General features: G+C 42.4%; 1 protein-coding gene across 2 annotated transcripts; it reads left to right on the forward strand.

Moving 5' to 3' along the window:
• The first annotated feature begins 55836 nt into the window (after positions 1 to 55836).
• On the forward strand, positions 55837 to 120283 carry EPS8 (epidermal growth factor receptor pathway substrate 8). Of its 2 annotated transcripts, XM_054386478.1 has the most exons (21): positions 55837 to 55898; positions 57478 to 57551; positions 68892 to 68959; positions 71581 to 71742; positions 71968 to 72117; positions 76783 to 76865; positions 79604 to 79740; positions 80769 to 80842; positions 81871 to 81997; positions 82601 to 82689; positions 87694 to 87768; positions 88891 to 89039; positions 91201 to 91384; positions 97752 to 97885; positions 101476 to 101587; positions 102429 to 102572; positions 102917 to 102952; positions 110352 to 110589; positions 114290 to 114470; positions 116121 to 116250; positions 120151 to 120283. In XM_054386478.1, exons 1-21 carry the CDS (start codon positions 55837 to 55839, stop codon positions 120262 to 120264), a joined length of 2523 nt encoding a protein of 840 aa, XP_054242453.1. In that variant the 3' UTR covers positions 120265 to 120283. The 2 variants fall into 2 exon arrangements, with proteins under 2 accessions (XP_054242453.1, XP_054242454.1); XM_054386479.1 differs by lacking the exon at positions 102917 to 102952.
• Positions 120284 to 138287: the final 18004 nt, after the last annotated feature.

Genomic DNA, 138287 nt, shown 5'->3' on the forward strand with positions numbered 1-138287 from the left:
TCCATCAACTGTTCTAATTGATGCCAAATCCAATCCAGGCCACCTATGCAATTATTTCCCTCCTCTCTTCCCCTCCCATCATTATCTGATATTTTGTTTGCACAGTCATTGTTCATTGACTGTATTCATGTCCAGGGCTGCAAACAGGAAAATCACATTAGCAAGAAGGTGCTCTGAGATTTACCAGTGAAATAGTTGTTTCTTTTTTTTTTTTTTTAAATTTTTAGTTTTACATTGGCTTTCAAATGAGAATTCTAAAAAACTGTCAGAAAATTTGGAGACAAGGAGCTTGGAAACAATGAATGTGTTAGTGTTTGGTGCTTTCTTTTCTTAGCAGATTTTTTTTTTTTTTTTTAGTTCTTCCATGCTACTGAGAAGAATTAAATTCTGTGTAGAAATCTGCTGAGATCACAAGTTGCTGTTGGAAAAGAAAAAGAGGTGTAGTCTGTGTTTTTTTTTTTTTGTGGTTTTTTTTTTGTTTTGTTTTTTTATGGAGATATATGTACATGTGTATGTGTTTTAATGTATCACAGAATGTTAGGGGCTGGAAGGGACCTCAAAAGCTCATCCAGTCCAACCCCCCCTGCCAGAGCAGGATCACCTAGAGCAGATCACACAGGAATGCATCCAAGCAGGTCTTGAATATCTGCAGAGAGGGAGACTCCACAACCCCCCTGGGCAGCCTGTTCCAGTGTTCTGTCACTCTCAGAGGGGAAAAGAGTTTCCTCCTGTTTCCATGGAACTTTTATGCCTCAACTTCCACCATTGGCCCTTGTGCTGTCATTGGGCATCACCCAGCAGAGCCTGGCTCCAGCCTCTTGGCACTCACCCTGCACATCTTTAGAAAGATGAATGCAGCCAAGCCTATTCCCCGGTCCTAGAGCTTTATAGATAACCCTGGTTTCTTCAGAGGTAACTTTTGAGCATTTCCCCTTTTCTTCCTTGGTATATCTTGAGGTGACTCTGTCTGCCCCCTTGCCCTTTTGAGAGAGACAGACTTATGCAGAAAGGTCTCACTGTGATTGTTCTTGAAGGCTTTTAGTCTGTTGCTTTTTCAGTGTTTGACCTTGGTTCCTCTGAAATCAATGGCAGCCTTCTCCCCCTGACAGGTTGTTGTCAAGCACTGGATGTACTGCTAACCATACCTGGCTCTTAGAGTGCTCCTCTTTGCTTGCAGTCATGGATTGTTCAGGCTGTCAGCCTTATCCATGTTTCACAAGGGAGAAAATGGACACAGAAGTGTAGAGGGTCTTGCCCAAGGGCTGTGAGCTGAGAAAAGACCAAGGCTCATGTCTGGGGTATGAGGCATGGATGGAAGGTAGCCCATGCTGCCATAATATATGGTGCCCATGTGTTATCTTTCAAGCTGGGGTTCCATGAATTGCCTATGTCCCTCTAAAATGGTGTGGGTTTTTTTTGTTTTGTTTGTTTTATTTTATTTTGGTTTGGTTTGTGTGGTTTTTTAATTTTTTTTTTTTAACAGAATTAGGTGTTTCACAGATAAACCATCTCTGTAGTCATGTTAGTAGAAAACTGATATCATAGAATCATAGAATGGTTTGGGTTGGAAGGTACCTCCAAAGGTCATCTAGTCCAACCCCCTCTGCAGTAAGCAGGAGTATCCTCAACTGGATCAGGTTACCCAGAGCCCTGTCCAGGCTCACCTTGAATATCTCCAGGGGTGGGGCCCCAACCACCTTCCTGGGCAACCTGTTTCAGTGTTCCACCACCCTCATGGTGCAGAACTTGTTCCTAATATCCAATCTAAACCTGCTCTTCTCTAGTTGGAAGCCATTGGCTCTGGTCCTATCACTGCACGACTTTGCAAACATCCAATCTGAATCTACCCATTTCTAGTCTTGCTCCATTCCCCCTAGTCCTATCACTCCCTCACACCCTAAAAAGTCCCTCTCCAGCCTTCTTGTAGCCCCCTTCAGCTACTGGAAGGCTGTGATTAGGTCTCCCTGGAGCCTTCTCTTTTGCAGGCTGAACAACCCCAGCTCCCTCAGCCTGTTAAGTACATGAACTTAGCTTAGTATACTACTTCCTATATTAATAGACAACTACCAGATCAATTCATATTGATTGAATTGACCTATTGTCATTTGCTCTGTTATTGGATTGACTTATCACTGCTTCTTCCTAGTTCTATTGCCATGTCAAATCAATCTGTACTTTTCAATCCTTTTTAATTGGAGTTATCATAAAAATGGAAAACATCACTGCAGGGCTGGTCCTGTAAGGGAGAGGGAATGGAACCTCCCATAGAAGTGACAGGATTGAGTTGATTTCAAGATGATGTCCCAAAGAGAATAACTCATAAGAAAATTCAACTGTAAAAGAGGGCAGGTTTGGGAAAATATGAAAGACTGCTCAGGGGCAGTATAACTGTGAAGCTGGAAGTGACTTGTATGTACAGTCTGGTTAGAAAAAAGTGTTGGATTTGACTAGAGAAATGAAATAAAAAAAGACTAAACTTGTCTGAACTCTGGAATGTCAGATTCAGAATTGAGAGTTGGCAAAAATTGGAGGAAAAAATGGGAGAATGCCATTATTGTCATTTTCCCCACTGCCCCCCACCAAAAAAAAAAAAAAAAATCCTCCAACCCTCAACCAACCAGAAATAAAACCAAGCCCAAAACTCCAAAAAAAGCCACAAAACCCAAACAAAACCACGCACAACAACAAAACACCCCTCCTAAAAAAACCCCAACCAAAATAAAAACAAAAATCCAAACCCAAACCACAAAACAAAAATCTCAACCCACCACCAAAACCCCAAAAGGTGAAGTCTCCCTCTGCTGCCTTTCATCTTGGCTTTCACCTTCTTCTACTTTTCCTACACCCTCCTTCCCTGGGTGCCCCATGGGCTCCAGCACCACTAGTTTGGGGGGAGTTTTTTGAGCTGTCCCCCGTTTCTCTCCATACAGATGTGTGTTTTGCCCATCTCTTTTCCTTTCAGGCCACTTGGCTGCTAGTGCCTTGTGAGTGCAACCTTGGGCTGCTTGCCCCTCAGCCACAGCTGAGTGCTGGGAGCGCAGGGGCTGCATGAGCAGCAGCTGAATGAATCCAGATGGGGACAGGGATGGGAGATAAGGGAGGAGCACTGCTCTCACCAGTACCTCTGTGCTTGTGGTTGAGCAAGCTTTTACAAAAGGTGTTTACAAGTGTGTTACACTCTTGTTCTCTCTGGGTTTGCAGGCTTCTCAGCTCTGCTGAGCCTGGGTAGGTACACAGCCTTGTAAACTCCTCACCCTGCTCTTTAGGAGGTATCTAGCTCCAAACTGCTTGAAAGCTGTGTTTAGGGTGGAGGTTGTCCAGGTATCCTGACTGTGAGGTTCCTGTTAGCTGTACAGAGGAGTTCTTTTTTGATATTAGTGGCTTTTGGAAAGTTCCTATGCTTGGCAGTAGTGGATGCACTCTAATGAGAAATGTCCCCCTCTATCTCATGCAGTAAGGGGAATCACATTTGAAGCAGTGCTTAGCAAGTCTAACTGATTGTATAATGGGCAGTGGAATTGCAAAGCTCAACTTGTTTCTTTTCTATTTTTTTCAGTGATTTGTCTTGTTGGGCAGCTGCCTTCTGAGTGACTCTGGAACAATGCCAGCCACTTGATCTGAATCAAGCAGTGGCAGGGACAGCATCTACTGGGGCTGAAGTTTTAATCTCAGGCACGTGGCGTTTGCACAAGTGGTCACTGGTGAGTTGTATGTAAGCTCAGCTTCTCTCTGTCTCTGTAGCAACTGGCACCTTGTTGCAAACTAGGTTTCTGGGTGCAAAGACTTGCCTGCATTGCTTGTTTTTCCTAGAGGGTGACTGGAGAGCTTAGAGAAGATGAGAGTGATCCAGGTCAAGAGCTAATCTTAAGACATCATTACTATTTCTTTTTATGTTTATGGATTACTTTTTCCCTCTCCCTCTACTGAATGAGCAACATCCTGATGAGGCCAAACATGGTGCTGTACTGTACTAGACAATATCACTGCATCTTTTTAATCAGAGGAGCTTCTGTACCCTCTGCCTTAGTGCTTCCTAGCCTGGCAACACAAGCTGTGGGGCTCAGATAACAGAAGTAGTGACTGGCTGCTGTCAGCATGAGGATGATTAAAAATGTGTGTGGGTGTGTGTTTGTGCTTGGCCCCTCCCTTTATGGCTGAATAGAATAGGAAACTCCAAAAGCCTTTTATGTAAGTGCATGGGTGGTTTCTTTTTTCCCCCTGTTGAAATCTGTGTGTAGCCAGGCACAGATTTTATCCCTGGCTTCTTTTTGAAGATGCTTTATAAGAAAGAAGAGTGTGCTTATTCTAACCTCCAAAGCATGACCCTGTCCTCAGTGCAGTACTTAAACTCTCTGCAAAAGATAATATCTAGCATTTTCTTAACTTGAGGGGAAGGTGGTTTCTAGTCAGTTTCTACCATCTGTGATTTTCCTTGATAAAACAATGGCAATCTGCTTCTTCCAGCAGCTGAAATGTTGTGATTCTTTGACAGCAAATGTGTGGAATGCTGCCTTGCACCTCGTAACACCCTGCTTTATTTAAGACACTGTCATGCTGGGCTGACTGCTGTCTTCTCAGGAGTTTAGAATCAAGGAATTAGTGATGAGATGCAGCCTGGTCTGCAAAGCACATGTCTGCTATTAAAAACAACATATGTGCTCTTAGCTGTTGCTGACAATTTCAACAGCTCTGTGAAGTTTGGGGGAAGTGGCCCCTCTGTCCATGGATGGAGTGCTATTGAAGCATCAGCATGATATAGCTCAGCATCAGAAACTGATTCTTAGAATCATAGAATTGTCAGGGTTGGAAGGGATCATCTAGGTCCAACCCCCCTGCCATGGGCAGGGACACCTCACACTAGATCAGATCTTCCTCTGAATACCAGAGTTGAAGATTGGTGATATAAGCAGAACCACTTGATGTTGTCTTGAGAAGGCAAAGGAGACCCCTGTAAGAATGGGTGCAGGAAGGGCAATACATATCCTGGGCTCTTGTCTGACTCTTTCAGGTTGTATCATGTTGGAATGCTGTTGTTGGAATATCTGGACAAAAACCTGGAGGTCAGTGCCATACTGAGCTGTACAGCAGCAGAGTTGGAAAATTACTCAGGCCTGGAAAATTATGAGGGTAATTCTGGTTTTATGTTAGAGAGTCCAGAGGCAGAACAAGGAACTCAAGTACATTATGTCAAGGTCCAATAGTCTATTAAACCAGGTTAAACCAAGTACCTGTTTATGGATGGAAAGCTTGAAAAAAAACTTGGTTGCTGTGGCTAAGTATCCCATTGTATTTTTGCAAGGTGGAACCTGTCCTGAAGATTCCTTCATTCTCATTACCACTGCTCTTCCTGCTTCAGTTCAAGCATAACAGCTGCTATCTTGGGAAGCACTGAAGTTAGGTGCAGTTCCTTTATGCTGCTGGAGAGCTCTGAACCTCAGTGCTTAAATAATAGAACAATTTTAGTGCTAACTCCAGCATCTTTGAAAGAGAAAGGTTTTAAAATTGTTGCAATTGATTTTCTCTGTGTGCAGAAATAGAGACAGCAAGGTAGTAATTGGACCAATGTGTTTTATTTCAAATCATTGCTGGTTTGGTAGGTGCATTTTTCTTTTCCTACCAGTAAGCTTTTAAAATTATTAGAAGTTAGACACTGTAGATTTCTCTAGGTTCGTAATTTTTCTTAATGTAGATAAAATGATTCTCCTGCAGTGGAAGCACATCTGTCTTGGTCATAAAGGTCCCAAATTTAAGATCAGTTGCTGTCTGTTGTACCTATGGTCCTAGTCTGACTCACAGGCTTGAATGCCAGCGTAGGGGAGTAGGCAAAAGACTTTGCTCCCCTGTATCACAGGTGGGAGATCATCTCCGTGTGGAGAGACTTCTTTAGAAACCCTAAGATCGTCATGAAGGTGCAATGAAAATTCACTGCACAAATAAAGACTGAGCCAGCCAAAGCCTGCTTATCACATCAGGTGACGTAAATCACCTTGTGCTATGAATACATCCAGTTTGATGGGTTTGCCTAAGGCTGCACTTCAGAAATGTGTGTGAGCTCAAATGCAGGGCATTTCAGAGAGTGCTGAAGTAACAGACCATGGAGCTTCAAGTGCAGCATATGTGAAGAGTGCCCTGCACTTGGGTTAGGCAGCGTTTTACCCTTGGCTTTCTGCAACAGGCAACCTGCTCTGTTGCATTGTACTACCTGCAGATGCAGTGTGCTCTTTTGAAACTGCAGTTTGAATCTTCATCCATAACCGAATTTTCTCTTGCATTTCTAGTTCTTAATTATAGGTATCTAGCCCTTATTTATAGCTATCCTTATGCCAAAGTGATTGGCTGATATTAATACAAATACAGGTATTGCTGAATCAGGCAAATAAATCTCCCACCCTAGATGTTTATGTTGCTGGGATACTGAAATACACCAGCAGAAAATGCAAGCCAGTGTGAGCCTGCAAACAACAGTCAGCTAGCAATGACTATTTTGAATCTTAAGTAAAATGTTAGCTTAAGCAGTTGGTATAAATCAAACCTCTCTGTCATTAGCATACATCTAATGTGGAAGAGACATTTAATGCTTGAATGCTGGAACAGGTTGCCCAGGTAGGTCGTGGAGGCCCCATCCTTGGAGATTTTCAAGGTCAGTCTCAACAAGGGCTCTGGGCAACCTGATCTGGCAGAAGATGTCTCTGCTTACTGCAGGAGGGTTGGACTAGATGACCTTTGGAGGGCCCTTCAAACCCAAACCATTCTATGATTCTACATTTTGCTTAGATCCATGGAGTCACTGAAGCTAGATGGCTAGTAAAGTTTAACTTATTTCTCATCAGGAGTAAATGGGACAACTTTTGAGACTTTTGTATTATCTGTTCCAATCACCTGTGATTGGAAATTCCTACCTAGTGCTGAGTTTTTTATTTGTTTTCAGTTGTGTATTTCACAACACATAGGGTAACTATCTTTGAAGCCCTGAAGATAGGGAGGGCCATGCTCACATCAAGGCATGGCTCCTCAGATGGGGGTTTGCTTTTGGAGAAATAGAGGAATCTGAGCATTTTGAGTATTGTCATTGCATGTGGTGTGGTTGCTGATGCCCACGTGCCCTGCTCTGCAAGCAAAGGATCCATGTCACAAATGAGAGCCATGCTGCTTGCCAAGTGTTGACAGCTTGTTATTACAGACTGTTTTTCCCTCCTGGCTTACAGTTGAAAAGGTTTAGAAGATCATACTCTCTTTCCTGAGGTGTCTCAGGGAAGCACTGGGGTTTGTTCTTTCCAGATTCAGGGAGAGGAGAGATGCTGTGCTGAGTTCACAATTTTTTTTTTACTGTGTAGGATGGATTTTTCTTAGCATGCCCAAAATCATTAGGCTCCTGTGGAGTGAAAGAGGATGTGAAGAAAAGGAGCAGTGAGGGGAGATGAAGGAAGAAATGGTAGTTAAACAGGTTAGAATTTTTCATGGGTTTAGGTGGAGTGTTTATTTTACAGCAGCCATTCCTGTTACACAGAGGAGGGTACAGGGAAGGTGGTCTGACAGTAGGTGTGCAAAACAGAATCTGGCATTTACTCAGCCCTGTAAGGAGGAGTTGAGTGTCAGCCAGTTTCTCTCTGTCCTTTCACCCAGGGTTATAGGAGAAATTGTTTGTTTAATGCATAAGTACAGCTGTTCTCTGCTCTGGACTGCTGGAAGTTAAATTAGTAAACCAGATCCAGTGACATCAAAACAAAACCCAGGGAGCAGGTGGAGAGCACCCTTCCGAACAGGGCTGCTTGAACTGGCTTCCACCTTTGTTTTGAGAGGTTGCTGTGGTGATGAATAACCTTTGTGGGGAGGGTGTGTGAGCAAGACTGCGTGTGTGCCTTGGTTCTTGCACAGAAAACAATATTGCTGAGGGCATGGCTTTTCACTCTTGCATCAGAGCACGTATCCTGGCGATGGTCAGCTGCTCCCCAGAATGAGTTAAAGAGCAGAACTATTGCCTTAGAGCTACTTATTCACATGGTGTTAACCTACAGATCACTTGGTTCCTCATGTTACTTTCATGCCAGGTAGCAGGAGACTGGGTGATGGCAAAGCAGTAGCTTTTTTCCGTTGCATGGAAGGGGAGTTGCAAGGTAGCTGATATGCCTTATTTGCACAAGCTTATGACACCTGAGCTTCACTTGGTTACCTGGGCTTGAGGAAGGATAGCAGGTAAAGAAATAGACCAACAAAGGTACTCTGAAGAAAGAAACAGGGAAATGCTATTATCTGAGAAGGCTTTCTTTTTTTGTTTGGGTTTTTAATTTCCCCTACTATTGCAAAGATTACATTTTTCAGTTGGACTTGGTGATCCTGAGGGTCTTTTCCAACCTGAATGTCTCTGTGATTCTATACTGAGGGAAAAACCTGGGTTGTTTTTTTTTTTCCAGGGATTAATATTGTTTCTTCTTACTTTTCATTTACTAATAAGTACTATAACAAATCCTCATTAAATTTACTGCAGCTCAAAACAGATTAGTATGATTTTCCTACTAAGATACAAAAATACGATGTAAGAACTGCATATTGATACAAAAGTGACTGTGTGAAAATGGGAATATAGGTATGGATATTCCACATGAGACTTAGATGCTTTCTTCATGTAATCACACACTAGTGCAAGTATAGTTTGATGGTACTGTTGTCTGGAGATGTTATGAATGTTGCTTCTAAGTAAAGAATTGTCTTCAAGAAAGTCCTGGAAACTTTGTTTTTCCCCTTCTAGAAAACCCTTAGAAAGGGTTGATAAGAATTAATTACCACCTGAGGCAGCTCACAGAGAATTTTCTTCCTTGCATATTACCCTTGTTTCCAACCTCTGTGAAGCTGCTCCATGTCTAACTTGTAGAAAGCACTCTGTTAGAAACTGAGTCACTCAGAGGTGATCCAGTGGCCGTGACAAACAGAGCAAAGCTGAAAATTTCTGCTTTTGCTACATAATTCCTGAACCTAAAACAAAAAGATCCCCAAAACTACACAAAAAACCCAAACAAAACCCAAACAAACTGAAAACTGAATTCCTGAGTCCTGTGTTCTGTGTCCCCATCTCTTCAGAGATCTTCTTAATTTGTGGTTACATTTGTGAGGCTGTGTACTTGGAATGTTGTCTTGTTCTTAACTGCAGCCATGCTGGAGGATCAAAGAGGAAGATGAAAACATTTCAAAAGCAGTAAAGCTTCTTGCAGTATTTAAAGGGCAGGTGATGAAGGCAGAGCACATGGGCTCCTTGAGCCATTGATGGGAGTTCTTGCTAGGTAGGAGCAGTTGGGGAAACAACCTCCTCTCCCCCCAGCAGTTTGTTTTGAGACCTGTCATCTTGATGCTTTCCCTAGCCCAATTTAAACAGGCTGTCAGCTCTCTTTAGCAGTACACTTAGTTAAAATCAACTTCAGGAAGAAGTGTTTAATTACATCATCTAATACTTTATACAGGCTCCCCTCCTGGACTTTTGAGAATCTGGGGAATGCTGCTAACAGAGTGGAGCCAGCATTCACAGGAATAAATTACTAGCAGCACCATAGCTGTGCTTTTTATAGCTGGCACATTCTCCAAGGTTAACACCACACCTCCCATACTTCTTCAAATTCATTTGTTCCATTTCTGTTCAGTCTTTTGAAATATTTTGTGATGAATGAGTCCACTTTACAAGCCAGTGATCAGCAGCAGCTGTTCATAGTCATGCTCTAAATTAAATCCATCTGTCAGTGGGCTCTTTAGAGTGTGAGTTTCACATTGTCAGGAGACCTGATTGCAACAGAGCTGTATCTGGGTGCTGCTTGCCAAAAAGAAAAGAATCAAAATGAAGTGTGCTTGGATGGGGTCTGGGATACCTTTGCAGTTTCATCTGTAGAGCTGTGATTTAGCCTGCTGAGATGAGAGTAAAATGGCCATAAGCAGTACTTTTGCACTGATGTGCAGGTAGATATTCAGATATCAGCTGAAATTAGGAGATGGACTGCAGTGAGCTTTGTAGAAACCATATGCAGCATTTGCTGCTTGTTTTTTAATCCTGACTCTGGTGAATGTCATCACCAGCTCTTCCATTTTTTGGTTGTTGCAGTGGGGCAGATTAATGTTCTGCAGAGGATGACCTGAAGAGGAAAAGACAGGCTATATTCAAATCAGCAAAGGAAGACATCACTGCTGCTTGCTTTTTTTTTTCCTCCTCACCCCACTGTGTGTGCATCCTTTCTTATTTTCATTTGGAGCTGGAGGATAGTGAAATATGTCTGCTGAGGATGTGTTGCAAGCTGCATTTAAAGCAACATTTAAGAGCAATAAGTGGTTATTTGCTGACTGCATTAAATGCTCTTATAATTTATGTGAAAGCTTTGGTCTGCAGTGTTCTCTGTAAATTACATACTGGATATGGAAACCAGCCAATTCATGGCCTGCAGTCTCTTGGTCTGAATCCACAGGTAGCTTTTCATGTTTTCCTTCTCTTTCCTTAGCTCTATGGGAAGCATTCCTTACCAGGAGAAGCTTATTCACCAGGCTGCTGCATGTTTACTCCAGTATGTAATTTTCATTAAATCATTTCAACTGAGGAACGAAAAACCTTTCTTGAAGAAGCTGACCAGTGGTACAGCCTCCTTTGCTACTGCAAAACTTTTTTTTTTTTTTTTTTTTTTTGTAGCAGGAGGGCCACACTTTATTTCTATGCTCAGTCACAGTGTCTAACCACAGAGACTACCCTTTGTCAGTGGTCAGATAAACATTGTCTTGGTAGCCTGCATTGCCTACAGCAGCAGGAGACTTCACACAGTGGCTGCAGTCTCCTTGTGTTACTCTGCTATGAACTTCTCCATCTCACCCTTGCTGTTGCAGTCTGCAAGAATCTCTGCTCAACAGTGCAGCTGCATTGCTGCTGCATTCCTAGTGCAATGCCAAGCCAGCACTTTAATTAACATTAAGTTCAGTGCTGGCAGAAGCATAGAGAAGACTGGGGGGAGAGAGGAAGATGACAAAGCAGAACACCCAAACAGACTTTGTGAGCTTGTATTCTGTTAGTTAAAGTTAGTACAGTGTCTTTGGAATGAAGTATTTGCTGTCAAAAGATAAGACCCTCTTGGCTTTTCTTTAACACATAGAAAGCAGCAGGCTGTATACCAGAGCCTGGTAGTGTTATGTAGCTGATAAATACAGATGTGGTGTTGCCTTTTTTTTTTTCCCCTTTTTAAATGGAAGCTCATTAACATGTTCCACATGGAGATGGTGAGAATTGCACAGTAAGTGAAGAGACTGATTGATGTTGGCTTGTGTTAAGAAAATATGGCTGTCAGAAGGAGTCAGTGCTTGCTCTTTTCTGCCACAGAGTGCAAAAATCTCTGTAGAAAACCCATTTGATGAGTTTGGTTGTTGTTGAACAGGTGCAGTTGGAATGTCATAGGATTCTGGCATAATACCTGTTAGTGATGTGATGTGCTCTGTTTTTGTTATCACCAGTCTTTGAAAATATATACACTGAGGTTTTTCAAAGCAGACCAGGAAACATGATGCTGCAAGCAGTATTCCTTTCCCTAGGAATTGTTGATATTCTCTGTTCTGCTTTGAAAAGTTGGGATTTTTCTTTTTTTTTTTTTTTCTTTATTCTTTCAAATTGCTGCATAAAAAAATGGCAATAAGTAGGCAAATGCACCTTTTAAAAGTTCTCATTGCTTGTGGCATCATGGCATAATAAAATTAACCTTGGTTCTAGGGGCTTTGAAAAGACTGAAAGTAATCGTCTAGATGTTTACCTTGTAAAGCCACCTGCTTGGCCCTGAAATACACAGTGTTAAAGTCTGGCTGACAGAAGGAGTCAATACGTGTTCTTTTCTGCCATAGAGTGCCTTGTTTTTCCTGTTTTCAGGGAACTGAGCAGGGGAATGCCACTGCTTAATAGCTGACAATATCTTTGTTATCTTCCTTTAAAATACTTACTAGCATTAAACCACAATTATTAAGATGTGGCACTTGTTTGAACACCTACTTGGGACTTGAGATTATAAACATAGAGTATCTCTAGATGAGGTGCAGACACAGTAAGTCTTTGGTCCTTCACCATTTAAGCTAAGAAGCAGTACGCTAGTGAGCACATGAAAGCTTTGCCTTGTTCTAGACTAACATGTCCCTCCTCTCTCCCTCCTCTCTGGGAGCACTCAGATATCCGAAAATGCTGGGCTCTGATGTCAGCTCTTCAAACTTCACAAGCTGACCCTAAACAGAGAGATTTGGCAGGAAAGAGGAAAACTCTTATTTCCCTTGCCATGTAGAGAAATGGAGGTGAACATGGAGAGCACACTGAAAGGGACAGGCTTACTACATCAGAGGGAGCCATGCAGTGCACATCTATGTGAAGAAGCTCAGGGAGTGTCTGTGTGCACAGCATCAGCCTGCTCAGCTCCTGCTGATCAGTGTAAACAGGCAGGGTATGCCAAGCCCACTGCTGGGGGTGGGTATTTCAAGAGGCAGCATCAATATCTAAGAGGATTATAAATGAAATTTTCAATACCTCGTCTAGACTGTGCTGATCATTAAGGATGAAATGATGAATTTTTAAAACCAAGCTCTTTTCCTTTGGCTTTTACAGTTGTTTTAAAAAAAAAAAAAATCCAGGATTTTGGCACCATGGTGTGCTTTAAGCAGAAAGCTGGTTGGTGTTTGGGTACTCTGTATCTCTAGTTTCTTACTTGAAACTTGATGAATAATGTGTTTTTGTGAGTAAAACTGATAGCATAAGCAGGATGATGAGTGCTGTGTAAAATTTCTTTTTTTTTTTCCTCCCCCTGAATTGTATTTTCATGAGTAGTTGCAGGTAACAGTCTAGTATCTGGTTCAGTTTTTATCAGGCGTGCACAGATACCTCGTTCCTAGAAATGCATAGCTGGGAGCAGGGTCACAGACAGACTGAAGAGTTTTGTAATCTCTGTTACTTGCTGTGATTCTTGGTGAAGGTGTGAGGTTGTTAGAGCTTTCCAATAAGGACATTATAGACAGCAAACCATTTTGAAATTGCTAGCAACCCAATTTTCATGTAACACATCTCAGTAGGTAATCCTGTGCTGGAATTATTACAGTTCCTCAGGTTATGTTGTAGCTATTACAGCAGGAGTTGAAATACTCTTTGCTATCATTTGGAGAAAAATGCCTTTAATTTTATTTGTTCATAAATTCTGCATGAAAGATGTGTTGATACAGAGAAAATGTAAAGCTATGAAAGTGTTTATTATGATATATTGTTACCAGTATCTTTAACTGCAAATTTTATTAATGCAGCTGAGGTTATAAATGAGTTAACTTTTTTTTTTTTTTGGGTGTAACTTCTTTAAGTTAGTGAGGTAGAATATAGCCTACTGTAGGCCATACAGAATTTCTTACTGTGTCTGGGAAGGTTTGTTTTGAGGGTGAAGTAAAAGGCTGCCCTGTGTTTTTTGTTGACAAACACTATTCCCTAGAAGCACCTTGCAGTAGCATGCTGTGTAACCAAATGGCACCTGTCATGTTATTAGCAAAAGGTTACATTTGTTTTGGAATGTAAGTAGCCAAAATTAAGTACATTTTGGATATGTAATTACCACATTTATTTACTTGGAGCCAATTGCCTGTAATCTCCTCCATTGTCAAACACTACTGTGATAAAATTGTAGGAGGTGAAATTTCAATGGAATTTACATTTTTTGGGGGAAGGGGGAGGGAGGGCATGACTGTTTTGGGTGTGCAGAAGAGTCATTGCAGATTGCCACTTCAATGAAACCATCAACAGCCAGGTAAATAGCAACTTGTAGATGTTTGGTGCTTGTGGTTTTGAAGGTACACAAAGCCCTGTCCCTTTGCCCCACACCTGCCCTTGTACTGGTGGGTGGTCAGTCCATCTCCAGTTACAAGGTATGGTTAGAATCATAGAATCACAGAATCAGTCAGGGTTGGAAGGGACCACAAGGCTCATCCAGTTCCAACCCCCCTGCCATGGCCAGGGACACCTCACACTACAGCAGGCTGGCCAGAGCCTCATCCAGCCTGGCCTTCAAACACCTCCAGGGATGGGGCCCCAACCACCTCCCTGGACAACCCATTCCAGGCTCTCACCACTCTCATGGGGAAGAACTTCTTCCTCACATCCAGTCTGAATCTCCCCACTTCCAGCTTTATTCCATTCCCCCTAGTCCTGTCACTACCTGGGTTAGTTGTTCCCTGTTTAAGGGGAGGAACTGTTGTTTCCTTTTAAGAGGAGGAACACATGCCTGTTGTAGTCAGTGTTGTGCCACTTGCAGTTGGTGGTCTCTTGGCAATTGCTCACTTTCCTGCTGGTGTCATTTACATTTCACTCTTCAGTTGCTCTACAGCTAGGTCAAGGAAAACCTGCAATGCTGGCTTGGTGCCACAGGACACTCTGAAGCTGAGTATGTGGCAAGGTATTGCACTTATTACCAAGCTCCTAATACCCATCTGTTTTCATTCCTGTCTGTGTCCTTTTGCAGCTTAATCAAGAGCCCTTGGTAACACACTGTAGTCATTGCACAGGTCATGCAACACGTGCCTTGTGTAACACAGGGCTGCATCTGTATGTTGTCTGTGCTGGCTAGATAGCATTTCAGGCAAAAAGACAGCTCCTGTGCTGCTTTCTTGGTAGACACACTTGCTAATAAAATAGGAATCTGACTCAATTTACAGATTACACAATGTTGATGTGTTCCTGTCAGTTTGGGCTGAGTAGGGCTATGTGCTCCCAGAGATCTTCAGGAACCCATGAACTTTGCACCTATCATAGAATCAGTCAGGGTTGGAAGGGACCACAAGGATCATTTAGTTCCAACCCCCCTGCCATGGCCAGTGACACCTCACACTGGATCAGGCTGGCCAGAGCCTCATCCAGCCTGGCCTTAAACACCTCCAGGGATGGAGCCTCAACCACCTCCCTGGACAACCCATTCCAGGCTCTCACCACTCTCATGGGGAACAACTTCTGCCTCATGTCCAGCCTGAATCTCCCCACTTCCAGCTTTGCTCCATTCCCCCCAGTCCTGTCACTCCTTGACACCCTAAAAAGTCCCTCCCCAGCTTTCTTGTAGTCCCCTTCAGATACTGGAAAGCCACAAGAAGGTATCCTCAGAGCCTTCTCTTCTCCAGACTGAACAGCCCCAACTCTTTCAGTCTCTTCTCATAGCAGAGGAGCTCCAGCCCTCTGCTCATGCTTGTGGCCCTTCTCTGGACACCTTCCAGCATGTCCATATCCCTCCTGTAACAGGGGCTCCAGAACTGGATGCAGTACTCCAGGTGGGGTCTCACCAGAGCTGGAGCAGAGAGGGAGAATCACCTCCCTTGCCCTGCTGGCCACACTTCTCTTGATGCAGCCCAGGTGGCTCTGGTTGGCTTTCTGGGCTGCAAGTGCACACTGACAGCTCCTGTTGAGCTTCTCATCCCCCAGCACCCCCAAGTCCCTCTCCTCAGGGCTGCTTTCCAGCCAGTCCCTGCCCAGCCTGGATTTGTGCTTGGAATTGCCTTGACCTGGCTGTTTAGAGGATGGTGCAGGTGGTTGTAATGGATAATTCCTGTAATAAAGATGAAGTGAAGAAAAATGTGCTTTATATAGGAAAAAGAAGGAAATTCAAATTCCTTCTGTGAAAAGGAAGTTCAGGATACTGGCAAGACACTAATACACACCTGTACAGTTTTTCAACATTGACCTGCACTTGAAGGTTTCTGTTTTTGAAGTGGTTGGGTATTGTTCTTATGTTAGTTTTCATGCTGATCCTTCCTGCTGGGTGGGGAAGGGACTTTATCTAAAATTCTTGGTGAAGGTCACAAAGAACAGTTTTGTGGTGGTCAGCCACAAGCATTGACTGCAAACAGAGGGAAATGGATCATCCACATGAGTTGTGTTTGTGTATTGCAAAGCTGAGCTTATTTTTGTCTATTTCCTGTCTTGTTTTTCTCATTTAAAAAAAGCTGTTGACTTTTTTTTTCTTGTGTAAATGATTTTTCTTACAGTTCCTACAAATGTTTTCTCTATGATTAAAAAAAAAAAAAAAAAAAAAAAAAAAGAAGAAAAGAATGTTTCCTCTAAAGTTGGTTCTGCTTCTTACTGTTTGGAGAAGAGGAGGTCCAAAGAAATTCAGACCAGAACTCACTCTGTTTACTACTGTCAAAGTAGGGGGAAAGCACTTTAACTTTGTGAACATTTAGAAAAGAAGTGTCTCATTTTAAACCTTTTTTGTAGAAAAAGAAAAAAAATTAGAAACATTTTTCCTGTGCTGTCATTGAAGATGGTTAAAACAACAGTGCTCATAAGTATGTATTATCTTCCATCACATAAACCTCTTCAGTTAAACATGCATTTTAAATTCTTTATCAATGTGGAAAATACAATTAGCCAGGGAGTTTTAAAGCACAATCCCCTTTCCCTGCTGCCTTCACGCAGTTTCTCCTTTCTATTCTTCTCAGTGCTCCATCTGCATGTGGTGCTGCTATCACTTTCTCTGCTCTCACTTCACTGGGCTGATTTCCATTCTTAGCTGGCAAAGAAACTCTCATTACTGAACCAGCAAAACCTTTCCAGTGCTGTTTATAACTTGTTTCAGGGATCAAGTTTGCTCCCATAAGTGATTTTTAAGTGTGAGGAGTTCCTGAAAGCTGTTGTTACTCTGACAGTCTTTGGTTTGAACAGCTGCTGTCTGCTCAAAATCACACAGGTGAGCTCACTTCCCAGGTGATTTTTAACAAGCCCTTTAATCTCCTGGCTTGGTACCTAAAACCTGGGCAACCTGGTGAAGCAAAGCCCTGTGTGTCTCCTATCTGACTTCCTGTTGCATCCAGGATATGTGGAACCTGTCACTTGGTGTTTGGAATTGTCCTGCTCTCGGGTGTTAGATGCTACATCTGCTGACCATGCTGTAGACTATGCTGTGTGCCATTGAGAGAAAATGTGAGGTGAGCTCTGTGGTCTGTGTAGGAAGCCCTAGGAATGGTATCAAATGATGTACTGCTCTTTTTGCTCCAAAAAAAAAAAAAAAAAGAAATCTCTGTAGAAAACCCATTTGACAAATTGTTATTGAACAGGTGCAGTTGGAATGTCATAGGATTCTGGCATGGTACTTGCTAATGATTTGATGTGCTCTGTTTTTGTTATCACCAGTCTTTGAAAATACATACACTGAGGTTTTTCAAAGCAGACCAGAAAACATGATACTGCAGGCAGTATTTGTTTCCCTAGGAATTGTTGATTTTTCCTCTGTTCGGCTTTGAAAATGAGGGATTTTTTTTTTTTTCTTCTTTCAAATTGCTGCATAAAAAAATGGCACTAAGTAGGTGGCAAATGCACCTTTTAAAAGCCTTCATTGTTTGTGGCATCATGGCATAATAAAGTTACCTTGGCTCTAGGGGCTTTGAAAAGACTGAAAGTAATTGTCTAGGTGTTTACCTTGTAAAGCCACCTTCTTTGCATTGAAAGACACAGTGATTTAGTGTTTTGTTAATGCTACATTCACGGTTCTTTCAGTTAAACTGCTGTGAGCAGCTGTACTTTGATTCTTTCCTTCCCTTTTACAGAGGTATTCACCCTTGTAAAATCATAATGCAAGGGATAGATGTTGCACAAAGCCAAGGTAACCATTTACTTAAAAGACTCCTTTGGTTAACGCCCTTGGAAAACTCAGTGAGGAACTTCATACAATACTTAGCTCGTAAAGGTGGTGACACCTCCTTGCTGGTATGTAAAGTTATTGGTCATTTAGGGAAGAGGTAGAGTAGCATCTTCAGTGTCAGTATTGCCTGACTCTCTTATTTCCCCCCCTCCCCCCCTCTCTTTTTGAGGTGGAGCTTTGAAAGAACCCATTATTAAGTAGGAAAGAATGTGTTGCTCGTTATTTGCAGATTTTAATGACTGCAGTCGTCACTTGTCAAAGTGCATGACAACATTGGTGTGTGTACAACACTGATAAATCTTACACTATTGGCCCTTTGAGACTCTCTGGCTCATCAGCAGTGCAGTGACTTGCAAAAGATTTTTTGTGAGAATGTAAAGCATTAATATCACCTGGACATTGTAAACCTTCAGAATCTGATTTGTCTGCAGACAGGCTTGGACTAGCTGACCTTTGGAGGTCCCTTCCAACCTAAACCACTCTGTGATGATCACAACAATCTTAGACTTCATTTGAACTTAGTTTTCTAACACCACATTACAAAGTTTACACACTTTTGTTGATAAAATATTGTCCAACTCAAGTTGACCTTAGCTGTGTGAGTAAGGCAACCTTAATCCTAAAGATTTCCTTTCTGAGTGTTAGGATTTTCTCCCAAAGGTTATGAAGAATTTTGCTTCTAACACCTTTCAGCATGTAGTAAAAGGCTTAGGGGCAATGTGGAGACTTGCAAGCAGATGCTCTGGAAGAGCACTTAAAGTTTGGAAATTTGTATGGAAAGAAGGATCTTGGCTGAAATCTGGTTTGGATTTTTAAAATTTTATTTATTTTTTGAAAATTGTTGTCTTCATTTTGAGCCACAAGCTGCCCAGGTCAAATGGACAGAAAGGTATTTCACCTGCCAAAGGGAGTGAGGTAAAAACACTCGCAGAGGACTGGAGGTTAAATATGAATGCTATTTACAGATATATATAGAAATACAACAGGTATTCAGGGAAAAGGAACATATACACAAATTAGGCCCAGGCCAAAATCTTCCAGTACCTGCCCCCTACTCAGCCTTGGCAGGTCCAGGAGCAGGCTGAACCCTGACACCCTAAAAAGTCCCTCTTCAGCTTTCTTGTAGCCCCTTTAAGGTACTGGAAGGCCACGATTAGGTCTTCTCGGAGTCTTCTCTTCTCCAGACTGGATAGCCCCAACTCTCTATCTTCATAGCAGAGGAGCTTCAGCCCTCTGATCATCCTTGTGCCCCTTCTCTGGACACCTTCCAGCACATCCAGATCTTTCTTGTAACAGGGGCTCCATAACTGGATGCAGTACTCCAGGTGGGATCTCACCAGAGCAGAGTAGAGGGGGAGAATCATCTCCCTTGAGGTATATCTTTCTGGAGACATTATTTTCTTGACACAAAATAATCTGGTTTAGGGATGGTATGTGCAAATGGGATTGGGACAACTCCAAGTGGCAACAAGTAGTGTTGTTGTCTCTGGTTTAGAAGTAGTCCTGAAGTGATGCCAGCACTTCTGTTGAGCTATGCCCATGGCAGGTGTGGTGCTTGCAGGTATTGCAGGAGCAGCTTCTGTTTCGATGCAAATCAAGTATCAGTGGTACCCAGAAGGAAGCAGGAACCAGCTGTGCCTTTGCTCTGAGGGCTTCTCTGTTAGCCTAACAGATTATTTAAATATTTTCCCATTGACTTAAGGCAGTCACTGGTTTCGGCTGTAACCTTTAGGTAGGACTTAAGTCGGTTAATAGATACTGAGGATAGCCCTGAATTTGGGAGGAGGGGAGAAGAGCTCTTTTTAAGAGGTGATATGGAGCTGTGGGCCATGAACCTACTGGGACTGGCAAAGGAGGGAGGTAAGACGTGCCTTTTGGAAAGGAGCATAATGTTGGCATTATGTCATGCAGTGCTGGTGGGTCCATGAAGTGGCTTTGTGTGCAGCTGTCTTTTCCCTCTCATTAATGTCTGTGTGTTATTGCAATCATGGCGGAATGCAAATCCTACATAAGGAGTTGGGAGGTAAACTGGGATAGAACTTGTTCCTGAAGAAAAGGGAAGAGGGAAAATACACCCCAAATACTGCCCCTCTCCCCAGAACAAGGAGTGCAGAAGGGGTGCATGGGGACATAGAATTCATGTGCCTGATATGGGGTCAGATCTCTCAACCCCAGACTCCAAGTCGTTTTCACTCTTCCCTTCTGTTTCAGTGGATATTGACAAATACTTGTGGCCAGTGTGGATGTCTGGGGAGCTACCTGCTGGGTTTTATTTTGCTGTGCCTGTGACAGTGACAAAGATCACTTTGAGACAAGAATTTCTTCAGAGCTTAATTAAAGGTGCTGCTGGCTTTTACCTCCACTACCTTTCACCTGTCCCAACAACAGTTCTCAGAAAACACCCTTTGACAAGCCCCTATCTGTGTGTTTTAAGTTGAGCTGAGGGAAATCCCCCCTCGTTTCTCTCACGTTGTTGCTGTAAGCCATATAACACCGGTGGCAGAGAGTTTTGCACCTACTTAGGCTTCCTAGATCTACCACAGGTGATCAGGTGGGCAGCCAGTGGGGGTAGCCTGCTCCTCCTGCCGGAGACCGTGCCATGAGGGCCAGGGGCAATGCTTCGGGGCAGCCTGCCACCACCCAGGGCTTAGCTGATTGTTCCTGCCTGGCACCTTGCCTCTGTCAGTTGCTTAACAACGTCATTTGGGAAGAACAAGAAGAACTTAAAAGTAGGAAGAGAGAAGCTGCCCATCCCATAGAGACAAGGAAGAGGTTTCTGGTCCCAGAGCAGGAAATATATTTCAGTGGATACCGGTATGTTTGCTCTTAATTTACCTTTATTACATTGTGAGCTGTGCTTTTGTGGTTTTCTTTCCTTAACTGGAAATGTCTGAATTAAACTACTTCTCAACACATTCTTGAGCAACATGAAAGTCCTAAGTCCAAGGTAACTGATGACACTTTGTTCAGCCTTGCTGTATTCTGGCAATAGAAACTCTTTTCAGGATGAATGAAACACTTTGTACTCTGATCTTGTGAACGGCAGGGATGGGATTATGGCTGGTCCCCACCTATTGGTAATCATGCTGCCTTTGTCTCAGTCCTTTCCATAATGAGAAACTGCAGCGTTGTGGTCATTTTAGTTTTAGTTTTGAAAGTTTCCTTGTTGATCTGACTTCAGCAAGACTTCAAGCAAACATGGGTGGCAGTTTGATAAAGCTACCGAGCATTGCTTTCTTCTTGCACAACTGAACTGCCAAAGAGGAGAGCAAAAGGAGTTCTGAATAATAGTCCACTAGGTTTGATTCAGTAGCTGTGTGATGGGACAGTCCAGTGATGGGGGTTTTGAGAGTCCTTTTGTGCCCTGTGGTTATTGTCACGGGGTAGTGAGTCACAGATGTAAATGTTGAGCCACACCTATATAGTCACCAGCTTTGGTCCTGCTGGGGATGGAAAGAGGAGCAAGTGGAGCTGGGGTGCCAGGCTGCTTGCTTGGAAAGGAGGGCTGTAGGGGAGATAGGAGAGAGGGATGCTCTCATGTGCCCCACCCCCTTTTTCCTAGAAGGGAAAGTGGCAACCAGGGCAGGAAGCACTCACTGTCTGGAATTGGCCTGTGAGAAATTAGTGGAGCCGAGCTGAACTGAACTGCAGTATCACTCCACTGTTCTGGCATGAGACCTTTTACTTGTACTAGGCTGTTGGGTCTTGTGGTGGTGTTTTTGTTTGGGGGGTGTGTATGTGTTTGTGGTGGGGTTCTTTCTGTTGTTTTGGGGGTTTGGTTTGGGGGTGGGTTTTTTTTTTGTTTGTTTGTTTGTTTTTTTGTTTTTCTTTTTGTGTGTGTATTTTTTTCCCCAAGCACAAGATCAGATCTTTTGACTTTACAGTTCATTTGCTAGAAGCAGTTGTTTCATCCTTCAGATGTCAATGTGCTGTTGGATATTAGTGTTTGACCCTCAGGAATTAATCATCCAATTAAGGAGTGGGTTGACCACATAGTCTGTGTTTGACCAAATTATTAAGAAATAACTTTGTGAATACTAATGATACTAAATACAGACTGCTTGAAGTCCTCATGCTTACAAGAAGCAGCTGCAATTTTTTTCTCCTCCTGTGTTCAGTCAGCCCCAGGAATGAACCCTGTGTGACTCAATTTGAGTGACTTTTTTGCACAAACTCCTTAAACTCTATACCTAGTTCAGGCTACACAGGAGAGACTTGAAAAGAAAACCCCACATCTGTTTCATAGTTTGCTTTTCATTGCATGTATTGTTTAAATGGTTGATGTGACACTTCAAAAAATATTGGTATCTTCAAGTTATCCTTACTGGAATTTGGAGAACATTATTGAAGTTTCAATTCTGAATTAAAAACCCAGAGGTACTGGAGACTGAGGCTTTAATAGAGGTGAAGTTGATATTAATGAATGAGATGGGAGATATGGTTACTGATGATGCAGAGATGGCAGAGTTGCTGAATGCCTTCTTTGCCTCAGAGTTCACTCCTAAGACCAGCCCTCAGGACCCTCAGTCTCTAGAAGCAAGGGAGCAGAACTGGAGAGATGTGGACATTCTGCTGGTCAGTCAGGACTGGGTTAGAGATCTCTTATACCATCTCAAGACACACAAATCCATGGGCCCTGATGGGATGCATCCCTGAGTGCTGAGAGAGCTGGCTGATACTGTTGCTGAAACTTTCTCCATCATCTTTGAAAAGTCCTGGAGAACAGCAGAGGTGCCTGACAACTGGAAGAAAGCAAACGTCACTCCAGTCTTCAAAAAAGGCAAGAAGGAGGAGCCAGGCAACTACAGACCAGTCAGCCTCACCTCCATCCCTGAAAGATGATGGAGCAGCTCCTCCTGCTCTAACCACATGGAAGACAAGAAGGTTATCAGGAGTAGCCAACATGGATTTACCAAGAGGAGATCCTGTCTAACTAACCTGATAGCCTTCTGTGAAGTTATGACCAGGTGAGTAGATGAGGGCAGAGCAGTGGCTGTCATATATCTTGACTTCAGTAAAGCTTTTGATACTGTCTCCCATAACATCCTCATAGAGAAGCTCAGGGGACATGACATAGATGGCTGTCAGTGAGGTGGATTGCAAACTGGCTCCATAAGAGAGTTCAGAGGGTTGTCATCAATGGCACAGAGTCAGCTTGGAGGCCTGTGGCCAGTGGTGTCCCCCAGGGATCAGTACTGGGTCCAGTTTTGTTCAATATCTTTATCAATGACCTGGATGAGGGCATTGAGAGTACCCTCAGCAAGTTCTGATGACACCAAACTGGGGGTGGCTGACACCTGTCAGGCTGTGTTGGCATCCAGTGTGACCTGGACAGGCTGAGAGCTGGCTGCAGGCAAACCTCATGGAGTTTAATAAGGACAAGTGCAGGGTCCTGCAGCTGGGGAGGAATAACAACAGGCACCAGGACAGGTTAGAGGCTGCCCTGCAGGAGAGCAGCTCCACAGAGAAAGACCTTGGAGTGCTGGTGGACAGCAAGTTCTGCATGGGACAGCAATGTGCCCTTGTGGCCAAGAGAGCCAATGGGATCCTGGGGTGCAGCAAGAAAGGTGTCCAGCAGGGCTAGGGAAGTTCTTCTACCTCTCTACTCTGTCCTGGTGAGACCACACCTGGAATACTGTGTCCAGTTTTGGGCTCTCCAGTTCAAGAGAGACAGAGACCTGCTGGAGAGAATCCAATGGAGAGCCACGAGGATGCTTAGGGGACTTGAGCATCTCCCCTGGGAAGAGAGACTGAGAGCCCTGGGGCTGTTTAGTCTGGAGAAGAGAAGACTGAGAGGGGATCTGATCAATGTTTATCAATATCTGAGGGGTGGGTGTCAACCACCTCTTTTTGGTGGTTCATAGTGATAAGACAAGGAGCAATGGGTTCAAACTAGAACGTAGAATATTTCAGCTCAACATGAGGAGAAACTTCTTTACAGTGAGGGTGACAGAGCACTGGAACAGGCTGCCCAGGGGAATTGTGGAGTCTCCTTCTCTGGAGACTTTCCAACCCCATCTGAATGTGTTCCTGTGCAGACTACCCTAAGTGATGCTGCTCTGGCAGGGGGGTTGGACCTGATGATCTCTTGAGGTCGCTTCCAACCTCTGAGATACTGTGAGACTGTAACAGAAAAATGTTGTAAAGATACAAATTGTGCTTTCCACTTCAGGTTAATTTTTTTCCCCAATATTTGTAAATTAGCCTGAATGCCCTTCAGATGTTTTTGGGAGGTAAAAAAAAAAAAATGTTCTTAGTCACCTTACTCTGCTATTGGTACTTTTGGTTTATTCTATGATTAGTATGTTCAGTATCGATGATTTAATATTTTATCTTACAATATTTCTGTTAAATAGTTTAAAAGGCTGTTACTATTTCAGCACATCAGGAAATGCATTAAACTGTTCATGTTTTTGAGAGGATTTAAAAAAAAAACTATAAATCTTTAAAAATCTTTGCATCCATAAGAGCTGTTGTGTGCAGTTTGAGTAATGTTAAAGGCTTCCCAGTTACAGCTCCCCTGCATCAGAGGGTCTTCCAACATGAATTTAGAGTACTGGTTGTGTGTAGGCTGCAGCAGCTTGGTGAGTGGTGATCATGGAATCACAGAATATATCTGGTTGGAAGAGACCTCAAAGATCACCCAGTCCAAGCTTCAGCCCAGCACTGAAGGGTCAGCAGTAAACCATGTCCCTAAGTACCAGGTCCACACATTGCTTAGACACCTCCAAGGATGGTGACTCCACCACTGCCCTGGGCAGACCATTCCAGTGCTTGAAAACCCTTTCAGTGAAGAAATACTTCCTTATATGCAGCCTCAACCTCCCCTGACATAGCTTGTAACCATTTTCTCTGGTCCTGTCACTTCTCATCATCCTCCTCACTCCAACCTCCCTTCAGGTAGTTGCAGAGAGCAAAGAGGTCTCTCAGCCTCCTCTTCTGCAGCCTCAACACCCCAAGCTCCCTCAGATGTTCCTTGTAGACCATGTGTTCCAGGCCCTCCACCAGCCTCAATGCCCTTCTCTGAACACACTCCAGCAGCTCAATGTCCTTCCTGTAGTGAGAAACCCAGAGCTGAACACAGTACTCGAGGTGTGGCCTCACCAGTTCTGAGCAGAGGGTGATGATCACCTCCCTGTTCCTGCTGGACACTGTGTTTCTAGCACAATCCAGGATGCCATTGGCTTTCTTGGTTACCTGGGCACTGCTGACTCATATTTAGTCAACTGTCAACCAATACCCTCAGGTCCTTTTCCAAGTCACATCTCTCCAAACATACATCCCCAGGTCCGTAGCTTACCGTGGGGTTGTTGTGACCCAGGTGGAGGAGCTGGCAGCTGCCCTTGTTGAGCATCATGCAGTTAGCCTTCGTTACTTCACATGCAACACTGCTGAGTGCCCTGCTGCAGGGTTTATTCCATCCCTCAGTTTCATTCTCAGCAGTGAGAGAATGCTCTCCTTCCTCCCTTCCTGAAGCAGTCAGTCATCTCCTCTATAGTTTTAAAATACAGAATTCATCAGACTTAACTAAAACAAAGTTGTATTTTATAGCAGTATTTTTACCTATTTTGCTTTAGAAAGAGGACTTTATTTTGCTGCATGTATTTATTTATTGCATGCTGTTAAAGCTCTTGCTGAGCTTTCAAAGACAAGTTGTGAACATGAGCTAAGGGGATGTTTTCAACTAGCTAAGCAGTAGTTGGGGACCTGAACACATGGTAAACCTTCACTCCTTTTTATTTTTTTCTTCTCTCTGAAAGCTGGTGTGGTTTTAATTTTATTTTCTTCCCTTCTTCCCTTTGCGTTGTGGGATTTACATTGATGTATGGCAGCGAAGACTGCTTCAAACTCATGAAGTCTGAATTCTTTCCAATAAGTAATTAAAGAGAGTGACTCAGAGAGAGATCAGTTTAACAATTCGATCTCTTGACATTTCCTTTTTCTTTTTCAACTGCAAAACACTGAGAAGGGAAGGCTTTGGGTAATAGCAGCTATGAGTCTGAGAGAGGTTCATAAGAAAAGAGATTATTACATTAATATACACTTTTACTTTAAATTTAAATGTAAAATTAAATTAAGAATTGAAATATATTAGTATAATAATTTTAATATTATATTTACAAAAGAGAGATTTTGTAAATATGCATACAGTAGGGATGCTAGTCCTTATTTTGATTCCTCATTGCAAGCAGATTTGTTTCGCTCCTGTTTTGTTTATAAGGACTACAAAAGCACTCCTAGAATGGATATGCACAAGACACTAGGATTCACCACAATAAGGTCAGTGTTTAGATATCCACCAAGAACTTTTATTCCAAAGTATCTCACCACAATATTTTTTTTTTAAAGTGTCATATATAAATAAAAATTTATAATGCACAGTAAATTATTTTTGCAATATACTTGAATGGATTTTTGTAGAGATTCATTGTTTTACGAGCCATTTAAAAGTGAGTGATTATATCACACTTAAGCTGGTGCTGTTGTTCATGTGCTCCTGCTGAGTCCATAAAACTTTGGCTCTGTCAAAGGTATCAGTGGTTTCAACTCTTTTGTCAGTGACTTGTGCTTACCTGAGCTTTTCAGGTGGGTTGCAGGTATCTAAATCCTTGTAGTTAGTAAATCACACCACAGAAGATAACAAGAGCATATAGCATTGGCTGGAATCTTAAACTGTGAGTTGATATAAAAAGAGAAAACCAATAGTAAGGGAGTCATTTGGTGATTACACTGGCTAATTAACCGAGTTTAGACACAGATCCAGCATGATGGCCTCTGGTTGTGTTCTGACTTAGCAGAGTTGGTTTATCCTGAACTAGAGGAGGGGTGAATAAGAGGTATACAGAGTTATAAAATAGGGCTCTGCCTGTTCCCCATGAGCCAGCATTCCCAGCTGGCTCTTCAGTGCTCATAAACCTCACCTTTGCTTCCCTTCAATTTTAAGGAGACTGAGGCTAGTGGAAACCATAGGAACGACAGGGCAGGACTACAGGCAAAATTCAGAGCACTGTGGAAGTCTGGCTTGTAGCAGCAGCAGCCTCTCTAGGAGCAGATTGAGTAGAATGTCTCATGAATCATAAGTTTTCAGCTCTCATTTTTGTTTGTTTAAAGTGCCTGTTAATAGCTATCAGTGTGCTAGTTTCCCAGTCAGTCATTCTCTCCCCAGGAGAAACAGGGTATGCAAATGAGAGAGGCATGAGGAAACAAAACTAAAAGCACCTTTGTTTTCCCCTCTTTTTTTTTCCTCTCTTTCTCTTTTTTTTTTTTTTTTCCCATCCTTTCAGCTCTGTATCAAAGTGCAGGGGGCTGTTTTGAGTTGAAAGAAAAAAATCAGTCCATTTATTCACTTCTTTGATCACTCAAGAAGATAACTGTGAACTGGGAGTGGGTATTTCGTTTCTATTTATATCCAAATCAAGGAGGGAGGGAAAAGTATTATCAAGTGGTGACAGCTTTAGTGCACAAATGTGAATACTTTAGTAACCATCATGTCATATAAATCCCAGACACCTGTCCAAACATCAGGGTTAGCTTTGCAAAACTATTATTTATTTTGCTACCTGAGTTGTTAGTGTCTACTAAAACCTCGTTTGCAGCTGAGCTTAAATGGTTTTAATTCAGTTTGTACTAACAGATGCTTGAAAAATCCAGGACTGTCATACTGCTGGTGTGAATTAGGACACATAGGTTTTTAAAAACTTTTTGAACAGGAATACAAAATGAGAACGTGGTAGCATATCAGTGGGCTGTGTTAAATGGAGAAACTGCCTGTCTAGAGCCAAAGCTCTTTGAGAATGTGTTCATACTGATGTGGGAGGAGAGGGCTTGTGGACATCCATAGAATCACAGAATGGTTTGGGTTGCAAGGGACTGTAAAGATCAGCTAATTCAAACCCCGCTGCCATGGGCAGGGACACTTTCCACTGGAGCAGGTCGCTCAAGGCCTCATCCAACCTGGCCTTGAACACTTCCAGGGAGGGAGCATCCATGACCTCCCTGGGCGACCTGTTGCAGTGTCTCACCACCCTTAGTGTAAAGAATTTCTTCCTAATACCTAGTCTAAATCTGCCTTCCTTGAGCTTAAATCCATCCCCTCTTGTCCTATTACAACAAGTCCTTGTAAAACATCCCTTCCCAGCTTTTTAGTAGGTCCCCTTCAGGGTACTCAAAGGCTGCTCTAAGATCTTGCTGCAGCTTCCTTTTCTCCACCCTCAACATCCCCAACTGTCCTCATAGGGAGGTTCTCCAGCCCTCTGATTATCTTCATCACCTCCTCTGGACCTGGTCCAGCAGTTCCATGTCCACCTTATGCTGGGGTCACCAGAACTGGATGCAGTACTCCAGGTGGGGTCTCACAAGAGCAGAGTAGAGGGGGAGAATCCTCTCCCATGTCCTGCTGGTCACACTTCTTTTGCTGCAGCCCAGAATGCAGCAATCACTTCTCCAAAACCCATTGCTTTTGCCAAAAGGAAGGCAACAGAATCCAGTTTCAAAGCTTTTTTCTGATTTTTTTTGTTTTCCCCTGTTTCAAGATTGAAATACTTTCATCAAACCTTTAAACAACCCAGGGCATGTTTTTTTCCCCAGGGGAACAGAGGAAGCTTTTTTTTTCTGGTGCCCATTAACAGTAGCTCTTGTGCAGTTTGCACGTGAGCTGTGTAGTCTCTGTCTATCCTCTCCCAGTTCCTTGCAGGGGTGCAGTGCTTTTGGAGGAGGAGGAGTTGGTGAAACTGCTCCCTACTGTGATTCCTAGGTGAGGATGAGTTAGTGGAACTTCAGGAAAAAAGATGGTTTTCAGTATTTTTTTTGTTTTCTTCCTCCCCTTTACTTCCCCAAAAAGGATAGGAAAGTCCCCAGATAATTTCTGAATTGAGTAGCAAAGGACAAGGGTTCTGAAGTGTTTGTAACAAACACAGAGCCCCATAAAGATTTATGCACAGTCATTTCAGAAAGCAAAAATCAACTCAGGGTTAGAAATACAGGTGGCAGAACAACTTCAGATCCAGAGAGGTGGAATAGAAGGGATAATTACTGTGTAGGTAACACCTTGCTTCCTCACCTGAATCTCCATGCGAGTGAACAGCTCAAGAAAGGGAGAAAAGGGTCACAACAGAGGGAGCTCTGTAGGGAGGTTGTACAGAAGGTGGTGGCCAGGAAGTAGAATGTGATGTGCTGATGTTCTTAACGTTTGTTAACTTGCCAGCTCATCTGTGGGTTTTGTTCTTCTGTAGCAGAGGTTTGACAGAGTGATGTTACTTCCACTCTTGTAAGCACTTACCTAGTAAAACCCCAGCTACTCTTGAAGTGTATGGTATTTGACTGCAGAGCTGAATCTAGATTCCTTCCAAAGAGGATTCTCTGTGGCAAATTCTCTATGGCAAATTTGCTAAACAGAGGATTCTCTATTTAGCAAAACAGTATGTGCAGCTACAGGCTAAGATAGACAGCCAGCACAATCAGCCCCAACATAGCAATGTTGGTGTAGTGATGCCCAGGTAATGCCTGCTGCTTTTAGGAGTCAGCAAAGAATCTCAGAGTGCTGCTGTGTGGATGGATGGAGTTAGATTTAATATACTTCATTGTGCTGTATGCCTGTGATCCCAGCTGAGGCCATGCACAAACACAAAAGCTGTAGGTTGCTTTAGGGAACTGCTGGCGCTTACCACATTGTGCTTGTCAAGCACAAACAAGGAAACTAGTAAAGAATTTATGGGAACATCTGCTGATTATATTCAGAAAGTTCTCCTGTCTTCCACTTGAGTCATAAGAACTAGCAAGAGAATACACTTTTTGATAGTCTCTCATAAACCAAGAGAGAGCCATGTGCTCCCACTAGTACTAGACTGTCAGGGATGTAAGCACTTTTCCCCAGTATCAGTCCAACACTTGCCTGCTGACAGAGAAGATGTGCTTGTGAAGTCTTGTGTGAGAGCAAGTGAAGTGTGGAGAGAAATCTTCTACATCTTGTAGTGGAAGATGTGCTCTACTTCATGACTTGGGAGGTATTAAAGGATCCAGATGCAAAATATTTCAGGAAGGTGGAATGTTCTGAAGCCTCTAATACAAGAAAAATCAGGAATGTGTCTAGAGAAGGGCCATGTTGGAGCTCTTCTCCTATGGAGGCAGACTGAGAGAGTTGGGATTGTTCAGTTTGGAGGAGAGAAGGCTCTGAGGAGACCTCATTGAGGCTTTGCAGTATCTGAAGGGGGCTACAAGAAAGCTAGGGAGGGAATTTTTAGGGTGTCAGGTAGTGATAGGACTGGGGGGAATGGATCCAAGTCAGAGGAGGGGAGATTTAGATTAGACATTAGGAAGAAGTTCTTCACCATAAGCATAGTGAGACACTGGAACAGGTTGCCCAGGGAGGTGGTGGAAGCCTCATCCCTGGATGTTTTTAGGCCAGGATGGATGTGGCTCTGAGCAACCTGACGTAGTTTGAGGTGTCCCTGCCCATGGCAGGGGGGTTGGAATTGGATGATCCTCAAGGTCCCTTCCAACCCTGACAATTCTATGATTTTGTGAATGTGGCAACCCAAACTAATGTACTTGCAGTTGGTGTGAGGCCTCAGAGATCAGGGATAATCACAAGTCTCCCCTGGGGAGGGTCAGGTAGAAGTGGTTTTCTTTCACTGAAATAGTAGAATAGTGATGCATTTTGCTTCCATGACAGTTTCTCACTGCAGTATGCATTTGTAACTGATGTCATCATGTGAATATAATGAAAATAAGTTGTTGTAACTGTGTCTGGTGTGCAAATTTTTTGAGGATAAACATCTATGGGCATATGTTGCTCAAGTGATAGCCCTATGTTTAACATGTTTAAAAGCAGAGTTTCTCCTGTACTGAAATGGTAAAAGCAGAGTTTCTCCTGTACTGAAATGGTGTGTGCTAAGCTTGTGATTGCATCAAGATGTCTTGCAATCCTGCAGTCACACCATTTCCCACTTGAGCACCTTTCCTGAGATACATCCTCACATTCCACATCTCTGAGCAGCTCAAACAGCTGCTTTTATTATCATAGTGAAGAAGGATGTAGCAACAGTAATAAATAAGCACAGGAAGGTGAACCAGTGGGAACCTCCTTTCCCCACAGCTACCTTGGCTTGTGAGTGAGCACTAGCAGGATTTGGTCCTGGACTACAGGCAGCTCTTATGAATCCCAAGGTGCAATGGCTGTGGAGCTATTGAACTCAGCTCTGCTGATGGTCATCTGATAAGGACGCAGCCTTTTTATGCCAGGTTAACTTGAATAGCATTTAAATCTTGCAGAAGCTTGGCATAACTGAAAGGCTTGGCAGCTTGAGTGATGGAAAAGCCACAAATTTGAGAGGGGTAGGTTTAGTTTATTGTGTGCCAAAAATTCTGTTTAGAGTGCCTGACCTAAAGATGCAACAAAAAAACCTAAACCAAACCAAACCAAACAAAACCCCAAAACCATCACCACGAACAACACACATGAAAAAAATCAAGTTCCTCAAATCTCCTTTGGCACCATTTAAAAGACTGTTTCAATGTAGGGAAAATATTTTTTCCTCTGAAATATGGAAGGAATGGAAAGTTCTGACTATCAGTAACAACATGAAAGTTTTGGTGGATCTGTTTCTCTTCTCTACCCTATGTTTTGACTTGGTGGCAAGAAATGGAATAGATCTGACCTATCACATCCACATACAATGTAACTGGCATGAATTCAGTGGTTTTAGCAACTCATTTTTTTAGACAAGATATCACCTGCTAATGGAATCTCAGTGGCCATTAAGACAAGCAGTTTGAGGTCTTTACAACTTCAGTGAGGCTTTTTAAAGGAAAATAATATGGGGGAGGGGGGAAGGAAAGAAAAGAAATGTAACAGAACTGCTTAGCTAAAAGAGTGCTGCTTGGCTTCTTTGTAAGTTTCAGGCTTGATCAAATTATTTTTCAGTGGGCTTTGAGGAGAAAACCACAAATGGCAGTGTGACACACAACAGCAACACTGGCTTTTCACTGAGATCTTAAGAAAGATGCAGATACTTCCAGATGGAAATACAATATATGCTATATTTGATTTAAGAGAAAACTTTCAGGAGCTTCAACAGTAATAAAGTAACAGTGATCTATCTTGTCTGTGAGCTTTGGAAGGCACTGGGAGCAGGTCAATGTGTTTCTTCTTTCAGAGGCTTCCTTAGCTCTCTGAATTCAAGGTTCCAAAGAGCAAGCACGTTACTAGTTATTTACTCTAAGTATTATCAAAACATAATCCAAAATATTTTAAACCCTCACTTTCCAGCGTATGTTTCCTCTCCAAACTTTTGCTATTAGTTTCTAAAGAGTAGTAGCAGCTTTCCAGTTGGAATGCTGAGAGCTTGCATGGCCTGTTTCTTTTCAATTACTTACTAACCAGTCCTCTAAAATACAGCTTAGCTGTGTTCTGGTAGTATCATAATCTAAAGTGGTTATCCTGCTCTGTGTTCTCCACTGAAATGATGAGCTGGTATTTATGTATAATGTGTGTATGTTGTGTTTTGCCTGCAGCCTACACATGTGGCATTAAACTTAGGCAGTGAAACCTGCTTTTGTTAAAACTCTTGCATCAACGCATTTGCTCCCTGATTTGTTGCTCCAATTCCCCTCACCCTCCTTTAGGATTGCTTTTACAAAGTAAAGCTGCAGCCCTCAAATCTCAAAAGTGCTTGTTTAACAGTAGCTCTGTAAGGATGGATTTTTTTCATTTGGCTCTGGATTAAACACTTCCCAGTCTCCCAGACCAATCTCCCTTCCTGAGGGTTTTCACATCATAAAGCTTGTGCTGAGCGAAGCGTCCTCTGCCGTTGTGTCTGTATCCCGTTACCTGTTACTGAGTGGTGCAGCAAGAACTGTCCAGATATGTAATTGAAAATTAATGAAGGACTTAGCTTTTTATAGAAGACAATAGTATTCAGTTTGCTGCACAACAATTGCATCGATATCCTGTTTCAAACAAGCATGAAAGTAGTAGAACTTTATCTCACTAGTCAGCAGCAATCACTCCTGACTGCACACCAGAGGCAGATCTGCTGAGTACAAAGGTGCAGTTTTTATGTTGCAGTTCATCAGAGCAGAACTTCTGCCTTTACTCTCACAGCATTTGTTTTATTTAATTTGGAAATTAGTACTCTTGCAGAAGAAAAGCACAAACCTATTTGTGGAGAACTGGCATTCATAAAAAGTGTTTCGAACCTGCTTTTAGGATTTAGTTACTTCTTTTATCTTCTCTAGTATGTCAGTACTTGTCAAATGTATTCAAAGAAAAATTATGTTTAAGTCATCTGTATTGCTACCCTGGAGCTGTTGTTGAAATACCTTCAGTAAAACACTCGTCAGCCTGCACAGAATGAAGCAAGCTAGCATAGCACATGACCAGCAAAGACTTTTCAGGTACTTCATTTGTTCCTAGCTTTGCTATTTATCTTTTTGTACGTACACATTTTCTTTTTGTTGTCATTTTTGTCTGTGGCCAGAGCTACAAGAATGCTGGTACTGTTGGCAAGGGCATGAGAAGATGCAACTTATCTGTAAATTAATTATAAGGGAAAGAGCAAAAATCACAGAATGTTAGGGGTTGGAAGGGACCTTGAAAGATCATCTAGTCCAAACCCCTGCCAGAGGAACCCCAGTGCCAGGAGTGCATCCGGGTGGTTTTTGAATGTCTCCAGAGAAGGAGACTCACAACCTCTCTGGGCAGCCTGTTCACCCTCACAGTGAAGTTTTTCCTTATGTTTATGTGGAACCTCCTGTGCTTCAGCTTGCACATGCTGCCCCTTGACCTGTCATTGGGCATCACTGAGAGGAGCCTGGCTCCATCCTCTCGACACTCACCCTTCACATGTTTATAAATATGAATGAGGTCAGGCCTCAGCTTCCTCCTCTCCGAGCTAAAGAGCCCTCAGCTCCCTCAGTCTCTCCTTGTAAGGAAGATGTTCCACTCCATCATCTTTGTGGCTCTGCACTGGACTGTTTCAAGCAGTTCCCTGAGGTCCTTCTTGAACTGAGGGACCCAGAACTGGGCACAATATTCCAGATGCAGCCTCAACAGGGCAGAGTACCTGGGCATGAGAACCTCTCTTGACCTACTAACCGCAGCCCTTCTAATCCACTCCAGAATGGCATTGGCCTTCTTGCCCACAAGAGCACATTGCTAGCTCATGGTTACCCTATTGTCCACCAGCACTTGAGTTTGATTTCAGTTGTTGAAAAGAATAATTACAGCCAATTTCTAAATATATGATGCTTTAACATAAGAATATACGTGGGGACAGAAAGAGGGTGAAATAGATTCAAGAGTTATAAGGTGAGATGAGCTGAGTGTGGTGTGGTGCAGAAGTTCCTCAGAGACTGCTGCAGCCATGTTGAGCACTGGATGTGGAGTTCCTTTATATTATTTAATGTGTAATCTCTGGCTCCTCACCTAGCTTCTTATCTTGGCTTTGAGACATATCCTGAGTCTACACGTAACCTGACTTTTTTTGCTTTAAATTAAATTGAGATTATTTCTTTTAAGGGTAAAGCAATCAATATAAGGGTAAAATTTCTATCTGTAAGAAAAAAAGTGCTGAGACCTGACTATCCAGAAGCTTTGAAGTTACTACCCTAGGGTATTGAGAAGCTGTCTGGACTCACTTCTGAACTATTGACAGCTTTTGCTTATTCATGGAGGTTGGGGGTTTGTAAGAGGCTGGAAAAGGGCAAGAATACAAATAATCCTTACAAGTGACCTACAAAAGACTGATTTATATCAGTTTGGAACGTGCAGGGGTATGTGAGGGTAAGTGAAGTCAGAAGCAAGCATTTCCATCCCTTTCCTTTTGTCTGTTGGGTTGTCTGGGGTTTGTTTTGTTTATTTGGTTTTTTTTTTTGGCCTGGGGTTTATTATTTTGGTTTTTTTGTTTGTTTGGGGCTACTTTTGTTCTTGTTGTTTCTTTCTTTCTTTGTGTTTTCTTTTAATAGTTTGTTGGTTTTGAGGCTGTTCATGCTATTACTTCCTTGACTTGCAGGAAGGGATTGTTGGGGAGAAGGCTCAAACACTTGCTTTGGAACCTCTGCTTTGTCTTTTAAGTTGCAGGACTATTGGCTTCATTTCCAAAATTTCAATTTACTAGTTAAAATCAAATAGTGAATCAGTGTTTTAAAGACTGTTTTCTCATCTATGCTGACCTTCTCCCACCACCAAGGTCATTCAGCTGTACTGCAGAGAGGAAGTGTGAAAGGAAGAATGTTTCTAGTTTGCCAGAAACCACTATAACCATTAGGGATTTTAAGCAGTGGCTCATTCTCTGGATTGTCATTTGTTAAAGTAGCAGGAATTTGCTCAGAATGTTCTTCTCCTTGCTGTTGCTGGTGACAAAGCAGTTGTTCAATTTTCCAGTATGGCCAAAAAAGTGGACATCAAACTTGATTCCTGTCTTCTGGACACGCAGAATCACAGAATCAATAATGTTGGAAAAGACCTCAAGGATCATCAAGTCCAACCTGTCACTCAAGACCTCATGACTACTAAACCATGGCACCAAGTGCCACGTCCAATCCCCTCTTGAACACCTCCAGGGATGGTGACTCTACCACCTCCCTGGGCAGCACATTCCAATGTCTAACAACTCTTTCCATGAAGAACTTTCTCCTCACCTCCAGCCTAAACTTCCCCTGGTGCAGCTTGAGACTGTGTCCTCTTGTTCTGGTGCTGCTTGCCTGGGAGAAGAGACCAAACCCCTCCTGGCTACAACCTCCCTTCAGGTAGTTGTAGACAGCAATGAGGTCTCCCCTGAGCCTTCTCTTCTCCAGGCTAAACACCCCCAGCTCCTTCAGCCTCTCCTCGTAGAGTTTGTGTTCAAGGTCTCTCCTCAGCCTTGTTGCCCTTCTCTGGACACATTCAAGTATCTCAATGTCCACCTTATAGTGCAAACACCTTCTAGTGCAAACTGCTTTCGATGCTTTCCTGGGGCACCATTTTCAAGCTTGTTAGCTGAAGAGGCTTTGTTTCTGCGTGTGAGAATCCTGACAGACTGTAGTGTAGCATGGTCAATCCCTTAAATAATGTCCAGCCTGTTGCACTTGGCATAGCTCCTTATAGTAGCCTCCATGTGTATGTTCAGTTCCACGAGGCAAAGGCAGACATAGTGCAGCATGTTGAGGTGCTAGAATTCTTACTTGAAATACACATGTGCAAATTCTCTCTCTCTCTCTCTCTCTCTCTCACTCTCTGTATGAGTTATGCTAATCCCAAACAGTTGTATCTATGTACAGCCTGACAGATTGCCTGTGCTAGCCAGACAGTGAATGTTCTTCCCCTGCTCTGTGCTGGGGAAGGGAAGGGAGCTACTTGTAACTGAATCGCCTTCCTCCCCGCGGCCCCATAGTGAGGCCTCGGTTAAGGGGAGTGTATCAACAGCTGCAGCAAGGCTGTTGTGAATACAGATGTCTTCATGAACTGGGATCTCTGGGTCACCAGGGACTCTGCAAGCCATTCTGAATAGGTTTGCAGGAACCTCCCTCCATGCGTTAGCCAGCTGAGCTGTGTTGCTGTCTTACAGAGAAATGCTGTGTTGATTTTTTGCCTGCAGTCCTCCCTCCCATGATGTGCTGTCCACCTTGCTCCTCTGGGTTTCAGCAGCTATCTGTCCTTACTGTGCCATGTTTTCTGCAGCCTGTTTGTCACAACAGCAGGCCTTCCTAAAACGCCATCGAACTGCATTTGACTCAAGTTGGCAGCTGTGCCAAGATTTCTCTTCCTGATCCCACTCAGTTGTAACAGGATGTAAGCATGGGACTAAAAGGGGGAGGATTTCTTTCACTGGTGGTCAGGAGTGATTTGTTAATCACTCCCTGAATATCTGGTGGCTCGAGGAGTCGTCGTGATTACTGTGTGCAATTCCTATCTCAGTCTGACTTCAACATTAGCCTTGTTGTAATCAGCAACTCCCAACCTAAATTATTTTGCAATTTATAGCATGATTTAAACATAGTACAGTTAAAGGGTAGATGCTCCAGCCAAAAGAACTGGTGAGTGTAGCACGGAGTTGAGACACAATAGATGATTCAGGTAGAGGGAAGTCAAGCAGATATCTCTTTTGCAACTCAGTATATTTGCATAGGTTGGTATTCAGAGTCTTGCAAAGCCACTAAGGGATAGCTTACAGAAATAAAGGTCTGTGTATACATTTGTCACTGATTTTGTTTACAATTCTTAACTCTCCTTAAAAGGCATCTAGCTATAAATTGTTTGCCACTAAGGCTATACAACCATATGTGTGAGAGGGAAATGAAGGTATAAAAGAGGATTGCTTTGTAGCTTGTTGTCACCTCTGATAGGTCATTAACACACTTGTATTCCTTTGTGCCCCTTCAAAAACACCTGGGTAACAACAGGATGATGCCACTTACCTGAATAAAACTTTTTGCAGTAATAGATTGTCTTAGCGATACCTCTGTGTATATTCATTTTGCAGCTGATTCGTTACCTTACTCCATCATTGAACTTTCATTCCTTGTATAACCAAGCTTTTTATTTTATTTTTTTTCCTGCTGCTGTCATCACAAAGCATAAACAACATTGCTTGGGTATAATGACATGTGCCCTTCTAATATGTTTGTTCTATAAGTGGTGATTTGTACATTAGCTACTAGTGCATAACATGGCATTTTTTTTTCTCCTTGAAGAGGAATCATACTTTTGGAACTTGAGCAATAAATGCAGATCTGAAATGGTATGAGTAGCTGCTTTGAAGCAGATCAGCACAGGACTAAGTGCATGTTTTATATCTTGTAGCATTTGATCATATTTACCTGTGACTACCTTCATTTTCAGAAGGCAGGTATTGGAAATTATGCTCTTTAGGCTTGTGTGATTAATACCTGTGTTATAAAGTTACAAACACCTAAACCACCTGGATTTTTCTGGGTCCTCTTTGCAAGTTATCTAAGCTACTGTCACTCTGGGGAATTTGTGCTAGTGCTGACCCCAGTGATGTTGGCTGTTGCTACAAGCCATGCTGCGGATAGTCCAGATATTTCCCTGAACTCTGCCTTCATTTGTACTGTGTTCATCATTTTTCTCATGAGAATCCTCTTTTTCTTTCGGTCTTGCTGAGCACAATGATGTGGAGAGAAATAATCTATTCCTGTATGGAGTGGGAGATACCTCTAGGGCCATGATGCTTGCTGCAATAAAGATAAAAATGCAGAGGTATCTGGAAGGATGTCTAGTCCAAGAGGTAGAGTTTAACCACCAGTTTCAGATTCCCTTGTCACTGGGGTATTGTGGCAGGTAGATCCTTCTGCACTAGTGGGTAAACATTCTGGCTGCAGCCAAGATCCCTGCTGGTTCTGGGGATTATTTTGCTGTTTCAAAAGGAGACTCCAGCCTATATTGCTGTGCCTGCTCCCAGTGTACTGTTCTTGAAACCTCTGTATTTGCCTGGCACATGGGGTGTGTGCTCTTCCTGTTCCTCACCAGGATGTTCCTGTGCCAGAGGAGGGAGCCTGTGCCTGCTGCTCCTGCTTCTGTAGCTTACTGGTGTCTTCCTGGCACTTGTGCCAGCAAAAGGCATCTGTGCTGGCACTTAAGGAAAGGCTCATGGAATGGTGGGGGTTGGAAGGGATCCTGCAGTGGAGGCTGGCTGCATAGGTGTGGTTGGCTACGTGGGTTCACAGCTAGAGCTGTCTCAGTGATGATGCAATCTGTGCAGTGTTGGCAGGCTTTGTATTGCCAGTGTGTGGTGTGTTCTGTGAGCATGGGTTAGCAGAGTGGCTCTGACTTCCCCAGTGTGGACTGCAATGTCAGCTCCTGCTGCTCCAGAGAGCTTGCATTTTCAAGGTTTGTTTGCTTGGAGAGTAGCTGTTACGTTCTGGATAGCTTGAAGAGTCAGTAAAGAACCTGACAGCTTGTGTCAGTTCTTGTTTTGGAACATATCTTCCCTTTTTAAGGAGATATATTTATTCTCTGTCATTTTCTCACTCATAAAGTCCATCCCATGGTGTTAATTTGAGGGTGGGTATCTCCTGTTCAACTTCCATCTCTTATTGAGTGCTGGTGATTGCACTACAGAGATAGCAACCAGTGATTTGCATTTATTCATGCTAATAAGCGACCTTGGGACCTAGTCTCTCAGGAACTAAAGTGTAAATAATTAAGCTTTACCTCTGTGGAACCCTCACTCCACCTAAGCTGTTTCTAGCTGTAATTCCATAGCAATTAACTTCTAACTAATTCCTTTCCCTAAGACTGTGGTTGTGTGAGGTGATCGAAACAAATAGAAACAAATGAAATGCTTTGCACGTCATTTTTCATATAGTCGATACTGGAAGCCCTGCTCATATAGCAGCATGACAGCCATGAGTTAGTTTCAATTGGCCTAGCAATTTCAAACAGGAGAAGGCTCCTAAGCTCTTTCCTTAAACACCTCCGGGGACAGCAACTCCACCACCTCCCTGGGCAGTCCATCCCAGTGTCTGATTCCCCTTTCCATGAGGAAGTGCTTCCTAACATCCAACCTAAACCTCCCCTGGCACAGCTTCAGGTCATGTGCGCTCATCTTGTCACAAGTTGCCTAGGACAAGAGCCTGACCCCCACCTGACTACAACTTCCCTTCAGGTAGTTGTAGAGTGTGGTAAGGTCCCCCCTGAGTCTCCTCTCCTCCAGGCTAACCACCCTCAGCTCCCTCAGCCTCTCCTCATCAGCCTTTTCCTCCAGTCCCTTCCCCAGTCTGATCGCTCTCCTCTGGATCCACTCCAGCACCTCAAGATCTTTCTTCTGATTTGAATTCTGAGATGTGCATGGTGGAGAAAATATGTTTTCTATAGATTACATATATACAGGTCCCTCTAGATAATTCAAAAATCCACCAAAACCAAAAAACACCACCACCTCATTATGCTGCTTACAGTTTCCTTTGTAACTCTTGTGGCTTGAAATGTATCCCAGATTCCTCAAGTTTTGTGCAATCTTTACTCTTCCACAAATCTGGAGCTGTGGGCTGCTTCCCCTGCTGCAGCACTCAGTTCCAGGGGAGAGGGGGCATCCAAATGCCATTTCTGAGTAATGAAGTGAGTGATGGACTATCAGGCCAGCAGCCTGAGTCAGTAGTGAGAGATTTCTTCCGTTCCTTGCCTCCGCTAGAACAGTTTAGAAATCAGCTCTGGAAAAGCATTCATGGTCAGTTTGGCTATGATTTTTATATTGTGTGTGGCTAACTTTCTGCATCATTTGTATTATCCTCTTGGATAAAATCCCCCTGGAATGCACTAAAACATGAGGAGGAGAGGAACATTAGGTAAGAACAGGCTACTACTGGCAAAGGGCAAAGTGCAAATTACACAAGATCACATTTTACATATTTACATGTTGAGAGTAAATCCAGGAGAGTGTCATCCCCTCCATCATTAGAGCCTTACTATCTTATGTACTAAGGAGAATTTCCAGTGCTTGAAGGCTTGTTTGTCAACCATTCCAAAGATAATGTCATTTGCCATATTTCAGTGTATTAGACTTCAGTACCAGGAATGAGTAATTGCTGTTGCAATGTATGCCTAAAAGTTTTCAGGAGAGCTATTCCTGCCACTGGTTTTCTGTTACTGAAGCACTTCATTGTTAGCATCTCATGCCAGATCTTTCTGATCATGTGCTGTGTCAGGGCTGTGATGCTGCTGCTACTCATGATGAAAAGGAGAGTGGATGTTTAGCATTGCTTGAACTTTTGGATTGCACCTGAGCAAGAAAGTGGGGCCACACGGTTGGGTTTTTTTGTGCATGTGTGAAGGGAACTGATTGAGAAACCTGGCAAAATAGTGCCTGTGCTTCTAGTTGGTGTGGGACTGGTCTGTGCTGGGGAGGAGAAAGCCCTGTGTATGTTGAAAAGTAGCCATCTGCTAAGCAATGCTAAAACTTGGCAGGAGTGAGCTACACAGAAGCCCCTGGTGCTCTCCAATTGCTCTGGGCAGCAGGAAAGTATTTTAGGACATCTGTTGGGATTTCCCTGTTTGTAGAATACTGGATCCCCTTCCTCCCCAGAATATATTGTTTTCTAATATGTTCCCTGCAGAAGCATGCAAATATGCATTTTCTTAACTGAGCTATATATCCTCTGTATTGTGGAAAAGGACAACAAGGAAGATGGGGACAAGAGGGATCATTTTGTTTGTGGGTGGTTTGTTGTTGTTGCTATTTGGTTTGGTTTTGTTTTTTTTTTTTTTTGTTGGTTTGGTGGTTTGTTTTTGTTCTTGGTGGTGGTGATATGGTGGTGGTGTTTTAATCCAGAAGCAATAAAGGTTATTGAGGCTACTGGCTGCAAATGCCATTATTTGAGCCTAGATCAGTGTGATATCCATGGATAGTAAGGTCTTGTTATTTTCTGTAAATGAGTGTGGTGGTTGCCACATCTCAAAGCTGTCAGCTGAGAGCTGATTTACCTTTCCTTTAGCCAGGTGTGAGAATGCAAACTGAGGGCCTCTCTTAAGGTACAAGTGAAGCTCCTAGGTGACAGGAGCAAGCACGCAGTGCAAGTGTGACAGGAGGGGAAGGGCAGCACAACTGTGCTCTCAGCATTATGTTTCTGCTGGCAGAAGGAGGTTTTTCTGTCTCATTTGCATTTTTTTCCCCTTTTGGGTAAGATTTTTCAAGAGAAAAGCTCGTGCCTAAGAGAGTGATATGGTGGCAGAAAAAGGGCTGAATCCAATGACCTTCTCCATTTTTCTAATTGCTGTAATCCTTGACCTCCTCAATCTGATTAGAGCAGCAATCTTATTTCTGTTTCTCTAACTTAGTTTAGAGAAAATGAGTGTGAGTGTCTCCTGCTAACATCACCTGAGAGGCTGGCTGAGATTTATATATGCTTGGAACAAAGCTGAGTAATGGCAAAGGAAGCATTAAAAAAAAAAAAATGCCTAAATGTCACCTTCAGTGCTCTGTTTTCCATTTGGCAAAGGGCACAAAGGTAGTTGGCTTGGCTAGTAATTAATTGTGCCAATGCCTTTTGCTGGCAGTGTTGCCCTTGTTATGCATGGGCAGTGAATAGTTTGGTGACCTCTCCATTTCTGCCATGCAATGCAGCATCCCAATGGACAGCTTTGCTTCTGCTGGCACTCTTGCTGATGGGGAAGACAGCTGTGGTGTCCCTGAGATGGGGGAAGGGGGAGGCCTGCAGAGTCACTTCTGGAGAAGGTGGCTCAGTGGAATGCAGAGCCCATGGGTGCTGGGGTGGCTGCCTGAGTCTTGCAGCCATAGCAAGGGAGCTGGGGGGAAATGAAGCTGAGTGGTGGGGCAGCTCTGCTTTGGAAGAGGTTTTCATAGAATCATGGAATCAGTCAGGGTTGGAAAGGACCACAAGGATCATCCAGTTCCAACCCCCCTGCCATGGGCAGGGACACCTCACACTACATCAGGTTGCCCAGAGCCTCATCCAGCCTGGCCTTAAACACCTCCAGGGATGGGGCCTCAACCACCTCCCTGGACAACCCATTCCAGGCTCTCACCACTCTCATGGGGAAGAACTTCGTCCTCATGTCCAGCCTGAATCTCCCCACTTCCAGCTTCCTTCCATTCCCCCCAGTCTTGTCACTACCTGATAGCCTAAAAAGTCCCTCTCCAGCTTTCTTGTAGCCCCCTTCGGATACTAGAAGGCCACAATGAGGTCACCTTGGAGCCTTCTCTTCTCCAGACTGAACAGCCCCAACTCTCTCAGTCTCTCCTCATAGGAGAGGTGCTCCAGCCCTCTGCTCATCCTCATGGCCCTTCTCTGGACACCTTCCAGCATGTCCATATCCCTCTTGTACTAGGGGCTCCAGAACTGGATGCAGTACTCCAGGTGGGGTCTCACCAGAGCTGAGTAGAGAGGGAGAATCACCTCCCTTGCCCTGCTGGCCACACTTCTCCTGCTGCAGCCCAGGCTGTGGTTGGCTTTCTGTGCACATGGCTGCAAGTGCACATTGACAGCTCCTGTTGAGCTTCTCATCCACCAGCATCCCCAAGTCCCTCTCCTCAGGGCTGCTCTCCAGCCAGTCCCTGCCCAGCCTGGATTTGTGCTTGGAATTGCCTCCACCCAGCTGCAGGACCCTGCACTTGGTCTTGTTGAACCTCCTGAGGTTGGCTTGTGCCCACCTCTCCAGCCTGTCAAGGTACTAGATCATGATTTGTAACTTGGGTGTTTACAGCTTTACAGGGCTGAATGGTGTGCTGACCACTGTATGGGGCTGCTGCTGAAATACCAGCTTGAGGTGCCACTGAAGGTCTGCCCTCAACTAAATACTCACTGCATTTGAGCAGCTGAAGCCATGGAGCCATTTTTCTGTGGGCATATGGATCAGGGAGGCTTGTATTGCCTGAGCAGTAGACTGCATCTCTCTGATTTCCTGGACATTAGGAAAAATTTTTTCCCAGCAAGAGTGGTCAGGCATTGGAATGTGCTGCCCAGGGAAGTGGTTGAGTCACCAACCCTCGATGTGCTTAAAGGTCATTTGGATGTGGTGCTTGGGGATATGGTTTGGGGATATGAACCTTGCAGAGTAGGGTTCTGGGTTGGACTCGGTGTTCCTGCGGAGCTTTTCCAACCTGAATGTTTCTGTGATTCTGTGATTTGGTTGTGGAAACAGGGAATGAGCAGACCTTTGCTTCACACCAGGCCGGGGAGATTCAGTGACACCAGGCACTGTTGCTGTGCTGTTGTCTGGCTGAAAGTGTCCAGCTGCAGACTGATCCTTGCTGGTCTGCAGTGCTGACTGCACTTTGTAGAGGTTTCCCATTGTGTTCTGGCCTCTTTTTGCAGTGAGTAGCATAGGGATAGCTGTTGTTGGGGTAAAGACAAGGCTGGAGAGAACAGATTTAAAAAGCTGTTTAGGTCTGTGTAGAGTATATAAAGTGGCTGAGCAACATGAGACCAGGTCCCTCTTCTCAAGCTTTTTTTTTTTTTTTTTTTTGCAGAGTTCCAGCTTGGGGTAGGGAGTGTCTTAAGAGTGTTCTTTTGTGGCAAAAATGTTTAGCCTGGGGACTATCCAAGCTGTGAATGGACAAAGATGGGGCCTCTGACAACCTGCCTGCTGTCCCAGTAAACTGCCTTATCCCTGTGCTAAATCTTACCTGGGCCATAACCTCAACCCCTGCAAGCTGCAGCTCGTTCTTCCACACTGGATTTGAAACTCTGGCTCCTAGAGAGAAGCTGAGGCTTTTTTTTAATGGCTGAGCTTTTTTTTGCCATCCTTGTAGAGGCAAAGAGACAGCACAGGCAATCAGAGCAATAATTGCTTCTGCCATTTCACCTAGATCTGTCTGTGAATGATTGGGAGTTTTCAGAAAGCTTAATGCAACAGCTAGGAAACATAAATTACTACATGTGTTCATAAAACAACCCACCTCCAATGCTTTTGTTACCTCCCTTGGGAAGGATGATGCAACTGCCAGTATTTATTGTCTTGGTGGTCTTCCAATCTGTCAGGAGTTAAAGGACAATCACAATGCGGATGTCAAGATGAGTCTCTGTCCTAGAGGCTTTGGACACCATCAGGAACCATTTTTGAGGCTGCAGCTGGATTATTTTTTTCCTAAATGACTCAGTTTCAGAAAGTCTGATGTAGATGTGCGTGACAAAAGGAAAAGGAGGAGAAAAGCATGGGGCTGAAGTAAATAATAGGAGGAAAAAGAAGAGGTTATACAAAGTTGAAGAAGCAAGGGGATAGTGTTTAGAAAAACACTGAGATAATGAAAGATAATATATAGATGAAGTAACTGTAATACTGTTTCCCTTGAAGCTTGCCTTTTGGGCTCCTATGGGAAAACAGAGGTTGGTGTCTGCTTACTTTGGATTGCTTAGCTGGAAAAACATACAAGAGGATACACATGAGACAACATCCTTGTAGGCCTATTGCAGTGCTGATAGGAGGGATAAGTTACATAAGAGAGAGGAGGTAGCAGTAAGCCAACTATCTATCAGACCAGGCTGAGAAACAGAATATTTCTGTGTGTCCATTTTAACAATGATTGGATGCATGGGGGTATTACCTTTTTTTTTTTTTTTTCTTTCTTTTTTTCTCCTTTCCCCTGAAATTAAGAACCTAATGTATTTCTTGGATATGCTGTAGATAGAAAGAGCATCAATTAAAGTCAAATTGCAACAAGGATTTTGATTATTCATTGAGAAGACCTTTTTAAGAGTAAGGATAATGAACTCCTAGGTTTCCCCAGGCTTGGTTTTTGACCTGCCTCAGTAATGGCCCAAGAAGGAGGTTGGGAATTACCTTGGCACAGTTTCTCCATCCTTAAGGATGGGAGATGACTTCTTCCCTTTTCAGCCTATTGTCTGTGGTTGTTTGAGAAACTGTTTAGAAAAAAACCTTGGGGTTTGGGGAAGGACATATGCGTGCTAAATTCTATTATGACCTGACTAACTACCCAAGAATCTTCTCCAGGTTCTGTTGTACCCCCTGGTTCTGCCACAGACCTACCCTGAGTTAAGCATCTTGATTAGAGTCCTGCATGGAAGCATGGGGACCTAAGTATTTATGTCAGTGTGTTTCTTGATACCTCTAAAACATGAGCATGTTTCAGTCTCTTATAATTTTTAATCAGAGTGGAGTTTAAAAGGGTACATGATTGACATGTTGAACGTTGTCTAAAGAGATCTGAAAGCTGGGTTTATTCTAGAAAAGCTTCTTTAAAAGGTTTGCTTTTATTCTTTAGTCTTACATTCCTCTTTCAGTTGCTTCTTACAGTACTATAAAGACACATGTAATGAAAACAAGTAATAACTACTGGGAATAGTGACTAGGAAAAGGATAAGTAGAGAATTTCAGAAGTCTTTAGGAGCTTGCTAGAAGTGCTGGCTTTGATCCAACGTGCTTTTATTGGCATACATGAACAAATTACTCAGGGCACAGCTATTTTTCTTACTGTAGTAAAAACAGGGACTCTGAATGGAGGCTTTGTGGAGGACAAATATTTTTTTTCTTTTGACACTGGGTATGAGTTTAAAGTTTATCTAGTGTGTCTTCTGGAAAAGGGAAAAAAACATCCTTCTCACTCTCAACTAGAAAATGTATGCCAGTATGGGCACCTCAGAGCTTTAGACACAAAGTTTAAGCATTGGTGCAGAGCTGGTGATGTCTTATCATAAACAGGATTCCTTAGTTCTCTTCAAATTTTTTTTTCTTCTGCCTTTTTTCTCTTCTGTGTTATTTTCAGAGTCCCTATGGTTCTTTGCTATTATCTTTCTGTGTGGGCATGATGTCTCCTCAGGTAGTGATCGATCAAGCTGCCGGATGGTAGCAGATACCAAATTCCAGGAGTGTTGTTTTCCCCAACAGATTAAAGACAAATTGATTTTCTTAGGCCCTTGGTTTTGAAAGAAATAGGATTTTCTGTATCAGGGGGTAAGCTTTAAAGATAACATACATTTTGCTGCAATTAGTGCCTATAAACCAGCTTCAGAGTCCAGCCTCTGTGCCAAGGTAAGGCATGGAGGTTTGATGCAAGGGTATTGCCAAGGTTGCTACCCCACACTGCAGCTTGATAACTACACAGTTTTGAGGGCAAATTCTACTTCTTATGAGTTTTATATGTGCATCACAAGTGAAAACCTGGGTGCTTTTAGGAAACAGGCTGATTAGATTTTGAATTTATTTGAATAGAATCATAGAATCAGTCAGGGTTGGAAGGGACCACAAGGATCATCCAGTTCCATCCTTCCAACCCCCCTGCCATGGGGGCAGGAACACCTCACACTAGATCAGGTTGCTCAGAGCCACATTCAGCCTGGCCTTAAAAACCTCCAGGGATGAGGCTTCCACCACCTCCCTGGACAACCTGTTCCAGTGTCTCACTACCCTCATGGGGAAGAACTTCTTCCTGATGTCTAATCTAAATCTCCCCTTCTCTAGCTTGAATCCATTCCCCTCCAGTCCTATCACTCCCTGACACCCTAAAAAGTCCCTCCCCAGCTTTCTTGTAGGCTCCCTTAAGATACTGGAAGGCCACAATGAGGTCTCCTCAGAGCCTTCTCTTCTCCAAACTGAACAACCCCAACTCTCTCAGCCTGTCCTTATAGCAGAGGAGCTCCAGCCCTCTGCTCATCCTGGTGGCCCTTCTCTGCACATATTCCAGCATGATGTTTCAAATACCTTTGAAAAACTAGTAGTGGAATATTTGAAGTTGATGATCTTTCCTGTCCTTTTTAACTCCTCCATGGCAATTTCAATGGTCATCATTTCAGTTCTGTTCTTGTTATGGACTCTACCACACCAGTTCTAATAATGTCAGCTCTTAAGCAGATGTGGAGAGGTGGTTAAAGGAGTTTGATTTGGTCAACTTGCAGCAGCCAGCAGTATTTTAACTGCATTGGGAGTTCACATTTTAATGTTTTGGGTTTTTTTTTTGGCCAGACTGAGAGGAAAACTTTATCAAAACCAACAGAAGACATCTAAAGGAAGTGTCTTGTTCATTTTTATATATTCTTACAATACCACTACAGTAAGTTTTATCATTTCTTAACATTTTCACAAGCACTTCAGGGCAAGAGACTTCACAAATATTTTATCAGCCACATTCACAGCCTGGTTTCAACATGAAAAGATAAATATATGTTGAAATTTCATCATCTTTTGGACGTGTGGTATCTTCAGGATGGTGGGAAGAGTGTTCATATGGCCTCTGGACAGAAGTGTCCTTTGCACACTATTTCCCACTGAGTTTTCTGCTGGCCCTTCTAAATATGCACACTAGTGTTATAATGTTTCATATAAGCTTTCATTTTCAAAGTCAGATTGATGGCTTCTTGAGTGTACACTGCAAGCTGACTTTCAAATCTGTGTCTGGATTTGATCTCTTTGGAATTATGATGCAAGAAGGAATAAGGAAGTCAGGAAAAAAATTGGGAGTGTGAAGAAGAGAAAACTGTGGTGTCTGTGCTAGGCTGGCTGTATTCACCAGTCAGTGGTTCCAAGTCAGTTTGTTTTGTTTTCTTTATTTTTTTTCCTTTGTTTTTTTTGTTTTGTTTGTTTGTTTTGGGGGGTTTTGGTGGTTGTTAAAAACCAACCAAAATCACCCAAACAACTAACCAGAACAAATAATTGTACACCTCTCTTCAGGTAGAGGTATTTAATGCACTGTTGTAGCCATGTTGGGATTAGAATTTGGGAGTAAAAACAGCTCACTCTGCTGTACCTGGGGAGGGGGGGAAAGTGAAGTAGACACTTGCCAGACACCTGGGCCATTCCTCAGGTCTGAAATAAAAGCAGTAGTCTTCAAAGCCAGGTAAGAATTGAGAACCACTGGTCTGATTTTTTTTTTTTTTTTAATAAGTATCAAACTCAAATACAAGTTTAGCTTTTTCTTTTGCAACTGTCTGTAGCTGCTCCTGAAGAACTGGAAGGGAGAAATTAATGATGGTACTGGGGCTTGTTTTGTGGGAAATCTTTTCCTAGTGTCCTTTGTGCTACTTCATGTGGGTGCACAGGGATTCCTGGGTGCTGTAGGTGAGGTGCCAAAGCTCTGGTGCTGTATGCCAGTGGCTCTCTAAATCCATGGCCTCTTCCATTGGAACAGTTTCTCCTTTGATCATCATAAAATACTTCAGTTAGACTTGCCACAGACACTGGTTTTGCTTTTTTTTTTCATGATACCTTTTTTCTATCTTCTTCCATACATTCCTTCATGTGACACAGACACCTTCTTCTTTAGATCATTCTTATGTGTGTGTAGAGGGGTTAGTTTTGTTGGGGTTTTTGGGGGAGCAAGGGGATGGGGTGTTGGGGGGGAGGTTGTGTTCTTTTGTTGCTTTTTTTTTTTTTTTGGTGAGTTTTTTGTTTGGTTTGTTTGTTTGTTCTTTAATAGAAGCTCCTGGTCTTGCAGCTATGCTGATACTTTCTGCAATGTCTGCATAACTACCCTGATCTTGGTAGTTAATACTCATCTTGTTTTAGCTGAGGTGGTTGCTTCTCTAATTACAAATAGTGGCTTTAGTGCTTGGCATGTTTATTAGTGTTCCTTTCTTGCAGTAGGGATTTTAAGTCTTTGAAGCTTTTGTATCTGCAAAGCTGTTTTATTTTCTTTCAATAGGGATAATTATAAATCATGGCCTAGAACTGAGTGAAATGGATGGAAATAGGTTGCCATGCCAGGATAAGAACCTGTTTTTCAAGCAGGGTCCTTATTAGTGTGGCAATAAGAGCTCAACCTATGGACAGGAAGTGTATTCATTCTTTTTTTCCTCTTGGTCTTCATATGTCTCCCCTTTCTCACAATTAAGAGATACCTGTCTTAAATATATTGTTAGAATATTCCCCTAAAAATGAATTTCTGGAAAACATCATAGGAGGAAAATGAAGTTTGAAAGGCCATTTTTCACCTTGTTGGTTTTCCCAGTAGAAAACTTTTCTTTTAAGTAGCAGTTCCTGCTCTGAAGACTGGTCTTACATTATCAAAGTAGGAGACTCAACGCGCTAATTATGTCAGCAAATTTTCTTAATAAGTTTATCCCTCCTGTTGAAAAGAATATTGCTTGGAATTTAATGTGCTCCTCTTACTGAAGGACTGAGGGAAAATTCTAGGTTTCAGAATGTGTCAGTGAAAGTCAAAACAGTTTCAAAAGCAGCAAATGAAGTGATAACAGAGCTGGTCTGCTGCCCTGCTCTGTGAGAGGTGTCTGCTTCTGGGCAGTGTTGTGTTGCCTGTTGTGTGGTGGTGTCCCCTGCCTGGCCAGAGCTGTGTTCATTTGTCTGTCACAGTCATTAGTTCCTTGAAATGCTCTTCCCTTTCTGTCTCCTTAGACAGGTAAATAATATTCTAGGTTGAGATTCAGCTTTCTGTAAGGAGTCAAATTTAAAGGGAAGAGGGTGGCACATCCAGTCCTTTCCTTCCCACACCCAGGGTTCTTTAGCAGGAGCTGCAGTCAGCTAACGCTGCAGCCAGCAGAGGGACTTGCGCTAAAATCTAAATGCAGGATGCAACTCAGTGCAGATTTATATAAACTAAGATGCTGTTAATTAGGACTAATGGCCAGGCTGGACAACTGCTCTGAATCCAGAGAAGACCTGGAAGGAACAGCATTTTCAGAACGATTTTATAGTGGCTATTGTATCAACATGTTTGCTTGAAGTCCTGATTCTTGGACATAAAGAGTGTGTACTGGAGTATCCCTTTCTCAGAAAGCTTCAGCCTTCCCATTTACTAATAAAGAGTGCCTTGAAAGAGGCAAAGGAGACAACAACCAGAGTGGTGGTGAATGAAGTTCAAATGTTTTGTCTTGAAAATGCATAATTTTTAGGGTTTAGCTTTCAATTTTCTGATTTTGTTGTTGTTGTTGGGTTTTTTTCTGTCTTTTTGATAAGCCTTTGGATGCTCCAATCCCCTTAATAGAAAATGGAAAACACTACTGTGCAAAGCTGCTGCCAGCCCAGTGAGTAACAGTTTGTCTCAGAAACTCCAATACCAGTGTACTGAGGATGGAAAATCCCCAGTGATCATTTCCAAAGTAATACTTATGCATGCGTGTGCATCTTGGTGCTTACCTCGAGGTGAGATGTTGAAGAGCCAGCAGAACTCATGTTTGCTCTTGCTTGTTGTCTGAAGAAAGTCCTGGAGCAGAGGGCAGCAGCAACATTTCCTCTTACTCTGTGGGATGTACTTCTGTGAGGAATTAACCATTTGCAAAGACTGAGGCTGGAGTGAAGATGCAAACAGGAGAGTGTTTGGTCAGAACAAGGTAGACACACAAGGAGAAGACACCAAAATGCAAGAAACAGAAGGAACATCTAAAGAAATTCCCTCAGAAATTACTTCACTGTGGAAAAATAAGGGGGGTAAAAGGAGTAACTATACAAAATTTTTGCATGCAAAAGGGTAGTGTGTGAGGGTGAACAGTGTGAGACCTGAGAACAAACAAATCAAAAATAGTTATTTTTCTTTTCCTGTGGAACAGCAGTACTGAATGCTGTGGGCCAGCAATCAGAGTCATTTCTGTTGTGTGCAGAGTGAGCTGCAGTGTGGCATGGATACAGCTGATTTTTGTTTGTTGGCTTTGTTTTTGTTGTTCTGTAATGTTTTGAAAAGGGAAAGGGTGGAGGAAGCTTGTCCTTCTCTGACATTGCTACAGTGTCAAATCTGCTGCAGATAAGTGTTACCTTGGGGTAGTCCCCTTGTTTTTGTTTAGCCTGGAGTTCCAGCCTGTGCCTGCTATCTAGCTGGGGAAGAGCCCTTGGGGTTTTTTGGGGCTTGTGATAACAATTACTTGTTACTAATAACATTTTCTCAATGGGTAGATAATTATTGTTCCAGCCATTCTTGGCTTTCCTTTTCCTTCCCTTGCATCCTCCTCTCCTTAACCCTTCCCCTTCCCTGCTCCCAGCATAATTTCTGAAAAACCCACAGCATTGAGCTGCTGTTTTTTCCCATCTGATACTGTGGTTTGTCACTGGGTGGGGCTGACTGATCCAGGATCAGCGGAGAGAAGAGCATCAAGCTTTGGAAGATCTCATTTTCTTCCATGAAACAACTCTGCTCTTATAGAAAAGGGATTAAAAAAAAAAAAAAGATGGATTTTGTTATCTTCCAACTCCTACTAGGAAATTAAATGGCAGGGCATGTGTGTTGTTGCACAGATTATATTGCTTGCATTAGGTTGCTGTGCTGCAAGGTGGGGAAGGCAAAGAGTATTTTAACATCTGGGCATTTTGAAAACTGAATGTGATTGTGTTGGATACTGATAGAGTACTCCCCATGTTTGAGATTACACCACCTGTAACTTGACTAGAAAAGAACCAAAATATATCTGTGTCAGAAATGGTTTTATCTCTTCAAAAGACTGCACCCTTGTCATTCATATTGCTGCTTACTGGCAATATGTTGGAGTCCCTACAAAAATGAAGCTGATGGCAGCAGCAAAGTCCTAGGTTGATTTCTTTTTGTTCAGTCTCTGATACTGTGGGAAGAGAATTTATTGGTTTAGTAACTTCCTGTTCATAAGGATTTTTGTACTGTTTTACATAATATTTAATATATTTAATGATATTAATATTTATCTTATTATTTGTTATTTTAGCAATTTTCTTCTGTTTTCTTTTTTCTTTTCTTCTTTTTCTTCTTCTTTTTCTTCTTCTTTTTCTTCTTCTTTTTCTTCTTCTTTTTCTTCTTCTTTTTCTTCTTCTTCTTCTTTTTCTTCTTCTTTTTCTTCTTCTTTTTCTTCTTTTTCTTCTTCTTTTTCTTCTTCTTTTTCTTCTTCTTTTTCTTCTTCTTTTTCTTCTTCTTTTTCTTCTTCTTTTTCTTCTTCTTTTTCTTCTTCTTTTTCTTCTTCTTTTTCTTCTTCTTTTTCTTCTTCTTTTTCTTCTTCTTTTTCTTCTTCTTTTTCCTCTTTTTCTTCTTCAATTCTGATTTAATTTCCCTGGGGTTATGTATTTCTTGTTCAGAGTAGGCACGATGTCTCTTCAAGACCCTGAGAAAGACATGTGACCAGTCTTGTGTATATTCACAAGTAAACTCTTGGTACTTCAGGACCTGTTATAGAGGGATCATACAGTTAATTTTGAAGGGTGTTTATCTTCAAGTCTAGAACACCACTGTATGTTGCTGTGAACTGCTGGGCTGAGGTGAAAGGGAAGATTAAAGAGGAAGTGAAGTTTATTAATAGGCTCCTGGATGACAATGGCTTTGCAGTGTGCAGGGGTTGACTTTTGCTACAGGACTGTAAGAGATGAAAGAGCATTTAAGATGAGAAATACAGCAGAGAAAGCTGCTCAAAGTGAATAATAAATAAAGCACTGCACATTCTCTTCCCCTTTAATGTTTTCTCCCTTCTCTCCATCAGGCACTTGATAACAATTTTTAAGTGTTTTCCCTATTTTTTTAAAAATAAAATCCCCCAATATTTAGGTTGAAAGATATTAAATTTCCTGACGATGAGGAGTAATTTTTTTTGGATGCTTCTGCAAATAATGACCGTAAAAGATTGGTTTGTATTCATATTGAGGAGTTTTCTTAAGCCAAAGGATGGGAGCCTTTCATAGCCCTTTGAAATCATCATGTCCAAGAAGTTGTCTTGGCATTTTAAAAACTATTTTTTTTTTTAGAACAGTGGAAAATTGTGTGAGGAACAGGAAATATTGTTGGCTGTGCTCAACTATCAAACAGCAAGTGGTGTTATGTTTGCATATCAGCTAAAACTTTTGTGCTTACTTAGCAGAACAAGCTGGGTTAGTGTCATTTTTTTTAAGTGAAGAACAGACAAAATTTCTGACTTTTTTCCACCATTTTTTTCACTTAATTCAAAAGATGTTGTTAAAGCTTTATATGTTTACTAAAAGTGGTCTTATACATTACACTAGGAAGATATTTAATCTTCCTCTAATTCCTCTAAGATGTGTTTTCTTCCCTAAGTGTGAAAAATCTAATGTTTACCTTCCTTGCTGCTTTAAAACTCAGTGTGTTATGCTAACTTCAAAGTCTGAGGCTTTAAGGTCTAATATGCTGCATTCCTTCTACTTAAAATATTTGCTTCACCATATTCATAAACTTGGAGTACAAATAACAAATCAAAGTTGTCAGATTAAGATGTTAGTAAAGTCAAATCATTTTAAGGTAGTTTAAACTTAGGGGTTTTTTCCAGATCTCCTTTTAAAACAGTTCTAGAATTTGTTCTAAGAAGGGCTAGGAAAAAAATGACACATGATTGACAAGTGTATGGCAATTAAAGTAGTATAAAAAATATGTTCTTTATATAAAGTGTGTGTGGGAATTAGAGGACGTTTGGGATACTGAAAAGCAGTGGACATAATTTGTGTGAGTTTTGGATCTGGCCACTCTTAGGAAATTAATCACAGGTTAGACTGTTAAATAGGGTAGCAAAATTGAGCAGTGCCTGCAGACAATAAGGATTAATAGGTGATAGGAAGTGCTGAAGAGCTTCGTGGCAGCATGAGCTGTGCACACTGAGTAGCTCTGGTCAACACAGTTGCTCAAATGGAACAAGGAGTGCACAGTGACCTGGCAAATTCTGCTGAGAAAAATGAATGTTTTTATTCTTTCAAGTCACAGGACAGTTTCGGGATGCTTCCCAAGGGTTATAATTGCTCATGATTTGAGCAGCAGTTGGCAAGATAGTAGCTTACTGAAGGCAGCTGCTAAGTACAGCACTCTGTAGAACTGGCTTTAGGACAGATGAAGGCAACCAAGTTGGATACTTGATATATTTGTGGGTACATGCAGATGAAATGGAAGTAAAATGTGTGTGTGTTTTGCAAGGAGCAATCAAAGGTGTAAAAGAAAAATCTTAAAAACAACCCAGAACAAAACAACAAAACCTAACCAAACAAGAAAAGGCAAACAACAACAAAAAAAAAACCTCCATAAGCAAGATGATCAAGTATGTTCTAGCTAAAGGCAGTGCCATGCCTCCACATGATTGCATTTGACACATAATCAATGCAGCTAGTTCTAGTCAGCTTTGCTAATTGCATCTCAGGTAGAAGCTGTCAGGTGTTCCTCAGAAAGGTATAAAAATGACTTTGTTCTCAGTACAGAAGACCAAAGGCAGCTGGTACATCTCTTGAACTGACAGAAGGCTTTAGAGTTGAGAGTTTAGAGTTGAAAACAGAATTGTATTTTGATTGTGCCCTGGTGACACCACACCTGGAATACTGTGCCAAGTTTTGGGCTCCCCATTTTGACCTGCTGGAGAGAGTCCAATGGAGAGCCACGAGAATGCTTAGGGGACTTGAACATCTCCCCTATGAAGAGAGACTGAGAGCCCTGGGGCTGTTTAGTCTGGAGAAGACTGAGAGGGAATCTGATCAATGTCTATCAATATCTAAGGGGTGGGTGTCAGGTGGAAGGGCCAAGCTCTTTTCAGTGGTGCAAGTAGTCAGACAGTGGGTATGAACTGGAACACAGAAGGTTTCACCTCAACATGAGGAGAGACTTCTTTACAGTGAGGGTGATGGAACACTGGAGCAGGCTGCCCAGAGAGGTTGTGGAGCCTCCTCCTCTGGAGACTTTCAGAACCCACCTGGATGCATTCCTGTGCAGACTACCCTGGGTGATCCTGGTTTTGGCAGGGGGGTTGTACTTGATGATCTCTTGAGGTCCCTTCCAACCTCTAACATTCTGTGATTCTGTGTTTACACATGAAAGAAGAAAGCAGCAGAACATATATGGATGCAAAATATATTGTGTGCTGTAGGTCAGTCAGCTGCTGCTACTTTGTAAATCAGAAAGAGTTAAAGTGAGGCAGTAAGTTGATTGATTTGCTTCAGAAGATAAGCTGATTTTAATGGGGCTGTAGCACAACAAAGCAGGTTGTGCTTACTTTGGAAATGAAGCTTTTAAGTACAAATGTTATCTGATGTACTTTTGACTATTTTGCAGAGTTAAAGGAAATCTTTCTTTAATGACTGAGAGGTAGAGAAATACTCCAATGCAGGCCCTTTCATTTATACATATATTAATAATATTTGCCTCTTGGCAAATTTGAGTAGAGGTTTGTCTGTTGTTTACAGGCTCGTGAAAGCCACTTACTAGAGTCAATTTGAACTTCAAGGGCCACATTATTAAAGGGAGAAGGCATTCTTTGAATTGTTTTGTAATCTTGCTATTACATGACAGGCCTCACTTGGCTTGCCATGCTAGCAGCATGTTAAACACCGCTTAAAAAATAGGAGGGCGTTTTGAAGTCCCAAAATACTTCAGCAAGTTTCCTTTTGTACTGGCAACTGTTTTGTTTTGATAATGCATCTTACTAACAATTCAGCTGATAAGTTTCATTGAATATGTACCAAAAGGTCATTTCTGAAGCTTCACTTGAAAGCAATGAACAGGCAGGTGACATCAAGCATGGCTGACTGCTGAAGCTGCCATTTGGAACATCTTGTTCTCTTCTGCAGGAGCTGTTGTTCTTTGTTTAGTCAGCCTTTTCTTTCTAAAGCTGTTCCTAAAGATGATTGTCTCAACAATAATAGCTTTATTCACTCCATTAGAAATTATTTGAAGCAGTAACTATCAAACTGCAATTGGAAGAAGTCCTATATTGTATCTTTAAGGCATCACCACAATGCAAATAATAATTGGGCTTGTTGATGTGATTCCTTTTCCATTTCAACCATAATTTTCTCATTAGGTTTGTGTTAGATCTGTATTAAGCCTTGATCTTTTAAGAGACTTCAATTCACATGCTGTTTTTTCTTTTCCCAGGTTGTTTCCCTCAGTAAGTCACAACAAGAATGAATGGACATATATCAAACACCCCTCCTGGTGGATATGGAAGTTATTTTCCTCAAATGAAGTAAGGTTATGCCTTTGATTTTCCTTTTATAGACAAACATAATGTTGTATCTTCTTGTCACACTTTCAATTTCAGATGCAATGATGATTAGTAGATCCCATTAGAATAACACAAAGGCAATTTCTGTAGAAGACTGTGCAGTTTCCAAACCATGTAACCAAACTGACAGCTGTCATCAGGCTGTTTGGTTTTTTTTTTTTTGGTATTAGTGTAAGGATAGTGCTGCATTACTGAACGGAGTCATCTGGAGCAGAAAAATAAATTGCTGTAGCCATAACATACTTATTGTATTATGTAAAGAGGCCTCTGTGTGCCTGAGATGTTTCAGGTTAGGTCTGAGTGAATGCATTTTTATGCATAAAAGATGAGGCTGTCCTTTCCACCTGTGAGAAAATACTGCCTCCCAGTAAACAGAACTGCACATCTGTTACCTGAAAGTCTTACCTTGCCTAAGGTAAGAGGATGCTCCCTGTATCAGAAGCATGGCACTCAGCTCATTCACAGCTCTAATGAGTATTGACCTAAGCTACTGCCAGCAAACTGTATTCTTGTATGGTGCAGGCATCTGTGCTGTCATCTGCTTCTCATATTGTTGTCCTCATAAAGTGACTTTGTAGATGACTCATTCTTACCTTAGAAGGGAGCTGGGTTGCCTTTTCATTTGTTGTAGGCAATAATAGTCCTTTTAAGTCTCTTATGAGACTTAAAATTACATATATATTGCAATTACATATATATTACAATTGTGTATGCGGGAAAAAAAATGAAACAAACAAAAACCCAACCAACTAAAAATCCTACCAAGCCTTTGCTATACTTGTTATTATTATTAGTGCATCCAGTTCTGGAGCCCCTAGTACAGGAAAGATCTGGCTGGAACATGTCCAAAGAAGGGCCACGAGGATGATCAGAGGGCTGGAGCACCTCTCCTATGGAGACACTGAGAGAGTTGGGGTTATTCAGTCTGGAGAGGAGCAAGCTCCAATGAGACATTATTGTGACCTTCCAGTATCTTAAAGGGGCTCCAAGAAAGCTGGTGAGGGACTTTTAAGGATGTCAGGTAGTGATAGAACTAGGAGGAATGGAGCAAAACTATGATTCAGATTGGATGTTAGGAAGAAATTCTTCACCATGAGGGTGGTGAGACACTGGAACAGGCAGGTGGTAGAAGACCCATCCCTGGAGGTTTTTAAAGCCAGGGTGGATGTGGCTGTGAGCAACCTGATGTAGCGTGAGGTGTCCCTGGCCATGGCAGGAAGGTTGGAACTGGATGATCCTTGAGGTCCCTTCCAACCCTGGCAATTCTCTGATTCTATGACTGTCATTATTTGCATTATAATAGTATTTATATGCATGCCACACACCTCTTGTGTGTGATGTTGTGTTCATGTAACAAAAGAGAGCTCAGAAGGGCTCCCTGCCTAAGTGAAGCGTGCTTGGTCGTACTCATGGTGCAGAACAAATCCCCACTGTCATAGGTACTTGTAGCCCTCCATAAGGGAAGGGATTTGTTTTCACTGCCTGTTTCTGTGTGGCAAATACATCTATACAGAAGTTAACCAGAAATGTTTTCTTTCAGTGGCTATGGCTCCCCAACATTTTCTCAGGCGGAGAGGGAGCAGAATTCAAGAACAAGTGCAAAAGCTCTTTATGGTAAGGCAGCATCAAGTCTCTAAATGTTTGCCTTGAAATTGTTGTTCAAATATTGACTGTGATGTGGTGGAAATATTTTATGCATGTAAAACTGAAAGAGTGTGTGCATACATGTGGGTGCATATGTCAACAAAATGAAAGAACAAAGTTATTTTATTCCTAGCAAAACTAACTAAGCTAGCTAGAAAATGTTTCTGTGGTTTACTAAGCAGAGAACTCACACCTGCTAGTTCTAAGGCAGGAATGTATAAAGCATTTATCACAAAATTCAAAGTGATCCCCCTCAGCTCAAGAACAGGGAACTGCTTGAAAGAGTCCAGCACAGAGCCACAAAAATGATGGAGTGGAACATCTTCCTTAAGAGGAGAGACTGAGGAAGCTGAGGGCTATTTAGCTTGGAGAGGAGGAGACTAAGGGCTGACCTCATTCATGCTTGTAAAGATGTGCAGGGTGAGTGCCAAGAGGATGGAGCCATTGGGCATCCTGTCAGTGATGCCCAATGACAGCACAAGGGGCAATGGTGGAAGTTGAGGCATAGGAAGTTCCATGGAAACATGAGGAAAAAAATTTTTCCCTGTGAGGGTGACAGAACACTGGAACAGGCTGCCCAAGGGGGTTGTGGAGTCTCCTTCTCTGGAGATATTCAAGACCTGCCTGGATGTGTTCCTGTGTGATCTGGTATAGGTGATTCTGCTCTGGCAGGGAGCATAGACTGGAGGGTCCCTTCCATCCTCTAACATTCTGTGATTCTGTAGCTAAGTTATGTACCAGAGAGAAGACATTTGGGGGTCTAGCTGTGCTCTCAGCTTTATTCATGACCTGTGCTCTAGGCTTTATTCACGACCTGCGCCTCCCCCAGCTTTATCCCCTGCTAGCAGGAAAGGAATTTACAATATCATCCTTGTTTGACACAAGGATTAAATGGAAATTAGCCTTGGTATAACTGGTTTGGAGTCCTCTTTTTGCCTCCTACTTTTAACAGGCTTTGTGAATGTCAAATATGTTGTTACTTACAAATGCCTAAAGCATTCACCAAGTGCAAATGCAAGCATTTGTCTTGGCTATATATGCTGCTCTCTAGGCCATGGCCAAATCATTGTGGGGGCAGAGTACAGTCATGGTCCTTGCCTGCCAAATTGCAATATTCCTGGTCATACACCTCTGCTGTGAATATGTCCTGCTCACAGCTGTGCTGCTAATGGGAATACAACCAGCAAATAGGCTGAGAGTTGTTCTGATGTGTAAATGTGGGCGAGTTGTTAAATACCCTTTTGAAAGTACCACTGATGAGCCTGGAAGGAGGAGGTTTGCAGTTAGAACCCAGGCCTGTGTGAGACCTCTTACACCTCAGAGCCTGCTCTCCCTTGTTGCATTTGCCACTTCTTCTGTAGGTTAACAAACTGGAAAGCTCACAGAGCAGTGGCTAACAACTGAAACAATCCTTAGTAGTAACTAAACTTTTCTCCCTCCTGTTTTGGGTGGAGTGATGGCTGGAAGTGACCTTAAAGGTTAAGGAGGTGATGGAAGGATGCATTGTAGCATTAGCCCAGTGTTAACTTTGCCCTTGGAAGGATACCCTACAGACCTCGAGTTTGTTTTTTCACTCAGGAGCACAAGAAGTGCTTTATTCTGCTGGTTACCTCATCAGCTCTCAACCTGCTGCTTCAAAATCAACGAGGCTAAAACTCTAACAAAGGAGACTGGGAGTTTCCTAGCTTTTCTGAAAACAAAACAAAACAAAACAAAACAAAAACCACAACAACAACAAAAAACAACATGTGAATCATTCTAAGTTGAAATTTACCCTTTTCAGTGGTATGCTCCCAAAGTCAACCACCTGACCTAGCATTAAAGGCAGGAACTGCAGCTGACAAAAATTCTGAAGTGATCGTTTTAAACAGTGATATCTGCATCCTGCATGGGTTCACTCAACAGAACGATTGCATGTGTTGACAGAAGTAGTAGGTGGCAACAAAACCCAAGAAAAGACATTGAGAAGAACTCTTAGTAGAGTCTTTTAGAGACATTATGAGAGAATTTGGCTTTTTTTTTGTTTGTTTAGTATCATCATCCTCATTGTTCAAGCACATTTTGAACAGCATGCCAGTATCAGTAAGTGTTTTAACTATGTCCTGTAAGGGCTTTAAGTATAATACCTCTCTCAGATTTTTTTTATATGAAGAATGATTGGATAGTTGTACATCAGTAGAAGATGAGGACAAGTGAGTAAATTTGAGGTGTGTACAATGGTAAACAGCTTTTTACTGTTCAAATATGTAATTGAAGTACTAATTGAAAAATGCATGCCATAGAACTGCTGCCTGGTGGCTCCTGTAGATGAATTGTTGATCTTGATTCACTTCCACTGCTGGTAGATGTATCACAAAGCTGTACTTGCAGTTGCCAGGAACTGAACAAAGTAGAAGACTCAATTATCCTGGAGGTCCAAGTGAAGATATATTGGCTCAGCTTTTAGAGAGGCGTTTGAACATTTTACTGCTGCTGCTCTGTTTTGTATGCATGAAGAATTAGGCTGTCAGTATCATCAGATGTATGAACTGAGAAAATAAGGAGAACACCTAAGACTTTTATTAAATCCAAGGCAAAAAAAAAGCCCCTTTAATTTTAGCAACCATGTCACTGTTCTGCTGCATCCCACATATGTCTTTTCTTCCCTCATGATGATGGGGATTTTTGTGGAAGCTGTCCCTAAGAGGGTAGGAAACTCTTCAGTGATACTGGAATTAAGATGCATTAAAATGCTTATTATAAAATATTTAATTTATAATTGATTTATAATTAATAACCAATGTGAGCATTTTGAGTTCCATGGGACTGAAAGTCTACAAAGCAGACTGGAGATGCCTTAGGGTTTTTTGCTTTACATTTTATTTTCTGTATATGAAATGTATAGGTTTTATTTATGTAAATAGATAAAGCTGATGTATTTAATAGATTCACTTATTTGAAAAAAAAATATATATATTCAAATAATGTTGCTGTAAATAAAATATTCTTTTTTTTGTTTCTCTGTTTTGATAAAATGTGGCAATGTAATGCTTAGAGCATGACAAAAATCTTTTCCTGGAAGACTTTTGAATGTCATTTGGACTAAATCACCTAGCAGTGGGTATCAACAAGTGAAGATTGTACCTGTGCTCCTATGTGACTACTTGATCTTGAACTCAATTTCCTCCACAGTAAAGGCTAAGTAGTGCTAGTTATTATTAACATTAATGATTAGGTGTCTATGTGTATGTGTGCACACACATCTGTCTTAAGGCATGAAATTAATCTCGAGTCCCAGTGCCAAGGTGATTTATGATTGTTCAGTCCTTCGACCATCAGGCAGAAGGTTGGCCCCTGTGCCACTGAGAAAGGAGGCTGGAGGTTTATTGATGTTACAGATAGTTCAGTTATAACCTTGGCTGGAGTTGTCACTATCTCTGAAGTGGTTATCTGATAGAAAACCTTCCTTACAGCTACCTTTTTTGCTGTGGCACATAATTCCTTTGTTTTCACTGATTTCCATCCTGCAATGAATTCTGTCTGTGTGATAAATCTCTCACTGAACTGGGAGGGAAGATGCCCTCTGCACATTCTTAAGGGATTTACTTTATTGTTGACTTCCTGATCTTTCCATCTGAAATGGGTTTTGGGTTGTACTGTTATCTGTTGTTCTAGCATTGGCTTCTCCATCTGTCTTCTGCAGCTCTGCTTGCGAGGAGATGTGTGCAGTGTCAAGCTGGCACCAAAAGACAGGGCTGTGCTGGTGGATTGCCAGCAAAGTGACATGGTGTGGAGCAGCCCCATCCCTCAAGGGTAGTGAGCTAGTGGTTCAGTCCACATTTTTAGGCTAAAAGGTGTTACTAAAACTGTCTTCACAGTGCATCAGAAAAGACTAGGTGTTTTATACATTGTGTTTGTACTCTCATGGCTGTGGCTAGGTGCTAGCAGTGAAGCTGCCTGGGTATTTTTGCATTGCTCAAATACCTCACTCAGAACAAGGTCTTTAGTGCAATAAATTCAAGGAAATCACAAGCAGATCACAGTCTAGGCAAGCAAGTCTTTTAGAAGCAGCCCTCCATGTAACATGCTTATATGAATTAAAGTGACAGTTGACTCCTAAACAATACATTTGCTTTTGTAGCTAGTCCTATGTAGCCCTCAGGGAGAAACTTGTGGCATAAACCTCCAAAAGTCATAGTGTTTGCTCCCCTGAAAGTGAGAATTGTTTTGAACTCAAGTTTTGGCCTTTCTCCTGGATGTATGTCCCTTCTCCTGCACTTTGCTCTCAGTTTCAGCTACAGTTTTTCCATTTCCTGCAGTGCATTCTTCAAAGAGTGTCAGCAATCAGCCCATTGCAAAGCACAAATCTATGGCAGTAAACTGAGTATTGGGTTTTTCTGTGCTTGTGTGGTGATAGTCTGTACTGTCATTCCAGGATTCCTGGGACAGCTTAGGAAAGAGGCTCTGAATCTGTATCCACATGGATTGCCATCAGATTCCAGAGGTTCATCTCTTTGTACACTGCACAGACATTTTCCAGTTTGGCTGTGGAAGGGGCAGAGGGGATCTACCATTGCCCTTCTTAGTGTTATCCTAACTATAGCACAGATAACATTTAGAATATCTGGCCCATGCAATTATTCGTAAGACATTGGTGGAAATTCAGGCATTGTTTCCTTGTTTCTGTTAGGCTTTCAGGAACTGAAAAATTGTTGTGTCTAAAGGTGTCATGGCCCTAATCGGCACCACAGGTGCATCAGGTCAACTCTTTATCCCCAAGCCTGAGGTCTTTTGCTTATGGTAAAATTTTTCCCTACTTAGATGAAGAATTAGATTTCTTTGCTGCGGTCTTCTGGACAGTGTCATGGAGCTGGCCTGTGGTAGAGTTTATGAGGCAGCTTTTGAATTTGCCATATTGCTGCACCCTCTTCCAGTTAGAAAATGGGTGGGCAGATTCTAGTAGCTGTGTCAGGTTCTGCTCATAGTTCTGCCTCAGTGAGCCTTTGGCTACACTGTTGGTTTTGTCTTCAACTATGGAATTGTTACTTTTCCAAAGTGTTAATGGCCCTTCACAGAAATAACTGGGAGGGAAGCACAGAGTTCTTAATGAGGCCAAGGAAGAGAATGAATGAACAAACGAACGAATGATGGCAAACTCGAATCCTATTTGTCTGTGTAATCTAGTGTTTCTGACTTGTCTGGAAGTCTTTGGTTTAGAGGTTGGTGTTTTGGATGCTTCCAAAAATGTTCTGGAATCAGTAGCTTTTAACATCATTTTGCAACTGGAAACATGGTCCATTTCTGATGGTTGGTGAATACAGTATGTTTCCAGAGACTTGACTAGCAGTAGCATAAGCCCACGCCAGGCAGTGGGAAAAGTATTAGTTTCTGTGGGTCAGTGTTTCTGTTCCTTTGAAAGGTTTAATAGGTAGTAGATCTTATAGTCAGGACCTGTGAGTGGATGCTCTGCTGCTTTTGAGTTTATTGCCTTTGTGTTGTGAGAGATTTTTATTTTGCTCAAATTTCTCTAGGTTGTGTTTGCTATAGATCGTGACTAAGAATTGAATTTAAATGTCTTCTGTTATCATCCTTCCCCCCCTTCCCCCTTTATCAGAGGAAAAATGCTTCAGATAAATTGTGTGCAACATATCAGCAGGATTTGAGCTAACTGTGATATTAAGGCTGCACTATATTTGGATGTAAAAGCTGCAGTAAGTAGAGTAAATAGAAAAAAATCAATAGTATGAGAGTTTTATTCATCCTTTGGTAGTTGTATAGATCCTATCTGGAAGTCTTTGTTACAGAATTTCACTTTACCTTCAGTAGTTCCCTTCATGCATGAAAGGACCTTCCAGAGGAAGAAATTGATGGTGAGCATTTGGAAGGTGAAATGGAGCATACAAAACATTTTTTTCAGTGTTGGGTTTTGACCCCAGCCAGCAGCTAAAGATCCTATCCAGTTGCTTGCTCATTCCCTCTATCTCCTCCCTGCAGCACGATGGGGGAGAGAAGAGCAAAACCAAGAAAAAACTGATGGTTCAAGGGAAAGACAACTCAATAAATGGACAAAAGGGCAGGGAGGAAAAAGACTTGAGTAACAGAAAGGCAATCACTCACCACCTCCCACAGCAGACCAATGCCCAGCCAGTCTCTGAGTAAGGGCTATTTAGGAAAGACTACCCACCAGTTTTGTTGCTGAGCATGATGTTAAACAGTATGGAATATCCCTTTGGACAGTTGAGGCCAGCTGTCTCAGCTGGGTCCTGGTCCTCCTAACCTCTTGTGCACTCCACTTGCAGCCTACTCACTGGGATAGCAGAATGAGAAATAGAAAAGACCTTGACACATCAGCAACAGCCAGGCAGCTAAAAAAAACCCACCATCTCTGAGGGAGCCTAGGTGATTAGCAGCTGGGTTGACCCTGTGTGGGATAGGAGATCCACTTTCCACTATTGACTTGTAAAAAGGCTGAAAAACAACAGGTTGAAGAAAAATCTTCCAGAAATAGTGAAAGGTTTTTGCCTGATGCTAGGGTGCTTGTTAGAAGATTTAGTTTGACAGGTAAATAACTTCAGGATGGAGCAGTTACTCATAGGATCTGCTCCCACCTCATCTATAACATTGTTGACAACATCCACAGCTGCTGTAGGCTACTTCTTAGCTCATCCAAAACCACATGAAAGTTGCATCTCTGAGGAGTAACTAAGAGCCTGCTTCCTTTTTTTGGTTTGGTCTGTAACTGAAATAAGACTTGGAAGTCTCTTCAGTTTTAGTTTGCATTCTTCACCGCAGGGTTTAGATTGCATCATGTTCTTGGATTCCCAGAAGAGGCAGACTCCCAAGTCTGCATAAGTGCCATGTGTAGGTTTTTTGGTAGAAGAGCCTATAGGGTAACAAGAAACAGTGTTTGGTGCCCTGTGCCTGTCAATGTTTAAAACTCATTTGGACTGTGCCCTTAATACCATGCTTTAGCTTTTGGTCAGCACTGGAATGGTCAGGCACTTGGACTTGATGATCCCTTCCAACTGAAATATTCTATTGTAAATGATAACTTGGATCTCTAGCAGGTTCCAACTGAAATATTCTATTGTAAATGATAACTTGGATCTCTAGCAGGTTCCAACTGAAATATTCTATTGTAAATGATAACTTGGATCTCTAGCAGGTTCCAACTGAAATATTCTATGGTAAATGATAACTTGGATCTCTAGCAGGTTCCAACTGAAATATTCTATGGTAAATGATAACTTGGATCTCTAGCAGGTTCCAACTGAAATATTCTATGGTAAATGATAACTTGGATCTCTAGCAGGTTCCAACTGAATATTCTATGGTAAATGATAACTTGGATCTCTAGCAGGTTCCAACTGAAATTCTATGGTAAATGTACTTGGATCTCTAGCAGGTTCCAACTGAAATATTCTATGGTAAATGATAACTTGGATCTCTAGCAGGTTCCAACTGAAATATTCTATGGTAAATGATAACTTGGATCTCTAGCAGGTTCCAACTGAAATATTCTATGGTAAATGATAACTTGGATCTCTAGCAGGTTCACTGAATTCTTGGTAATGATACTTGATCTAGCAGGTTCCAACTGAAATATTCTATGGTAAATGATAACTTGGATCTCTAGCAGGTTCCAACTGAAATATTCTATGGTAAATGATAACTTGGATCTGATTGTAAATGATGCCTTGGATCTCCAGCAGGTTCCAACTGAAGTATTGTATTGTAAATGATGCCTTGGATCTCTAGCAGGTTCCAACTGAAGTATTGTATTGTAAATGATGCCTTGGATCTCTAGCAGGTTCCAACTGAAGTATTGTATTGTAAATGATGCCTTGGATCTCTAGCAGGTTCCAACTGAAGTATTGTATTGTAAATGATGCCTTGGATCTCTAGCAGGTTCCAACTGTTGTATTGTATTGTAAATGATGACTTGGATCTCTAGCAGGTTCCAACTGAAATATTCTATTGTAAAGGATAACTTGGATCTGAGTGTAAATGATAACTTGGATCTGATTGTAAATGATGCCTTGGATCTCTAGCAGGTTCCAACTGTTGTATTGTAAATGATGACTTGGATCTCTAGCAGGTTCCAACTGTTGTATTGTAAATGATGACTTGGATCTCTAGCAGGTTCCAACTGTTGTATTGTAAATGATGACTTGGATCTCTAGCAGGTTCCAACTGTTGTATTGTAAATGATGACTTGGATCTCTAGCAGGTTCCAACTGTTGTATTGTAAATGATGACTTGGATCTCTAGCAGGTTCCAACTGAAATATTCTATCGTAAATGATAATTCGGATCTCTAGCAGGTTCTGATAGTTCTTTCACCTGCACTAAATAACTAAATGGGCAAACAGGAGTTGATGCTGAACTCAGTGTGGCCTGTCAGGTGTTGTGGTCACCATGCTTTTTATTTGTTAACACAAACACAGATCGACTTCTGCTAACTGGAGATGTTATTGGAGTTCTTGTTACTGTTCCGTTCTAATTAAAAATGCAGAACTTAGGAGCTGAGGAGAGGCCCTCAAGCATAGGCAAACACAGGCTTTATTAGCATTCAGAAAGCTCTCTCTCTCTCTCTTATATAAACACTATTGTTCTCACCATGACATAGTGTGCTGAAAACCTTGCCATCATGTCTATTGTGAGTGTTGCTCTGCTCTGTGGAAGAGGATGTGTTAATCGGTGTTATGAATGGCTTTGGATTTCCTGTCTTAACACAGGACAGAATTTCTGTGAAGCAAAGCAAGGAATCTCTTGCAAAAACTTATTCTCTGCTTTTTAATTCTTTTGAAGCCTCTACCTATATCAGAAGGTCTTGGTTTAAAACAGCTCCAGCTGTTATTGTTTGCAGGGTTTATAAATCTTAAGGTGGCTGTGAATCTTCTTATCTTTTTTAAATTTGATGTATTAAAAATGGTATTTCTATTCACCTAAAGGAACAATGAAATTCAAAAAAGAATATTTGATGAAGTGTTAATTGAAACAAGTGACTTTTTTTTTTGAAAAGCAAATATTCTTTCTTACTGGAAAGCATTTAACTCTCATTTACAGTCCATGACAGAAGACTGTTAACTGATCCCGTTGGAGATGCAAATAATTCTATGAGGTTAAACTAGGTACTGCTTTTTAATTCCCTTGTTTTGTTAGGAACAGATGGACTTTACTTCTTCAGATCATCATCCAAACAAAAAAAGAAAGGTAGCAAATCAGACAGTACTGCTTTACTGACTGTTTTGTTGGGGTGTGCATGTGTGCTTGTGCCTGTTGTGGTTAAAAGGTTTATGAACCAAAAAACTACTTTGAGTAACATGCTGCAAAAGCAGAAATAAGACTTACAGTTGGAATCGATGCACATCCTCTGCCCTGGGATTTCAGAACAACTTACAATGAAAGTAAGACACCAGGTTTGAAATATCCAGGCACCTAGTTAAATATTCTAATAATCCATGGTGTTCTTGAATTAAGCTGATTGCACTGCACACCTCTCTTGCTAAAGCAAGCTGAGGACCTGCTTCACTGCAGCAGGAAGGCTCTGTTGCCTGAGTGGTGTTTGCCATGACAAGGGAGGCTTCAAGCCAGTGAGGACTTTCAGAAGCTTAAGTCACTGAGAGTGATGAATATTTCAACAAGTGACATCTGAAAATGAGGGCACTGCTGTCTTGCCAGCACCTGAAATTCTTGTGTGAAGAAAGCCTGTTCACAGAATGGACTTTTGCAGTGTGGCTTTTGTGATGTTCTCAGTGCACAGATCATGTGCTTGGCACTAGCTAGCATTTATTTTCCAATAAAGTAACTTAACTTTTCCTGTCAGTAGAATCATGCACTTTTACCTCCAGCTGTCACAGGATGGCTTAGGTTGAAAGAGGCCTCAGGGATCATCTACTCCAACTTCCCTGCCATGGGCAGGGATGCCTCTCAACTAGACTTGGCTGCTCAAGGCCTCATCCAGCCTGGTCTTGAACACCCCCAGGAAGGAGGCACCCACAGCCTCCCTGGGCAACGTGTTCCAGAGTCTCACCAGCCTCATACTGAAGAACTAACCAGTCTAAACCTCTTCTCCCTCAGCTTCAAACAATTCCCCTTTGTCCTATTGCTTGACACCCTTAGGAAAAGTCCCTCTCCAGCCTTCCTGCAGAATCCCTTCAGGAACTGGAAGGCAGCTCTAAGGTCCCCCTGGAGTCTTCCCTAGGCTGAACAATGCCAGCTCCCTCAGTCTGTCCTCCTAGCAGAGATGTTCCAGCCCTCGGATCATCTCTGTAGCCCAAGCACTCCAAGTATGAGGAAGCTGGTGCATATTGGATACACATCAGGTATTTTCCTACCAAACTAAATTGAACTGCCTAGCAAAGATCAGAAATCAGGTTATTTAATGAAAAGGAAAGAATTGCCTACTTGCTGAGTTTCCTTGGACATTTCTTGGCTGTGTCCATCTAGCGACTTTATTTCTTAGACAAATCTCCTAATGTTCCAGATCAGGCACTTAAGTGGTTATAGTAAAATAAAAGACTAAAAACCTTCCAAATGTTGAATTGTGTTTTTTTTTCCCCCATGAAAGTTGAAAATATTTCCTCAATATTCATCTAAATTCATTATTTTGTGGTATTGATTATATGTTGCATTTTCATCTTCCTTGTTCCCTTCTCTCCTGCTTTAGTATTAACCTATTGTACAGAGTAAAAGGCAAAGAATATTTCTGATTTTGCAGCATTGTGTTTTGTTAGCTGAAAAAATTATTTCTGCTTAGATTTGGTGTGGATTTCTCTCCTGGGTTTGGTGTGGTTTGGTTTTTATCTCCTTTCCATGCATATTTCTTTGCAAGTAACTCATCAAATAGAATACTTTAGGAAGAAGTAAATGATGATTTGGGTCTGTTCTCTGTGTGGCTTTGCTGTTGTGCAGATTTGACATAAGAATTATATCTACAACAGGAAGTACATGTGCTTTCATGCAAACACAGTAAGTCTGATGCTAGTGGCAAGACAGTTGAATTTAATAATCAGGCTTCCCAATGAAGCATTTTCAGTCAGAACTCTGCTCCCCTCCAGTGTCCTGACTCACTGTGATGAGGCAACTGGCACTCACCAGCTCTCTATTATCATCACTGATGTCAATGTAATCTTTGTGCCAGACCCTTTGTAGAAGGCTGAAGGTTGGTTGTTTGGGGTTTTTTTTCTGTCAAAATAGAGAAACGAACAACAGCTCATCTTCTGTTTTCACATGTACAACTAGTCTTAACTATCTCATGAGAAGTATTTAAAACAGTCAGACAAGAAGCTGAATAAGTAATTATCCTTTCTTTTCCTCCCATCTCTAGAACAAAGGAAGAATTATGCACGAGACAGTGCCAGCAGCATATCCGAAACTTCCCAGTATCACGTAGAGGTAAGTCAAGGACTGATGTACCACTTATAGCTTCCAGTTACACACAGCTATTTTTGCCTATGTGATTTTTGAGGATGCATATGCTTGGAGGCACATATATCTTCCAAAATACCCTGCCAACCCGAGGTCACTTCAAAATAGATTACGCTGAAGCGTCTCAAATCCTACAGCTTTGCCGTAATGAGATGAAATTTTGATGTGGAAGAATGTAAGCCAAGTTGTGTGTGGTGTGGCAAGCAGACAGCACTTCTCAATGGGATAGCACTTCACAGAGTCACAGAATACATCTGGGTTGGGAGAGACCTCAAAGATCATCCAGTCCAACCCTTGACCCAGCACGGAAGGGTCAACACTAAACCATGTTCCTAAGCACCAGGTCCACACACTGCTTAAACACCCTGGGGACAATGACTCCACCACTGCCCTGGGCAGATCATTCCAATGTTTGAGAACCATCTCAGTGAAGAAATATTTCCTAGCACTCACTTCACCATGTTATGCTGCCCTGGCTCTGAACCTGGCTTGTTGCAGGGATGAGGCAGAGCTAAAAACCTCTGTGCTGTTGATGAGGCACACTGGAAGATACTTAAAATTAATACTTCAATCAGTTATAATCAGTAGAGGTGACAATACTCAGAAAGAGCTGAGCATTAACCCTTGAAAGCTCCAGTGAATCTACTATGTAGCAGTTCAATGAACATGTTCTGCCTGCAGAATCTTCCCCAGTGTGAAGTGCTGTGTTATTTGCTGTCTTGAGCTGCTTTGCAGAATGCCTGTATGCTGCTGTCATATTTTACCCACTAGTAGATCTATTTAAAACATGATTCTGTGGGTCAGCAAAGTAAGCTTGGGTACCCATGTTAAGCACTTTGGCACAAGCTTTCTCCCATTGCCATCAGATCTCAGCCATGGCTTAAAACAAGTCTTGCAACTCTCAGCTCCTTTTTGCTGGGGTGGTTTAATTTAGCTGTTAATTGTGAGATCATATGCAGAGGAGTCTTAATTTCAAGTGCTTCATTGGATGATCAGCTTGCAAATGAATACTTACATTGTTTCTAATTGTCTGTCTATTTTGCTTTGGTTTCTTCATAATGGCTTTGGTACCCTACTGGCATAAAAATTAGTACTTGTATTTGGAGTCAAAGCATTCCTGTGTGAGTAGCCAGTAAAGAATTGCTCACTATATTTCTTTTAAGCACTTTGTTTATGTCCTGCTGATATCTACTTACTTGTTTGTCATTACTCTGCAACAGAAGAAAGTACACCCATTTCTTCTTTTGTTTATTTTCAAAGTTACTAAAAAAAGTAAATGTGCAGAGATATATTAAAATTGCTTCAGCTTGAGTGAACATAACCATGTCTTCAATAAGAATGTGCAGCTGTATTTGTTCCTGGATATAATCAAATAATTTTATGGGTTTTCTTGCATGGTTGGCATGTCGAAGGAAAAATTGTCTAAACTGTAATGACAGGGAAGCTAGTTCAAGTGATTCTGCCACTTTACTCTGCAGTCACCTGGAGTACTGCATGCAGCTCTGGAGCCTTCAATACAGGAAGGACATGGACCTGATGGAGCAGGTCCATAGGAGGGCCACAAACATGATCGGGGGCTGGAACTCCTCTGCTATGAAGACAGGCTGAGGGAGCTGGGGTTGTTCAGCCTGGAGAAGAGAAGGCTCTGGGGGGACCTAACGGCAACCTTTCAGTACCTGAAGGGGGCCTGCAAAGCGGATGGGAGAGAGATTGTTTACAAAGTGACAGGACGAGGGGCAATGGCTTCAAACTAGAGAAGAGCAGATTTAGATTGGATGTTAGGAACAGGTTCTGCACCATGAAGGTACTGGACCTCTGGAATGGGTTTGCCCAGAGAGGTAACTGGGGCCACATCCCTGGAGATACTCAAGGTGAGGCTGGACAGAGCTCTGGGCAGCCTGATCTAGTTGGGGATGCCCCTGCTGACTGCAGGAAGGTTGGACTGGATGACCTTTGGAGGTCGCTTCCAACCCAGACCATTCGATGATGTCTGTGAGGTGCTACTTAATTTCTACACCATTAATTGAATCAGGAGAATTCCAGGTTGATAGTGAGCACAAGTAGTTTGTATACTACATTTCTACTCTGATCTACATAAAAGAAGCAACTAGCCTGTCCATAAGGTATCCCAGTCAGATGCAAGCCCATTCTGGTCACCATCAGCATGGTATCTGGCAGCTCTGGAAGAGCTGAAGACACTCCAGGTCAAGGTGGTGGTGGAGGTATGTTGGCAAAGTGTTTCTGGGAAGTTTCTGCTGCCATTTCCTTGCTTCAACTTGCCAAGAGAGACAGGTTTTCACTCTTCAGGAAGGATGATTAAATAGAGTTTAATTCTAGGTTTGATACCCAGGAGCTGTCAGAATATGTCTTCAAGTAGTGAGGAAGTGACAGAGGATGACAGAGTTACAAATATCAGTTGACTTAAAAGGACATTGTGGACTAAACAACCTCTCTTACAGCTTACTGGTGGGATCTGTCATATAGGAAGGTATTAGTATTGCTGTTGCCTTGCAATTTGACTACTAAGACTGCTGAGCAAGAGAGGAAATTACAGTTACTCATTTTTGAATGTACCTCCCATGCTCTAGCACTTGACCACCTTTGTTCTGGACCGAAAAGAGGCAATGATTACAGTAGATGATGGAATAAGAAAGCTGAAATTGCTGGATGCCAAAGGCAAAGTGTGGACTCAAGATATGATTCTTCAAGTGGATGACAAAGCTGTCAGTTTGGTGGACTTGGAATCAAAGGTAAGATCTCTTGAGTGGCAGTCTCATTTTCAGAGAGAGAGAGAGAAAAAGGGAATGGGCAGAAAAAATGATGTATGTGGGATTCAGGATTTTAATTAGCTTATTATCACTTCCCTTTTTTCACCTTGTGCAGCTTTTCTGAGATCAGGACTCTGTATAGTAAGGTGATGTGTTCTGTTTGTGTTTTATTTTTGGTTTTGGTCTTTTTTTTCTCCTTTCTGACAGAATGAACTGGAGAATTTTCCCTTAAGCACAATTCAGCATTGCCAAGCTGTGATGAATGCATGCAATTACAATTCAATTCTTGCACTGGTGTGTAAAGAACCAACCCAAAACAAGCCTGATTTGCATCTTTTCCAGTGTGATAAGATTAAGGTAAGATGGAGATTTGCTATGATTTGTTTGAATTGGGGAACCTTTATGAATTGGCACATACAATGGATAAAGTCAAATGAGGTGATTGATAGAAAAGAATTCTTTCATGCTTATAAATAGGCTTTAAGTTTAATGCACTTATGATACCAGCACTACTTTTAACATGCTAGTAAATGCAATGAGGTATGTTTTGCAAGAGAGTAGTCCAGTATGTAAGATGAATCCTTAGTGCATGTGTTGCTTCTGTGAATATTCATTCCTGGCCTCTGTAGCTGTTCAAATGAGTTAAAGCTCTGGAAGACAGATACATGGTTTGCATTCACACTTCTGAAGAAAGTGGTGTAAAATAGTTTGATTTATCTGAAATTTATATTATAATCTGCAAAGGACTCATCTGAGCCCTGAGCCTTATCTCATCTTTCCCCTTTTTCTGTTCCTTGTCACTGAACAATTAAATTTTCTCTACATTCTCACCTCTCTGCGTCTCTGCTCTGCTGGAAAGGTAATGAAAAGGAAAATATTGCTGCAGGAGGGGCAAAACAAGATAGTGTTAGTCTCTCATTTCCTTCAAGCATAAATAAGTTTTTTAAAATGCATTCTGGAACACTTTATTTCCAGGAATATCAATTTTAATCTCTGCTAGTTATGCTATATAACTGGTGTCTTTAAAAATTCCAATTCATCATTTCAGAGGGATTTTAACAATTCCTTTGTAGTAGTTCATATCTTTGTCTGAAAACAACAGATTGCCAGTCACACTGTGCAGCTGTTTTGAAGTTGGTACCGTGAGAGTGGTATGAAGATGACTGCTTAATTGTGTGATTTGTTGCACAGAATTTGCTGTTGCAATGGAAATTGTGATCCTGTGAGAAGTTCAGGTGTTAAATAATGCAGAGATCCTTTCTGAGGTCTAATCTGATCCAGATTCCCAAAGTGTAGAGATGGGGGGGTTTCCTTTTTTTTTTTCTTTTTTTTTCTTCCTTCCCCCCCCCCCTTTTTTTCCTCCCTTTTTTCCCTTTCTCCCCCTTTTTTCCTCCTTCACTCCTTTCTTCCCTTTTTCCCTTTTCTCCCTTTTTTCCTCCCTTTTTTCCTCCCTTTTTTCCTCCCTTTTTTCCTCCCTTTTTTCCTCCCTTTTTTCCTCCCTTTTTTCCTCCCTTTTTTCCTCCCTTTTTTCCTCCCTTTTTTCCTCCCTTTTTTCCTCCCTTTTTTCCTCCCTTTTTTCCTCCCTTTTTTCCTCCCTTTTTTCCTCCCTTTTTTCCTCCCTTTTTTCCTCCCTTTTTTCCTCCCTTTTTTCCTCCCTTTTTTCCTCCCTTTTTTCCTCCCTTTTTTCCTCCCTTTTTTCCTCCCTTTTTTCCTCCCTTTTTTCCTCCCTTTTTTCCTCCCTTTTTTCCTCCCTTTTTTCCTCCCTTTTTTCCTCCCTTTTTTCCTCCCTTTTTTCCTCCCTTTTTTCCTCCCTTTTTTCCTCCCTTTTTTCCTCCCTTTTTTCCTCCCTTTTTTCCTCCCTTTTTTCCTCCCTTTTTTCCTCCCTTTTTTCCTCCCTTTTTTCCTCCCTTTTTTCCTCCCTTTTTTCCTCCCTTTTTTCCTCCCTTTTTTCCTCCCTTTTTTCCTCCCTTTTTTCCTCCCTTCCTTTTTTCCTCCCTTCCTTTTTTCCTTCCTTTTTTCCTCCCTTCCTTTTTTTCCTCCTTTTTTTCCTCCTTTTTTTCCTCCCTTTTTTCCTCCCTTTTTTCCTCCCTTTTTTCCTCCCTTTTTTTCCTCCCTTTTTTCCTCCCTTTTTTCCTCCCTTTTTTCCTCCCTTTTTTCCTCCCTTTTTTCCTCCCTTTTTTCCTCCCTTTTTTCCTCCCTTTTTTCCTCCCTTTTTTCCTCCCTTTTTTCCTCCCTTTTTTCCTCCCTTTTTTCCTCCCTTTTTCATCCCTTTTTCCTCCCTTTTTTTCTCCCTTTTTTCCTCCCTTTTTTCCTCCCTTTTTTCCTCCCTTTTTCCTCCCTTTTTTCCTCCCTTTTTTCCTCCCTTTTTTCCTCCCCTTTTTTCCTCCCCTTTTTCCTCCCCTTTTTCCTCCCCTTTTTCCTCCCCTTTTTCCTCCCCTTTTTCCCCCCCTTTTCCCCCCCTTTCCCCCCTTTTCCCCCCCTTTCCCCCCCTTTTCCCCCCCTTTTCCCCCCTTTTCCCCCCTTTTCCCCCCTTTTCCCCCCTTTCCCCCCTTTTCCCCCCTTTTCCCCCCTTTTCCCCCCTTTTCCCCCCTTTTTCCCCCCTTTTCCCCCCTTTTCCCCCCTTTTTCCCCCCTTTTCCCCCCTTTTTCCCCCCCTTTTCCCCCCCTTTTCCCCCCCTTTTCTCCCCTTTTTCCCCCCTTTTCTCCCCCTTTTCTCCCCCTTTTCCTCCCTTTTCCCCCCTTTTCCCCCCTTTTCCCCCTTTTTGTCCTTTCTTTCCCCCTCCTTTCTTTCCCCTTACCCCCCTTTTCCACTTTTTTCCTCCCCTTTTCTCCCTCCCCTTCTTTTTTTTTTTTTTTTTCTCCCCCAGACTTTCATCTTTAGAAGTTGTTCCTCTGTGTACAAATAAAAATGCAGAGAACATCACCATGGCTTGGAAATACTGTTTGAGTCTGTGACCATACTCTCAGGTTTGTTTCTTGCTTCTGAGGCTTTGCTCTTTGAATAAGGTTAGGTCTTTTCCTCTTGTCTTTTACCTGCATTTGATTAGAAGCTACCAGGAACCTCAGGACCCCCTGAAAACAAACAAACCAGCCCCAACAACAACAAAATTAGTCAAAATCAACAATATTTGGGGCATTCTAAAGAAACAAAACAAAAAATTGATAAAGAGAACAGTTAGTGCAATTCTCCCAGGTTTATATTTCTCAACTCTCTCTTTTTAGTTAGTTCTTTAACCTTGATGTATCTCTCATGCCATGTTCTGTAGTGCAATTCACTACAGCCTGAGAAGTCTCTTAATCCTCTGGGGTCAGTGTTCTGTTCCCAGCAGATGTTACACACTCCTCTCCAAAAGTCACATACTTAGTACACTCCATTATGAGTGTCCTAAGAAAGACATGAGCTTGTAAAGGGAGTCAGACACTGACAGGTTTGGGCTTTGACAACTTGTGTAATAAATTAATTAGTCTCTTGAAGACTTGTAACGGAGCATTCTAAATCCTACAAGAAGCTGTGACCTATTTAACATAAGATCTCTTATAATTATGCCTTAGATGGGCATCAAAATTTCACTTGAGGGGGACTGTTGGACACACATTGAAGTTATGGGGATCTACAGATGAGGATGAGACCGAGTTGGGTGGCTGTGACAATCTGCTGGAGGGCAGGAAGGCTCTGCAGAGATATCTGGACAGGGTGGAACAGGTGGGCTGAGGTCAACATTGTGAGATTCACCAAGGTCCAGTGCTGCACAGGGGCCACAACAACCCTATGCAATGTTACAGGAGAGCTGCCTGGTGGAGAAGACCCTGGGGGTGTTGATTGATGGCTGACTGAATGTGTTCAGGTGGCCAAGAAGGCCAGTGGCATCCTGGCTTATATCAAGAACAGCGTGGACAGCAGGTCTAGGGATGTGATTGTCCTTCTCTGCTTGCCACTGGTGAGGCTGCACCCTGAGTACTGTGTTCAGTTTTGGGTTCCTCGTTACAAGAAGGACACTGAGGTGCTAGAGGTTGTCCAAAGAAGAGTGCCTAAGTTGGTGAAGGGCCTTGAATGCAAGTCTCATGAGGAATGACTGAAGGAACTGGAGTTTAGTTTAGAGGAGGCTGAGGGGAGACCTCATCACCCTCTACAACTACCTCGAAGGAGGTTGGAGCAAGGTGGGGGTTGGTCTCTTCTCACATTCAACAAATGACAAGACAAGAGGAACCAGTCTCAACCTGTTCCAGGGGAGGTTCAGGATGATATTAGGAAAGATTTCTTCACATAAGGGGTTATCAACCATTGGAACAGATTGCCCAGGGAAGTGGTGGGATCACCATCCCTGGAGGTATGGATGTGGTGCTTAGGGATGTGGTTTAGGGATGGTGGCTTAGCAGTAGTGGTGGGATTTGCAGGTTCTAAGGAAGTGACTGGACTTGATGATCTCATAGGTTCCTTCCAGTCTCAGCAGTTGTGTAATTCTATGACATATTCTGAAAAATTGATCTTCTGTTACATGAAAGAGAAATTGGAGGTTATGCTTATTTCTTTAAGGAAAATGTATCACTACAAGGTACTTTCCTAACTGTTTATGTTGCTACTTTCTCCACTAGTTTTGCTGCTGTTATCTGTAGTAGATATATAGATATATATAAAAAATAGTATACACACACCCCATGCCTTTCCCCTAATATACTTGATAAAACCAAAAATGACATATACAGAGGGGAAAAAATAGCTTATGCAGTAATGGCTGAGTTGAGATAATTGCAGCTGTTCAGACAAATTTGGTATCTAGATGACATCCTCATCTGGTGATAATGCTTGAAACTGGAACACTGACAAAAATGCCAACTCCCAGATAATAGCATTGTGCTGCTTCTGTTTGTGTAAAAAGACTTTGTCCCAGAACTTTTGAATAAATGGGCTTTGTTAAGGTATTTTGAAATCTAAAGATACCCTGAAAAGCTTGCCTGAGGAGGAATTTATTTCCTGTATTTGGCTAGTGCAGCTGATAAGTGATGTTTGCTTCTGTTCCTTTAGGCCAGCTTCATTCATGAAGATATTGAAAGTGCAATCAGCGACAGCAAAAGTGGGAAACAGAAGAAGAGGCTTGAAACACTGAGGTAAAACCCTAACTGCTTGGTGGCATATAGGGTCAGCAAATAGCGTTAGAGCTTTCAGAAGCTTTCCAAGGCTGCCTGATCAACCCAGGTGAACCTCAGGAAGTTCAACAAGAGCAAGTGCAGGGTTCTGCACCTGGGCCGGAACAATCCTCACTATCAATACAGACTGGGGGATGAGGTGATAGAAAGCAGCCCTGTGGAAAAGGACTTGGGGGTGCTGATGGATGAGAAGCTGGACATGAGCAGGCAGTGTGAGCTTGCAGCACAGAAGGTAAATCACATCCTGGGCTCCATCAAAAGATTCATTGCCAGCAGATCCAGAAAGGTGCTTCTGCCACTTTGCTCTGGTGAGACCTCAGCTGGAGTACTGTGTCCAGGTCTGGAGCCCTCAATAGAGGAAGGACATAGACCTGATGGAGCAGGTCCAGAGGAGACCACAAAAATGATCAGGGGATTGGAGTACCTCTGCTACAAGGACAGGCTGAGGGAGCTGGGGGTGTTCAGCCTGGAAAAGAGAAGGCTCCAGGGAGACCTAATAACAGACTTCCAGTACCTGAAGGGGGCTACAAGAAGGATGGAGAGAAACTGTTTGCAAAGTCCTGCAGTGACAGGATGAGGGGCAATGGCTTCAAACTATAGAAGAGCAGAATTAGATTGGATGTTAGAAACAGATTCTGCACCATCATCAGGGTGGTGGAACACTGGAACAGGTTGCCCAGGGAGGTGGTTGGGGCACCTTCCCTGGAGATATTCAAGGTGAAGCTTGATGAGGTCCTGGACAACCTGATCTAGTTGGGGATGTCCCTTCTGACTGTTGGGAGGTTGGACTGGATGACCTTTGGAGGTCCCTTCTGGCCCAAACTGCAGCTTAAATAATCTTCCTGCCTATGTGATAACGATAGGGAAAACTCCTTGATCCCCTGGTAGCAAAAGCTTCTTTGCTAGTCGGAAAGTGTGAGGACAATTCTATGAAGTTCAGAGAAGATTAATACAAAAATTAGAGGTAACCAACCAAAGGCATGGAAATGAGAGCACAAATACAGTAGGTACTGAATGGTGATAGTGGTAGTTTGTCGAAAACTTGGCATGTAACTGCATCCTGTTAGCTCCTCTTAATAATGCTGAATTTGTGGGTTAGCTGGAGAAGTCTCTGCTCTTTAGGTAATATTGTCAACCATTACAGGAATGGGTTTCTAGTCTGTCATGGACTGAGTTGAATCTGCTGCTGCTTTTAGCCACCCATTGAATGCTGATGCACATCTCAGGAAGTCTTCATGGAGTAATGGTTGCTCCTGTGAAAACAAAACAAAGCTTGAAGTCTAAGTTTATCTGTGGGTTTAAAATGAAATAAGTAGACTTTGTGGGGCTGTAACAGGTATAAGCACAAGGAAGCAAATCCAAGGGGGTTCAGACACACTGGATGTACTGGCAAGCTAATGAGGTCTAATTGGCAGAAGAATGTAGGTCAGTACATCTGGTGGGAAAAATAATTCAAGGTATGAGTCTCCAAGGGCTAGGAGGCCATGAGTGCATGACAGCTTCGTGCTGGTTACTTGCTGTCATATCACATACATGCTAGCATTGGGTCGTGTCATGTGAAGAGACCCTTCTGCCTGACATTGCATTATCAAGTTACTGAAAGGTTATTCACAAGCAGAACTGTGGGGCATGTGGAGAAGAGTGCTCAGGAGGCTGGAGGAAGGAAAGGTGAAGGAAATATTTTTTGTTCGTTGTTCGAAGACCAAATAGCACTTGACACTTTTTGTTGTTGTTGAATGCCATGGATCAGATGGGATTATAAAGAAATTAATTGAAGGTGAAGACCTGACTTTTAAATAGGTGTGGAGAAGGGATGGGATGTGTGTGTAGCAGGAGCTGCTGGGGCTTTTTCTGTTGGTACCAAGTCACAGAATGGCTTCAAAAACCTCTTTCCTTATGACATTTAAAACTAGATTAAGAAAGAATTAGGAAAGTGGAAAACTGACAACAGCAATATTGATACATGTGTGTCAAAACAGGATGAACACGCCACTGATATAAAAAAGAGAAATCATCCTGTAAATGTGGGGTATTTTCATAGGATTTTAAGAAACAAATGGTTACCAACCTGGAGAAAACACAAAATGGAAGTCCAGCCATTGAACTGCAAATGGTGTTAAAAATACCACCTACTTAGCCCAAGCCAATGAGTTTATCTGTGTAAACTTACAGTTTTCTAGACCTCACAGAATCATAGAATGGTTTGGGCTGGAAGAGCCCTTAAAGATCATCTAGTTCCAAGCCCCTTGCCCTTGGCAGGAACACCTTCCACTACACCAGGTAGCTCCAGGCACTGTTCAAGCAATCCACAGCTTCTCTGGGCAGGCTGTTGCAGTGTCTCACCACCTTCACTGTACAGAATTTCTCCCTAATATTCAGTCTAAATCTACCCTTCTACAGCTTAAAGCCATTACTCCTCATCCTATCACTACAAGCCCTTGTAAAATGTTCTATGGCACTTCTTGGGGGATTTCCCACATGACCAGATGACAAAGCTTTGCTAACCTCATGATGGGGTAGGTTTCCTACTGTGTTTAATATATTTACATGGTCTTAAGTACTGCTTACTTGGCAAGTCCATAGTATGCTCAGCAGTAAAGAGGTCCTTGTGAAGCCTCCTTGCCTTCTCTGATTAAGCACTAGAAAATAGAATGTTTTCCCTTCAAGTGTCACTTGTGGGCTTGTTTCTCTTCCTGTAGAATGATCTCCAAAGCTGAAAACGCCATCCCCCCGCCCCCACGGGCACCTGCCCCTGTGCCACCTGGGACCATCACCCAAGTGGACGTGAGAAGCCGCGTGGCAGCGTGGTCGGCGTGGGCTGCTGAGCAGGGTGACTGTGAGTGTCCCTGGGAGCCTGCTGCTGCACAGCACAGGGGCAAACAGTGGTTGTGGGCAGCTGGTTTTGATGATGCTCAGCTGATAACAAAAGTAATCTGGAAGACCACTTCCATAAAGATTACAGGAACTGAATCCAGACAGAGAAAGAGCTGCCCCAGGTCACCCCTCTGTCCTTACTGGCAGCACGCAGGATTATTCTCCCAGTCTAGTTGGAAGTGCCCCAAGCCACAGCTGCTTGATCTGGGGAATGAGATCTGACTGTCAGAATCTGACTTGGCATCTACCAGCACTTACCCATTTTCTGATTTGCTGTTCAGAGCTTCTTTTACTTGTCTTCAGCAGGTTGGGGGTGGGCTGTGGATTTTAAGCTGGGCTTTTCTGCAGAGTAATCAGTGCTGTCATAACTCAAATAATTTCATGATGCTCTCTTTGGTAATGGAAGAACTCAGGTCTGATGTTTCAGACAAGTAAGAGGGCTGATGTTTCAGACAATTAATTATGACTACAGATTAAAAGTTGGTTAGAGATCAGCATTCTTTTTTAAATTTTTATTTATACATATATATATATGCACACACATATATATGCATATATATACACATATATATATTCATATTTATACGTATATATAAAACTATAAAAATAAGTATTAAAAATTTATGTATATTTACCTTTATAAAAATTATATATATTTACCTTTATAAATTTATATATATTTACCTTTACCTATATAAATTTATAGGTACCTATATAAATTATAGGCCAAAATGATAATATATAATTTCTATATATTTACCTTTATATATATTTAAATATATTTGATATATTTTTTTATATATATATATACATACACACACAAATTTATTTATTTATTTATTTATTTATTTATTTATTTATTTATCTATTTATTTATTTATTTATTTACCTACCTTATATAATGGCCTGGATGGTTAAACTAGTGAACTAGTATCCTTTTTGTTTTTTTTTTTTTTTTATTGTCTCATTCTCCCCTTGCCTTTTCTGCAGTTGAAAAACCTCGACAATACCACGATCATGAAGAAACAGCAGAGATGATAGCAGCCAGGATTGACAGAGATGTTGTAAGCGAGAAATTACGAGTGATACTGCTTAATGTCTGTGAAATTTTGCAGCTCTGTGTTGTGGGAAGGCTTTTTTCCCCTGTGGGCAGTTCAGTTGTGAGGGAAAGCTTCCAAAGCAGCCTATGTGCAGTAGACCTTTAAAATACATAGGTTGTCTGTCTTTTTTTTTTTTTTTTTTTTACTTAAAAATAAATAGTGGCTGTTGATCAATTTTCTACTGTGAAGAGCAAGAAATACTAATCATATGTGGTAGATCGAATTCAGAAAACCATGTAAGGATAAGCTTAAATTCCATTAATGTATTGTGACCTGGATATGTGCAATATCTGGAAAATGAACATAATGTGCTCATTTCTTTCTGTTGCCTATAAGCAACAACATGGGGCAGGCCTTATGCTATATGCAATATCATCAAATGTTGCTGTATTTGTCAGTTCTAACTTCCTACTTTTCTACTGTGATGTTGTCTTCAGCGACATCTGAGAGTCTTGGGGTAAACATTTTGGGGCCTGCTGAATTGGTGTTAACTTGTCTTCCCTTGGGGGTCTGTCATTGTCCTCCACTTGCTCTTTGAAAACAACCCTTCTGAGAGTACTCCTATAAAAATACATTCTGCCACTCCACATGCAATTTAATACTGTGTAATGCTAAAGGAGATTATGGGGTTACACTGTTAATGAAAATGTTGTCTTACACAAATAATTGGATAATCTTTTTGATTTGTTGTCAGAGAGAATGATCTGTGAATGAGTTGTGTAGTATCCATCTGAATTTGATTAGCTTGCTGTTTATATTTAAGAAACCTCCACCTTCCACTGGCATTAAGTTTTGAAAAAAATATAAGATTTTAAATAATTTACAAGTGTGTAAAGTTACAAACATAATGAGTCTGAATAAGCAATGTTCTAGCAAGGATTTTTTTTTTTCCAAGGAAGTTCTTGGTATCTGAGAGTGTAGTTATTTGGGTTGCTGGAGTATTTCTGCTGCAGGTTCTGTAGAGAAACTGTTACCTTTCTTTTCTGCCATAGCAAATTCTGAACCATATTTTGGACGACATCGAGTATTTTGTTACTAAGCTTCAAAAAGCTGCTGAAGCATTTGCTGAACTTTCCAAGAGGAAGAAGACTAAGAAAAGTAAAAAGAAAGGACCTGGAGGTAGGGGTTTTTCTTCCTGTAATTATAGTCTTATTTACAATTCTGTTTCCCTAAGGACCATTGAAGTAGCTAGCAAATCACAGAATCACAGAAAACATCTGGGTTGGAAGAGACCTCAAAGCTCATCCAGTCCAACCTTTGACTTGGCACTGAAGGGTTACCACTAAACCATGTCCCTAAATTCCAGGGCCAGCATTGCTTAAACACCTCCAGGAATGGTGACTCCACCACTGCCCTAGGCAGACCATTCCAATGTTTTTAGAACCCTCTCTGTGAAAGAAGTATTTCTTAGCATCCAGCCTGAAATGTGGAGGCTTGTGTTATTTTTTTTCATGAATGTAGTAATTTTCTTTCAATTTGAGCATAAAAAAAAAATCCTATGCAGTATATACTTAGAGGGAAACCTCTGAAAAATGTTTGCTTCAAGTCAGTGGGGAGTGACTAGGGAGATGACTGCAGGATATGTGCACTGTTGTGGCTGTGTATTTAGAAAATTCTGTAAGTTGGTACATTTATTATGTATTTATGGTTGCCATACCTGTTGTATTTATAGAACTTATAGACCATATAACTGGATAAATAAAGTCTCATTTTGTTTACCAGAGGGAGTTCTTACTCTCCGTGCAAAACCACCGCCTCCAGACGAGTTTGTTGACTGCTTCCAAAAATTTAAGCATGGCTTTAATCTTCTGGTAAGTGACTGCTAGGGGATATAGTGGTGTGAGGCATGGAGTAACAGGTTTGTTTTCTTAGGATGTAATTGGTGTTAAGTACATGATTTTTGTTTTCCCTTCTACTACAAATTAATTTGGATGTCAGTTTTGCTGCACTGATTTGGCTATGTCTTATTTCACTACTGTGAAGTGATGAGCTAAAGCTCTGGGGAAATATGGAGAAAGAAGGATCAGTAACACAACAGATGGACTTCTTAGTTATTGTTGAGTTTTCTTGGAGATTCCTGCTGTTTCAGTGGATATGGATGCTTCAATATTGACTCCCTTGCAGAAGGTTATCTTGTCTTTGGGAATGTATTGATTGAGTCTTGGTCTTCTGTCTGTAGCTATGCTGGTGCCTTCTCCATGCAGAGAAACCTTGTGGGTCTTAAATGCCTGTGCTAGCTGTGCAGAGGTGGTCATGCCAGGGAACTGTAAGCCTGGCTTTGCATTGCCTTGGTCTCCACTGTTCTTTCAGAAGGAGAAAACCACAAGTATATTCTTCAGGAATGATGATATACCTGCAAATATCATCTTGCTTGGTCCTTGGCAGGCACACAAGAAGATAACTCACCTGATGCTTGACTGGCCTTGAATGTTTTCCTTTTTCCCCCTCCTTTTTTTTTTTTTCCTCCCAAAGCTGGACTGAGGCCAGAGCTGAGGTTGGCCTTTAAGCCAGTTTTGGGATGCTCTACACAGTGACTAAATGAGCATATTTCTTCCTCAGCATTGTAGTGTTTCTTCTTTTCATGATTCTTTAAAGCTTTTTACTTGGGAAATTTGAGCTTAGATCATCAAAGAGTTTCTAGGAATGTCTGTTTGGGTCACGGTTCTGTTGTGTGCTTTCCAGCATCGCCATCTGTGTTCTTAATTTAGTTTTATTCAGCTCTGCCCATCAGACTCCCTGTGCTGGTTGCCATCATTACACAGGACCTTTATAGCCTCAGAACACTTGATCTGACAAATTACTGTCACTTTATAGCTTCTCAGCAAGCGGAGATGCTAATTCAAGAGCCTTGTCCTGGCATCTCCTCTTCTGCAGGCGCTATTAAAGGAACGTGGCAAGCAGGACACCTTCAAAGCATTTAATTTCACATACTGACTGTCCCAATTGCTGGGGAAGCTGTGCCAACAGGGATAATTGTTCCTGCATTCACTGAGTCAAATGAGCTTTTTTTTCTTCCTCTTGGGGAATAAATTCTAATTGCAAGAGCTGTAGGAGATATTTAGAAATGTTAAGAAAATATTTTTTTTTTCTTTTTGAACCCTATACTGAATGCTGTGATTCTGACCATGGATGTTTCAGAACATGCTGATGCTTCTCAGTAACAGTGCTTGTCAGGCTCATTTTCTTTTTTTCCCCCAGTGCTTTCTTCTTGCCATGTTCTGCATTTAGATTAGTTTCTCAGCCAAGTACAATGTGCATCTGTATCTTCCACACAGGAGAAGAAACAGTTCTTGGTTTGGTGCTCAGCAGCATCTAGGACCTGTTTTCTAATACTGCTTTGCAAAAGCTGGGCTTTTGCCCAGTAACAGTGCTTTTCTTCACCATCAGTGCATGTCCCCCAAAAGCCTGCAATTTCACATCCTGGTGTATTATGTGAGGCATGGAGATTCTAGTTTTAAAATAGAAGGGGAGTAGCTAAAAGAAAAAAAAAAATCCTTGACAGTTGAATGGAAACTGTTTTAAAATACCATCTTGGAAACTCCTAGAAAATGCCTACCATCTGTCCAAACCAAAACCAAAACAAAAAAACACTTTAGAAAGACCAAATGAAAGCTGTTATGACTGAGGAACAATGTATAGGAAGTTATTAGAAGTAAATCCACATCCTTCTCCTTTCTTCATTTGGAGTCACCCTCTGAAAGGCTAGATGTAAAAATGGAATGGAGTTAGCCAAAAGCAGTTTGAGAAACAGATGGCAAGATGCAGTATAAACTGCTATAACTTTAAAAAACACATTCTGGCATCCTTCATTCTCCTGCAGGGCCAATGTGTGATCAGTAAATAAAATAAATCCTCCTGGGAATCTGTGTCAGAGAAAGTATTTATTTTTTTTTAATGCCTATATTTATTTAGAAAAGCTTGATTTTGGACAAGATGTTCATGAAAACCATTTTTTGTAGGGGGTCACAAGACATTACTTGTTTCAAATTGAAGAACTGGTCATGTGCTAAAGAACAGCAAACAAAAATAGGGTTACAGGCATATGAATAGAAGCTTTCTTTGAAGGGGCTTCTCTTCATCCATCTATTCCAAAAGCTAAGTCAGGAGACCACACTGTATGGTGTATAACCTCTCTCAAGCTGCCTTCCTTCCAGGGGAAGAGAAGTGCTTAGGGTAATGCCAATAATTTTTCAAGTAATTTCACAGAATCAATAAGGTTGGAAAAGACCTCAAGGATCATCAAAGTCCAACCTGTCACCCAAGACCTCATGACCACTAAACCATGGCACCAAGTGCCACATCCAATCCCCTCTTGAACACCTTTAGGGATGGTGACTCCACCACCTCCCTGGGCAGCACATTCCAATGGCTCACAACTCCCTCCATGAAGAACTTTCTCCTCACCTCCAGCCTAAATCTCCCCTGGCACAGCTTGAGACTGTGTCCTCTTGTTCTGGTGCTGGTTGCCTGGGAGAAGAGACCAACCCCTACCTGGCTACAACCTCCCTTCAGGTAGTTGTAGACAGCAATGAGGTCACTCCTGAGCCTCCTCTTCTCCAGGTTTCAGGGACCTGAATCATAGAATCACAGAATATTAGAGGTTGGAAGGGACCTCCAGAGATCATTGAGTCCAACCCCCCTGCCAGAGCAGGATCACTTAGGGTAATCTGCACAGGAATGCATCCAGGCAGGTTTTAAGTCTCCAGAGAAGACGACTCCACAACCTCTCTGGGCAGCCTGTTCCAGGGCTCTGTCACCTTCACTGTGAAGAAGTTTCTCCTTGTGTTGAGGTGAAATCTTCTATGTTCAAGTTTGTATCCATTGTTCCTTGTCTTATTACTGTTCAGCACCAAAAAGAATTTGGCCCACTCTACTTGACACCCACCCCTGAGTCTCAAGACTAAACAGCCCCAGGTCTCTCAGTCTCTCTTCATAAGGGAGATGCTCAAGCCCCCTGGGGGGCACAATGATAAGCAGTTAACCCTGAGGTACCCCAATATGGGATGTGGTTTGTAGACAGTTATATTGCATTGAGGAAGAAGCAAGCATGCACCTGGCATACAAAATAATGACTATAAATCCATCAAATGTTTTGATTTTAGGATTTCTAAAACACACCCAGCAAGGTTGCTCACTCAAAATTTCTTAAAGAAACTGAGCTACTGTGAGGTCAAATGTAGCTTAGAATCATTGAACATTAGAGGTTGGAAGGGACCTCCAGAGATCATTGAGTCCAACCCCCTGCCAAAGCAGCATCATGCAGGGTAGTCTGCACAGGTGGGTTTGGAAAGTCTCCAGAGAAGGAGACTCCCAGATTCATAGATTCTTCTATGGTCAAAGGTAAATCAAATTATGAGACTAAAATATTTGTTCTCAAAGTGCATTAAATACAGCAGCAAAGCCCCACATGTGTACCTCTGCAGAGGCCTTTGCTGTCCAGCATATTTTCAGGTGTTCTGGGAAATGAGGAGTGTTGAGTCTACAAATTCCCTCAAGACAAGATAAAGGGATAGATGAAATTCAGTATTGATAGATATGGTAGTCAGAGATGGGGTGGGGAAAATCTCATCTGTAAACCACATCATGGACAGGTGGAGGAAATTGTCCTCTATAAACCACATTAGAACAAAGTGCTGATGTAACACAGATTGCTGTGAGAAGGTCTTCTGTGTTCAGTGGTGATTAACCAAGCAAATGTTAAGACCCATTAGAAAACAAAAATTAAAAATAAAGAGCATCAATTCCTGGCCTTATTTTCTTTCTAGTGTAGCAAAATTGAAGAAGGTACAGAGAGGACAGGAATGTTCAAAGGAATTACTTGGAAAAGACCAAACAGAGAAAGAATGTAATAAATCTGTAAACAGTTAGGAGGATCACTGGGAAAAGCAAGCAGGGACAGATTGCTCAATTTTTATTTGAAAAAGAACTACAGAACACAAATGAAGCTGAGAGATGGCAAATTTCCAAGGAGATGTTTCTTTATAAAGAAACAATTCCATTGTATGACATTTTTTTGCATAACAGATGCTAAAGATATACAAGGATGCAGTACCAATTGGATGATTGAGCACTTGCACTTAGTAGATCATAGAATCATAGAATTGTCAGGGTTGGAAGGGACCTCAAAGATCAGCCAGTTCCAGTCCCCATGCCATGTTCAGGGACACCTTCCACTAGATCAGGTTGATCAGAGCCCCATCCACCCTGGCCGTAAAACATTCAGGGATGGGGCTTCTACCCTGGGCAACCTGTTCCAGTGTCTCACCACCCTCATGGGGAAGAACTTCTTAACATCCAATCTGAATCTACCCATTTCTAGTTTTGCTCCATTCCCCCCAGTCCTATCCCTACCTGACACCCTAAAAAGTCCCTCCCCAGCTTTCTTGTAGCCCTCTTCTGATACTTGGAAGGCCACAAGAAGGTCTCCTCAGAGCCTTCTCTTCTCCAACTGAACAGCCCCAACTCTCTCAGTCTGTCTCCATAGCAGAGCAGCTCCAGCCCTCTGCTCATCCTGGTGGCCCTTCTCTGGACATCTTCCAGCACATCCAGATCTTTCTTGTAATAGGGGCTCCAGAACTGGATGCAGTACTCCAGGTGGGGTCTCACCAGAGGGGGAGAATCACCTGCCTCCACCTGCTGGCCACACTTCTCTTGATACAGTCCAGGATACGATTTGCTTTCTGGGCCAGATGTTGCAGATAAAACACTGGGCTTGGGTGGACATGTGGCCTGACCAGGGATGGCCTTTCTCAGGACAGGCTTTATTGTAAAAGTTAACTGTTTCTTAAAATGTATCATTTTCCCCTTTCTTCCAGGCCAAATTAAAGTTCCATATCCAGAATCCTAGTGCAGCTGAGCTGGTTCATTTTCTCTTTACCCCACTACATATGGTAAGGATTTTTCCTCAAGGTTTTCCTTCAGAACTCTCTTGCATTTATGTGTTCTGTAACCTTTTTGAGGAAAACAAGATTGAAATGTTGTGTCCCTGGACAGCAACTGAGGAGAAATGTGTGTATCTCAGGATGAAGTTCTCTTTAAAAAGTAATGTCTAGATTTTTCTGCATATGTTCCCCTCTATTAAATGTATTTATTTAAACCATCTTTAGCTTTGTGTGTTATGGTTTGCCACTATAATTTTTAGTTAATAAAATATTGAGAGATACTTTACATAATGCAAGAGGAGAGTTGGAAGCATAACCATACGTCTGTTTAAAGGAACTATATGTGGTTTTGATCAGTGGAACAAAAATAGCACTGCCAAAAATGGATCTAAATATAAAATATTTGATGACCAGAACCTCAGTTCTGCTGCAATAAATGCTTTAGAGTCATAGAGTCATCCTGGTTGGAAAAGACCCTCAGGATCATCGAGTCCAACCATTATCCTACTCCAGCAAGTCTGGTACTAAACCATGTGTTAATGTTAAACCTAACTACTTAGAGCGTCAGGTCATTTTGCTGCTGATGTTCACCAGCTGAGCCACAAACACATTTCAGGGCTAAGGGGAAAAACTGGTGGTAGAAGCAAGGTAATAGAAGTAGAGACTTGGCTTTGTAGAATCATGGAATTGGTTTGGTTAGAAAAGACTTCTAAGATCATCAACCATTGACCAAACACCACCGTGGCCATTAAAACACATCCAAAGTGCAGGTCCTCATGTTTCTTGAACACCTCCAGGGTTGGTGACTCCTCTACCTCCCTGGGCAGCCTGTTCCAGTCCCTTACCACCCTTGCAGGAAAGAAATTTTTCCTAATATCCAACCTAAACCTCCCCTGGCACAATTTCGGGCCATTTCCTCTCCTTCTAACACCTGATATTAGAAAGAGACCCACTCCTGCCTCACTCCAACCTCCTTTCAGGGAGCTGTTAATCTGGAGGACATTAAGAGATGTTGATAACTTCTCCCAGGTCTTTGGGGAGGTGGTGAGGTTGTTGAATAATAAATCATAACTCCTATTGACAGCATGACACTGTGTATATTCTTTGTATTATTTTCATACTTGGGTTTAGGTGGTACAGACAACAGGTGGTCCAGAGCTTGCTGGTACAGTCCTCAGCCCCCTCTTAACAAAAGATACTATAGACTTCCTGCGATACACTGTCACCAGCGAGGAAGGACAGCTATGGATGTCATTGGGTGACACATGGACCAAAGCCAGGTGAGAAAAAGCCTCTGCATATTTTAGACCTGATCTCTACACTGAAGTTTATTGACATGATCTGATTATCCACCCTTCAATAAACTCAATATTAATTTGTTAGGTTTTCAACTCTTCAGAACTGGTCTTTGAAGCTCTGAGAAGGGAAAACTTTAGCCTCAGAGGAATTTGGTTTGTTTCAGGGGTCTCATGGAGAGAGAAATTTTTGTTTTGTTTGTAGGATCAGGAATCCCTTGATAGAACCTCTCATAGCATTTTTTTCTGAATTGTCCCTTGCATGTTTCCAGGGTTTTTTTTCCCCATTATCTTTCCAACCCAGCTCTCTGGACTTCATTAAAAATCAATTGGAAGAGGCTGCAATAAAAAAGTGACCATATATTGAAAAACATGATACAGATTTCTGTTTTCAATTTTCTGATAATTATGAAAAGCAAAGAATGTACAACGTCTCTACTACCTCAAAAGCATCATAATGCTATAGAGAAAATGCTTAGATCATTTAAACACTGTTTATTGGCCTGAACCATGTTATGAGCATACCCTTTATGTTGCACTTAATGGATTCATTATTGTGGTTAGGTTTAGCTAAAAATTAACTCTTTTATGCTTTTTTTTTTTTTTGGTTTTGAGGTAAATACATGGTTTGAAATTACTTAGGTAAATGAAACATGGGAACTAAAGAGCTTAAATTAGCAAAGTGCCTTTAACTCCATCTTCTGTGGAAGAATTAAGTACATTTGATGGTGATTAAGTATGCAATCACTTGAGTTGGAAACATATTGTGTATTTTGTGTTTATTTATCCTTTTTCTTAGATTTCAAATTGGAACATAGACTTCTACCAAGTGGTTTGAAAAGTAGTTGAGTGTTTTGCTGGTAAGGATGCAGGGGAAGTCCTTAGAGCATGGAGTTACAAACAGCCTCAGAGTAGGGTCCTTCCCTTCCTTGATCTCATTCTGCTGCAGGACCAGGAATGCTTGAATTAATCCTTTGGGCCTGTTGTTTGGTCTGCCACTACAAAATGAGCTGGAAAGAGGAATTACAATTCCTCATCTGCCAGAGCTTACCCAGCAAAGCACCATCTGCTTGTCTTTACCTGCTTCAGCCTTTGCTAGCTTCCTAGCAGCTTGTTGTGGGACTGGCAGTGGAAATTGCCTTGCAGCATTGGAGCCCCATGCAGGCAAAGAATGGATCCTTGGGTAAAATCACAGGCTTCTTGTCCTGGGAACTACCATCATCATTTGTTTAGTCCACCCTGAAAAGGATTTAATGGAAAGAGAAGTAGCTGATGTTGGGCAGTAAAGAATGAAGCACTTAGAGAACATGGTTGCTTGACCTGTGCAGGTTACAAATAATGGTCTGATTGATCTCAGTAGCCAGAGGTACACTGTGAGATCATGTAGCAGGAGAGGTGAATGCTAAAACTCAAGGGTCAATGACCTGGCTCAGGCCTGCTAATGGGCTGGTAATTAACTCACTGCTCCTGCAACTTGTGTGACTGGCAGCATTAACATCAAGACTGTTGAAAGAACTGTAATGTACATTCCCATTTCTGCTTCCAGAACATTTATGTTACAAATAGGGAATGCTAGTGGAGCTCTGAAAAGAAATGCAGTATTTTAAAAAGGTCAATCTGGACTACAAAACAGCAAGTATGATGATAATTCTTGTGTCTTGGAGCGTGTAGAGTTGGGGATTTTGTCAGGAAAAGCTATTGTTCACCTTTTTCTTCTAGGTGTAGCTAGACCCCCTAAGCTTTGTGTGCTTCTTAACTGCCGTCAGACTTTTTAGAAAGCAGATATTTCTTTGAAGTCTTTGGTGCTTTAACACAAATAGAGCATTGCAAGAGTTTCCCCATCTAACAGTTAAAACAAATTCTAGATTTGTTTATGGTGACTCTTCTATTGCTTATCCTTTGCTACCATACAGAAATTTATAGTCTTTTACCACTGACAAGTCCTTAACAGCAGGGACAGTTCCCTTCTGCAAGGCACAACAGGGGGGATAGTTGTCAGCAAATGTTTTCTGCCAGTTTTCTAGCACAGTTCTGCATGTGCTGTAATCCCAGCTTCTTCTCCATACTAATAAAGACTTTCAGGGAGCCTGTTAAGCCAGTATTTGTATGGCCTTTGACACAGACCTCTAATTTACTTTTCCTGCAGAGCGGATTGGCCCAAAGACCATTTTATTCCACCTTACGTCCCCCGTTTCCGAAACGGTTGGGAGCCTCCTTTGCTGAACTTCATGGGGGCTCCCAAGGAGCAGGAACTCAATCACTTGGCTGAGTCCGTGGCAAACGTTGCAGAGCAACAACGGAAGCAAGAAATGAAAAGACTTTCAACTGAGGTAAGGCACTCTTGTGGGTTGGATTTGCCCTCCAAAAAATCGGAGACTTACCCCCGGAATAGATTTGCCACGCAAGCTTAGAATTTTGGAAGCAAAATGAAGTTGTGTTTACAAAGAGTGACTGAAGCATAAAAGTGTAAAAAGACAACAAACATGTACTGGGTATATTTACATATATGCACAATTCAACAACATCAGAAATACTCCCTTATATAAATTCAGCTCTTCCCCCCCACAACCCTCCCCAGGCAGCCCAGAGGGCTATATTAACAGCCAGCCTGCTGTTGCTCCCTCCACCCTGTACCTTACACAGTCTAAACAGAAGACAGTTCAGCTTGCAAAGTCAGAGATAAGGCAGCCAGAAGCAAAAGGATGCAAGAAGCAGCAGAGAGAAAGAAATATCTGTAGCACAAAATATAAGATATTCAACAAACCAATGGGATGGATATAAACCTATCTATTATTATCATTCTGTGTCCAATCCCTCACATTATTTATCTTCTAGTCAGAGTCTCTGGAAAATTGCTATTTACAGTTAGTATTTAGCTAGGCATTTGCTCTAATCTGTAACAGGTACCTGCAATGATATTTGGTTAATTAGCCAATGGCAACACTTGCTGCTTCCTTTATAAAGAAAACATCCTGTGACATTGCTGGAGTAGCCATGCTCTGACATCTGCTGTGTCAGTGCAAGCTCAGTATACTTTTAGATGAAACCAAATACCTTGTTCAGCCACCACAAATATCAAATAGAAGCATTTTGCTTACTGCTGCCCTTCAATTTGGTGTACTTTTGGTCAGGCGCTCTGCACTACCAGAGTTAGGGTCAGGCTCTCTACGCTACCAGAGTTAAGGTCAGGCTCTCTACACTACCAGAGTTAGGGTCAGGCTCTCTACGCTACCAGAGTTAGGGTCAGGTGCACTACACTACGAGAGTTAGGGTCAGGCGCTCTACACTACGAGAGTTAGGGTCAGGCGCTCTACACTACGAGAGTTAGGGTCAGGCGCTCTACACTACGAGAGTTAGGGTCAGGCGCTCTACACTACGAGAGTTAGGGTCAGGCGCTCTACACTACGAGAGTTAGGGTCAGGCGCTCTACACTACGAGAGTTAGGGTCAGGCGCTCTACACTACCAGAGTTAGGGTCAGGTGCTCTACACTATGAGAGATAGGGTCAGGCGCTCTACACTATGAGAGATAGGGTCAGGCGCTCTACACTACGAGAGATAGGGTCAGGTGCTCTACACTATGAGAGTTAGGGTCAGGTGCTCTACACTACGAGAGATAGGGTCAGGTGCTCTACACTACGAGAGATAGGGTCAGGTGCTCTACACTACGAGAGATAGGGTCAGGTGCTCTACACTACGAGAGATAGGGTCAGGTGCTCTACACTACGAGAGTTAGGGTCAGGTGCTCTACACTATGAGAGTTAGGATCAGGCGCTCTGCACTGGTAGTGTTAGGGTCAGGCGCTCTACACTACGAGAGTTAGGGTCAGGCACTCTACACTGGTAGTGTTAGGGTCAGGCGCTCTACGCTACGAGAGTTAGGGTCAGGCGCTCTACGCTACGAGAGTTAGGGTCAGGTGCTCTACACTACGAGAGTTAGGGTCAGGTGCTCTACACTACGAGAGATAGGGTCAGGTGCTCTACACTACGAGAGTTAGGGTCAGGTGCTCTACACTGGTAGTGTTAGGGTCAGGCGCTCTACACTACGAGAGTTAGGGTCAGGCACTCTACACTGGTAGTGTTAGGGTCAGGTGCTCTACAGTTCGAGAGTTAGGATCAGGCGCTCTACTACGGTTAGGGTTAGGCGCTCTACACTACGAGAGTTAGGGTCAGGCAATCTACAGTTTGAGAGTTAGGATCAGGCGCTCTACTACAGTTAGGGTTAGGCGCTCTACACTGGGAGAGTTAGGGTCAGGTGCTCTACACTACGAGAGTTAGGATCAGGCGCTCTACACTGGTAGTGTTAGGGTCAGGCGCTCTACACTACGAGAGTTAGGGTCAGGCGCTCTACACTACGAGAGTTAGGGTCAGGCGCTCTACACTACGAGAGTTAGGGTCAGGCGCTCTACTACAGTTAGGGTTAGGCGCTCTACACTGGGAGAGTTAGGGTCAGGTGCTCTACACTACGAGAGTTAGGATCAGGCGCTCTACACTGGTAGTGTTAGGGTCAGGCGCTCTACACTACTAGAGTTAGGGTCAGGCGCTCTACACTGGTAGTGTTAGGGTCAGGCGCTCTACAGTTCGAGAGTTAGGATCAGGCGCTCTACACTGGTAGTGTTAGGGTCAGGCGCTCTACAGTTCGAGAGTTAGGATCAGGCGCTCTACACTGGTAGTGTTAGGGTCAGGCGCTCTACAGTTCGAGAGTTAGGATCAGGCGCTCTACACTGGTAGTGTTAGGGTCAGGCGCTCTACAGTTCGAGAGTTAGGATCAGGCGCTCTACTACAGTTAGGGTTAGGCGCTCTACACTGGGAGAGTTAGGGTCAGACGCTCTACACTACGAGAGTTAGGGTCAGGTGCTCTACAGTTCGAGAGTTAGGATCAGGCACTCTACTACAGTTAGGGTTAGGCGCTCTACACTGGGAGAGTTAGGGTCAGGCGCTCTACACTACTGGAGGTAGGGTCAGGTGCTCTACTCTACTGCAGTTAGGGTCAGGCGCTCTACACTGGGAGAGTTAGGGTCAGGCTCTCTACGCTACCATAGGTAGGGTCAGGTGCTCTACACTTTGAGAATTAGGATCAGGCGCCCTATGAGAGTTAGGGTCAGGCGCTCTACACTACGAGAGTTAGGGTCAGGTGCTCTACGCTACCAGAGGTAGGGTCAGGCGCTCTCCACTACGAGAGTTAGGGTCAGGCTCTCTACTCTACTGCAGTTAGCGTCAGGTGCTCTACACTGCGAGAGTTAGGGTCAGGTGCTCCACACTACGAGAGTTAGGGTCAAGCGCTCTACACCACAAGAGTTAGGGTCAGGCGCTCTACACTACCAGAGGTAGGGTCAGGCGCTCTACTCTACTACAGTTAGGGTTAGGTGCTCTACACTGCGAGAGTTAGGGTCAGGCTTTCTACGCTACCAGAGTTAGGGTCAGGCGCTCTACAGTTCGAGAATTAGGGTCAGGCGCTTTACGCTACGAGAGTTAGGATCAGGAGCTCTACACTACGAGAGTTAGGATCAGGAGCTCTACACTACCAGAGTTAGGATCAGGTGCTCTACCAGAGGTAGGGTCAGGCGCTCTACAGTTCGAGAGTTAGGATCAGGCGCTCTACACTACGAGAGTTAGGGTCAGGCACTCTACACTGCCAGAATTAGACTACGTCTTCACACAGTGATCCTATATTTTTGTCTTAATTTTGCAATATAAATGTACTTTTTTTTTAATCTGATAGTGGGGAAAAAAATGCACATCACAGGATCAGAGGATGTTAGGGGTTGGAAGGGACCTCTGGTGATCATTGAGTCCAACCCCTCTGCCAGAGCAGGACCATAGAATCTAGCTCAGGTCCCACAGGGACATATACAGACAGGGCTTGAAAGTCTCTGGAGAAGAAGAATAAGATTCAAGGGAAGGATTTTTGGCTGTTAAGGGACTAATTAAGTGCTGTTTTGGACCAATTCTCTTTTTGGAGACAGTAAAGGTTCCCCTGCAAAAGTTTATCCAAACAGTCCTTGGAAAGCTTGTTACAATGAAATTATGTTTTCATTAAAATCTCTTGTTAGTCCAAAAAAATAGAGAGAGACAAACAAATTGAGTAAGAAGTCTGCCAAGCAAAGGAAGATAACATAGTACATATTCGATTATTTAAAACACTGCTTGGCTTTATGCCTCACAAGATATGCAAGAATAAAGGTGTCAAAACCTAAGTTATTGCCAATGATTAATTTTTGAACAAAAAAAGGATTTGGTGAAATTAATAGGCACAAAGATCTGAAATGCAGCTGTCACACCCTTCCCTAGAACTGCTAATCAAACCTTGTCTCAGTCCTTCACTGCTGCTTTACATTTCTATGCAGGTTTTTTAGTTTATGCTCTGCTCCTTCTAAATAGTATTAAAGTAAGAGAAAGGGAACACAGTATTGAAAAAAAGCAGGAGCATTCATGTTTCCTCTTCTGATAGTTGTAAGAATCTAATTTGTTATTTATATAGTAAGTGAAAAAGAAATTGGAGAGGGAGAATGCATTGAGGTATTTCAGCTGCTTGTGTTTCAAGGAGTTGAGTTGATTTTTCATGGTAGTAATGTTGGTTGGATTGGTAGTTTGGTGCCAACTTAGCCAAAAGACCCAAAATAATGAAGTCTATATCCCAGTTCACTCAAGGTGTTTGTGTGCCTGGCACCTGGGATGTCTGCTGCTAATTCCCTCATGGTCTTGGGCAAGTTGTTTAACCTCAGTGCCTTGGCTCCCTGCACCACTGCCCCCTCAGCACATCCCTAGGGGGAAAAGTGCTGAGCTGCTTAATAGCTGTGAAATGCTGTAGGTGCTCAGCTGGAAAAAGCTGCAGGAGTGCAAAATGCTTTTTGTCTGCAGCAAATGGACCACCCTGGAGTAGGTGATAGCAGAATAATTAGCCTTTCATAAGGCTGCTGTAATAACTCATTTAACGAAGAGCACTGGAAAAATCAGATGAGGATTTGAGGGTTCATCTCTTGCTGCTAATTGGCCTGGTGTCTCAGTGTGACACTGCTCTCCTGAGGACCCAGGCTGCATCTCAAGAGCTGTGCTGCTCTGAGAATGGGGTGGGAGTGCATGTGGCTGCCCTCCCTGCAGGGCAGGGACTGCTCTGCTGTCTGGCAAAGGGTACTGGAAGTTCCTGCTCATGAGAACATTTTGTAGTTTCCATTCCTGCATCTTAAGTTCACAGAATCACAGAAACATGCAGGTTGGAAAAGCTCCTCAGGATCACCAAGTCCAACCCAGAACCTTATTCTACAAGGTTCACCCTTAAACCATATCCCCAAGCACCACATCCAAACAACCTTTAAACACATCCAGGGCTGGTGACTCCACCACCTCCCTGGGCAGCTCATGTCAATGCCTGACCACTCTTGCCAGGAAAAATGTTTTCCTAATGTCCATTCTAAACCTACCTGAAAAATAAGATATAGCCACACACAGAGCTCCCACTGGAGGGATTTCAGTTAGAGTCATTTCAGTGATGAGGACTTCAGATGACAGTGGAAAAAGGGTCAGCTGGGGATAGAGTTCAGTGAGCATAAGGCCATGCAAATAATTTGTATGGGAAGCAAAATGAGTGGTTGCTTTGAGCTAGGTGACACTGAGAATTTTTTTACAAAGATGTCTTAATATAGTTTCAAAGCCTATTCTATGTATCAGGGGGGGTTGTGTGGTTTTAATTTCTTTTCATAATCCTTCAGCCCTGTAGACAAGTGTCTCTGGGTGCTGGGTCAGACACTTAGAGGCAGAAATGAGGTGCATGGATTTTCTGAAAAACAACAGCAACAACAAAAAAAGAATGAAAACAAACAAAACCTGAAAATCAAGGTTAGAGATTTGACAATTTCTGATGAATTTCAGCTGTTCTAAGTTGTTCAGCTGGATGGTGGTTTAAGGAAAAGACTTCAAATGTGCAACCTCAATACCATAGTCTTCTGAAGCAAACTGCTTGGCTTGTTTTTCTTTTGGGAAATGGGGGTTAAATAATTTTTTTATTAGAAGCAGAGTTTCATTGCTGGATTTAATATGGCTTTTCTAAAGCATAATTTTGTAAGTATAATTTTCTAAAGCCTTGAATATAGACACAGAGCTGTGCTTGTGATGAATGGTGGTGGTTTTCCTTCATTAAAATCCTTAATTACATTATCACATTCCCTTTTGTATTTCTTTGACTTCGGTCATAGGCAGTGAAAGGGTGACATAAATGAGCTACTAGATATTGTAATCCTGCAGTAGATAGATAATTTCACTTGGGACATTTTATTTCTTCTACAGACTTACTGAGCATTTTCTGGCTTTCCATGTACATCTATAACAAAAGCTCCAAGTGGCTTCTGAGGGCAGCTCTTTTGAAAGCCACTCAGTCATTTGTTTGTAAGTCGTGTTGCTGTAGCGATATCTGAGAGATGACATGGACCTTGCCCCAGAGCACTGTTTTGCTAAAGAGTATCCAGTGCAATATTAATGCAGGGAGATGACTTAGGATAGAAATTCTTTTATTCTGATCCTTTTGATCTCCCTCTTTATGCATTTGAAACGCAGAAGTTATTAACTTTTCATAGCAGAACCGCGAGCACCTGAGGACGCCTGAATGCCGACGAGGACCCTGGGGGTCCCGGATTCAGCGACCTCAGCGGTGCTGCTGCTGACACTAATCCACTTTGTGGCTTTTGTTTCTTTTTTGTCTTCCAGCCTCCCAGTGTTCCCGACTACCCTCCATCCGATGGGTATGCATTCAGTAACACAGTGTACAAAAGAGGGCCTCTGCTGGACCAGGGGGCGGCGGTGGCTGCCTTTAAGCAAACTGTTAGCCGCCATGTAGATAGGTAACAGTGAATCGACGGTGTACGTGGTGCTGTGGATAACTGTCCCCACTGCTTGCTCCTGGGGTGGCAGTGTCTGTCATTACCTCTGGCTGTGTCTGGAGCAGATCATTATTTCTGTGAGCAAGTGATTCTGGTTTGGCAGTGGGTATTCTGCTTGTTTTTGCTTCTCTGAGGCACATCATTAAAACTCCTGAGGTATCGTTTCTCGGGAACCGTTCTGTTTATGTTTGCTGCTCAATCAATGCTTTTGTCAAAAATCATAGAGTGGAATTCCACCCCACTTGAGAACACAGAATCCCCCTACTTGGGTTCAGATTTTGTTTCTGCTTTGTTTCAGATTCTCAAATACATTCTGCTCTTTTTAGAACTACAAAGAATGACAAGTCTGCTCTCAGGTTCACCTGTCCTGCTTTTGAATGATTGATTGATTTACTCAGTGGCTAACTTAGTGCTCTGTAGTCTCTTCCTTTTTGTTTTCTGGGCTGGTACATAAATACCCACTTTAAGAATAGTAACTCCTCATTTCCTCCATTTTCTCTTAAATATTGCAGAAACTGCTCTGAAAAGTTTGGATAGCAACCAGTGTCTTTTTGCACATCCTCTTTTATCCTCTTCATTTTAGGCTAAATTTGAGTAGCTTGACAGGATCCAATCCAGTGATCATTGGAATCTCAGCCTTGGCTGTGGGGGATATTCATACCAGCAGAAGCTGTGGAAATAAATTCCTAAAGCAATACTGGAGCTGCTTCCCCATGCCAGATCATGTTCTGCATACACCATATGAACAGTGTTTTGGCTTAACATGCCAGGGAAGATGGCTGAGTTTTTTGAATCTGATGGCTGGTTAAAGCAGCATTGTTGAAAACCTTTGCATAAAGCCCTAGTTTTGAGCTAGGTGCTAAATGATGCTGTTGTTAACCTGCACACACACACAAAAATCCCCATGTGGTGTGCAGGTTGAAGACTCAGACCTTTTCCTGAACTTTGGCTTTATTCCTCACAACAACAGCAGAAGTAGTCATCTCTTCATCATTATCTCAAATTTGGTTACTTCCTGAGTTCTTGTCTCAGGCCCAGCCTAGATGATATGTACTCTAAATTCCTTTCTTTCTTATCTGCAGTGTGATAAGACCTGTTTTGTCTTTTCAGAGTAAAAGTATTCTGTGCCAATGTAGCTGCCTCCATTTCAGGTTTAGAGAATGAGTCTTACTGCCAGAAACCACTGATGGTATCAGTGTACCTGGCTGCACCTGAAAGAGTCACCCAAGCCTCCTTTGTGGAGGGCAAAGAGAAATGTGTGTTTCTAAGAAGTAGTTCATGTGAGGTGAAATGAGTCTCTTAAAAGATACAGAATGAGACATGCTGCAGTGCTGCCCGTTTCTGCCCACTGACTGCAGGAGGGAGTCTAGATGGCTGGTACCGATGCACACATCCACAGTGTGCCCCTATCTTCCCTTCTCTTCAACGTGACACAAACTCCCATTTATTGACTCTTGAGACATACCAAGTGCCTGCTAGGAATTCATTACTGAGGGAAAACTTAGTATGTGTTACCTTGAGTAACTTCCCTTTAAAGATGCATTTTAAAGCATCTGTGAAGAAGCAGGTGTTGAGGAGGGAGTGAGAAATTCAAGCTAGCCCTTTCAAAGGGTCCTTGTTGAAAGGTGGCATTCCTAATGAGCAGTCCAAAGGCAGTGGCTAAGCCACCCACTACTTTCTGAAGGACAGGTCCTTTCACCTTTGTCCAGTGAAATTTTAATCACAGAGACCTTCAGTAAGCCTCATTCCAACATGCCAGGACCTCCAGTGAGGTGTGTTTTCCCTGGCTGATGTAAACCACGTGTCAAGATCTTAAACTTTCAGTGTGATATTAAGGTTATCTGGGACTGAAAGAGTACTGAACTGTTTTTCAGCAAGCCACTAGGCTCTTGAGCAGTGTGTGCTGGAGAGCAGAGGGCTGCAGCTGCAGTAAATCAGATAGGCAGCAGCAGGTGGATGGAGGGAAGCATTGAGACTGTTTATGCCCTGAGTAAATCATTAAGCTGTGCTTGAAGAATTATGGTTTCCTCAGAAGCATAAAGCCATTGCCTGGACCACATTCTGGGGGTGTTGTTGCTGATTGCATCAGAGTGGAGTAAAAGTGAAATGTATGCATTTTTAAAATTTCTTCATGAGCCAGGGTGGGTGGTTTTTAAGGGATCAGGATAGTTAGGTGTGGACAAGGTAGGAAGGCACAGGTAGTGAAATGAGTTTGGAAAGGCAACCTAAGAGTAAAAGTAGCTTCAGAGGTTTATTAGTCATATTCCTGAGATAGTAAGAAGGGAGTTTAAAATTAATTAAATTCTGAGTGGGTGGAGGCAAAAGCTGGGATTACATCTTTCACCCTTACAACAGCTGTTCTGCAGGCTGGGCTTCACCCCACGTTTTTCACTCTTTGAACACTTCCAGTGATTTCTCTCTCTTTGAAAATCATCTTTCAATCTAAATACAACTCCTCCTTTGTTCTGCTCTTCAAGTCAAGTGAGACAGTTCTCCACAGCCATGCAATAGCTAGGTAACTGCTGGATTGCTCAGGCACACCTGGGACCCAGGCTTACACAGCACTGCCATCAGCAACCATCTTCAGTTGCATCCCTGTGCTGCGATGTTGTATGCAACATTTCAAGCCACTGACTGCTTCATGTTTTCATTACCTATTTGGATGTATTTGTTTTGAAACTATACTGCCTGGTATGGATTTTGGGGCTTGGGTGTAGTTTGCAGTAAGTGAATAAAGTTGCTGCTCCTTTTGGACCTGTTTTGAGGGTGCTGGTGGGGCTTCTCAACTTCAAGAGGTACTTCCAAGAAACTAGTAACTTCCTGCACAAAGGCATTCTGGATAGGTCTTTCTCATGGAAAAAGAAAGACACAAAGTTAAACTGTGGCATGAACCCTGTTTGTAATTGCCAAGAAGGTTGCTTTTTGGTTTCTTTTTTTTTTTTTTTTCATTTTTTTAGTTGATACAGTAGCTTGAGGTTGTCAGAGTTGTTGGTATTTGGTGGTCAATTAAGAAAACTGATCTAGGTGAGCATTTCTGAGAGATTAATTCCAGTGGTGATAATGGGAGGGGAAAAAAAAATCTAAAACAAAAAAATAATGAAATCTCTAAAATCAATTATGTTTTTGAAACACACAGTTTCATACAAAGCAGAAGATCTCAGTTCAGTACTAAGTATAGTAGTTTGCTTCTATAGCAAACAATTGCTTAACCTACTGTAGGAAAACAGACTAAATATAGCGTGCATGTTTGCTTTAGAACAATGGCACCTGCTAATCTCAGTTGTTATCACACAGCTTACAAGCAGTGAGCCAATACAGATTGCTAGTTCTTGAGGTCAACGACCCCTTTTTGTTTCTTTTATTATTATTATTGATTTATTCTTTTTTTTGGCACTTAAATCTGTGTGTTAGGATCCACAGCAGCCATCAGGTTATGGTGGGGTGGATTTTTTTGGTTGTTGTTTAAATGTTTTGCAGGCTGCTGGAAGAAGGCATTTTGGCTGTCTTTTGAATTGTCATGCTGAACAACAGGGCTGATCTTTGCTTTGCAGAAACTATGAAGCACACAGTAAAGCCCAGACCAAGAAATATGCCAAATGCAAGTATGAATTTATGGCAAGAAACAACAGTGAACTTTCTGTCATGAAAGAAGAGATCGTAGAGGTAACTTTCTCAGAGAGAAACTACAAATTTCTGCTACTGCTCCAAGCTGAGGATACCTTCCCTGTGGACAGTGTGGCTGTCTTTAATGATTATTTCAATGTGTTTGATTTGTCTCCCTTAATATAGGCAGTTCAATGAATTTGTTTTGCATCGTAGACCAGATAATCAATTTCTGTGCTGAAACAGAAATATTTATGTGTGTTTCTCCTGTCCTGTCTGGTGTTGCTTGTAAAAGCCTTGTTTAGTAGCATTTAATTAAGTGGTTCTGGCAAACACTATGTGTGTGCACACAGGGCATAGTGAAAGACTCTGCTTTCCTGGTAGAAATGGTGTCCTGAAAGCTGGACACACTTGGAAGGGAAGGAGCAGCAGAGAGAGATGAAATTGCACAGGAGGTAGTCTGATTCAGGCCTCTCCTGACCAGCCTGCTCCAATTCCCTGTTTGCTCTGCAAATTTGTGCTCTCCTGGAATGGTGGTTGGTTACTCCTTTTGTCAACAGCATATATGTTGTAGAGCTGCCAACCTCTCTGCACAAGTATTTGATTTTCATTCCTCTGTATTCTCCAGCACACCTGAGTTTATAGAGGTTGATTACACACTTCTTTTCCATATCCTTCCCTGAGAGCCACAATTTGAGAAGTACAGTATGACCATGTAAAATTAGTGATGGTGATCACCAAGGAAACTCACAGGGCTTCCTTAGGAACGTTTGTGTAAGCCCCTTTGGCAATCTCAGCACCTGGGAAAGTGATGGTTTTGTTTTGAAGTGATGCACAGGTGAAGTACTGGCAGGAGAAAAGTCGGTTAAAAATACATAACTAATTTACTATATTGTTTCAGATTCTGGATGACAGAAAGCAGTGGTGGAAGGTTCAGAATAAAAGTGGCAGCACAGGCTTTGTGCCAAACAACATTTTGGATCCTCTGAGGAACCAAGAAGGTGGTCTAGGATGGCCAGAGCCTGCATACACCCGCACCATCCAGGTAACATCTACTCCTTTGGAGCAAAACATTCTTCTGAAGTGCACACAGTGTGTGTGAGAGAGAAAGAGATTCACAGCAAGGCTAAAACACCTTCCTGTTCCACCAATATATCACAGGAGCCTTGTGCCTCCTTGTTCCACCAATGTGTCACAAGGCTCATTTCTGTATTGCATGGAGTCCAACATGAGAATGAAGTTGCTAGAGACAGAGCAAAAACCCTTTAAGGATTCTTGTTGTGGGGTTTTTTTTCTTTTTCCTGCTTATTTGCTTAGAGTTGGTAATGTTGACCCTAATGGATGTGTATGTGTTTATTTCAATTGCAAATATCCTTTGTGGATTGATAGCTGTTGATGCCAAAGAAGGAGTTTGAATTATTTAAGGTAGGGTCATTTTTGTTTCTCCTAGGAGAGTGAATGCTAGCTTTTCTTTTTTTCTATATTTTTCCCCTGTCTTTGTGTGTCTCTGTCTTGAATCTATGCAATTATTATCATTTTGGATTCATTAAGAAAAAGGTGTCTTTGCTTTTGAATTCACAAAGCAGGCAGTATTCAGTGCCTGTGCATCAGTAGCACTGTATTTTTCTGACCTAACTATGGTTTTCTTTCTTTCCTCTTGTGGTGTGGAATTAAGTTTGGTTTTGTTGTTGTTTCTTCTGTACGTTGAACAGGATTAGAGGGTAAAACAAAAAATCTTAACATCAGAGCAATTGTCCACCTGAGTAAGGATACACAGGATAAAGCTGCAATGTGTATTTTCAGACAACATTTAAGTGGGCCAGAAATTCATAAATAAGAGATTGTGTTTTCTAAGACCTGTTTCTGCCTTACAATTTTGAAAGGTTAGACAAACAAGTTTGGTTTAAGCAGGAATTCCAGGCCTGACTCTGAATTTTTCAGTCCAAATGAAAACCAAACTTCTTTTGAAACTTGAAGTTAAATTTAACTTTTATTCCTTGTGCCTACATACTGTAGCCAATGACTGAGAAATGAGAAATGCCATAATGTTGCTGTTGACTGTCTCTGCTGCAGACTCATCTCAAAGTCACCAAATCAGAACGTTAGGGGCTGGAAGGGACATTGAAAGCTCAGACAGTTCAACCCCCGACAGAGCAGGATCACCTATACCAGGTCACACAGGAACACATCCAGATGGGTTTTGAATATCTCCAGAGAGGGAGACTCCACAACCCCCCTGGGCAGCCTGTTCCAGTGTTCTGTCACCCTCACAGCGAAAAAAAAATTTCCTCATATTTCCATGGAATTTCCTATGCCTCAGCTTCCACCCGTTGCCCCTTGTCCTGCCATTGGGCATCACTGATCAGAGACTGGCTCCATCCTCTTGCACTCACCCTTTACATCTTTATAAACATGAATGAGGTCACCTTTCAGTCTCCTCCTTTCCAAACTGAAGAGCCCTCAGCTCCCTCAGTCTCTCCTCATAAGGAAGATGTTCCACTCCCTTCATCATTTTTGTGGCTCTGTTCCCTGAGATCCTTCTTGAACTGAGAGGCCCAGAACTGGACACAATATTCCAGATGCAGCCTCACCAGGGCAGAGTAGAGGGGGAGGAGAACCTCTCTCAACCTACTAACCACAGCCCTTCTAACACACTCCAGGATACCATTGGTCTTCTTGGCCACAACAGCACATTGCTGACACATGGTCAGCTTTCCATCCACTAAAACCCCCTGGTCCTTTTCTCCTTCACTGCTCTGCAGATGGTCAGTGCCCAACCTATACTGATCCATGGGGTTGTTCTTTCCCATCAAAAGTGTTGCTATGCTGGGCAATGTGTGCACAGATACCATGAAAACTGCAGCTTTTGCTGTATTTCCAGTTTTGCCATGGATATGGAAAATCTCTTGAGAAACAGATCCTGTGCTCTTTCTGGCAGAAGAACATAGTAGGCTAGCTTGACCTTGGTGGGCCTGAATCAGACTCTTCCTGAGTTTTTTTTTCCTCTCCCTAATTGTTTGCCTGTATTGTATGAACTCTTTCTAAACTAAGCTTAGATTTTGCCTGTCTGAAACGAAGCATGCATCTGGAGTGCTTTTCAAATCCTGGTTTAAAGAGCTGACTTGTTCAACTTTTCATTGCATGTCATTTTGTGTGCTTGGAATTTGCCAAGAAATCCTGGGCAGTCTGAGTACACTTCACAGAACTGTCACAGAAGGTTGGGGGTTGGAGGAGATCTCGAAAGCTCATCTAGTCCAACCCCACTTCTGAGCAGAGCTTCTTCCACTCATCTTTCATGCACTGCAGGTTTTGAAGTTCTCTGATTGAGATAATGACATCAAATGGGACATAACAACATAATCATTTTCTCAAAGCACTCTCCATGGATCTATGAAAATTAGGGCCAGAGAGCAGCATTTAAGATAATTTTGTTTCTTTGCCCTCTGGCAGGTTGTTCTCTACTGTCTCTACTGTTCTTGTTTGTAGCTTTATCATAATCAAACAAGAGCTTGAAATTGCTTGGGAACACAATGAATTAATTACCCAGGATAAATGGAGTCTTTACCAGGACATGTCAGCAGTCTTGTTCTTAACTTTATTGTGATGATTATAGTTCTAGCACTCCTGAGCATGCTCCCTTGGCTCTTTCCCTGTGATAGACAGATGCTTCATTGGGAGTCTGTTTGCATAACCCTATTTATTTTCATAACAGCGCTGTGGGACATTGCTGCTATTTCAGAGAGAAATGAGGCATTGAAGGGATGACTGCCTTGCCCAAGGTCAAACAGGAGAACTTGTGGGCAGAGCAGGAAATGGAAGTGGTTCCTATCAGTGCCTTTGCCAGCCCTGGCAAACAAGCAGGCTCAGTGCCTGGTGCTGTGCAGCTTTTACCTGTCTCCTAAGCTGTCGTGGGTTTTTGAAGGACTGCTTTCAAAGCAGGCTTTCTGCTGTGGTGAGCCACAGATAAGTGTTGTGTACAAGGTTAGGCTGTTTCTGTACAGACTAACAGCCAGCTGACCAAAGGATGTTTCGAGATTGTTAGGAAGTATTAAAGATTCCATTAGAAGAGATCATTTTTTCATTCAATTACTCCACAGCCAGCCAGCCTTTCTGTGAGACACTTTGTTATCATAACTATTCTCACTCCTGCAAAGTTTATTTTACTCTTGCTCTGTTCCTTCTCCTCATCACCCCACTAGGTTAGATACTGATTGTTCTCTCAGTCCCTTTCAGGATCCAGGTCCCAGCTAGTTACTTGGCAGCACTGAATTGTCTAAGATGATACTTGGAGAGACACTGCAAGCACTATGGCAGTTATTTCACCATTTTTGAGACTCAGAGACTGTAACATTTAGTAAGCTAGCTACAGGTTTTCCTGTATTATTCCTTGTTTGGTGCTTTTGTTTTACAGAGCATTTTGCTGATTGCTTATATTTTCCACTAACAATTATTATTCATCAGGGTTTCTGTGGCATGGGGCCTTTAATCTGCCTCTATATTGTCATCTGACAGTAGTACTTCCCCATCCCCTTATGCATGAACAGCTCTCCAAGCACTCTGATTTCTTCTCCTGTACAAGTGTTGCTGGTGGACCTAGAAAATAATTAATCTTAGTATGTCCTATTTATTGTGTGTTTTATTAACTGCTGTTAATGGTATTTGAAAAGAAACTTAAGGAACATAATTGTGACAAAGGTGTGTGTCTTGGTGGGCATGTTAATTAATCTCATGATGCCCTTTGTGAGCTGAGACAGTTATCAGTGATGTATGTGAAATCTTGAGGCACAGAGAGTAAATGTTAAGCCAAATGCAGTCCTAGAGTCTTCTTTTTAACCAAAAAAAAGAAAAAAAAAAAAAAGTCTGTCCACAGAAGTGTGGCAGCACATGCAAGAGACATGTTTGTGGTATGTAAACAAGACAAAAGCCTTCACCTCACTTGGGGGAAATATCCTTTGCATTTCTTGGATGATCTACCATCAAAAGCTTTTTTTTCAAGTCTTTGTTTGGCAGTTCACTTAAAATAGCCCTGTGGGAAGTTTTTTTTTCCCCTTGAGCACAGCATTTGTGCTCCAAGTTAGTGTCGTAGTGTCACGCTCATCTTTTGCCAGCTGGTATCTTTCCTGCAGATCATGAAGTGGTTGATAAAGAAGATGCAGTTGCCAGGGTTTAATTTTTCAGTGGCCAATGAGATGTCATAATATTGGACCAAGAGCCAGTATCTCTTTTACCCCATTTCATATCAAATGCTTTCAAGTTGCCATCAGACCAAGATTTTTTTGATAGCTTTAAAAAAAACAAACAACAAAACAGTGATTTTTCTGTCCAGTTTGACACTGATCCAGTCCCAAACTATGAGATGTCACTTAATATATAAAAAAATGACTCAACAGTTGTGGAAAGGATTTGATTAATGATATGCATTAAGGGCCTTCATTTGCCCCTTTTCTAAAGAAATTGGCTAATCCTGATGGGAGCAAGTAAATTCTGTCTACATTTCTCCTTATTCCACCTTATTGTGCTTCTTGCTTTCTGGTTCCTTTGTTTTAAATTGCTAATGTGTATGAAACTTTAAGAGTGATGCATAAGGCAGCTACTTTTAACCTTTCTAACCACACTGTTTGATGTGATTTACTCCATTTTTCTCACAGCAATTGCTAGGAGAACTTTCAGAGGTAACAAAATTACTCTTCTGCTATTGAGCCTCAAAAAGTACTTTGCTGGAGTATGTAGTCACCCAATTCTGTAGTGCATGCTTTTGGTTGGTTGTGGCAATGCATAGAAGTGATGGGATGAATGTGTGGATGTCCTCAAAAGATCTGGAATGAAAAAGAGAAGCCTTAAAAAAAGAGAAGTTAAATGTGCTTCTAATGTATGATGGCTTTTGGCCACTGTTCAACAAAATGTGAAGTGTGCTTCAATATAGTTCCATCAGGAAATCTGGAATTCTAGCTATGCTTCCAGTTTTTATTTTCACTCCAGCAAGTTGTTTCAATGAGGCTTGTGATTGCAGTGCTATGTGGTTTTGGAACACCACCATTGGCATCTATTGAGACCTACATGTAGTGTTTAGCTCTCACTTCTTCTGGATTATGCTTGCTGTGATGTGCAGTTAAGCCTTGGTTTGTAATGAATATTCTCTGGCAAAGGATTAACAAAGCTCTGCTTTTGCCTTGCATGGTGTTTAGGAAGGAGCATGCATGAGGGTCCATTGTGGGGATAAGAATCTAGCAACTGGAACCTGTGAACAAGGGTTAAAAAAATCTGAATATCATTAGAACCTTTTAGTGGCTGGGGAATTTTCAAAATCATTAACAAGATATTGGGTGTCCCAAAGTACATCCTTATATATCATAAATTATTGTAGATTTACTATCTGCCTCATAGGGCACCAAAGGACAGGTTTCTTAGATATACATTATTCTGCTTGTCCTCTGTTTTTATATTGTGCATTGCACTTTTCTTGGCATTTGGCATTTTAAAAAACATTTATTGTGTTAACATTGAAGTAGTAGAGCACAGAGAAGTCAACCATATGATATTTTAATCAGTTGTGATTTCCCCACCATGCACTGCACAAGGTAGACACAAAACAACTGAGCTGAATCCTGCCTTTGGGGTGAAAAAGAACAACCAACCCCCAGATGAAGAAGGCTTAATGGGGAATGTATTGCAAGAGTGCTTCACAGGATCACAGGATGTTAGGGGGTGGAAGGGACCGCTGGAGACCTTCAACTCCAATGCCCTGCCAGAGCGGGACCATAGAATCTAGTGCAGGTCACACAGGAACACATCCAGACAGGGCTGGAAAGGCTCCAGAGAAGGAGACTCCACAACCTCTCTGGGCAGCCTGTTCCAGTGCTCTGGGACCCTTATAATGAAGAAGTTCTTTCTCATGCTGAGGTGGAACTTCCTGTGCTGTAGTTTCCATCCATTGCCCCTTGTCCTATCACAGGGCACAAGTGAATAGAGGCTGCCCCTTCCTTCCTGACCCCCAGCCCTCAGATATTTATAGACATTGCTTAGATCCCCTCTCAGTCTTCTCCTCTCCAGACTAAGCAGCCCCAGGTCTCTCAGCCTCTCCTTCTATGACAGTGCTCCAGTCCCTTCATCATCCTCATAGCCCTCCACTGCACTCTCTTCATCAGATCGCTGTCCCTCTTGAACTGGGGAGCCCAGAACTGGATGCAATACTCCACATGAGGTCTCACTAGGGCAGAGTAGAAGGGAGGAGAACCTCCCTGGATCTGCTGGACACACCCTTCTTAATGCACCTCAGGATCCCATTGGCTGTCTTGGCCACAAGGGCACATTGCTGACCCATGCAGAACTTGTTCAGTAGTTAACTAGTAGTTAAGTGAAAAATTAAGGGAAACAAAACCCTTTTTTCCTGGACTTAACTGAGTGGCGATGGAAGCTGATGGGATAAGTATTCTGCAGGTGTAACTCAGTATAGTGTAGCTGTAATGGCCCCAGTTTGCATTCACTACAAAATGTCTTCTCCAGCACTTAGGCTGAGTGAGTTGGGATACTCACAGAAGGGCAGTTGCTGACATTTAATGAAAGTTTGATTGTTGTCAGGCCACTGATCTGCTGCTCAGATTCTAGCATATGGTTCCTATGATTACTTCCCTACTTGATCTACAATAAACCCTCTGCCTCGAAGGAAATAGGGAAAGGTATTTCAGGAAGGAACAATGCAGCTGGGGAATGTGCTCATCTATTTTCATACCAAAGTAAGCAGACTTCTCATAACTGAGAAATGAGGCATCTATTGAGCAAACAAACTTTCATATGAGACTTCCAAACTGTGTTAGTCCAAAACTGCGGAGAGGGAGCCCTGTCAAAATGGTGAGATGTGGACTTGGAATTGATTCAACAAAAAGGGCTGCAGAGGTTGCTGGTGAGCTTCTGGGCTTGGCTGTCTTTGGGATGGATTTGGGAAAACACATTAAGCATTCCTCTAGCTGGTGGCATTCTAAATGCAAAGGAGGAGAAAAGAAATTCTTCCCCAAAATTGCTCTTGAGAGACCTGCTAGTTACTTACTAGCAGCAAGATAATTTGCATGTTGTTAGAACACTGAACTGCCCTATTCCAAGAATGGTTGAGTTTGGGGCTGGGGTGGATTATAGTGACCACACAAATAGCTGAGAGGGCACAACTGAATGGGTGGGAGGAAGAGGAACCTCTTAAGTGGTGCCTGCAGTTCTAGGAACAATGTGTTCAGGGCACAACTGAATTGGGTAGGAGGAAGAGGAACCTTTTAAGCAGTTCTAGGAACAATGTGTTCAGGGCACAACTGAATTGGGTAGGAGGAAGAGGAACCTTTTAAACAGTTCTAGGAACAATGTGTTATCTCAACCCCAGTGACATCTGTAAGTTAAACCATTGGTCAGGCTTAGGTGTGGCTGGTTATGTTCAATGTTCACTATAGTTTTTTAAACATATATAAAATACACATTTTTTTTTTAATGCTGGAAAAATCCAACACATCAAAAATGTTGGAAGCTGTTACAAAGCACCAGGGAATGGCAGTTTGGGATTACAAATGATTACATTTCTTGGGTTCATAGTTTGAAAGAGTGACGCGTTTGAGATGTGCCATTGCCATGAGTTTTGTGTCCAAGAAGAGAATTGATGCCAAGCTTTGATGCCAAACAGAGTTTTGGCAAATTTTGGAGCTGTATCTGGCAAGTAAGATGTCTTTGTGCAATAGATGAAATCAGCTGGTGCAAAGCATCTCACCATCCTCTGCAGAAGCCTGAGTTTGTCTGATGTACTGCCCAAGCTTTGCTGTCAAACTGAAGTCTCTCTGCACCCTTTCAGAAACAAAGGACAGACTATGTTGCAAAGCAGCCCGAACCAGTTCCTGCTACGCCTTCTCCACCTCCAACACCAGCTCCTGTCCCTGTGGCTGTCCCTCTCCCTCCCAGTGCACCAGCACCTATCCCGGTTACTGTGCCCAAAGCGCCAGCTGCCATCAGCCGCCAAAGCAGCACCTCCAGCGACAGCGGTGGCAGTGTTGCACGAGACACACAGAGGCAGAAGCAAATTCCTGTGGATCGTAAGTTTGTCTCAGAAGCAAGAAAAGTATTCCTCCCATTCCTGTCTGTTTTGCTTAATCCTTACACTCCTTAAAAACCTTGTGTCTTAGATAAATGTTTATGTTTGTTTAGACCTAATAGCAACCTTTCAGTACCTGATAGGGGTCTAAAAGAGGGATAGAGAGAGAGACTGTCTACAAAGGCCTGCAGTGATAGGACCAGAGGCAATGGCTTCAAACCAGAGAAGAGCAGATTTAGATTGGATGTTAGGAACAACCTCTTTACTATGAGGGTGGTGGAACACTGGAACAGGTTGCACAGGGAGGTGGTTGAAGCTCCATTCCTGAAGATATTCAAGGTGAGGCTCAACAGGGCTTTGGGCAACTTGATCTAGTTGAGGATGCTTACTGGAGGGGGCTTGGGCTAGATGACCTTTGGAAGTCCTTTCCAACCCAGACCATTCTATGAATCTATGAAATACTTAACTTTAACTCTAAGTGTACAATACACGTTTGCTATGTATGTGTGTTCTGATCCTTACTAAATACGATGGTAAGTAGGGACAAAACACTTCTGCACTTGTCCCACTCCTAAATCCTTTCCTTTTATGACTGTCTGGAATATTCAGTCAGTGGTTTTCAGCACTGTGAATGCCTGGGCTGTATTCTGGCTAATGTACATTTTGCACCTGAACCCGCTGCTGTGTTACAATCTAAAGTGCTTTTAAAATCAGTGAAGCTATTTTTACACTTCTCTTCATGGTCATCTATATTTCTAGGGCATTTGCACCATTCTGAAACATGTATCCAAGGCCTACAAGAAGTCTTAACAGGTCTGAATGACACATAGAAAACGTGTTCTAAGTGTTGTAGGAGACTCAACTTACAGACAGGTTCCCTTAGCTCAAGTAGAGCAGCAGGGAATGGCAGGCCAATGAGCAAACTTTTGTGTCCTTGTTTTAGGAGGGCAAGGAAACATATTCCATAGCCCTTCATCTGGCAAACATGGCCACCTATGTCCAGCAGTGTGTGGAGAGCAGCCACGTGGAGAACAGTCTGCCAGAAGGAACAGGCTTCACTGCTGTTTCCCATAGAAATAACTTCTGCCTTTGTCCCTGTTTTGGGCAGTTTGTTATCCCTGTTTTGGGCAGTTTGTTACTTAACTAAACCCAGAAACCTGAGCAGTTATAAAGGATGGGGAAAGTGAGGATGAACTCCACACACACAAAAATGATCCTTCTGTTCTCTTTAAGATGATCTTTGCATGTGGTAGCAGGTGTGTTTTCTTGTATCCATGAGATGGCCCCTCTCCATTACAGTTGGTACAGGTTATGAGGTATGAAGGTTGCTGTGGATGAAGTGTCTATAAGACCTCTCTTGCCCTCTCAGCCTCTGCCGAGGCCCTGGGCCATGCATGAGAGGTCATTCACCCTCCTGGGAGCTTTGGGTCAAGCCTAATTAATGGACTTGAGGCACCTCAGAGTCCTGGGAGAAGAGCTGCCTCTGCAAAGGCAAAGGGCCACCTTGCCCGTGCAGCTGCTGCCCAAGCTCCCCCCTGAGCTCTGCACAGAACATGTGATGCAGTACCTGGGTTGTTAGTTATGCATCTAACAGCTAAATATTTATCTTTTGATATATATAGGCTTGGCCTAGATAGAACAAGCCTTTCCAAATCTGTGTAAACAGAATGAAGGTAGCAATTTTTTCCCTCTCTTCCTGTTTGGGAAAAGAATTGCTGCAAGCTTACGTACCACTGCCTAAAGCCTTCACTTCACATATCTCAGATCTTCACATATCACTGAGCACATGCCTTGGGTACATCATGTTGGCTTCTTCTCTAGGGAGAAAAGACCCATCAGAAAAGAGCCTGAATGCCTCAAATATTTTACTGAATGATATTTTGTCTGCTTTCAGCCTGGGGCTATTTTGTAAAAGAAAAAAAGGAAATGGTTAACCCAAGCATTTATTTTTGTGTGTTGTGGTGATTAAAAAGTAATAAATCCTAAAAACCTATGTAAAGCTTGGGTTTACTTTTCCACCTGGCTGGAAATCTTGATTCTTGGAGAGGTTTTGGAAGATAAAGGGAAGTAGAGAAAGAAACACTTTTGCTATCTTTAGAGGTTTTTCATACAGAAGTTGGTGTTCCTCTGTTGCTATCAGTGTAGTGGGAGGAAAGGAATAGTTTTAGCCATCTGAATGCATCAGAGAAGGTGCTGTAGTTACCATTTGTGTATCAAAAGTCAGAAGGTCAAATAAAAATGACTTAAAAATATCTTGGCAAGGAAATCCTGAGTGGTTTTACATGATTTAAAGTTGTGTGTCAAAAGTATTTTTATAGTAATTCCAAAGTTACTGCATGGAGCCTTTAACTCAGCATCTTCTCTGTGCCCAAAAAGATACCTGCACCCTTTTGGAGTCTACCTATTTTTGTTAAATTATCCATGGAACTTTTTGTCTGCATTTCAAACAGTTTTCAGTGCCATTGTTAAGAGATTTTGTTGAAATCCATGAAAAGCATTTCAGTTTGTTTGCCTGATAATGAGAAGCAACTGAACTAAACCCTTGAATGGATTCTGTGGGATAGCAAATTTGTACAGTTTTGAAAAAAAAAAAAGTCATGCTCAAATTCTGGTGTCTCTGCTGAGAGCAACTTTATTTTTTCAAATAATTTTTTCCCAATTTTTTCCATTTTTTTAAAATGTTAAAACTTTTTCCAATTCTTCCATTTTTTTACCATTTATTACATTTTTTCTATTTTTCCAATTTTTTATTTTTAAAAATTTTCCCATTTTTCTCCAATTAATTTTTTTTTTTAATGCAAATTGTGACATTTTTTCACCCAAGCAGTCACTTCAGGCATGGAGTGTATTCAGATTCTATAGAACTCCATCAAAAGTGTGATTACCATTAATAGCTCATTGGATGTAAGGGGATATGGAACAAGTGATGAAACACTGGAACAGGTTACCCAGGGAGGTGGTTTGGGCTCCATCCCTGGAGATACTCAGGGTGAGGCTCAACAGGGCTCTGGACAGCATGATCTAGTTGAGGATGACCTTGCTGACTGCAGAGGGGGTTGGACTGGATGACCTTTGGAGGTCCTTTCCAACCCAGACCATTCTATGTGTCAGCAGCAGTGATGTTTTTTTGCCTACTAAAAAGCTGCACTTTCAATTAAAAAATGTTGGTGGAAAGTGCTGCCTTTCCAGATTGTAAGCAATCTTCTCTTCCTCCTCATCTTTTTTTTTGTTTCCATTTTAAAAACATTTGTCATTTTATTTGAAGAAACACAGACTATGACAATTAAATTTCCTTTTGTCTCCCCATTTTCTTCTACAGGGTAGGTGCTGTCAGGCTGATGTACCCCTCTGTGCAACAGCAAGCTCGTTTCCTCTTTTTAGGGTCTCAGTTAAATTTTGGGGTTTGCTTTGGGGTTTTTGGGGGGTGTTTTTATTTTGGTGCTTTTTTGGTTGGTTGGTTGGTTTGTTTTGGGGTGGGTTTTTTTTTTGTTGTTGTTGTTTTTTTCTTGCCTTTGTTTTGTTTTGCAAGGGGAGGAGCGAAATCTTCCCTGGGGCAAAAGGAGGATATGAATTCAGTCAGATTTAGCGAATGAATCTTTGAAGAAAAAAAGAAGTTTAAGGTCTTAAAGTGGAGCATAAGAAATCTCCTGGCTTTGATAAAGCAACCTTGAGACTAACTCATGGGGCACCTGTCTCTCTAGGCAGGAAATCGCAGATGGAGGAGGTGCAGGATGAACTCGTTCACCGGCTCACCATCGGCCGGAGCGCAGCCCAGAGGAAGTTCCACGTGCCACGACCAAACATCCCGGTAGTTAACATCACCTACGACTCTTCACCTGAGGATGTGAAAGCCTGGTTGCAGTCCAAAGGATTCAACCCTGTGTAAGTTCGAGGGCAAAATGTTAAGAAAACGTCTTAAAATTATTTTCACAGAATCATTCAGGTTGGAAAAGACCTCAGGATCACTGAGTTCAAGCCAGAACACTGCTCTACAAGGTTCACCCCTAAACCATATCCCCAAGCACCACATCCAAACAACCCTTAAATACATCCAGGGTTGGGGACTCAACCACCTCCCTGGGCAGCACATTCCAATGCCTGGCCACTCTCATTGGGAAAAAATTCTTCCTAATGTCCATTCTATACCTGCCTTGCTGCAGCTTGAGGCTGTTCCCTCTTGTTCTATTTCCAATTACCTGTGAGAAGAGACCAGCACCAACCTCTCCACAGTGTCCTTTCAGGCAGTTGTAGAGAGTGATAAGGTCTCCCCTTAGCCTCCTCTTTTTCAAACTAAACAGCCCCAGCTCCTTCAGTCACTCTTGATAAGACTTATTCTCCAGGCCCTTCCCCAGCTTCCTTGACCTCCTCTGTACTCACTGCAGCACCTCCATGTTGCTCTTGTATTGAGGTGCCCAAAACTGGACACAATAATACTCGAGGTATGGCCTCACCTCACAAGAGGACAATCACCTCCCTACTCCTACTGGACACAGCATTTCTAATCCAAGGATTAGATTGGCCAGGATGCCATTGCCTTTCTTGGCCACCTAGGGCAACTGCTGGCTCATATTTAGCTGCTTGTCAATTAGAACCCCCCCAGGTCCCTTTCTGCTTGACAGCTTTCCTGCCACACTGCCCCAAGCCTGTCAGTAATTAGGATGTGGTCTGCCCACTTGATAAAATCAAGCAGTCTTCTGAAAATCAAGACACATCAGATGCATCCTTGGAAAAAAATATTTTGTTTCTACACATCTATACATAAATATTAATGTACATATATGTATTACAGTGTATAGCTCCACAATGTATTTTGAGGAGCAAGGTCCAAAGTAAGGCATTGAGGATGGTCAGAGGGCTGGAGCACCTCTCCTGTGGAGACAGACTGAGAGAGTTGGTGCTGTTCAGTCTGGAGAGGAGAAGGCTCCAAGGAGTACTTTTTGTGGCCTTCCAGTATCTGAAGGGGGCTACAAGAAAGCTGGGGAGGGACATTTTAGGGTGTCAGGGAGTGATGGGACTAGGGGGAATGGAGCAAAACTAGAAATGGGTAGATTCAGATTGGATGTTAGGAAGAAGTTCTGCACCATGAGGGTGGTGAGACACTGGAACAGGTTGCCCAGGGAGGTGGTGGAAGCCTCATCCCTGGAGGTGTTTAAGGCCAGGCTGGATGTGGCTGTGAGCAACCTGCTGTAGTGTGAGGTGTCCCTGCCCATGGCAGGGGGGTTGGAACTGGATGATCCTTGTGGTCCCTTCCAACCCTGACAATTCTGTGATTCTATGAATTCTATGATAAATCAATGTGGTCATGGATCTCTAAAGTTATACCTGGGAAAAATAAATTATATTTATTAGCCTCCACCAAAAGGTACTTGTTATAACAGCTAATGAACTGACTTCAAGAATCCTGACCTGCTGCATTAAGGTTTGTCTTCATGTAGTAACCCTGTCTGAGGCAATGTGGAATTAAGCCAACCTACTTCTCTCCCTTGACCTGTGCATTTTTGCTTATTTCCTGTTCACTTGGTGTGACCCTAGGACTGTCAACAGCCTTGGTGTGCTGACAGGTGCTCAGCTTTTCTCCCTCAACAAAGAGGAACTGAGGACTGTTTGCCCAGAAGGGTCTCGAGTCTACAGCCAAATCACGGTACAGAAATCTGCCTTGGAGGTATGTATGACCCTTCCTACTAACCTAATGCTGGGTTGCTACTTTTGAACCTAGGGAAGTAAACAGCACTTTTCTGTGAGGCAGTTGGGTTTTCCTCAGTTCCCATCACCTTGATAAGCACTATTTGGACCTGAATGATTTGGTATTAGTGCATTGAAAGAGCACCCATCAAAACTCTAGGTGGGATCTCTCCCCACTTCTAAAGGAGTCCACTTTCTAAAACATTAGGAAAAGTGCATGCATGGTAGTACTCAAGTTTAAGACATTGTGTGCTGTAACCAGACTGCAAGAAGACAAGACAAGCCAAAAAGGGCTTTGGGGAAAACAGTAAGAAGGAGTAATATGCCCTTTCTCTTCCTTCTTGCTCTACCAGATAGTTGGAGAAACTCCTGGTACTTTTGGTGGTGAGGAGTTAGTTTTGCTTTATCTTGGTAGACATTTGATTCCTCACACATGACAAAGCAAGCTCACTGTTGACTCTTGAGGCCTTTCAGGTCAACTGCTGGGACATCTCTATTGAGGGTTTCCTAAGTGGAGGGAAAACACATCTGACACTGTGCTAGCGGAATTATTGAGCTAAGGGTAAAAGTATTCATTGCTCCCTTGCAGCTTGCTGCCATTACAATAGTGTTGTTCCCTGAGCACTTTAGAAGATGTATACAGAATAGTGCTTGGGAGAATGCTTACCAATTTTAAGCCAGGAGAATTGCAGGTGCATCTACTTCTTCCATTAAAAGCTTTTTTGTGGCATTTGAAGAAATGGACTCAATGCTGTCTAGAGGTGAGATAAATCCAAATGAGAAGTTACAGTCTTCACATCCTATTTAAAAGAAAATCTTGACGTTTAAAATGTGTTTCTACCCCTCATGAAGCTGGGACTGTCTTGCTTAAATGATGTAAAGCTCTAACTGCCACACATATTTTTAAAGACAAAATATGCAAAAGCATGTTTTACCATTTACCTCATCAGCTTGGATCACAGGGCTTTGCTAACACTGTTAAAGTTGCTTTATTCCATTCTTTTTAAGCCCTCTTTTTGTGTGACAGGAAGGGAGAAATATTTCACATTTATTTTTAGGGATATGTCACTACAGTCCAGAGCACTGTTGTTTCCTAGTGAAGGCACACGTGTATTCTTCCACTTTTCTGGAATGCCAACAACCTTATTTCAGTTTTCTAAGGCTTCTGTGTACTGAGGTGGAACTGCCTTTGAGGTGGAGATGAACTGAAATGCAGAGATGCATTGGATTTGTAGAAGTCAGTCCTTTTTCCCCATGCTATTAATCTGCTTGCATCAGTTTGGTCTTGCTCTGTAGGAAACTGAAAAGTCAAAACTTGTCTAATAAACATTCTCCAAGTGCTAATAAAGAGGCATTGAGAGTTTAACAGGGTCATTGGGTTCTGTAAGTGGAAAGGTAATTGTAAATATTTATTTCTGCATCAGTTATATGAGGTTTAGCTGCTGTATTTAAATGATGTATCTGGACTGGAAGTCCAGCTAGAGAGCAGTGCCAAGTGATGTCCCTCAGGAGTCCATACTGGGACCTGTGCTGTTTAATTGGGACATTGGGATCAAGTGCACCATCAGCAAGTTTGCAGATGACACCAAGCTGAGTGGTGCTGTTGGTACACCAGAGGGACAGGCTGGAGAGGTGAGCCAAGGTGAACCTCATGAGGTTCAACAAGAGCAAGTGCAGGGTTCTGCACCTGGGCCAGAGCAAGTTGCATCCTCCTTTCAGTCCCTATAATATTTCAAGTCACAGGGTTTAGGTTTTGTCCTTGTTTAGGAGATAGATTTACCTTTTCATCATTATGAGTTTCTACATGTCCACTTCCTTAACTTCTGAGCATTTCAAGTCCTGATGTTAAAAAGTGCTACAGAAAATAAGTGCAGAGATACAATATCCTGAACAGCATCTTTGTCACTTCCAGAAGGGAACATTTCAGGTCCACAACCTCATTGTTTTCCTACTCCATCTATGGGAAGTGTAGGCACACATCACTTTAAAACTGAAAATGGTTTCTAATACATGTATCAAGTTGCTTGGAGAAGTCCCTCTTGCAGGTTAGAGACCAGCAAGTGTGTTTATATACTCATGCTGTCCTCAGTCCAGAGCTGTTTTCAGCTCAAACCATGACAGTCCCTTATTTTCTTCGACACCTCAGTGAAAGGAACAGCCCCAGGCACAGAAGTGGGACTGAACAATGGCATTTACTGATACCTCATGATCTGGTTAGAGTCAAATCTGGGTAAATCACAAAGGCCAAGGTCTAGCAGCCTGCTCCAAAAGCTGTATGCCTGAGAACAGCCCTAGGCTACTTAGCTGTGCTGTCCCCTGCCTCTGAGTGGGATGTTCCTGTTGTGCTATGCCACGTGATGCACTACAGTTGCTTTAGTTGAGCAGTGTTTCAAGATCATCAGTCATGTTCTTCCTGATGTTATCAGGAAGGTAAATTGTTTCGGCCTCAGCTGCTCAGTCATTTGCAGGAAAATCTTCCTACATGACCTCTGATAAAGCACGTTGTGGGCTGTCTGCTGATAAATTTTATGCATGACTTCAGTAATGAGTGACTGCTGTACTTGCTTTATATCTGAAACCAAGTGGGCAAGGGCAAAATGAATTTAAAACAAAACTGCCCTCTCACCTTCAGAGAGTCAGTTCTAAGCACCTTCCTTTGCCTTTCCACTCTGGGAGAAAAAAAAACATTATTATTTACCTAGGAGAAGCATCCTAGCCTCCCTTCCTGTGGACACTTAACCTGTCTTACAGGTAATGGCATCAGATAATGCATTGCAATGTACATAATGGAATAAATCTAAATTAAATTTTAGGCAATGGGATAAATTTTCTGAGTTCAGAAGCAGTTGAAAGATCTTCCCCTTAACAGTCCTGAAATTTGTTTTGCACATGTCACAGTTTCTGCTTCCTCATTCAGAGGCTATTTTGGCAGCTGGTTTTGAGGCTTGGAAGGTCACATGGTAGCCAAATAACACAGTAGCAGATCTGGCTCTTTCTTTATAATCCTCTAGTTTAATTCCAAGTCATGCACACTTGGGAAAGTTCTGCTCTAGTGGATATGTGTCCTGGCCTTGCTACCATTTTATTTACCTTGTCAAAGCAATCTGTTTGCAGCTAGCTCAGCAGACTTGTTTTTCACCCCAAGAAGTGAAGTAAAGCCTTGTCCTCACCAAACCTCACTGTTGCTGATACAGCAATGATTCAGTTCTTACTGCTGTGCTCTGAGTTTGACACCTGTGTCTCTGAACAGCAAATGTATGTACTGAGTGATGTGAGACATTAAGATTGACTCTTTACTTAGGCCATGGCTGTGCAAACCCATGGGCATGCATAAATATTGTGCTTGAATAAATTTAAAGTCACCAAGGATTTTATGAGCTTTAATTTCTAAATACAATTTGCCCTGATTTTTAAGCACTCAAGGGTGGAATCCTAACAAACTTGCTGAGCTTTAACCCTGCTTTTACTGAAGCCATAGTTTACTCTGTAAATATTTAACGCTCTCAGCGGCTTGCAAGATGTGGTGGGTTGAAAATTCCATCCCCCCCAACATTAAAGGCATAAATTTTATAATAAATAAATTTTAAGGGCATAGCCTAAAACTACCACCCATGAGAATTAAAAATGCTCAGCAATGCTGACACTTTTAACAGGCTGCAGGTTATTTTCTGGTCCATACATAAGGACAGTGTAAATACTTTCCTATTCAAATGTTATTTAACCAGATTTCTTTTTAGTTCTGGAGCTGCAAAGTGAAATAAATTTTTTCAAATGTCTCTCTTAATAAAATGCTGACAGAGGAACTTTTTCATATGTCAAAACCACAAGTAAACTCTCTTTTTTGTTTATAGGCCAAGTAAACTCTCTTTTTTATTTATAGGCTAACAGTGGTAGCTCAGAACTGCAAGAAATTATGAGAAGACGACAAGAAAAAATCAGTGCAGCTGCCACAGATTCAGGTGTGGAATCCTTTGATGAAGGAAGCAGCCACTAAATGTCTCCTCTTTTCTTCAATTCCATTCTCCATAGCATTATACCATCCAGCTTTGTTTTAGGAAGCAGTGAAGGTCAATGCCTTACTCTATTGTAACCGTTAACTAGCCACCATAAAGAAAATTTACAGTAGTCTCCACAGAATTAGCTGCTGCTGGCTCCTGTTTATTAAAATGAATAGATGAGAAATCCAATGGAGGTTCCTGACAGGTGGAAATATAAGCTCACGATTCATTACCAGCCAAAGATGAGTCTTCTGGAATTAACATGACTGATAAACTGGAGCATGTCTGTCTTTGTGATTCATCTGAGGGAGGCTGAGCCAGCAACAAAAAAAAAAAAGCCTCTGACGCTTTCAGTAATACTAAGATTCTGAATCCCATCTCTTGCTGTAGTGTGCAATTATGTCTTTTTGACTCAGTCTTTCTTGTCATGCGTTTGGCTGCAGGATTTACTTAAGCTGTTGATGCCAGCAAGCAGAGAGGAAATGTTTAGAGAATGAAGAGCAGCCCAACATAGGCTGAATCTTTCTGGCATCATTCCCAAGATGTTTTATTACTAATGATGCTGTCGATAGCAAAATAATACATTGTACATTGATTTTATCAATACTTCACTCCTGATGAACTAGAATATTGCACAAGAAGGAATAACTAGAAAATAATAACACAGCTTGGCTCAAAGAGCTGATCAGATCTGCTGTAGGTAGCCATAAAACAATTCACAGTACTTTTGTTTAATATACTTGCCTTTTTTTTTTTTGGTCTGTAACTTAACCCATCATAAGAACAGTGTATAATCTGCACTCCTCTCTCTGTGTTGATCCCAGATGTCAGTTTTCCCTGATGTAAAAAGCTGCTGTTCTTTCTTTATAAATGTAGTCCTTTGGAAAAGAGGATTCCTGGAGGCAAAAAGGGGGAGAAAAGGAAACATCCATTCCAGGAAATATTATTTTTGAAGACGAGCAATGATTTTTTGGTCACAAAATGTTCTGTTATTTCAGATGGTTGTGTGATTTTATATATATAATATACGTATTATATAATATATATAATATCACTTAGACAAATTTCATCACCTAGTTTAAGTTTCATAGTGCCTTTTTCACATGGATCAGCTTAAAGTCTGCAATAAACAGTATTTCTTGTCTGTTCAATAGCTGTTTGTAGCTACAAAGATGGTATTGAAATAAGAAAGTGTTCTTGATTTTTTTTTTTTTGCCATTAGTTTGCTCTTCTTCTGCTTATAAGGGAAAAAAAAAAGAATCCTATTCATTTTTCATAAAAAAAAAAATTAAAAATCTTAATAAAGGTGTTTAGTGCCATTTATGGTAAATATCCTTACAAATACTTTTGTGTGTTTGTTATGTGTCTGTATTTATTTGTACATTGAATGTGGATTCTCTATGCATGTGAAAAAGACACATTTAAGCATAGTCTCATTCAGAAATGAGTCGAAGTGAAAAATCCTAAACTGGATTCCCAAGTGCCATAGCAATCATTGAGAATGGATTCTTGTCTTACCCAGTGAAAGAAATTATAATTCCTGGTTGCTTTCTCCCTGCAGGAAACACTTGAACCAGCACACCTGCATAATACTTCATTCATTCAACCTATATACATAGCTCCAGGGGAGAAAATTGTATCTCACAGCCTCTCCTGTCATTATAGGTCAAGCCCAGACCTCCAAGGGCTTGATGTGTTCTCTAATTATCATTTCAAACTTCCTTTTCCCCACCTTCCATGCCTAGCCTGAACAGTGTTCACTGCACAGCAAAGTCCCCTACCATGGGTGGTGGACGACTAAGAAAAATAAAGGAAGATCTGAAGCTACTCTTACATAGGTGCTTCATTGCTTGTAAGTACAGGAGTAGGGAACTTTTTAAAAGGTCGTTGAAACTTACATTTAAAAATTAGAGCCACTATTTCCTCATGGCAATTATGTCTGAGTCCATAAAAGGCGTGGTGGTGGTTACCTGCCCCTCTGTGCCACTGTTGATTCTGTGGAGCTGCAAAGTTGCATGGAAGGAGTTGCATGCAGACAAGTGTGGTCAGTGTGCTCAGAGGCATCTTTGCTGACACTTGGGAAGGAAACAGAAACCCTCCTCCATATCCTTAAAGGCTAAGGCAAATCTGGAGTCTTGGCAGGCAGTTGCTTGCTTTGTTTCTGTGTTTGATTTTTCTAAGGTTTTGGATTAACTGCTAATGGTTTATCAGTCCAGTATGACTCAGGTTGGCTCTTACCCTTTGACTCTGCTGAACTAGACTTTATGATTCCTGTGCTGTAGTCTGTGAAATCTGAACAGCATTAGGGCAGATAGATATTTCCCTTTCTGCTGGAATTTCCCTGGCAGTTTAAGGCCCTGCAGGGAGCTTCACCCCTCTGCTGTACAGTTTGAGTTTTCAGCTTCTTGGCAATTACAAGAAATCAGAAGGAGATCTCTTGTTTCCTTCACAATGTCTTAAATAAAAACAGTAGTAAAATGCATTATTTTGTTCAAAATGTTTTCTTTAGCATTTGAGCAGTGAGAGGTTTGTTTGTTTTTTTTTTTTTTAATCTTTATAGTCTAGAAAGATGTGATATGTGAAAAGTGTCTCTGAAGGAAACAAAACAGGTTTTTTTTGAATGTCAAAAAAGTGCCTTAGTAGATTGTGGAAAAAGGAATCACGTTTGATGACACAGGAACTACTTTATTGTTTTGCTGCCACTGAGTCTGCCTTTTTAACTGGGTGGAAGGAAAGAGTTTTAGCAGCTTTATGTTCACACTGCAGTATTCTGCTTTCTAAGCACATACATTTTAACATCCACAAACCTGCTCTTCCCATTTCTTTAGTCTGCCTCTTCCCTTGGGATATGCCACAGGGAGAGAAAACCACCTTGCTAATTCTCTACAGGGATGTGAACATATTTTCTGAATAAATGCATAATGGAAGCCTTTCTCAACTCCCAAAATCTCACATCAACTCTGGAGGGGCAGTACAGTTGCAATTGAAATAAATTCTCAGGGTTTGCTTCTCTGGTGTTTACTTGAGAATCTGCCTTTGGATTAAGATACTGAATTGTGATGAAAAATGGACAGAAATGATCCAGAATGTACTGACAATAATGACCTTGTTTAGATGCCAATTGTTGTCACTGCAGGCTTTTCTCCTCCAAACCCTTCTCCCAGCTAAGCCTTCTTTGCTTTGGTCTGGGTTCAACAATCCTTGAACCCTGCCAGCCCTAGGCTGCAAACAGTGACGGTGGCACTTCCAACTGTATGGAGGGTTGCCAATTTATGTTGTGTCTTTAGCCAGTGAGGAGTACAACAGGTGTGAAATCTTTCTGTCACTGGTAGAGAACCTTGGAAAGTCTCAGATGCATAAAAGCTTCTGCTTTGGAATAAGAGTTTGTGGGGCTTTTTTTCCCTATTATATATTCTGACAACATATACCAGACTATTCTCATGATGTTTGCCTTTAAAAAAAGACAGACAACTGCCTGGTAGGTACTTGGGCAGTGAAAGGGGCAAGGAGGGTGTCTATCAGACTCCCAGCCCTTTAGTCTGTTTTGCCTGTTATTTGTATTACCACTCTGCACCTGAGCTCCTGCACTTGCCCAGGTGATACCCTCTGGAACAAGCTTGACAGGCTGCCAACACTGACATCATTGCCCAAGCCATCAATCCCCTCAGCAAGCCCAAGTCTTTTCAACAGGGTTTGAAAATTTCTTGTGTTCATCTATTCCAATGCATTTCTTGCATATTAAGTTCACAGGAGGTGAGAGAATAACTCATCCTCTCTGGAAGACAACAGTGAGACTGTGGCTGTATTACCAGATTAATAACGTGACAATAAACTTCACAGTGTCAAATCATAGCTATTTTGTCAGGTGTTCAGGAGCAAGGGCAATCATTGGACATGAACACACTGCAGAGAGGTATGAAATGGATCCAATGATATACTGGTAACGTTGAAGGGAACTTACCTCTGTCTGCACCATGGACATTCTGTAGGACCTCATGTCAGACACCAGGCCCAACACATCCACGAACTTGTGGTCATGGATGTGCTGTAAGAGCTGGTCCAGGTCTAGGAAGGTTCCTGTTTGTTCCAGTCCAGCACTGAAACAGAGACATGAAGTTCATTTCACAGCTTGTCTGATGTGGACACAGGAAAGCAGTGGTGCTGCAAAAAGCAGGTAATCAGGTGCAGCTAATCTGAGGCCAGGCAGGCTGAGTAATCTGTAGGATTTAGAGCCATGCAAGCCTTCCTCCATTGTGCAGGCAGAATGTATGGAGCAAATGGGCTTTGCTGTCTGCCCTGCCTGCTTTCACTGCTCTCCTCAAGGATTTCATGAGGCATCTCTAACAGCAGGGGCTGGTACTGTACCTGCAGACATCTGCTCAGCAGTGATTGCTGCACAGATGCAGCTGAGGTTGAACCTACACAATTTGCTTCCACAGCTCTCCACACTGCAAAGCTCTCAGCCTTGCAAAGGCACTGCACTACTGCAGGTCACCCTCAAAGGATAAACCACCCAGAAGAGTCCATGCTCCAGGACTTCTGCCTTGGGAGCATGAGACAGAAATAGTCAGCAAGTACTCAGCTGACACAAAGCAAAGCCTAGTGACTAGGAAAAAACAAACAAACAAAAACAACAACAACAAAAAAATGCTGCATGCTCTTTTGGTTCAGAGATTCTTCTGTGCATATATTTATTTGCCCCATCCCTGAAGACATTCAACATCAGCCTTGTGGCCCTGAGCAGCCTGATCTAGTTGGAGGTGTCTCTGCTCCCTGCAAGGGGGTTAGACAAGATGATCTTTGAGGGTCCCTTCCAACCCAATGCAATCTGTGAATCTGTATTGGCTGAGAGTTGCTGAGCAAAAGATAACATCCAACACACAGCATAATCCATGTAAATTGGGCAATTTCTCTGCCACCACAGTATGTGGACTGTAAAAATATTTGTGCCACTTGCCATAAAGGGATTCCTCTAGACTTCTCTAGAAATTTGCTCCACCTGAGTTCTTGCCCTTCACAGAAGTTGCTGTTTGTTTGCCTGCATGAGCTATGTCTGACCTAAGTGCCAAACATCTATCACCACTGCTTATCTGTGTTTGGAAGCAGGTGCTCAATGGAGAAACAATCACCTGGAAAAGCCAGCCATGAAGACGACAGAGCTGGCCCAGGTGCTATGGGCTGCTTTATGCTGTAAGCACAACTACAGAGATGTAAGCTATAAAAAGCAAACAGCAATCTGAAAGGGACAGATGCATAAAATCCTCCCACAGAATCACACAGAAACACAAAATGTTAGGAGCTGGAAGGGAACTTGAGAGATCATCCAGTCCAACCCTCTCCTCTGCCAAAGCAGGATCACCTAGAATAGGTCACACAGGAACACGTCCAGGTGGGTTTTGAATGCCTCCATAGAAGGAGACTCCACCACCTCTCTGGGCAGCCTGTTCCGTGTTCTGCCCCTCTCACAGTGAAAAAGCTTTTCCTTATGTTTCCATGGAACCTTCTATGCTCCAGCATGGACCCCTTGCCTCTTGTCCTATCATTGGACATCACTGAGCAGAGCCTGGCTCCATCCTCCTGACCCTCACCTTTCACATCTTTATAAACATGAAGGAGGTCACCTCTCAGTCTCCTCTTCTCTAAGCTAAAGAGCCTCACCTCCCTCAGTCTCTTCTCATTATCTATAGTCCCATGTCACAGAAGTTTCCTGAGTGGTGAATGACACTTCTCAATGCTGGAACGTTTTCCCTTCTTGATTCACTGTGAGCTCAGGCACTGGCAGCTTGAGCTCTGGACCCATACAAACTCAGTGCTGGCCATGTGCCCACAGTGACAAAGAAGAGGCTTCAGTGACTCATCTGAGGGCTCCTCCCTGTTCCAGAATGGTGACTCAGCTCTCTCCAGCACAGCCAGGGCCAGCTCTGTCTTCTGTTCATGGCAAGGATGCAGAAATGTTCATCTGCCACTGGCCCCCAAGCACAAGTTCTTTTTCTAAACCAACTCTCTAGCATCTTGCCTCCTCTCCACACAGTGACCCAGTGGACATTGTTCTCCCTAACACAGCTTACACTGAGCCACAGCAAGGGAGGTAACAGAGGGGAAAACCCCTGCAGCAGTGGAAGGAAAATGCTTGTCTGATGGCCTAGGCTCAGATGAGAGTGCCAAGAGCCTTGGTTTTTAGCTCAACCCCAGTGTCAAACTCTTTGGCTACATCTTTGGATGTAAATTACCCCACACCCATGGCTCCTACTCCCTGGTAAATGAGTGGTCTACAGCAGGAGCACAGGGCAAGGCAGAAAGCAGACTCTCCCTCCATGCACTACCTGGGCTGGTTTCATCAGTTGTGGAGTATCTGGCTTAACCCTTTTGATTAAAAGTTTGTGGGTTTTTAGATGTCTTACTGTGCCACTGAACATCTCCTTTCTGCCAGTAGCTGATGAAAAGCAGTTTCCTGTAGGAAAAATATTGGAAGCTGAAGGAGATGCTGAAAACATGGCATGTCCATGATTTGCTGGTGACATGCTCTAACTGCTGTGTGGGACACTGCTCTTTACATGGACCAAGTCTCTACTCACAGGAATACAGCTGGTGTGAATGTAGTCAGATCCCTCTTCTTCGTTCACTGGGACTAACCAATTTCTAGTAAAATCATCTGGAAAAGAAAAAAAATTGTCTACAACACAGCACTCATATCCAACTAGACTAAATTAAAATGAATCCTATAAGAAAAATCACTATTCTAGAAAGAGAAAATGTTCATATTTACCATCAAAGAGCAATATTAGCTTCAGTAAACACTACATGGCTGCACCACTTTTACTGTTCCACAACATACACCTTCAAATTGACATCCCTTTGGGGTCCCTTAGGTTTCATTAACATACTAAGAGAAATCCAGTGGCACTACTCAGTAGTAGAAACCACCTTGTATTTCTCACCTCCACCCCCAGAAAGCTACAGCTCTTGAAAGCTAACAGAAACCATCTGTTGCTGGTTCTAAGGGCAGGCTTTAGAGCAGGCTTTATCAGTCAGAAATGCTGTCCTGATTCTCCAATTGTCTTATGAAATCTCTTGAGAGACTTTAGCAGGAGCCTGCATGTGTTGTACTTACATGGCAGGATGTTTGTGCAGTAATTTTTACAGTGATTCACAGGATGATCAGGGGGTTGTCAGCCCACACACCTGCTCCAAACAGCTCTACCACTGATGCTGCCAACATCCTGATGCCATCCACGGCTGTGACTGTGGACTGCCCCTCTCCACCTGCACTTAATTAACCAAAATAATGTCAGACTAGTGGGGGCTGGTAAGTTCTTTCTGCAGTGGTCACCCACCCCACATAAATGATTTTCTTCAAGTCCTTAAGTGGCTTTCTATTGTAATATAGAAAAATGCTTGGAAGATCTTTCCAGTCATTACCGTCAGCAACTACATCTACGAGGCAACAGAAGGCTTTCCATCACCAGGAAGGCAACATGTTCAGCCAGTCAGAGTGGTGCTAACATCCTGACAATCCTCCCCACTCCCTCCCCTTTAAATCTGGGGAAGCTGGGGATAGGATAAGGATAGGATAAGGATAGGATAAGGATAGGATAAGGATAGGATAAGGATAGGATAAGGATAGGATAAGGATAGGATAAGGATAGGATAAGGATAGGATAAGGATAGGATAAGGATAGGATAAGGATAGGATAAGGATAGGATAAGGATAGGATAAGGATAGGATAAGGATAGGATAAGGATAGGATAAGGATTCTAGTTTCATGCAACTAAATTAATTTTAAATTCTGAGTAATAAAGACAATGTTCCTGAACTGGTCTGAGAGAGACCTCCTTGCTCTTAAAGAGATTTTTGATGTTATCTACTCATTCCAATATTTCCCCTCAAATTAAGGGTATTAAGTAAATAAAATAAAGATATAAAAATCCTAAATCCAGTTGCTGAAAATTACATGGAGTGTGTTGCTCTGACAAGTATCTTGAATCACATCTGATAAGCCACTCAAAACAGTTTACTAAATGTAGCCTTTAGTGACACCAAGGTCCACTTTTAAATTCTGCAGAACTGGAAGTGAAGCTGACACACTTCTAGCAACAGCATGCATTAAGCAATACAGAGCACAGAAACACATAATGAAAATCTAACATCTGGAAAAGGCTGATCCAGGCATGCTCAAAGAGAACAGAATCCCCATAGATTTACCTCAAATTGCAGAGAAAATTTATAATCTGAGTCTTTGGCCATATCCTTGATGTATCCATCAAAATCATCCAACTGCACAGGGCTGAAAAACACACAGGTATTACGGGGAAAAAAAAAAAAATCAAACTGCTTTGAGTACATTTTATTTCTATATTGCCCCAGAATACTCTCAAGTCATGAGTATGTACCTTAGTGCTAGAAAGCAACAATAAAGAGGAAAAAAAAAAAAAGGCCTTGTGGTTCAGTGCCACCAAATGGTGCCCATATTGCTCATAACCTGCACCAGCAGGAGACTGAGAGGAGGGCACTGATCCCAGAGGGTGAGCTCAGTATTGCACCTGCTGGAGCTGCTGATGGTGAGCACCCTGGCTTGGGGGTTGGAGTTTTTCTAGCTGAGGGAAACCACCAGTCTGAGGTAAGGGCAATGGCTCATGCACCCTTCCCTTGATCCTGTGATCCCTGAACTGCTTTTGCAGGTGGCCATGTCCCCAGGGAACAGGTGGCACCTTGAAAAGCAGTGAGGCAGCACTGCATGGCAGACCCGATCCCAGAACCATCCCACCAGCTTCCTTCTGGCAGCAAGGCAGCTGCTGCTTCAGTTGAGTTGCCTCTTGTGCAATGCAAAATGTTGCTTTTAGACATTTTCACTTCTGGCTCAGACACTTTTGAAACTCATCTGAGCTTTGCTCATGCAGAAACATGGATTTAATAGTTAGGTTTGGTTTTCTTAGAACATCTACCCAAATAAATAAACAAACAATCCCCTAAACCACCATTTTGGATGCTGCTGCTGTGACTGCTTTCTCTGCTGGCTTTGAGAACTATAAGCATTTGTCATTAGAGGTCAAATTCTCCTCCCAGAGAGATGGTAGCTAAAAAACATGGCACAAAACTATAGAAAACCATGCAGAGCTTCAACAAGTGTAAATTAGCCTTGATTTAGCATCTCCCATGCCACACAGTTTATTGACAGGTGAGGGTCTACCTGATGACAGAGGCACAGTCTCTGACTATAATGGATAAATAATTAGGCTAAGGCACTGCATAACAAAACGCAGGTAAACACCTTCCCTCCCCTAATTATCATGCTCTAATTTACAAGCTACTGAAGCATGCACACAGTAATCTTCCCTTTTACTCCAAGGCAATATCCCCAAAAGTAGCTGTCTTATCACCACTTAATTACTCCTATTTACCCATTAGCATTAATGATCTACTGTGCTAGCAGCAGCCGTAGTAAGAGCTTCATGTCAAGAGGGAAATATCACTGGAAACAAATGCATCCCGATTTTCCACCATTTGTCATTTTTAACTAAGGATAAGCTCTGTTGGGATCACTAGGCTGGATAATTCCTCTGTTCCCCAGTGACTAATTTGCTATGAGTTAAGAAGAACTTTTGTCCAATTACTGTTTTCTGCCTTCAGTTCTCTCTCTCAGGATGTGTTGATCAAGACATTTGCTGTATTTGTAACCGCAGTATCACTTTACCATCTACTCTATAATGCATCTTGAAGCCTGCGGGGGTGCTTTCCATTCTGTCTCTTGAGAACAACCTGCTTGTGAAAGGGAAATCCTGTGCCCAGCACAAGCAATGGGTCCCTTACAAATCCTGACCCACACACAGCACCACTGGTTTCAGGTGAGCCAGGGCTGAGTTCCTGATGCCTGCTGCAGGGGACAGGCCACTACAGGACAGCCCTGAGCTGCTCCTCTCCAGCTCTAGCAGGCTGGGAAGCTGGATGTCCACACTAGGCAGCAATCAGGAATGAAAGGCACCTGTTGGGTAAAGGCAGAAGACCACCACTTGTAAGTTCAAAGAAGGTGAAGCAAAATAGATCGAGCCTGAACACTGTAATTTTGTTATCTCCCTGAGGTACATTTCCACTTAGAGGTGGAGCTTTGCCTGCAGAATGAAAAAGAGCTAAAGCAAAGCTTTAATTTGCAAATATTAGAGCCCTCTTCAGCCTACCAGGTTATCTATACAGAGACCACCTGTACAGTAGATGTACACTGATGTGCACTGCACACGCAGCCTAGCAGTATTTATTCTGTAACTTCAAAGATTTTTCCCAATAAAATCTTAATTTCCCTAAATTATTCAAAATAATTCTTTTCTATCCTCTGTGACTGTGGCAAACCTTTTAATGTCAGGCACATTGAATTAATTTCAAAAGAAACACTGTTTGTGATGAACACTTCCCTGAGGAACATTTGAAGAGACAACACAACAAATGATGGACAGCCAGTTCTCAGTGGCCACCTAGACTAAACCAGGAAGCCAAGGTGAAGAGGAAACCTCTGAGGCACTGTGTCTGGAAAGGTGATTCATGCACATTGTTGCATATTAAAACAAAAAGAGACAAAGTGGCAAAAAAAGATGATGACTCTTTTAGCAAAAGTGCTATTTGGCACTGGCCACCTTGGGCTTCTAAGGAGAGTTAAGAGAGAGACCTCCACTGTAATGACCTCCTTGCCTGATACTCCATCACAGTGCAGCAACTACAGTTGATTGAGCTCACGTCAGACAAGTTGCAGTCAATATAAGATTAGCCTTGGAGAGATGTGGAAGACTTCTGTCTGCTCTTCAGCTGGGTGTGGGTGGAGAACATGCTTTTATTTTCAAGGCAGAAGAGATGGACCTTTCTTTAGTTACATGAACCCACTCATTTCTGGCTCCACTTGAATCTCTTTCTCTACAGACCCTATGTGACCCATTTAGACATTAGGTAGTTGATTACTATGGCAGTGGTGAGACACTAGAATGGGCTGCCCAGAGAAGTTGTGGACACCTCACCCCTGGAAGTGTTTAAGACCAGGCTAAACGAGGCTTTGAGCAACCTGGTCTAGTGGAAGATGTCCCTGCCTACAGCAAGGGTTTTGGAACTAGATAATCTTTAGGGTCCCTTCCAACTCAAGACATTCTATGGTTCTATGACCCAAGGCAAAACAGTCTCAGAAATCCTTATGCTGAAGATGTCAATGACTGCCTGCCAGGGCTTTGGTGCCATAAATTAACACCAGGGACAATGTCTGATCAAAAGTAAATCTTAACTTTGGTATCACGTGTTGTTGTAAACTTTTACACCTTAGAGTCAAGACCACCTGGAACTTAGTTACTTTTATAGAAATGGAGCATTTTTAGATCACAGTCAAATTAAGGTTTATTGATAAACTGCCAGATTTTCACAGAGTAAAATGTGTTTGAAAACTTCATCCACAGGTTTATGGCCACTACATCGGTGGTGCTAAGTCTATTTCCTGATATTCTGAGATACCTCAGGGCAAGAGATTGTACATTTTTACCACGTACAACCCTGATAACCTCCCATATCTGCTCCTGCAAGTGATCCTGTAGATATCAGAACACCTGTATCAGAGATGAATTCTGATTGTTCCAATATCTCCTAATCCCTCTATTGAGTCAAATTGCTGAAAACATTTAACTGAAATTATTTTGCCGAGTCCCATTTTTCAGCACTCTAAACTCTCTCCTAGGTTTTCAGCAAAACATTTACTTGAACCTCTAACTGTGGTTTCTATGAATAACTACCCACAGCAGGTTTCATTGTGACTTGAGAAAATTTGAGGACAAAATCATTCTAAACTTCTGTATTAGCAACCTTTTTACTAGATTCTGGTGAGCACAAACCCAGGAAATCCACTCAGGCATGTTCCACATGTTGCTGGAGTGGGCTACAGGTACTTTGCAAATATGGAAAACTCATGAAACTTAAAACAATTGCCCCAGGAACTGGATGATGCATCCTGTGTGCTTCCCCCCATCAGAAAACTTGCTGTCTTAAGAGCAATACCATCCTTCCACTACTGTTCTAAAGAGGAACCACAACATAAGTGTCCCTTTTCAGTACTCTGGGCTCTTATCATGTCAATAGATACTGTATCCCCCCTGATAAGCAAGTGGTGTCAAAAGTAATCATCTCTAATTTTAATCTTCCAATCAGTGATGGAAAAACTTCTGCCCACACAGTGAAAACTCCAAGTTATGTTTTAATGAGTTTTGCTGCTGAACAAATGGACAGTTTTTTTTCTGCAGGGCACCTTCCTCAGGCACTGGTAGAGGCTGTGTGGGTCAGCCAGAAGTGAGAGCCCTTTCTAATTAATCATATGCCATAGTGGTTGCAGCATCAGGGCCTTAGGGGCTTATCCATTGTCAGGGTCTCTATGGGAGTGGATTAAGGATGAAATTTGGTTTTCTATAAGCAGATCTCTGCTACCACAGAGAAGCTTTCATTAGGCTGACAAGAAAGTGATGGTGTTGCTGGAATGTTCCTCTTCCCTTTGGGAAACTCCAAGTGAGTTTTTTACTTCCTCCTGCCAATATCTAGATGCAGAAGAAATTATTCAAGTCTGATTCATCATCAGGAGAAATTTCCACACTCCACCATATCACAGACTTGTTCAGAACTCAAATTTATCTAAAAAATTGATTTTGTTCAAGATATGAAAAATATGTAATTGCCTAATAGATGCAATACTGTTTCCCTGGAATTCCATATCCTTTCATCCTCTACTCAGGAGTACTGAACAATTTCATTTAATTAAGAGATGCAGAGATCACTCATGTCTTGAAAACAGCTGAGCTGAGCTTCCCTTCGGAATCAGTGGACATACCCATAGCTCCCCTACTAGATCCCAGGAATGACTCCAAGAAAAAATATTTTCTTAATCCCTCTACCTCTCTTTAGGACCGTATTTCCCATTTGGCTACCTGATCTTCACATTAAACAACAGTGGCACACAAAAATTACTAACTCCCAGAGAAGCTAGGACCGTAAGGTGAGAACAACTGCATTCAGTTACCAATACTTGATGGAAATACTAAGCAGGAATATTTTCCTCAACTACATTTTTAGGAGAGAATTGACATATGTACACATATATGCATATAATACATACACACAAATACATACACACATATACATTTACTAAATCAAGCAAAAGAACCTTCACTTTCACATACAAACCTAATAATTACTTCCCCTTCCCATAAAAAAAGTCACATTGTGGTTCTAATAGCATCTGTTGCTAGTTTAATCATTTGATTCAAGGTTGGATAGCCAATTAACAGGAGTGCTTCATCTGCCTTCTTTGCCATTAATACAGTCCAACAAGAGAAGCTGAGAGATTAGTTTGCACTGCACACAGCTGGCTGCTGTTAAAGCCAAACCAAGCAAGTGAAGCTTGTTTAGTCTCCAGTTCATTAGCAGCAGTGAGGTACTGACAAGATTTGCTGGGCTTGTTAGTTCAGTTTGCATGCCTCCTAGCAAAAGCCTCTTTGTGGTGCAGTGTCAATCCACTTAATCCTGTCCTTGCTGGCAGGCTGTGTCCTATGAGATCATGGAAGCAGTTCCCTGAGCATCAACTCCTCTTTCCACCTTTTTGGCTATCAACAAAGCTGACCATGGATGTAAAAGCAAGGGGCATGTTCCCTTCTTCCTATATACTGGAATGGGGCTGACAGCATGCTCTTAAATATCTGTGTTGGGACCTGGCTTGGAAGACAGATTGTCAAAACTAAAACAGTAAATTTTGTGTCTATGTCATCTGCAGACTTACTCAGAGTGCAAACAAGCTATTAAAGAGAACTGGCCCCAATATGGAATCCTGGGGAACACCACTTGCAATCATCCACCAGCTGGATTTAACTCCATTCACCACCGTTCTTTGGGCCTGGCCACCCAGGTTTTTTTACCCAGCAAAGTGTCTACCTATTCACAATCAAGAACTCCATCATTCCATGATTTGTGCACCCAAGACAGCCTCCAGCTGATATATCACCCATAAGCCCTTCTTTGTTCACAAACAGCAGGTTCAGCAAGGCCCCTTCCCTAGCTGGCTTCCTCATCAGCTGTTTAGGGGTTATCCTACACCCATTTTAGGAACTCCAGGACTCCCTCTCTGCTGTGTTGTATTTCCAGCAGACATTAGGGACTATGAATGCATACATCCAGACCTCAGGGGTCTTCACATCATTGATTTTCACTGCTTTGTGCCAGATAAACACACAATGGGCAAACATACACAAGATTCGGTGAGGAGAAGATAATTCCTCATGATAGGACAGATATGAAAGGTCTTCTGAGAATGATGGCATCAGAAGCACTGTGAAACATGTATGGGGATCTGCACCCAGTGCCCCTGACCCCACATGATATGGCCTCAGCTGTCATCTCTAGAGCTAACTCCCTATCTGCAGACTCCAAGGCTAGTCAGGCAGTGGCCTACGCAGACCACCCCTAACTGTAAACCTGCCTGAACCAACCTCAAGTATGGAAAACACAGGAGAACAGGAGGGGAATTCTTGGGAGGCAGAGGAAGGAACAAAAAACCCAGGCAGGTTGTTAAGATGAGAGACGCTTTTTTTTCCCCCCCAGATTGTTTAATGACCAGGTCCTGGTCCCAGTTTTCATACTGATGAATTCACATAATGGGTACTGGCAACCCCTAGACTCCAGTGCCTCAAGGATCCTGGGCTGGACATTCCCAAGCTGTTCTCCAGAGTTTTCAGATTTCCAAATCTCTGGATGTTTAATGAAAGTTGTTATTGTCAAACAATGACATGAGTCCAGAATCCAATGTGCCATGTACAACAACAGTTTGCTCTTATTTTTATACCATTCACAAAGAATTTGTGAGTCTCATTCTGTGAGATGCTGTCACAGGAGCCTGGACATGATGTCCACCACCAAAACTTGGCACAAAGGACTTGCACCAGGGGTTATAGACATTGTGGAGCTGGATCTGATATTCAGACCATCAGATCAGCGTTCTAGGGCTGGAGGCTACCAAGATTATACTGGCACTAGGGAGTGAGCTGGGTAGGGACTGTGGCTTCAGAAGTCTCACAGGGATTGCTGTGTGCATGTTGGCCTAGAACTACACAGGAAAGTGTCCCTCTCCCTCAATTACACACAGGTATCTGCTCTTGGATTCAGAAACACAAACACATTCCATCCCTTACTCCAGGGTAAAAAAAAAAAAAATGGTCTCAATTAAAAGATGGGGTTTGCATCTGGGCATCACCCCAAGCAAATCTTCTGTCTGCCTCCAGCAAATGGCTTGATTTTTCTGCAAGTGAAACGTTGTCAGGATGAAGCACACATCATAGAGGGAAGAATATTTGGCAGGAGAGCTTAACTGACTGCCAAGTGCTCAGTTGTCTATCACTTAGAGTCAGTTCCCACTACTGCTAAGCACAACTTCCACTGCTCTCTCAGCAGCAGAGAGAAAGAAAACCTTTGGTAAAATATCCTTACTATTGTCTTTTCAAAGAACAAGAAACATTAAAAAAAACAAAAAACCCAAAAAAACCCACAACCAAACAAAAAAACCCCCACAAACAAACAACAAAAAAACCCAAAAAACAACACAAGAACACCCAAACCAAGTAAATCCCCCAAACCAGTAAGTCTAGAAATTATTTATCACAATGGAATTCATTACACCTTCTGCTTCTTGTCAAGGAAAGAGCAAGAGCAGTCACAGCATCACAGAATGCTTTGAGCTGGAAGGACCCTCTGCATTGCAGAGGGACTACAGCTGGTCAGTTTACCTTGATTTCCTAATTCAGAGATGCAGCTCCCCAGTCAGGAGTTAAAACTGAGCAGACCCCAAAAGCAAAGGTACTCGATCAGGAAGGATCACAACTCCCTCTCAAAGGAATATCCAAGGGAATATCCAATGGATAAAGCAGGGAAGCGTGTGAATCTGTGTGCTCGGCAGGTTCTTTAGGAGCACCACCAGGGGAAAAGGACACAGAGAGAGCTTCCTCAGCACAGGTCCCGCTAAGCCCAGCACGTTCGAGCAAAGGCAGCTCAGATGCAGCTGCTCAGAGGGAGCTCTTCCACCGCGCTGCCTCCTATAGCCCTGGCCGCCAAACAGCTGCGGGTGCCGGCAGCCCAGGTGAAAGCCCAGGACAGCCTCTGAGCCCGGGCCCCTCTGAAAGGGCCACAAGATGTCACTGCTGCTTTCATGAAGGCCTTTCCAGAAGACTTTGGAACCGAGACGTTCATTAAACGACAGATTTACTGAAGTGACTGCTGAGGAAGGCAGCAAACACAATGCACAGACAGTTTAGAGCCATTGAGAAACTTCTACCAAAACTCTTCTCTCCAATTAATCTGGAAAGTGTCCTTCCATGCTGTTGAGAAGAACCAACCTTATTTAGTATAAAATCTTCGCTGCCCTGTGCCACCACACCAGCCACAAGAACCTTGAACTTGTCTTCAGTGTCCTACGTCAATTTGCGAGTCACAGCCTGAGTAAGTTTCCACTTTCACTTTTAAGAATTCACACTTCAAACCCCAAAGTAAAGCCAAGTTACCAAGACAGAGGTCCAAAGAAGGGTGAGGAAACTGCTTCATCTGTTTCATATGGGAGAGAAACTGGAAGACTGACTCATTTTCAGTCACAGGCTCACAGGATGTTAGTGGTTGGGAGGGACCTCTGAAGATCATTGAGTCCAACCCCCAGCCAGAGCAGGACCATAGAATCCAGCATAGGTCGCACAGGGACACATCCAGACAGGGCTTGAAAGTCTCCAGAGAAGGAGACTCTGCAACCCCTCTGGGGAGCCTGTTCCTGCTCACCCTCACAGTGAAGAAGTTCCTCCTCATGTTGAGGTGGAACCTCCTGTGTTGTAGTTTATATCCACTACCCCTCATCCTATCACAGGGTACAACTGAGCAGTGCCTGTCCCCTCCCTCTTGACACCCAGCCCTCAGATATTTATAAACATTTATTAAATCCCCTCTCAGTCTTCTCCAGACTAAACAGCCCCAGGTCTCTCAGCCTCTCCTCACAGGGCATGTGCTCCAGTCCCTTAATCATCCTGGAAGCTCTCTGTTGGACTCTCTCACATAGACCCCCATCCCTCAGAACCTCGAAGATCAGCCTATGTAGTCTACCATAGTGTCACCATCACCCAAGCACCATGGATCCACAGGTGGGTTCCTGCTTACACAGCAGTGCATTGATCTCCATGGCTTCAACCACAGATGTTCCAGAGGTCCACACACCATCTATGCAATGTACAGAAAGGATCTATTAGGAGAAGAGATGAGGATGAGGGTGTTGTGTTCTCATCTGTTCTTGAGCCAGTATGAAAATACAGAGGAAAAAAACCATAGAGTTGTTTCCCCAAAGCAGTTCTTCATTTGAGTTCTCAGAGGCTTCTGGTACTATCACAACATGCATCTGGAAAGTAGCATCAATTCAGACAGAAGTCATAAGCATCACTCATGAAAAGTGAGAAACTAGAGAATGAGCAGGTCATTTGGAGCTGGTTCTTTACTCTGGAGCCATAGTCTCCTTTAATCTGTGCACTATGGTAATAGAGCACTGGCTTCTTCTTGCTGATCATATGCCAATAAAATCATTTATTTGCATTGGGATATCCACAAAGAACATTTTTTAAAATCACAGTTCCAGCCTCCCGTCTCCTGCAATATGTCAAATGCTTTCCTGGGAATGGGAAATGGGAATGTTTCCTCACTACCCTGAAGTCTTCCAACCACCACCCTTCTCCCCCAGCAGTCAAAAACCCCTGTATTACCCTTGCTTGTACACTGAAAGGTAAATATGCCAGTTCCAGCCCTAATGTTGTCAGATTCTTCGTATGAATGAACAACTTCTGATGTTGTGCCATGGTTCAGCTACAGCCAGCAACTAAGCACCACACAGCTGCTTGCTTACTCCTTCTGGTGGGACTCATGGTTTGAGATAAATACAGTTTAAGAGGCACAGTTTTGCATGAAAGGAAAGTAAATCAAGGAATTTACTACTTCCAATTGGAA

This window comes from Indicator indicator, chromosome 14 (assembly GCF_027791375.1).
Source record: "Indicator indicator isolate 239-I01 chromosome 14, UM_Iind_1.1, whole genome shotgun sequence".
NCBI lineage: Eukaryota > Metazoa > Chordata > Aves > Piciformes > Indicatoridae > Indicator > Indicator indicator.

Excerpts from the sequence above, each read along its gene's own strand:
- EPS8 (XM_054386478.1), top strand. The coding sequence starts at position 55,837 with ATGAATGGACATATATCAAACACCCCTCCTGGTGGATATGGAAGTTAT. Across the intron at positions 68,960-71,580 it reads CTTCCCAGTATCACGTAGAG|CACTTGACCACCTTTGTTCT; the intron begins GTAAGTCAAGGA and ends CCCATGCTCTAG. Across the intron at positions 91,385-97,751 it reads TGAAAAGACTTTCAACTGAG|CCTCCCAGTGTTCCCGACTA; the intron begins GTAAGGCACTCT and ends TTTGTCTTCCAG.